Genomic DNA, 144,179 nt, shown 5'->3' on the forward strand with positions numbered 1-144,179 from the left:
AGGGGGGGCGCGAGGCTCCGTAAAGGGGGGCTCGTTTGACCTCGGCAAATACTGTCATATTGGACGCATATGACACACGCAAAGGACCCGATTGGATAGACAGTCGCGCGGGGGGGGCGCGAAATGTTTTTTTCTTCCTAGGGGGGCATGACAGAAAATAATTGAGAAGCACTGCTCTATAGGTTCCTCAATAAAGAAAACCAGGTCATCAGCAAATGCCTGTAACTTATACTCCTCTGCTTTGACCTGTACCCCTTTTATTTCGGATGTGAGGGCGATCATGCTGTGACATCTGTCACCCCATTGATCACCAGGGTTGATTCGGCTGATCTGGCTGATTAGGCGGGTGTCCCCTTCCTCCCTCACCGCTTCATGCGTGTCCCACCCGAAGCTACACGCTTGGTGGAAGAGGACGACCATCCCAGATAGAAGGAGTGTACCGATCTTTGGTTAAGGGTATACGATAGCTGCGCTCCCCTGCTAGAACCTCCAAACGAGAATAGTTAAGTTTAAATGATGCATATATTAATCAGCTGTTAGATAAAAAGGACATCATGGAGGCAGTATTCCTAAATGCACTAATATGTTTAGTAAAAGAAAAAGGAAATTGTGCTAATGGAGATTTTAAATATTTAAAAACATATCTGATGTAACACAACATAAGAGTAGGACAAGAAACAACACAATTTTAAATTCTGGGAATGTAGGTTCTGTTTGTTTTAGTGCAATATGAAAACTTTGGGTTTTAATGTCCAGTGGGTCCTTTTGTAATAGAATCTAGGCCTAATCTGTTTTTTTCTTGCTTGCTCCTCTTATTCTAGTTGTAAAAATAAATTGCCCATATACATTAGTTGGAGGATTTGTTATGTTCTTATCAAGTGGAAAAAATGATTATTCGTGCATAATTCTACATCTCAAAATAAGGTATTGAAACATCTATCACAGCTAGAAGCTGATTGGCTTAAGCAAGGATTTGTGTGATCTGTGATATTACTTGATTCCAAAGAACCAGCAATGTTTCTGGTAGATGGAACTGTGCTGGAAATCAAGCTGAGGAGAATCTGTTTAAGGTCATCAGGAAGAAGTAGCCAGGGGACTAACCAGAGACCCACTGATGATGTATATATGATATGCAAGGGCTTTTTTTGTCATAGAACACCCAGAACGGAGTTCTAGCATCTTTTTTGGATGGAACCTTGTAAGGGAGGCAAGGCAGGTTGTATGATATGTGTGAGTTCCGGCACTTTTTTTTTTTTTTTTTACAAAAAAAGCACTGTATGCAATTTACAATCCTGAGAGATGCAAAATCCTTTAATTGGTTTGCCAAATAACATAGAAGCAAGGAAAACCAACATCTTACGTAATTCAAATGATTTTTCCTCGCACTCTGACTGGACGGCTAATTTCCATAATGCGAGGAGAAGGATCGTATTTGAGAGCAGCCTTGGAAACTTTGTACGGGTCGTGCTCTTCAAAAATATAGACCCGGGGTCTGGAGAGTTCTTCTAATTTTTCTGCTGTAGGAACAGGACGACGTTTTTTATGGGGTTCTGCAAGAATAAACCCAAGCAAGTGTTAAAGCAGTGGTTCTCAACCTGTGGGTCAGGACCCCATTTGGGGTCAAACAACTATTTCACAGGGGTCGCCAAACAATGCAGTCCACCATTTTTTTCCCCTTTTCCTTGGCTGTGCTACTCCCTTTTATTCTATTGGCTTTTGAAAGCCAATAGAATAGACTCTTTTGAATAGAGTCTAAATTCTATTGGCTTTCAAAAGCCAATAGGAATTGTCCAGGCTGTCTCTGCCCTGCTGAGCCCGCCAAAAGTCCCATTCTGCAAACGGTGCTGCACCAGTTGAGTAGTCCTCGACTTACGACCGGTTGAGTAGTCCTCAACTTACAACCGGTTGGGGGTCGCGGCATTAAAAAGGTTGAGAACCACTGTGTTAAAGGCTAGACTGATCACGATCAATGTTATTAAAAAAAAAATACAAAGATAAACTAACACAATGCAAAATCCCCCAGTGGTCAAGATTTCAAATAATTCAGTGGCTTTAAGGAATTGACTTTATAAATGCAGCTTTTCTCTCATTAGGTACCTCAGATGCTAGAAAGAACCGGATCCAAGGGTTGACGTTGCTGTCCAGCAGTTTAGCAAAGAAAGGCAACTCAGCAGTTTTCGTCCACCTCATTATATAGATTGCAAGTCAAGAAGACTTTTTTTTTTTTTTGCACGTATGCTCACGTGTGAGTCAGGCACCAAAAAAAGTAAGTACGTCTTAATATTTAAAGTCCTTTTGTTAAGCAACAAGTGTTTAATATATAGGATGCTTTTTGGCTACTGGATCTCAACATTATGAGATGAATTAATAATACCAAGGTTGCAATCAAAATTTCAGAAATTGTAATACACTGAAGGGTATACATAATACCAAGGAAGCAGAATGAGAGAGCAAATTATTATAATAATTGAAAGTGAACGTAAGGAAGAATGCTGAAATGGGAGAAATTTTGGTTATTGAATCTATAATGTTTGGAAATTATAATGAAAATAAGAATATTATATTGTATTACTAATCTGTTGATATAGAAGTGAGATAGATATGTATCCAGAACACTAGATGTTGGGGGGAATTGTGACAAAGGGAATTGGGGTCATATAAAAATTTGGAAATGATAAATATTAAACGTTTACTTTAAACATCAACGCAAAATTAAAGCTGGGAAATTTCATAAGGTTATTGATGGTCCAAAAGATGGAATGTTAAAATAAATAAGACATATAAAATTATTGATAAATGTAAGAAAGCTATTAAGTAGCTGATGGATAGAATAAGAAGTATACTAATTTAAACAAGAGACAGTATGTATTACGGGAAAAAAGAGAGGAAATATTGGCTGTAATAGTTGGAGATTTGTATTAATAATACTTGATGTAATGGAATTATTGTAACTCACACACCACGTTGCTTTTCAAAGATATAATTGTAATATTGGAAAATTAATAAAAAGTTTTTTTAAAAAATACCAAGGTTGCAATCAAAATTTCAGAAATTGTAATACACTGAGGGGTATACGTGATACCAAGGAAGCAGAATGAGAAGCAAATTATTATAATAGTCTTATTGAATCTGTAGCAAATTATCCTGATACTAGTGATTTTGTTAAGGATGCAGTCAGCCATGCATCTTCCAGGATACCTTCATTCTGATCCCTGCCCCACCCCAACTGCTTGCTGCAGCACTGTTCTATGGATCTTCCCACTGCTATGTTAACATGTTCATTCATCCTTGAAATCATCAAAAAATGTACTAGTAGGAAATTTACTATCCCTAGCCAGCCTCTCTCACCTCTGTTTCGGGTCACTGCATTTACAAATGGGGAAAGTCCTTATGTCCACGGAAAGTGGACCTTTTGAGTTTAATCACTGGACCCCCTCTGGAAGACAGACTAATATTATATCAGAGCCCACAATGAGAGAATCCTCAGCTTAAAGTCATATGCTGTAGGTTGTGGATATAATGACAAGAACTGAAAATTTTCAAAACCAAGCTGGAAGTTATTCTTTACAAATTTTGCAGTGAGAATGTTAGAAGAATTATTTCTTATACTGGCATGTGTTTAACCTCATCTTGGCTTGGATCAAGCTATTTTATATCAAGTTTTTATTTATTTAGTACTTTGCAATCAATTGAATTGACAGATTGCAATGTATATGATACAATTGCAATAAAACAACGACAAAGAATACATAAATGATTATTTCAGGTAGCATTAAAAATTACAGTGAAAAAAATTACAGCTCATCTCAAGTTACCATAAGCAAGCACTCTGTGGTCAGCAGATTTCAGAATGTAAACACTATGGGACAAGTTAGGACAGGGGTTCTCAACCTTGGCAACTTTAAGACTTGTGGACTTCAATTCCCAGAATTCCTCAGCCAGCAAAGATTTGCTGGCTGAGGAATTCTGGGAATTGAAGTCCACAAGTCTTAAAGTTGCCAAGGTTGAGAACCCCTGAGTTAGGAAGACTGTTCCACAACATAATGGTGATTGCTGACAGACAAACCCTTGCAAATCTTAACCCTCCACAACAGTGGGTCTCAAGCAGTTGTTCTGACATGCATGTTTCAGATGAGTCAGTTATAACGTGAGTAGCCAAGCTATGTAGGGCTTTGTAAAGCCAAACATTTTGAATTGCACCCAGAAGGAAATAGGTTAGCTCGGGGCCTGAAGCATCAGTGCAACAAGCTTATGGCGATGAACACTGCCCCCCAAATATTCTACTGCATTCTGACATGAAATTTCTGGGTGGTTATCAAAGGCAACCCTGTATGTACAGAGTGAAGTGCAGTGGCACTTAGTGATGAAAGAATGAATCACTGTCTCCAGGGTGTCCTGTTTCAGTCCACAGCTAGTGGACCAGCTACCTGGGCAAAGGCCCTCTGCACACAGCCTCCATCTGAAGCTCTACAGCATAGCAGTAGCTTTGAGACTCAAGTTGCAATCTGTTCCTCTGGGATTGTACCATCCAGTCCATAGGCAATTCCAGAGATATCAGAGACCTTTGCTGTACAAACCAGGTCTACTTCAGTGTATTTCATCCTAACCAGACCTAGACAGCCTCTAGAACTGAATCAAGACATTGACAGCATTTCTTGCGCTATTTAGGGTTGTTGTTGTTAGTTGCAAAGTCGTGTCCGACCCATCGCGACCCCATGGACGACGTTCTTCTAGGCCTTCCTGTCTTCTACCATCTTCTGGAGTCCATTTAAGCTCACGCCTTCTGCTTCAGTGACTCCATCCAGCCACCTCGTTCTCTGTCGTTCCCTTCTTCTCTTTCCCTCAATTTTTCCCAGCATGAGGCTCTTCTCCAGTGAGTCCTTCCTTCTCATTAGGTGGCCAAAATACTTGAGTTTCAACTTCAGGATCTGGCCTTCTAAAGACCAGTCAGGGTTGATCTCCTCTAGGATTGACCGGTTTGATCGGTAGTAATGTTCAATCTATATTCTGATGACACCGTACTCTGAATCACACCCAAAGTTTGACTTTCCTCAGCAGTTTCATGTAAGGTGCCTTATTTCCATCAAGATCCTAACAAAGACTATGAACAAGAGCAATCAGTGCTGTCTCTGTCCTATACACTGGCCTACGCCTTCTGAAAAGGATGCAGATTATCTGATTTCTCTGAAGGTGCTTCTAGAAGGCAAAACCATATCCAACAAGGTTGAACGTTTGGTCCCTTACGTGTGTTGGTTTGAGATTACCTGGGCCACTTTCATGGCTACTGTGGAATCCATAAATTCCTCAGTTCTTCCTCAAGAGATTGGTGTCACCCAACAATAAAAAAAGGGCTGCAAAACCAGCTCAGAGACTAAGCTGAGCAACCCAGAAAGGGATCCTGCCAGGTACATAATAGGATGGAAGGTACGCCAAGAGGATCCCCAGATTGCCCATTGTAATATATGGGCATTTATATCTTGTTCTTTGAGGAGCAGAATCCACGATCTCAGGTGAAGTGTTTTTAAAGACCAACATCATAATTTCTCCCTGGTTTTTAGGCCTTGAAAGACTCAAAACCAAGGAGGACAGATTTCTGGAAATATATAATCTCTACTTACAGATCTGGATATCCGCCCACTGCTAAACCGTAGATGATTGAGGTTTTACTAGATATGGACTTGGTGTTCACCATTAGCATCTTAAAGTAACCCAACTGGAAATGGAGATTAACATCAGATTTTTAGTCCTTCTGTAATGGCCACAATAACCTGCAACATTCCCCTTGACCTCTGCCAACCTCCTTAATTACATGATAAGAATTTCCCAACATACTAAGCAATTTGGTGCAGCCAATTCCATTTCCCATTTCTCAGAAAGCCCTGAGATTCCCAAGTACTCATCCTAATCTCAACACCTTCAGAGGCTTAATCTTGAGCTATCCCACCTGTTCCTCAACTGGCCTGCCTTACGGTAACGGCAACTGCTATGTCCTGGCACTCTTCTGTTACTGCAACTCAGCCAGTCAGTGAAGATCTTTTGGGATCCTCTGTTGTAATTGTACCACGCAGATAGAACTAAACTGTTAAAGAAGAGGATTTGTTAGCAGTGATCCGTTCTAGTAGCCAACTACTTTCTTCCTCCTAGCTCCTTCCTTCCTCCTAGGGCAGGGGTAGGCAACTTTGGCTCTTTTATGACTCGTGGACTTCAACTCCCAGAATTCCTGAGCCAACCATGCTGAGGGAAAAGGGAGAGGTTTCCAAGCTGAGCCATGCTGGCTCAGGAATTCTGGGAGTTGAAGTCCACGAGTCATAAAAGAGCCAAGGTTGCCTACCCCTGTCCTAGGGTATGAGGTGCTGAGTAACTGGATCTGAAAATGGTTCTTTCTTGAGGGTTTTTGCCAGATATTTTGATGGAGAAGATAATGTGGCTTTTCCTGAAGAGATCTACTGGTAGCTGTGTCGGACAATGTTCCACCTTCTCCTTTTAGGGAAGGTGTTGTGTCCGGAGCCTGCAAAAGCAGGCTCGGGACATTGCAATGGTCCCGGGCTGTTGCAAGCTGCCTGGGACCAGACTGAGTGGTGCCAGCCTGCGCACATGCGCAAGGCGCGAAAGCGTGTCATTCTTTGTTACCTTTTTGCCCGGGGATTCTATTTAGAGGCAGAGAGGCCTACGAGCCTCTGAGTTGTGTCGGAGAGAGCTGAAGAGAATAAAAGCTGTTATAACCATCAGAATGTGTGCTCTTCTTTCGCCATTGACTCAAGGACTCAACAGAAGGTTATTGAGAAGTTAATGGGCTTTCAGTCAGAACTGAAAAAGCTTCTTGGGTGAGAAGCAAAAGGACTTCAAGCCAAATCCAGAAAGTCCGGTGGCCTTTTGAGAAAGCACCTTTGGAATAACCATGACCTGCACGACTGAGAACCAATGTAGACTCCTAAATTGGCGGCATTCTATATCCTCAACAATAGTGTCCTTCTAAGTGCTTCAAAATGTTAAGATCGAAAGTGCCGTTCTGCAATTATTCTACTTTTCTCTAAGTGGGTGATGCCAATCAGTTTTGGGGAAGAAGATGGATTGGCCTGATTGATATTCCCAGTGGTGGACCAAGGTCTACTTACCTCTGTTTTATAACTCAATTTAGGATACAATATCATTAGTATGCTGATAAGGACCAGATGAATATCTATAGCCTGGGTTAAGCCAAAGATGCTGTAGAATTCTTGATTCAGTGCCCAGAGGCTGTGAGGGTCTGAATAGGACAATGCAAAAACAGTCCTACCAAGACACTGTTTCTGTTTGTGCAGTAATAATTTCTTTTTAAGTTCCAGTCAGCTTTAGGGAAGAAGGATTTTGCTCTCCTTGATAGAGCAAGTTTACAACTTGGGAGTCCTGGACTCAGTTCCTGCTGGTTTCACAGGTGGAAACAGGGCATGGACAGAGGGACTTTTGCTCAAATTCAGCTAGTGTAGCAGTTCCTACTTGGAGCAAAAGGTCTTGGGACATGACTCAAAATCTTCTCACTACCGGAGTAAACGGATGCAACAGATTTGCCACCAAACTGCCTTTGAATTCTATTCAGAAATGGTGTAAAATGTAGCAAAACCAGGCCCTAGTTCAGGGGTAGGCAACCTTGGCTCCTTTATGACTCGTGGACTTCAACTCTCAGAATTCCTGAGTCAGCACCGCTGGCTCAGGAATTCTGGGAGTTGAAGTCCACGAGTCATAAAAGAGCCAAGGTTCCCTATCCCTGCCCTAGTTGGCAAGAACAAACAAATCCACTCTTTTCAAAAATTTGTTTACCTAAATAAACAATCAACCTAATTTATGTAATTTGTAATTTGCACCTTTTGTGTAACATAATGCTTTATTGTTATTTGGAGCAATTTAATTTGGATTCAATAGACATTCAGACTGAATAGATACCTTTCTCCTAAAATGGTTTACTAAATAAAGGTTTTACAGGTAGTCCTTGACTTACAACCATTGCAACAGGTGATCTACAAAGTAATGAGTGTCCCATCAACCCCCCCCACCATGATCATGTGACCACAATTTGGGTCAATGGCAACTGGCTCCCATTTATGACTTGTAGACTGTCTTGTAGTCATGTGATTGTGATTTGTGACTTTCCCATCCAGCTTCTGAGAAACAAACTCAATGGGGGAAGCCAGAGTCATTTAATGATGGCATGATTCACTTAACAACCATGTAATTTGCTAAATGACCACAGTAAAAATAATTTTAAAATTAGGCCCACTCATATGATGACTCGCTTAATAACTACATCGCTTAGCAATTTAAAGTCCAGTCCCAACTGTGGTCATAAGTCAAGGACAACCTGTACAGTATTAACTGAGAATACAGTTGAGTGTAAAACTATTTTACATGCAGTTGACACATTGTACGACTGCTTTTCTAGTCTTCTTTCCTTAATATAAAATCTAAGCACCTTATTTAGTTATTCTCTACACTATTGTAGACATGATAAAATCTCCAGCTTTTGTGTGTATGTGTGTTTGTGCATGTGAAGAGAGGGCAGAGAAAGTGGCACAGGCCTTTGTTGTTGTTAGTTGCAAAGTCGTGTCCGACCCATCGCAACCCCATAGACAACGTTCCTCCAGGCCTTCCTGTCCTCTACCATCTTCTGGAGTCCATTTAAGCTCACGCCTACTACTTCAGTGACTCCATCCAGCCACCTCCTTCTCTGTCATCCCCTTCTTCTCTTGCCCTCCATCTTTCCCAGCATGAGGCCCTTCTCCAGTGAGTCCTTCCTTCTCATTAGGTGACCAAAGTACTTGAGTTTCCACTTCAGGATCTGGCCTTCTAAAACAGTGGTTCTCAACCTGTGGGTCGGGACCCCATTTGGGGTCGAACGACCATTTCACGGGGGTCGCCAAACAATGCAGTCCGCCATTTTTTCCCCCTTTTCCTTAGCTGTGCTACTCCCTTTTATTCTATTGGCTTTTGAAAGCCAATAGAATAGACTCTCTTGAATAGAGTCTAATTCTATTGGCTTTCAAAAGCCAATAGGAATTGTCCAGGCTGTCTCTGCCCTGCTGAGCCCGCCAAAAGTCCCATTCTGCAAAAGGTGCTGCTCCAGTTGAGTAGTCCTCGACTTACGACCGGTTGGGGGTTGCGGCATTAAAAAGGTTGAGAACCACTGTTCTAAAGAGTAGTCCGGGTTGATCTTCTTTAGGACTGACCGGTTTGATCGTCTTGCAGTCCAAGGGACTCGCAGGAGTCTTCTCCAACACCAGAGTTCAAAGGCCTCCATTCTTTTGCGCTCAGCCTTTCTTATGGTCCAACTTTCACAGCCATACATTGCAACTGGGAAAACCATGGCCTTGACTATACATACTTTTGTTGGCAGGGTGATGTCTCTGCTTTTTAGTATGCTGTCTAGATTTGCCACAGCTTTCCTCCCCAGGAGCAAGCGTCTTTTAATTTCTTGGCTGCAGTCCCCATCTGTGATGATCTTTGAGCCCAGAAAAATAAAATCTGTCACTACCTCCATTTCTTCCCCATCTATTTGCCAGGCATTGAGAGGGCCGGATGCCATGATCTTGGTTTTCTTAATGTTGAGTTTCAAGCCAACTTTTGCACTCTCCTTTTTCACCCGCATCAAGAGGCTCTTTTGTTCCTCTTCACTTTCTGCCATTAGAGTGGTATCATCTGCATATCTTAGGTTGTTGATATTTCTCCCGGCAATCTTAATTCCAACTTTTGATTCATCTAGCCCTGCTTTTCTCATGATGTGCTCTACATATAAGTTAAATAGGCAGGGTGACAGAATACAGCCTTGCCGGACTCCTTTCCCAATTTTGAACCAATCAGTGGTTCCGTGTCCAGTTCCCACTGTTGCTTCTTGACCCGCATATAGGTTTCTCAAGCAACAAATACAATGGTCTGGTACTCCCATCTCTTTAAGAACTTGCCACAATTTGTTGAAGGTTTATCTGACCATTCCCAAGAGAATGTAGTCAGTCCGGCCAGATTCTTGTAAATACAACAATATTTACAGTTATTCTTTATTGTCGTTATGCCTGACAGTGTGGGGCCTGGTTCCTTGTGCCTTGACAGTAAATAAAATGTGATGCTTCTGGATTCTTGTGGAAATAGTGGTATGTTAAAGGTTTGAGGTTTGAGATGACACCTAGACTTTTTTGTTTATCTTGACAAAATTGCCTCCAGTCAGTTTTTTCTCTCTCAGTTAATTTAAATTCTAGAAAGTGGCTTGCAATTGGCACAGATTTGAGACAGTGGTTTAGAATGTCTAAGTCCTTTCAGGCAATAAATGCCCCCAAAATTGCAATCTCATAGGATTTCAGTGATCGGTTCCCCAAGATCTTACACATTCATGCTTAAAATTGCAAATGGCTTCAGTATGTTCTCAGATTGACATCCTTCTGGGATTTCAGCCCTTTTTAATAACGTTAAAAAAATTAATATAATTTTGAGGTTCCACGAGGTGTTATAAACACCCTGGTATTCATAGGAGCCACATAGCCTATCCTGCCTTAGAGTATCTGAACTGAATGTCATTAAACTTGAGTTATATAAATATAGTTCTCCCCATTTTTATTGCATCATAATACACCATTCAAAATAGTCATTGGCAAGGACATCTAAATCAGTTTTTCAATACTCAAATTCCAATTAACAGTTGGGAAATATGGGTTTAATTTTCTATGCTTTCATTGGAATATATTTGGCTTTGATAATTGGCTGGAATAAATAGTTTTAAAATTCAGTTCCTTTTTATGGCTAAATCTGTAGATAATTATCTGACTCCATTAAAGCTAAGCAGTGAGGATTTTTATTTTTGGGGAGATCTATTTCATTATAGTTGTATATTAATTATTACATTAACCTATTGAATTATAGTTAATCCTACTATAGTTGGAAAGTAGTGACTCAGCCATAGTTTTAATTCTTTTATTCTCAAGAAGCTTAATTTAAAAACAGTTTAGAAAACTTTGGGGTAGCCTTTCACATAATATTGTCACCATGATTCAATGTATCTTAACTTTTTAATACTTAGTAGCTGGGTTTAATTAACTTTCAAGTATTTTGTGAGAATACATTTATTTCAACAATAATTGCCTAAACTTTTGATCTAGATGCCAAAAGTGGTTTTACTAGTTACATTACGGTATTTTGAAAGATTGATTGAAATCTTTATCTTTTGTTTGATCTTAAAAATGAAATCGATATTAACAAAAATTTGTTTAGCATCCACAAGCAGTCCTTGACTTAACAACTGTAACAGAGTCCAGAATTATGGTTTTAAGTCAAGGCATCCATGTGACTGGAAGTAATTTTCGTTAAGCAAACCCATTCATTTGAATGGGCTTTTTTGTCAGAAATTGGCAAAAAAAAAAAAAAAAAGAGCCAGAAATTGGCAAAAAAAATCTCAAATTGCAGTCACATGATTGCAGAACGCCACAACTGTTCATAAAGCTGATCCATCTGACATGCAGTCACATGACTGGGGGGGGCTTAATGATGGTTTGAGAGGGGTTTGCAGGTTGTAAAGCATCCATTCCATTGCCATTATAATTTAGCATAGTCATAAGCGGCCATTAAGCAAGGACCACCTGTACTGGATATTTCAGAATATGTTTAATAATTCCATTGCTAAATTTGCATCTAAATGCAAAGGACTGTTAATATGACTTCATCACAATGACTGTCAATGCTGTCAAAACATCGGATGTTTTTGTATTGACAACCGATGGAAATGTAGCCATCATTTACCTTTTGCTTTTAGAGTTAGATGATGCGGGGAGGGGGGGATATGAATGAGAGTCTAGCTAGACATAACAACACTAAACATAGCGTGAGAATCAAGGTTATTGAGCCCAGAGTTGATAAAGAATTGGCGGGGTGGAGAGCTGGAGAGGAAGACTGTGCTTCAAGCTAATTGAGGAATGTGATTTATGACTATTAATTGGAGGAGGGAATTGTGCTTTGATACTATGTGCCCAAGGGAGGGGAATTCAGGTTTTGGCTTTGATTATGCAGTGCCGATATTATTCTACTCAAAAAAAGATTCTTTAAGTTAAAACAATGCCTCGAAGTTCTTTCGAAGAGTTTCATCTGTCGGAACCATGACAGACTGTTTGTCAAGGATACCTCTGTTTCCCCTAGACTTTATCCCTAGCTATATGGATTTTATTAATAAGCAAGGAAAATCTGTACGGGAGGTCCTTGGTGCTCTCTCAGCTTGGCTGTTTTCTCACAGATGTTTCATTATCCAAATTAGGTAACATCATCAGTGCATCAGAGTAATGAAACATCTGCAAGAAAACCACCAAACTTAGAAAACACCAAGAACCCCCCATTTCAACCCTGAGCTACAAATACATTTCTTTATTGGAAAATCTGTAGATTGGGCATAACTAAGAGGAATGCAGGAATCACTGCCCTTCTTAGAACAATGGATTATTATTTTCTTGATTCTTTCTGAAAGATTTTCCAGCTCTTTGGTCATATTTCTATAAGTTGCTTAGTCTCTAGTTATATATATTTTTAAGTAGTTCCTTCCTTGTGTGCTGTGTTTGTAAGAGGTATTATTTTTCAGTAACATTTGATATATGGCCAGTACTGTATGCGTTGAAATATGGATCAGAATAGACATTTCTTTGTATATATATATTTTCCTTTTCTTTTCCTTAATCAAGAAAAATGTTTATAGAGGAGAGGGAATTGATGTCTGTGATTTGATCATCTTCATCCAGCTTTTCTCCTGGGAAAATGGGGAACCATTCCTGCACAGTACAGCAGTGGAAAGGGAATCTCGGGAGCTATAGGGAGTTATTCAGCCAGTGCACAGAGGCACCTATGTTTGTACAGCTCTATTCTCCTGTTGCTAATCTTCTAAAAATTGGAAGGTGATTTATTATTTAGTAAGCAGTGTGACACAGCTCCCCCTGCTCTGTAACTAAGAGGCCCTGGAGGATCTGCAACTAAACTGGTGCAAAGAGCAAGCTTACCGTATATTCCGGCATATAAGGCGACTGGGTGTATAAGACGACCCCCAACTTTTGAGAAGATTTTCAGGGTTTAGAAAGTCATCTTATACGCCAGAAAATACAGTACAATATTGAATTTCTGTTTATAGATGAGCACAATAGGAGCTCCTTTGCTGCTAGAAAGCTTTGTCCTGTTAGTGCTTATTTCTGTAAAAAAAAATAGGGCTGGCCACTAGGGGGCAGATTGGTTTTAAATTCAGAGAACAGCTACCCGTATATTCCTGCGTATAAGACGACCCCGTATATTCCTGCGTATAAGACGACCCCTGACTTTTGAGAAGATTTTCAGGGTTTAGAAAGTCGTCTTATACACCGGAAAATATGGTACCTTGTCAGTAATAGGGAGGATAGGAGCAGATTCTTTTAAGACCACACCTGGAATATTGCATCCAGGTTTGATAACCACATTACAAAAAAGATGTGGAGACTTTGGAAAAAGTGAAGAGAAGAGTAACTAAGACGATTAAAGGCCCGGAGACAAAAACACACGAAGAACCGTTGCAGGAATTGGGTATGGCCAGTCTAGAGGAAAGGACTGGGGGTGACATGACAGCAGTCTTCCAGTTTTTGAGAGATTGCCCCAAAAAAGAGGCGGGTCAACTTATTTTCCAAAGCAGGCAAGACAAGAAACAATGGGAATTAATCAAGGAGAGAAACAACCTGGAATTAAGGAGAAACTTCCTAACGGAGAACAATTAAACCAGTGGAACAGCTTGCCTCCAGAAGTTGTAGATGCTTCATCACTGAAGAAGAGACTGGACAGTCACTTGTCTAAAATGGTATAGGGCCGTGGTGGCGAAGCTATGGCATGGGTGCCACAGGTGGCATGTAAAGCCCTCTCTGTGGGCACATGACCCGTCGCCCCAGTCCTAGGCTTTCAGCTGGGTTTTATAAAACCTTTTCACTTTAGGCCTCCGCCACTGTGTGCAAAAAAAAAAAAAAAGGTTCAATTAATCAATCAGTTTCAACTTCTCGCAGGAAAAAAAAGATTGAAATTGATTGATTGAACTTTTTAATCCCACCCAGTCTGCCGTTACCACCGCAGCCACGCCCAGCCAATGGGCCATGCCCAGCCAATGGGCCACACCCAGCCAATGGGCCACATCCAGCCAATGGGCCACACCCAGCCAATGGGCCACACCCACCTGGCACCCGACGATACATAAGTGGGTTTTGGGTTGCAGTTTGGGCACTCGGTCTCTAAAAGGTTCGCCATTACTGGTATAGGGTCTCCTGCCTGAGCAGGGGGTTGAACTAGAAGATCTCCAAGGTTCAGCTCTATTATGATTACTTACTCTCTGAAGTTGTGGGACTGCACTTTGGTTTGGCTAGAGCAATTATCCGTGGTGTGGGAACCGCAGTTAAGGCTCCTTTTCTCACCTAAAGAGAAGAAACAAAGATATCCTTTTCCAGAATGAACTTAAAAGTCCCCTTATCACCACATCCAAACTGAGAACAAATTAGCATGAAAATATAGCCAATCAAATTTCACCAGAGCGTAATCATTACTCTTCTGGATCAGATTAAAGACCTATGACGGGGTAGGCAACCTTGCCTCTTTTATGACTTGTGGACTTCAATTCCCAGAATTCCTGAGCCAGCATGGCTCAGCTTGGAAACCTCTCCCTTCCTCTCAGCATAGCTGGCTCAGGAATTCTGGGAGTTGAAGTCCACAAGTCCCATGTTTTTAAGCCATGATTGCGACTCTCCCTCTTTGCATTTTTCTGCACCCTTCCCTTTACCCTTTTGGCACTTTCTATGTCAGTGGTTCTCAACCTGTGGGTCGGGACCCCATTTGGGATCGAACGACCATTTCCTGGGGGTCGCCAAACAACGCAGTCCGCCATTTTTTCCCCCTTTTCCTTAGCCGTGCTACTCCCTTTTATTCTATTGGCTTTTGAAAGCCAATAGAATAGACTCTCTTGTCCAGGCTGTCTCTGCCCTGCTGAGCCCGCCAAAAGTCCCATTCTGCAAACGGTGCTGCACCAGTTGAGTAGTCTTTGACTTACGACCGGTTGAGTAGTCCTCGACTTTCGACCGGTTGGGGGTCGCGGCATTAAAAAGGTTGAGAACCACTGTTCTATGTCCTTTCATTTAGCCATTTTGGTTTCCTGTTTCTGAAGCATGTAAAGACATTCTCATCATTGGTTTTGATCAGTGGTGGGATTCAGCTGGTTCGTACCGGTTCGGTAGAACCGGTAGCTAATTTTTTTGTTGCCCAGGCCCAGAGTGGACTTCTGGAAGCGGCTTCCACACATAGAACCGGTTGTTCATCTTTGAATCCCATCCCTGGTTTTGATATTTTTCAGGATGTGTTCAATTTTTTTATTTTGTTGTATGCCTGAGTGAAGCTTATGTACATTTACTTATTAAATTTATATGCTGTATATTGCACTATCAAACGACTCTGGGTGGCTTATGAAGGTGTTCCTTTGTGTTCTCATTTGGACATCTTCTCTTGCAGTGCCTTAGCAAAATGGATTTTGCTCCTCCTTAGGGACTGGCTGTTCTGCTTAAGAATGTACAAGGGATTATTGCAAAACTAGTGGAAAAATAACTACAATTCAGCTTCTGTCTCGAAAGTAACTACAATTTAAGAGCTGTCTAACTCATTTTCAGGTTTGTAAATGCCGCATGGCAGATTAGTTCTATGGGGAATGTATTCTCTTAGGGTATAAGTGAGCAAGAAAGAAAAATGGAGAGAACAGAACAAAAGAGACTAGCATGCTACAAAAAACATGGAAGCGGGTATGGGGAGACAGAGGGCAAATACATAGAACTGAGTTGACTGAGGGTACTAAATTCTGGGGTTCACACAATAAAAAAGCCAACAAAGGATGGTGTGATGCATGAGCTATTTATCAGGGACATATCAAGGACCACACTCCAAAAGAATAGATATAAAAATACATTAAATTTTGTTCAAATATAGTTAGGAGCAGTGGTGGGATTCAGCCAGTTTGCACCACTTCGGCAGAACCGGTAGCTAATTTTTTGTTACTCAGGCCCAGAATGGACTTCCGGAAGCGGCATCCACGCAGAGAACCGGTTGTTGGGGTAGGCAACCTTGGCTCTTTTATGACTCGTGGACTTCAACTCCCAGAATTTCTCAGCCAGGCACGCTGAGGAAAAAGGGAGAGGTTTCCATGCTGAGCCATGCTGGCTCAGGAATTCTGGGAGTTGAAGTCCACGAGTCATAGAAGAGCCAAGGTTGCCTACCCCTGGGTTAGGAGTTTGCAGAACTGTTCAAAATCAAAGCAGTCACTTTGAATTCAAAACATATTGTTCCAGCCTTTGCTGTTTCAACTGCTACAGAAAGGTGTTAAGTTTGAAATTGGTGTTTTGTACTTGACCCAGCCCTTTTGCGCTCAGAACATTTCCACAACGGTCCAAACTGTGTCAAAATACTTCTGGTAAAGCGTCCCTAAAGCCCAGCTGTTTTCAACCTAGAATATTGAACAGGATATTATAATCTAGAAAGGAATGCCTGAGTTCAAAACATTTTGAATTCAAAAGGTTGTGCACCATTAGTTAATATGTCGCCCTTTATGGGAGCTAGATAGCTACATAAATGTGATTAATAAATAAGAAATAAAATGTAATTTATCATCTTAAAAAGTACTTGTGTGGCCTTGCTGAGTAAAGCTGCCCTGATGACAGCATTCATACAGTAAGTTAGATGAGACTAATATAGAATTAGTTCATTTGTGGTTCATTGTGTTGTGGCAAGAACTCAACTGCAAGTAGCCCTTGAATTATGACTCCAATTGAATCCAGTATTTATGTTGCTAAGCAAGACAGTTGTTAAGTGAGTTGTGCCCCATTTTATGACCTTTCTTGCCACAGCTGTTAAGTGAATCACTGCAGATGTTAAGTTAGTAACACGGTTAAGTGAATCCGGGTTCCCGATTGACTTTGCTTGTCAGAAGGTCACAAAAAGTGATCTGGATACTTGAACCATCATAAATACGATCATGGGGATGCTGCAACAGTGGTAAGTGTGAAAAACAGTCATAAGCCGCTTTTTTCAGTGCTCTTGTAACTTTGAATAGTTATTAAATGAATTGTTGTAAATCAAGGACTATCTGTATGGTCTTAGCATGTTATGTGGTCCAGGCTCTTACATTAAGTCGCAATTTATTTGTTAGGTGTAGCAGGTTCTCTGAACATGGTGATTATATTTAGGATTTAGCTTGTGTGAACCTGCTACTAAATCATACTATTGCTCCCTCTGCCTCTATGCTGGATGTACTGACCGATAGTGGACTTTCAGGTTCTGAAAAGAATTTTAAACCAGTCTCTTCTGGAGTTGCAGAGACTACACCAGAGAGAAACAAACCTCTTGAGGTGTCCTTCAGAACACATATGCACATACTGCACATCCCATGTTGTAATGTCATCATATGGACCGAATTAATTTATCCTGAAACATGATAGACTTTCAGCTAGCAGGTTGTCCAAACCTAGCTATTGCGATTGATAAACTATGACAAAAATACATTGTCAAAGTCAATTGTGGGTCAATCAAAAAGGATAATTAAACAAATGCTAGTTTAGCAAATGGTATGAATCAAATCCTGAGCACAGAGAGATCGGTCAGGAAGAAACGGGAGGAAAATAGGCAGTTAGGTGGCATCATGAGATCTTTGCTGTACCAGGAAAGATAAACCAAAGTTGCACTTGATGGCTATGCTTCATGTCTAGAAATTAACAGCGCCGTACACAAGATCAGGCTACTGTTCACCCTTCCCAGCCTAATAAATGAGGATAAACCAGCATAGCTCCCATGATCATGGCATCTTTTCATAATAATGACTTTAACATTGCAGTAATATTTCTAAAAATAGTCTTTTTGATCAATTCAAACGTGATAATGGCAGAGGAGAAGGCCCACCTGGTTTGGGATAGTGCATCCATCTTAGGCCTCCTTGATTTTTCAATGGATTTTGACACCATTGATCATGGTATTCTTCCGGATCAACTCAGGGGAGTAGCAGCGTGAGGCATGGGACTATGGAGGGTCTCCTTCCTTTGTAGCTAGTTTCAGTATTTGTTGACGGATGGAAGATTTGTTTATTGGTCCTACTTTGCAGGATGCCTCAGGGCTTCACTGTCTGTTCTTGTTCAAGAGCTACATCAGGGGTGTTCAACCTTGGGAAGTTTAAGATGTGTGAACTTCAGCTCCTAGAATTCCCCAGTCAGCATGTGCTGGAGAAATCCAAATGGATGATATCACTCAGTCTTTATGTAGATCAGGGGTGTCTACATGGCTGGCTGGGGAATTCTGGGAGTTGAAGTCCACACATCTTAAAGTTGCCAAGGTTGGACATCCCTGATCTACATAAAGCCTGAGTGATGTCTTTGGACTTCTTCAACACATTCTACATATCCTTGAGGAGTATTTGAAAGCTGCACCTGGCCAGTGGTGGGATTCAGCCAGTTCGCACCAGTTCAGGAGAACCGGTAGCTAAATGTTGAGTTTGGACAACCGGCGGAACCCACATTGCTCCTGGAAGTCCATTCTAGGCCTCCCAGGCCTAGAACAGCCCACAGGAAGTGCATGTATGTCACTTCCAGAAGTCTGTTCTAGGCCTTAGAGGCCTGGAGGAGGCCTCACAGGCCTAGAACAGCCCACAGGAAGCTCATGGATGTCACTTCCGGAAGTCCATTCTAAGCCTTGGAGACCTGGAGGAGGCCTCCCAGGCCTAGAATGGCCCACAGGAAGTGCATGGATGTCACTTCCGGAAGTCCATTCTAGGCCTCGGAGGCCCAAGCCTGCATCCACACAGAGAACTGGTTGTCCAGGTATTTGAATCCTACCACTGCATGTGGCCCAGAATTCTATGGCATGAGCAGTTTAGAGCATGTCCCAAAGCAATCATATAACACCATAGCTGCATAACTAGCACGGGCTCCCAGTGGGTTTATGAGTGTAATTCAAGGCACTGGTTGTCACCTATAAAGATGTACATGGCACAAGGCCAGATTATTTGCAGGTTCCCTTGTCTCGGATCATTTAGCTACCGGTTCTCCTGAACTGGTGTGAACTGGTTGAATCCCACCACTGGCCAGGTGTTAATGCCAGATCTAGGTCTCATTTGTGAATCACTGCCATCAAACACAACCTGGAAAATATGCTTTCTCAGTTGTGCTGCTTATCCTATGGAACAACAACATTGCCCCCCCCCCCATAAACCTGATCCCGCCCAAGCCTGTTAGCATTCCATAAGACTAAGGACCTGTTAGATTAGCATGGTTAATTTGTTGTTTATGTGCCTTTTGATTTACAGCAGGGGCCTCCAGACTTGATCTAGAACATTTAGTACAGTTCAGCATGGCTGGCTGAGGAATTCTGGAAGTCCAGAAGAAAGTTGGCAAAAGTTGTCCATACCATAAACCAGTTAAGATTATTTAACTCCGAGATATCTGTGACAGGCCGGGGCCGTGACAGGTTCTTTAATCTGGGCGATGCCACCCCGTTCAGAGCTGCGGGTGTTACTGGCGTCTCAGAAAAAAATCTAGTTTGGCATAAAAAAAGAGTAAGAAGTAGAAGAAAAAACAACAACTAAGAAGACTAAAAGGAAAACATGCAAAGTTCATTATGCCAATCCTATTCTGATCATAGCATAATTTGTTTGACTTATTCTTACTTGTTAATAGTATAACGTATTTGACTGTTAATTTACTAAATCGACTTGTGTTACGAATCCAACCATTGTCAGTTGAGATCTATTCTATTCTATTCTATTCTATTCTATTCTATTCTATTCTATTCTATTCTATTCTATTCTATTCTATTCCATTCCATTCCACTCCACTCCACTCCATTCCATTCCATTCCATTCCACTCCACTCCACCCCACCCCATTCCATTCCATTCCATTCTATATTCTATTCTGTTCTGTTCTGTTCCGTTCCATTCTATATTCCATTCTGTTCTGTTCTGTTCTGTCCATTCCATTCCACTCCACTCCATTCCACTCCACTCCACTCCACTCCACTCCATTCCATTCCATTCCATTGCCATTTATTATTATATCTTACCTCAATGCAATTTTGGCATAGTGGTGACAGAAATTGTTACTGAGTTCTAATCCTGACAGCTGGATGACTGAGCCAGTCCCTCTCTCTCAGTCCCAGGAAGAAGGCATTGACAAATCAAATCCAAAAATGTTGCCAAAAACACCACATGGACTTGTGGCAAATCACCAGGAGTAAAGAACGATTGCAAAAGTGTGTGTGTGTGTGTGTGTGTGTGTGTGCGCGCGCACACACACACACACATTTAAGCAATATAAATGGCTGCTCATCTCACAGCAGTAACTCTGGGTAGTGTATAAAGTTAAAACCAGAGACAAACACTCCAACTAATAAATGTCCTAGGACGGTCACAAAGAGCAAATTCCAACATGCTAAAAACAGCAGCTGACCAAGTTCACTTAAACTCTTAACCCAAATGCTGGGGAAAAGCCATGCCATTCATGCCCTATGAAAACAAGCAGGTCTTCACGATGTTAAAACAGCCAATTGTTATTTAATAAGAAGTCATGATGAAGCAAATCATGGTTTAGGAAGGGCAGAGTCTCACTCTCATCACCCTCAGTCTCATACGTTTCTATGCCTGATTTTTTTTTTTTTTTTTGGCCTGTCTTTATTTTTTTAATTCAACTTTATAATTTGGAGAGGCTATGAAATAAAATAGAGAGTTGTGAAGACCATGTGGCCAAGTCTGAATATCCCACTGGAAGAAAGATGGACAATCACAGGCCCCATGGGAATTTTTTTAATAACCTGTAAATCATCCAACTGATCTGCAGATCATAACAGGAAGGATACGAATACCAGAACTGGGCTGCAAATCTCTACACAGCTGCTAGATGACACAGGTTTGATGTTTGTGTAGCATTTTGCCCCCAACTTGTCACCTAGAGTTTTATAGATTGGTTATATTTTGTTTGTTTGTTTATTTATTTATATCTCGCCTTTATTATTTTTACAAATAAGGCAGCAAACACACACAATACTCCCTTCTCCTACTTTCTCCACAAAACAACTCTGTGAGGTGGGATGGGCTGAGAGCAGAGGTACTAGCCCAAAGTCATCCAGTTGGCTGTCATCCCTAAGGCGGGACTACAATTATAATAATAATAGTAGTAAAGTTGGAAGGGACCTTGGAGGTCATCTAGTCCAACCCCCTGCTCAGGCAGGAAACCCTACACCATTTCGGACAAATGGCTGTCCAGTCTCTTCTTAAAAACTTCCAGTGTTGGAGCATTTACTGCTTCTGGAGGCAGGCTGTTCCACTGATTAATTGTTCTCACTGTCAGGAAGTTTCTCCTTAGTTCTAGGTTGCTTCTCTCCTTGATTAGTTTCCATCCGTTGCTTCTTGTCCTGCCTTCAGGTGCTTTGGAAAATAGCTTGACTCCCTCTTCTTTGTGGCAGCCCCTGAGATATTGGAACACGGCTATCATGTCCCCCCTCGTCCTTCTCTTCATTAAACTAGACATACCCAATTCCAGCAACCGTTCCTTATATGTTTTAGCCTCCAGTCCCCTAATCATCTTTGTTGCTCTTCTCTGTACTCTTTCTAGAGTCTCAGCATCTTTTTTACATCGTGGTGACCAAAACTGGATGCCGTATTCCAAGTGTGGTTTACCAAGGCATTGTAAAGTGGTATTAATACTTCACGTGATCTTGATTCTATCCCTGTTAATGCAGCCTAGCACTGTGTTGACCTTTTTGGCAGCTGCAGCACACACGGCTGGCTCATATTTAGGTGATTATTCACCATCTCCTGGTGATTGGCCCCAAATCACCCAGTTAGCTTTCATGCCTAAAATGAGACTAGAACTCACCATATCCTAGTGATTGGCCCCAAAGTCATTGAGCCTGCACTTATTCGTAAGGGAGAACTAAAACTCAGCATCTCCTGGTCTGTAGTCGAGCATCTTTTTCTCTGCACCAAACTGGCTCTATGAATCCAGTCAACTCCTCTTTGTTCAGGGAGATTTGGCTAACTAAACCATGACCATTAAAAGTACTTGAATAAAATCCAGTATTAAACAGTTTCTTTTTCCCAAACTGCACATGACCAAATTAATTTTTCTCTTTTCCCACCAAGTCTATGCTTGGCAGAGCCTTCAGATTAACTCACTTTTCCCTCACCTGTTATATTCGTAGCTTGAATGGACCCTCTTGAATTCAGACAACTCTTCCTGCCTGGAAGTCATAACTGCAAAGAGAATCGAGAGGGGAAGTGAGAAAAAAAAAATGCAGGTTAGACTAGCATTCCCAGGATGTAACGTCCTTCATTTATACTCTCTGCAGTCATTCCTACTAAAGGTATTCGTGATTCAATTCATTTTTTAAAAAGAAATTCTGAACGTTTCAATGCATTTCTTTCTAGTACTTTTGACATTATTTCACGTACCCTCACTTATGATATAATGTTCCTTCTTTGTTATGGCAATTCCAGCATTTATTATTACAATATATGATTTATCATTTTGGCAGCTGGTGAAGTTATATATCATTTATATCAATTTAGCTTGGAGTAAATTTAACTGGCTTTTTCTATAACTCTTCTCATCGATCCACCATGATTACCTCTTTGAAAATTTTCTTCCCCTTTATTACATTTTTTTTTAAATTTGCCCTTTCTTTATATGTCAGTAAAGATTTTATAGATACAGCCTAATAAATGAACTTAGTTTTGCACCTTTGGCAAGAGTAGTATATAAGTTTAATAAACACATATGTATATGTATATGTATATGTATTTTTTTCAAGGTCCCTCCTTTTTTATGATCCCTTTTTATGTGTTATCATTCTTCAGCTTTCTAATTATTTGCTGATACATTAACTACGATAGATTCCTTCTTTCATGGGTTTTTGTTGTGTTGTTTATCTGTTTCCAAAAGTGTCATGTTGGCATTTGTCATTAAATCTTTTTTATAAGTTTTATTAATTTTCTGAAATTGCATTTACATATTTGAAAAACAACGTGGAGGCTGAGTTATAATAATTCAATTACATATAAGTATCATTAGTACAAATCTCATACTACTACCATAAGCATTTTCTCTCTTTTCCCCTTAATATATACTGTCCATATTTAGGTTAATATAATTCTTGTTCTATCAATCCAATAAAAAATAACTTTCTCACTTTTATCAATAATTTTTAGTTTATATATATTCTAATTGTTTTAGCATTCAATCTCTTAGACAATCAATGACCTAATAATAATAATAATAATAGTAAAGTTGGAAGGGACCTTGGAGGTCATCTAGTGAGTCCAACCCCCTGCTCAGTCAGGAAACCCTATACCATTTCAGACAAATGGCTGTCCAGTCTCTTCTTAAAAACCTCCAGTGTTGGAGCATTCACCGCTTCTGGAGGCAGGTTGTTCCACTGGTTAATTGTTCTCACTGTCAGGATGTTTCTCCGTAGTTCTAGGTTGCTTCTCTCTTTGGTTAGTTTCCATCCGTTGCTTCTTGTCCTGCCTTCAGGCACTTTGGAGAATAGCTTGACTCCCTCTTCTTTGGGGCAGCCCCTGAGATATTGGAAGACTGCTATCATGTCCCCCCTTGTCCTTCTCTTCATTAAACTAGACATACACAATTCCAGCAGCCGTTGGAAATACATTTTTCCAATTTTAATTTTCCATTAATATTTGAATTTAACATTTAATATTTATCATTCTCAAAATTTTAAATGACCCCAGTTCCTTTATCTCATTACCTCACAAAATCTGATGTTCAGAGTACAGACCTTATCTATTTAAATCCTCGTCATTTACATCAACAAAGCAATAATACAATATGATGTTCTTATTTTCTACTAATTTTCCAGTTTCTTGAATTTTGTCATTAAATCTTTCTTACTTAGAGAAAGTAAGAAAGTAGGTGTCTTTACAGGCAACTTTAAGACTTGTGGACTTCAACTCCCAGAATTCCTCAGCCAGCAAAGCTTGTGGGAGTTGAAATCCACAAGTCTTAAAGTTGCCAAGGTTGAGAACCCCTGCTTTAGAATAACAACTTTTGGCAGCTATGCTGATGGCGAAATGCTGGCTGTGGAATTCTGGGAGTTGAAGTCCTCATGCCTTAAAATTGTCAAGGTTGAGAAACATTGACCTAGTCCTAGAGAAACCTAACTGCTCAGCAGGTGTGGTGGACTTCAGTTCCCATAACTATGGGAAATTATATCCACCTAGGGTTGAGGAAAATGAGCAATATTCTTGTGGCCTCTTAAAAATAAGTGAGATCGATGGATAAATGGCCAGTGATATATTATGATGCCATGAAGTCACTAGAAAAAGCCAGGGCAAAACTTTCAGCACCGATTGTGTCCTTATCTAAAGCGATTAAAAATATTGGTCCATCTGATCCTTAGATATTTTAGGAGCTGTCAGAAGGGTACACTGGCTAATGTGCAGATCACAGTCCAGGCACCTTTGCTTTGGAACATAAATTCTGACTAACTTGCCTGGAATTGTGTATCTCGGCTGCTCTTTGGGTATTTTATCTACCCAGTATACAGAAGGTCTGCAGGGAGAAAAAAGAGAAAACAGATGAATCTAAATAATAATAATAGTAATAATAGTAGTAGTAGTAGTAGTAGTAGTAGTAGTAGTAGTAGTAATAGTAGTAATAGTAGTAGTAGTAGTAAAGTTGGAAGCGACCTTGGAGGTCATCCAGTCCAACCCCCTACTCAGGCAGGAAACCCTATACCATTTCGGACAAATGGCTGTCCAGTCTCTTCTTAAAAACTTTCAGTGTTGGAGCATTTACTACTTCTGGAGGCAGGTTGTTCCACTGGTTAATTGTTCTAACTGTCAGGAAGTTTCTCCTTAGTTCCAGATTGCTTCTCTCCTTGATTAGTTTCCACCCGTTGCTTCTTGTCCTGCCTTCAGGCGCCTTGGAAAATAGCTTGATTCCCTCTTCTTTGTGGCAGCCCCTGAGATATTGGAGCACTGCTATCATGTCCCCCCTCATCCTTCTCTATGTTAAACTAGACATACCCAATTCCAGCAACCGTTCCTTATATGTTTTAGCCTCCAGTCCCCTGATCATCTTTGTTGCTCTTCTCTGTACTCTTTCTAGAGTCTCAACATCTTTTTTGCATCGTGGTGACCAAAACTGGATGCCGTATTCCAAGGGTGGAATTTCTGCCCCCATAGCCCTTCCGACCCCTTAACACAGTGATGGCAAACCGTTTAGAGACCGAGTGCCCAAACTTCAACCCAAAACCCACTTATGTATTGCCGGGTGCTGGGTGGGTATGGCCCACTGGGTGGGCATGGCTACAGTGGTCATGGCAGATGGGTGGGCGTGGTTAGGGTGGGCATGGCTAGTCCAATGTTGCTCATGGGGGAGGGACGCCTGTGGGGGCTGGGCAGGATTGGGGGAGATCCAGGGGTCTCTGGTGGGTGGGACGGTGGGCAGGAGGCTGGTTCTGTGGGATGAGGCGAGGCAAGGCGAGGCAGGGTGGGGGTGCCATTGTCACAGGGCAAGATGAGGCAGGGGCCGGGATGGCTGCTGCCTGACACCATCGGCCCCCGCACACAAAGGCCAGCGAGCACATGGGTGCTGGGCTGGGATGCATCCGACCACGTGGGACCTCAGCGAGTTAGCGGGTGGCTGGTTGAAGAGGACACTTGCCATCTCTGGGGCATGGCGCGCGTGCCCACAGAGAGGGCTCCGAGTGCCGCCTCTGGCACGCGTGCCATAGGTTCACCACCACTGCCTTAACATATTGGCCATCCCAATTCATCTCTTTTGTCCTCATCACAGGATATCACAAGAAAAGTCAGTTATGTCTCCCTGGAAATACTAAATACTCCCTGGAAATACTAAATACTAAAAGGAGATATTTATTCTAAGATCTGTTGTCTTAAGAATTCTTGAGCTATAAATGGGACTCAATCTGTGACTTGCTACATTTCACAGCAGTATAAAGCAAACACCTTTATGGATGAGAATGAGGGGTCCTTGGAACTCTCTGAGCTTGGCTGTTTTCTTGCAGATGTTTCATTACCCAAACTAGTTTGGGTAATGAAACATCTGCAAGAAAACAGCCAAGCTCGGACAGCACCAAGCCCTCATTTCAACCCTGAACTACAAGTATTCTCTTTTATTGGTACCTTTACATATGCATGACAGAGTCAGACAAATTTCATCCTGTGAAAAGGTCAATCTTCAAAATTAAGAAAAATCCCAACCCTTCATAGCCGCCAGCTGGTGCCAGCAGAAAGCACTTTAGGAGGAAAGGAAATTTGAAAGATCTGCCCTCTGTTGCCCCTTGTGGCCTGGAGATGCCATTGCATTTGGATCTCCAACACTGGGGATTTGCTCAGACCAAGCCTGCCCACACCGCCCCCCAGAAAGCCTGAGAAAAATGCACCCAATGGGGGAATTCAGTGGGCTGGCACAGGTTGCTTCACCTCTTCCCATACTCAAGGCAAAGAAACAGTTATTTCCACTGCCTCTGCATTTCACCTGTGAATACGCTTTCAATCCCAGTGGGTTTTGAGAAAATAGGAATTCTAACCTGGAGAAGAGCACCTGGTGGTTGACTTTTGGTCGGGCAAGGATGCTGAGCCGATCCTGCTTGAGGCCCCATTCTGAAGACATCAGTTACCAGAGCAGCCAGCCCTGCAGGCTTATGGAGGAGGGGGAAATGGACGTGATGTTCCAAGCGAGCAACGGATGACCAAAACTCACTCACGCCTGGTGAACGGGGACATAGATGTCTCAGGGATGTTCTGGCAACAGGAAGGACACGTGGGGGGGTCAGGGGTGGGAAGAGAAAGGAAAATTATCCCAAATTTCAACCTGTCTTCTAGGGGCGGCGACTGTAATTCAGATTCAAATCTAAAGCCGAGATGGCGTGTTCCTATTGTATCCTACTACAGCATCCTTGACTTACGTTCACAACTGAGCCCAAAATTTCTGCTGTTAAGTCAGATACTTGTTAAGTGAGTTTTTCCCCCATTTTACAACGTTCCTGGCCACAGTTGTTAAATCAACCACTGCACTTGTTAAGTTAGTAACACGGTTGTTAAGTGAATCTGGCTTCCCCCATTGACTTGGCTGGTCAGAACGTCGCTGTCAGAATCCAATTATATTTCATCTCTAGTTATCAACTATAGAAAACCCCATTTCTGCCTTCTATGGATTCTGTCATACGATGAAGGGAAGGGGGTGAACAAAGGGGCTTTATGGCCCTCACTTCCCTCAGTACACTTCAAAGTGACTGAATGTGGATATCACCAAAAGGACTAACCATAAGAATGGGGCTATTACCTTTCATGTAGTTCTCTCTGAAGTCTCCATCCAGCCGGCAGTAAGGAAAAGGGGGAGGGAGTGTAATGCCTGAGACTGTCGCTGGAAGAAGTGGGTGATTGGGTGGGGCTACTGGGGAACCCCTTAAAACCTTGAATGGGAGAGCTTGGACCCCAAGTCCTGTCTAGAATGCCTGCAACCATTTTCTCTTAATAAAGGATGCCTGTTGGAAGAACTATTCCAAGAGTTCTGTCTTCTTAAGATGCAAAGTGGGGTGGGTCCTTACAGTTGCCAAAGAGGATCACGTGACCCCGGGATGCTGCAACCGTCATAAATACATGCCAAGCATCTGAATTTTGATCACGTGATCATGGGGATGCTGCAATGGTTGTAGGTGTGAAAAACCTTCATAAGTCACTTTTTCAGTACCATTGTAACTTCTTACTGTCACTAAATGAACCCTTGTAAGTCGAGGACTACCTGTTTAGGTAGCTCTTGACTCGCAACTATTCATTTAGTGATCAGAGTTACAATGGCGTTGAAAAAAAAGGGACAATCAGTCCTTGCACTTTCAACCATTGCAGCATCTCGACATGATCAAAATTTGGGCACTTGGTAACCAGCATTTATTTATGATGTGTAGGAAGAACCCCATAAGCCCCCCTTTAATATAAGAAAGCCCCATTTTAGCAAAAAAATCCCCCCCTCCCAGAGAAAAGTCTTCCCTAAAGTAAAGCTACTCACATCTCTTCACTGAAAGTGCTGCAAGCAAGTCTCTCCGGAGACTAAGTTTATGAATGACATACGAGGGCAATTTGGAAATAAACTTCCGTTTGGTTATCAATGACAGACACTCACAGATGGAGAACTTTTATTACACACATTAGAACAGTGGTTCTCAACCTTTTTAATGCCGTGACCCCCAACTGGTCGTAAGTCGAGGACTACTCAACTGGAGCAGCACCTTTTGCAGAATGGGACTTTTGGCGGGCTCAGCAGGGCAGAGACAGCCTGGACAATTCCTATTGGCTTTTGAAAACCAATAGAATTAGACTCTATTCAAGAGAGTCTATTCTATTGGCTTTCAAAAGCCAATAGAATAAAAGGGAGTAGCACAGCTAAGGAAAAGGGGGAGGAAAAATGGCAGACTGCATTGTTTGGCGACCCTCGTGAAATGGTCGTTCGACCCCAAATGGGGTCCTGACCCACAGGTTGAGAACCACTGCTCTAAAAAATTCGCCATCACTGGTATAGAGTCTCCTGCTTGAGCAGGGGGCTGGACTAGAAGGCCTCCAAGGTCCCTTCCAATGCTATTATTCTATTATCTTCTGCCCCAGCCTCTCAAATGCCTGCTGCTCATAGAAAATCAGGAGTTTTCCTCCCGTCTTATCTATGCATCTGCGAGTGTCTGTCATTGATAACCAAACGGAAGTTAATTTCCGAATTGCCCTCATACTATGAATCCATTCAGGAGAATGGATTCTGAGCGCTCCTGTTCAAGCAGCCAGCCCTGTGAATGGATATTTAGTTTCCATTCACCAAAGCAAACTATTCCATTTACAAACAAAATAGCCTCCACTGAAGCCTGGAACTGATCGGATTACAAGCAGAAAGACACCTAAAATCTACATTTCCCCCTAGCTCCAAGGACAGAGCATAACCTCTCAGCCACAATAACAGTCAGGCAACAACAATTAGAATATTAAAAGACACAGTGCATTGAAGATTGAAGTGCATTTTGCAACGAACCTGGACATCTAAATCACAAAGCCCCCAAATCATATAAAAACCTATCTGCTCTCCAGACCACTTTGTTAGCTGTCCCAGAACCGATTATTGTGTCACTTCGCTTTTGAACTTGAATAAAGGGTCTTCCTTTCCAGCAGCTGGCTTCATGTCTCTATTTCTCTGTGGCGGTACTCTCGTTCGTTCTCCCGGCTAGAGAAACTAGCCCAATTTCTTCTAACAAATGGTCCCAGAGTCATCCACACTTGCAACCTTCCCAGCAAGTTTTTGACAAGGAAAATCCATGGAGGAAGCCTGATTTACTTAACAACTGCACGATTCACTTAATCGCTTCAGTGATTCGCTTAACATCTGTGGCAAAAAAGGTTTTTTTACAAATTCCAATCCCAATTGCGGTTGTAAATTGAGGACTGATTGATTGCACCCAGATCCATCTCTTTCTGGGATACTGTATTCAGTTCCCAACAAAGCCCAGATTTCTGCCTAATTTGTTTGGTTCCTGACTTTCATTTAGTTTTCTCCCAACCAACCTGTTTTTGTACTTCAGAAAGGACTGTCATTCCCTTCAAGCCCAAGGAGTCAGATAATTAGTTCTGTCTGCTTTATGAAATTTATAGCTCACCATTTTCTTCAAAAAGAAATCAAGGCAGCCTGAATTCCTCTCCTTTCTCCAGATTTTACCACTACAACAGACTTGTGAGGTAGGCTGGGTTGAGGGGCAAGGACCAGGCCAAAGCTGAGCTTCTATGGTTGAGGGGGATTTCCTAATCTAGCGCTTTCAGTACTCGGCCACACTAACTTTTATTTTACTTGTATTTGTAAAGATACAAGTAAAGATATGATGTGAGATATGACGGCTAATTTAGGGAGGGAACATGCTGATAATTTAACTGCTCAGAGGAAGAGAACTTAGATCCTAGCATCCCCCCGTTGTGCCTGTGCCAACATTTTGTAACAATAAAAGACTTTTAGGAAAATAAATGTCTGGAATGTCTTTGGAATGTTTCATTAGCCGGAACCACAACAGTATTATTGTTTAAAATACATATAAGTCAAGGCCATGGTTTCCTCAGTTGCAACGTATGGCTGTGAAAGCTGGACCGTAAGAAAGGCTGAGCGCCAAAGAATGGAGGCCTTTGAACTATGGTGCTGGAGAAGACTCCTGTGAGTCCCCTGGACTGCAAGGCGATCCAACCGGTCAATCCTAGAGGAGATCAACCCTGACTGCTCCTTAGAAGGCCAGATGCTGAAGTTGAAACTCAAGTACTTTGGCCACCTAATGAGAAGGAAGGACTCACTGGAGAAGAGCCTAATGCTGGGAAAGATGGAGGGCAATAGAAGAAGGGGACGACAGAGAAGGAGGAGGCTGGATGGAGTCACTGAAGCAGAAGGCGTGAGCTTAAATGGACTCCAGAAGATGGTAGAGGACAGGAAGGCCTGGAGGAATGTTGTCCATGGGGACGCGATGGGTCAGACACGACTTCACAACTAACAACAACAACCACAAATTATTGTTTATGTCCAGAACTGGGAATAATCTAAAAGAAATCATTTGGCAGTACTCCTGTATATATTTCCAAAATTTGATTCTGCCTTACTGTATAAAATATGCTAAGCAAGCTTCCTAGTGAGTTTTTGTTTAAATTGCATTACAGCTAGCTTTCAACTTACAACCACAACTGAGCTCAAAATTTCTCTTGCTAAGTGAGACTGTTGTTAAGTTAAGCTCCTTTTAATGACTTTTCTTGACCCAATTGTTAAATGAATCTTTGCAGTTAAGTTAGTGACGTGGTTGTTAAGTGAATGTGGCTTTCCCACTGACTTCTCAAAAGTTTGCAAAAGGTGATCCTGTGACCATGGGACACTGCAACCGTCATACATATGAACCGTTTGTCAAGCAACTGAATGTAAACCACGTGACCATGGGGATGCTGCAGCAGTCATAAGTGTGAAAAAATGGGGATAAGTCACTTATTTCAGTGCCCTTGTAACTTTGAACGATCGCTAAACAAACTGTTGTCAATCGAGGATTATCTATACTCAGGGACAGCTCCAGAAATCAGATTGACATGAGTTTTGGAAAGGTAATATCAATTATCACCACTTGAGGGTAGCCTTGCCCCAGAAAATGGTGTGTGATATTTACTTAGGGGAAAGCTTGTACAGAAAGTGAAAAAAACAGACAGCTGAACAATTAGAAATGCTCCAGGAATTAGGTAGGTAGGTGGGTGAGTGTGGGGATGGGTGGATAGATAGATAGATAGATAGATAGATAGATAGATAGATAGATAGATAGATAGATGATAGATAGATACAGTGGTGGGATTCAGCCAATTCACACCAGCAGAACCGGTAACTAATATTTTGTTACCCAGGCCCAGAATGGACCTCCAGAAGTGGCATCCACACAGAGAACCGGTTATTCACATATTTGAATCCCACAACTGGATGGATAGATGGCTAGACAGATAGACAGACAGACAGACAGACAGATGAGAGAGAGTAGGTAGAGAGAGTAGTAGATGATAGACGATAGAGAAGGTAGATGATAGATAAGTTAGATAAGATAGATAGATAGATAGATAGATAGATAGATAGATAGATAGATAGATAAGGTAGATAGATAAGGTAGATAGATAAGGTAGATAGATAAGGTAGATGATAGATAGATACAGTGGTGGGATTCAGCCAATTCACACCAGCAGAACCGGTAACTAATATTTTGTTACCCAGGCCCAGAATGGACCTCCAGAAGTGGCATCCACACAGAGAACCGGTTATTCACATATTTGAATCCCACAACTGGATGGATAGACAGACAGATAGACAGACAGACAGACAGACAGATGAGAGAGAGTAGGTAGAGAGAGTAGTAGATGATAGACGATAGAGAAGGTAGATGATAAATAAGTTAGATAAGATAGATAGACAGACAGACAGACAAATAAATAATCTGATATATTAGGGGTGACATGGTGTCCCTATAAGGGGCTATTACAGAGAAGAGAGGATTGACTTATTTTCTGGGGTATCAAAGGGCAAGAAGTGACAGGTGGAAGCTTGTTAAAGAGAGATCCAACCTGGAACTAAGAAGAAATTGTCTGACAGAACAATTAATTAATGGAAAAGCTTGAATAGACTGCACAACATTTGACTGGGTAGGTCTAAGGTCTCCTGCCTTGAGCAAAAGTCCCTCCTGGCCCTGTGATTCTGTGTTCTATTTCATATCATTGTTACGATTATGTAATGATTGTTACATCAGCCTTTGCATCCCTCAACTGCTGCGAAAAAGTTCTTTTCTAAAGAAAATTCAAATACTGAACATACTTCGAGAGGTCATTTTTGCACATGTGTATGTAAAGTCTTCCATTTGTATTTCAGGACATATCCCTATATTGTATTCTGTTTTCTGCACTCTACAATGATTTATGAATTATGCACACAGAGATTTGATTTTGCGTAAAATTTCTGTGATCGTATTTGTATGCGCATTTTGAGCCAAAAAAAAAAAAAATGCATTGCGCAACTCACTGAAGTACAGAACCATGGTTTTTCAACACACATATTCCTCCAGTACAAGGGTGGGTAACTACGGTCTCTTTACATGTGGATTTCAACTCCACATGTATAGCTGGCTCAGGAATTCTGGAAGTCCACAGGTCATAAAGAGCTTATAGCAGTTGCTCACCGGTATTCCCAAAAATGAAAATTAGAGGAGTTTGCTTAAATATGTGGACCCAATATATTTAATCCCAGACCAGTTTGGGGAAAAATATTTACTAAAATGTGATTCCAATAGTGAATGGCTAGACTTCTTCGTCCTTTTCCATAGCACTTAATGGCTAATGGGTGATTTGGAATTTAGATACTTTGTGTGTGAGAAAGCTGAATAATTGCTTCAAGAACAGGGGATGTTTTCTCCAATCTTCTACCACCTTCCCAAATTTTGCAATCAACAAGTGCAAAATTGTTGCCATAGCATCCTTGCTGCTATGTGGACAAAATCCACACTTCGGAGAGTTAGTGTGTTTCTGTGCCCAGGAGCAGAAACAGAAGCAAAACACACCCATAAAAGTTGTATTCACAAAACTACTGGTAATAGATCTAGGTTAAATTGGGGCCGGGTCTTTTGTACCAAATTTTGGCAACTTAGCTGTTGGTTGAATCCCACTAAGTTTGGCAGTTGTCATGAAAGAACCTGAACAATTCTCCCCACCCCCATGAAGATTTCCTGCAAGTCCCAGGGTCCTTAGCCAACATGAGAGTTGGGCAGCACATATACATTTGATAAATTATTATTGTTCTTAAGACTCTTTTTTTTCTGCAACCCCTAGAATTCCCTTCAAACACAGCCCAGTTAGGGAGGCACAATTGCTAAGAATTATGTCAGCTTCATGTCATTTTGAGGAGGTGACCCCCTAAGATAGGCTTCATTGAATTGAAATAACCAAGACATACAGAATAACAGAATTACAGAGTTGGAAGGGACCTTGGAGGTCTTCTAGTCCAGCCCCCCCACCTAAGCAGGAGACTGAACAAATGGCTGTCCAATCTCTTCTTAAAAACCTCCGGGGATGGAGTATCCACAACCTCTGAAGGCAACTATTCCACTGGTTAATTGTTCTCCCTGTCAGGAAATTCCTCCTTAGTTCTAAGGTGAGAGCAATTAACTTCTTAAAAAGATGGGACTGGTGCTACTTTGCCCACCATTTTGTTTCATCTCCAGTCACACTACAAACTTCAGACAATCTCCTGACTTCCCAAAGCAGCTCATCCTGGTTCTATCAACAGCCAGCCTGAAGCCCTAGAACAGTGGTTCTCAACCTGTGGGTCGGGACCCCATTTGGGGTCGAATGACCATTTCACGGGGGTCGCCAAACAACACAGTCCGCCATTTTCTCCCCCTTTTCCTTAGCTGTGCTACTCCTTTTTATTCTATTGGCTTTTGAAAGCCAATAGAATAGACCCTCTTGAATAGAGTCTAATTCTATTGGCTTTCAAAAGCCAATAGGAATTGTCCAGGCTGTCTCTGCCCTGCTGAGCCCGCTAAAAGTCCCATTCTGCAAACGGTGCTGCACCAGTTGAGTAGTCCTCGACTTACGACCGGTTGGGGGTCGCGGCATTAAAAAGGTTGAGAACCACTGCCCTAGAACTTTTCTTGAGTGGATAAAAATGTAGAGACATCTTCCAGTTGAGTCATCTTGAGTGATTTCATACCCAGTTGTCTTGGCAATAGTTTGGTGAGGTTTGGTCAACAAAATCAAGATAATGTCTACAGCTAACAACCATTTGTTTAGCGATTGAAATTATATAACATCACTGAAAAACAACAACTTAGGAGCAGTTCTTGCACTTACAACCAGCACAGCATTCTCAACTTAACAACCATTTGTTTAGCGATTGAAGTTATATAACATCACTGAAAAAAACAACAACTTATGAGCACTTCTTGCACTTACAACCACCACAGCATTCAAATTTGGTCAAATTTGAGCACTTGGCAACCAGCACGCATTTATGATGGTTGCAGCAAAGGCAGGAGAAGCAGCAACGGATGGAAACTTAATCAAGGAGAGAAGCAACCTGGAACTAAGGAGAAATTTCCTGATAATAATTAATCAGTGGAACAACCTGCCTCCAGAAGTTGTAAATGCTCCAACACAGGAAGTTTTAAAGAAGAGACTGGACACTGGACAGCCATTTGTCTGGAACAGGATAGTGCAGTGATGGCGAACCTTTTAGAGACCGAGTGCCCAAACTGCAACCCAAAACCCACTTATGTATCATCAGGTGCCAGGTGGGTGTGGCCAATTGTGTGGGTGTGGCCCATTTGATGGGCGTGGCTGCGGTGGTAACGGCAGACTGGGTGGGACTAAAAAGTTCAATCAATCAATTCCAACTTTGTGAGATCTTTTTTTTTCCCTGTAAAAAGTTGAAATTGACTGATTGAACCTTTTTTTTTTTTTTTTTGCACATGGCAGCGGAGGCCTAAAGCGAAAAGGTTTTATAAAACCCAGCTGAAGGCCTAGGACTGGGGTGACAGCGCGCGTGCCCACAGAGAGGGCGCTGAGTGCTGCCTCTGGCACCCAGAGCATAGGTTCGCCACCACAGGTATAGTGTCTCCTGCTTGAGCAGGGGGTTGGACTAGAAGACCTCCTAGGTCTCTTCCAGTTTTGTTATTCTGTTATCCTAGTGCTCTTCTACCCATTGACCTTATTTGGATGTTGAGAATAAGACAAGTTTTATTACTGCTGCCCAGAAGTATGCCAGCGTGCACAGCATAGAAGAAATTATTATTTTTTTTCTTTTTAGAAATTTAAAATTTGATAAACTGAGCTGGGGGTAGTAGGTAATTGACATCTTAATTTTGTGTAGGAGAAGCTCAGTTGAGCTGTTTCTTTTGACTCTAGAGTCTTGTTGCTGTTGGTGATGAGGATTCATCCTCTACAATTGGGTGTGTTTAAACACACTTAACTCACTTCTGGAACTAATCCATTTTTCTGAGTTCACACACTGAGCCTTACATGACCCAGAGAGATTTGCAAACATGCTAAGACATACATACATATCCATTTATAACCACAGAGCCTAGCCATGATTATCCTCGTGTGTGAATCTAGTTGACCGATCGGTAAATGGTCTATTTCAGGGGTCTTCAAACTTGGCTCTTATATGACTTGTGGACTTCGACTCCCAGAATTCCTCAGCCAGCATGCCTGGCTGAGGAATTCTGGGAGTCGAAGTCCACAAGTCATAAAAGGGCCAAGTTTGAAGACCCCTGGTCTAAACTTTCTGACTTTCTAATCTATGTTTACCCATCCCAATTGTCAGTTTAGGACCAAACTTGCTGGCGGTACTGCAAAACAGCCACCGGTCAGTAGATGGCGCCCAAGAGAAGACTGAAAGTCTCCTCTGCCATCTGGTGGCAGAGCCCATTTTTGCAAATTGAGGATCATAAAAACAACAGCCACCGCTAATACACTTCGTGCCAACTTCAGCACCTTCGATTCTTTCTACAATGTACACCAAGGGTCTTCAGACTTGGCCCTTTTAGGACTTGTGGACGTTGACTCCCAGAATTCCTCAGCGTGCCTGGCTGAGGAATTCTGAGAGTCGACGTCCACAAGTCCTAAAAGGGCCAAGTTTGAAGACCCCTGGTCTAGTTGGACCTGTATGAACTCAGCTACGATATAAATTTAAAACTTTTATATTTTCTCTTCCATCGGGTCGGGTTTGCCCAACAACCAGGTTCCTGCGGGGTCTGACCAAAGACCTTTATGAGGACTAGCTGTAAGAAAAAAACCTCATTCAAAAACAACTCTGAACTCTACTTCCCGGTACTTGGACCCAGTAGGAGCAGCTTCCTAAGTTCCTGTGCCTCGCAGTAATTTCCCTTCTTGGACCTTTTCCTAATGTCACTCTACCCCTTGTGGATACCAACCTGTTTTGAGTCTCTGCATGGCTTAAGCAATCAGAGTAAGGCGAGCGATGTTGCCAGGGAGACTATGACCGCATCTTCCGTTGCCAGGGGAACCTCTCTGGACCGAACGCCTCGGATGCATTCCGAGAAAGGCCATTGGGACAGAAGAACATTCAAAGGGATCTGCTGGAGTACGATAACATCAAACTCCGGGCTTAGAAGACCCTCTCGCTCTCTTAAGAAGCAGGCCACCTTCGTCAAAATCCTTCAGCGTTTGTAAGCGATGCGAATTTTCACCTTCCGTGCACACTGTGTCCTGAACGCCTTGTTTTTGCAATTGTTGAGCCACCCCCCCACCCCTTCCCAACCTCTGACTTCAGTTATCAAAAATCAGCGGCACAGTCTCCTGGCTTTGCCAAGTGGGAACACACAAAAAGTGTTGTGTAAACCTTAAAATATAATTGAGGTGGTTATTTTTCTACATTTAGGCAAGAAAAACCAAATGTATAGGTATAGTATAGCGGATACTTGGCTCAATAGTAGCAACTGTGAGAAGGATCTCAGAGTCCTAGTGAACAATCACTTAGATATGTGAACCAGCCGTGTGCTGCAGCTGCCAAAAAGGCCAACACAGTGCTGGGCTGCATTAACAGAGGGATAGAATCAAGATCACATGAACTGTTAATACCACTTTACAATGCCTTGGTAAAGTCACACTTGGAATACGGCATCCAGTTTTGGTCACCATGATGTAAAAAAGATGTTGAGACTCTAGAAAGAGTGCAGAGAAGAGCAGCAAAGATGATTAGGGGACTGGAGGCTAAAACATGTAAGGAACAGTTGCTGGAATTGGGGATGTCTAGTTTAATGAAGAGAAGGACGAGGGGGGGACAGGATAGCAGTCTTCCAATATCTCAGGGGCTGCCACAAAGAAGAGGGAGTGAAGCTATTCTCCAAAGCGCCGGAAGGCAGGACAAGAAGCAACAGATGGAAACTAATCAAGGAGAGAAGCAACTTAGAACTAAGGAGAAACTTCCTGAAGTGAGAACAATTAACCAGTGGAACAACCTGCCTCCAGAAGCGGTGAATGCTCCAACACTGGAGGGTTTTAAGAAGAGATTGGACAATCTTGGACAAGGTCCCTTCCAGCTCTAAATCAATTCTGGGAGTTGAAGTCCACACATCTTAAAGTTGCCAAGTCTGAAAAAATATTATGTAAGATCAGTCTTTCTCAACTTTATTATTATTATCGATCATCGCACAGTCAGCCAGATGTTCAGACTGGATTTGGCATTTTGTCTACCTATCGAGTCCTTACCCAGGACCTGGGATAGGCAGATGTGGATGTTTGATGGTATTACAGATATCGTCGCAGGATGGAAGCAGTTCCTAATAAGGCCGCCTTTTGCAATTGACTAATAGCGAATTTGTCAATGCCAATGGTGTTCAAGTGGTGCTCCAGTTGTTTTGGGATTGCACCCAAGGAGCCTATGACTATTGGTACTACCCTTGCTTGCTTTTGCCACAGTCTTTCTATTTCTATTTGTAGGTCTTTGTATTTTGTTATCTTCTCCAGTTTTTCTCTTCTATTCTGCTATCTCCAGGCACTGCCACATCCACTATCCAGACTTTTTTGTCTTTCTTATCGACAATTGTTAAGTCTGGGGTGTTATGTTGCAGGTGCTTGTCTGTTTGAATTCTGAAGTCCCAGAGCAGTTTAATTTTATCATTTTCTATGACTTTCTCTATTTTATGATCCCACCAGTTTTTGCTTACAGGCAAATGATATTTTTTGCAGATCTTCCAATGCACCATTGTTGCTACTTTGTCATGCCGCTGCTTGTAATCAGTTTGTGCAATCTTCTTGCAACAGCTTACCAAGTGGTCCACTGTTTCTTCAGCTTCTTTGCATAGGCGGCACTTACTGTCTGTTGCTGTCTTCTCAATTTTGACTTTGTATGCATTTGTCCTTAAGGCTTGGTCTTGTGCAGCCAGAATTAGTCCCTCGGTCTCTTTCTTCAATTTTCCTGCTCTTAGCCATTGCCAGGTTTTATTATTATCTGCTTTCCCAGCTATTTTTTTCATGTATTGGCCATGTAGTGCTTTGTCTTCCCATGCCTCTATTCTGTTCTTCATTTGGTCTTTCTTGTAGGCCAGTTTGGTCTCTCCAGTAGTTAGTAAGCCTTCCTGATATACTAATTTCAGTGCATCTTCATCATTGTTCTTCAGATATTCTTCCAAAGCCATTTTTTCTTCTTCAACCATCTGATGTATATTATTATTATTATTATCAATCATCGCACAGTCAGCCAGATGTTCAGACTGGATTTGGCATTTTGTCTACCTATCGAGTCCTTACCCAGGACCTGGGATAGGCAGATGTGGATGTTTGATGGTATTACAGGTATCGTCGCAGGATGGAAGCAGTTCCTAGTAAGGCCGCCTTTTGCAATTGACTAATAGCGAATTTGTCAATGCCAATGGTGTTCAAGTGGTGCTCCAGTTGTTTTGGGATTGCACCCAAGGAGCCTATGACTATTGGTACTACCCTTGCTTGCTTTTGCCACAGTCTTTCTATTTCTATTTGTAGGTCTTTGTATTTTGTTATCTTCTCCAGTTCTTTCTCTTCTATTCTGCTATCTCCAGGCACTGCCACGTCCACTATCCAGACTTTTTTGTCTTTCTTATCGACAATTGTTAAGTCTGGGGTGTTATGTTGCAGGTGCTTGTCTCATTATTATTATTATTATTATTATTATTATTATTATTATTATTATTATTATTATTATTATTATTATTATTACGGATCATCGCACAGTCAGCCAGATGTTCAGACTGGATTTGGCATTTTATCTACCTATCGAGTTCTTACCCAGGACCTGGGACAGGCAGATGTGGATGTTTGATGGTATTACAGATATCGTCGCAGGATGGAAGCAGTTCCTAGTAAGGCCGCCTTTTGCAATTGACTAATGGCGAATTTGTCAGTGTCAATGGTGTTCAAGTGGTGCTCCAGTTGTTTTGGGATTGCACCCAAGGAGCCTATCACTATTGGTACTACCCTTGCTTGCTTTTGCTACAGTCTTTCTATTTCTATTTGTAGGTCTTTGTATTTTGTTATCTTCTCCAGTTCTTTCTCATCTATTCTGCTATCTCCAGGCACTGCCACTTCCACTATCCAGACTTTTTTGTCTTTCTTATTGACAATTGTTAAGTCTGGGGTGTTATGCTGCAGGATTATTATTATTATTATTATTGAAAAGCCAACAAAAACTCAAAAAAACCCACCCTCTTATAAATTCAGCGGGGGAAAACAAAATATCTGGACTGCAGCCATGTGCACGACAAGGTCTCTCCCCCACCACTCCTCTGTATTTTTATAACAGCCCCTGAATGTCCTGCTTTCACATAAGAGGGAAGTGTTGAGTGTGGTCTTCAGGCACCCTCAAAGCCCTGCCTGGCCTCAGCTTGTACAAGAGTACAGGTAGTCCTTGACTTATGGCCACAATGAGGATCAGAATATCTGTTGCTAAGCAAGGCAGTGGTTAAGTGAGTTGCGTTTGATTGTACGACTTTTTTTTTTTTTTTTGGGCCAGGGTTCTTGAGCGAATCCTTGCAGCTGTGTCAAAGTGGAGTGTCAGGAGTGTCAAAGTGCTGGCCTGCTTTTCTGCCTCTTCAAGATCCTTTGAGGAAATATATTTTTTTGCCCTTTGAATATTTCCTTCTCTGGGGGGCTGACTTCTCACACAGCTTTTATGGTTAAGGCAGGACTATCACTCACATCTCCTGCTGATTGGCTCATAATAATAATAATAGTAGTAATAATAGTAGTAGTAGTAGTAGTAGTAGTAGTAGTAGTAGTAGTAGTAAAGTTGGAAGGGACCTTGGAGGTCATCTAGTCCAACCCCCTGCTCAGGCAGGAAACCCTACACCATTTCAGACAAATGGCTGTCCAGTCTCTTCTTAAAAACTTCCAGTGTTGGAGCATTTACTGCTTCTGGAGGCAGGCTGTTCCACTGATTAATTGTTCTCACTGTCAGGAAGTTTCTCCTTAGTTCTAGGTTGCTTCTCTCCTTGATTAGTTTCCACCCGTTGCTTCTTGTCCTGCCTTCAGGTGCTTTGGAGAATAGCTTGACTCCCTCTTCTTTGGGGCAGCCCTTGAGATATTGGAAAACTGCTATCATGTCCCCCCTTGTCCTTCTCTTCGTTAAACTAGACATACCCAATTCGAGCAACCGTTCCTTATATGTTTTAGCCTCCAGTCCCCTAATCATCTTTGTTGCTCTTCTCTGTACTCTTTCCCAATAGGCTTCTGTGCCTAAAATTGAACTAGAACTCACCCTCTCCTGCTGATTGGCTCAAAGTCATCCAGCCAGCTTTTATGGTTAAGGCAGGACTAGAACTCACATCTCCTGCTGATTGGCTCATAATCACCCAATAGGCTTCTGTGCCTAAAGTTGAACTAGAACTCACCCTCTCCTGCTGATTGGCTCAAAGTCATCCAGCCAGCTTTTATGGTTAAGGCAGGACTAGAACTCACATCTCCTGCTGATTGGCTCAAAGTCACCCAACGGGCTTTCGTGCCTAAGACGAACTTAGAAGTCACAGTCTCCAGCAACTTAACTGCTACACCAAACTGGTTTTAAAAGTAATAGATACTACATTTTATGTGGTAATGAGCCGAGGTGGCGCAGCAGTTAGAGTGCAATACTGCAGGCCACTTTAGCTGACTGTGTTCAGCAGGTCAGCAGTTCAAATCTCACCGGCTCAAGGTTGACTCAGCCTTCCATTCTTCCGGGGTAGGTAAAATGAGGACCCAGATTGTTGGGGGCAATGTAAATATATATATATATACATTGCTTATTGGTGTACACCGCTTAGAGAGTGCTTGCACTTAAAGCGGTATATAAGTCTCATAAATAAATAAACCCATGATTGCTTTAAATGAGATATTCCTTCTTGGTTTTGTAACAGCACTGGGACGGGAGGGGGGGGGAGCAAGAGGGGCCAGATATTTAAAGCAGTGTTGCTGTATCTCAGGGCAAACCTGAACCCTTTCCTATAGGCCCACCCAAAAGGAAGAACACGTCCAAATGCAAAACGTGCAGATTGCACGGTGGCTTTATCATCAACGGGAATCATATCTGAAGAAGCCTTGGTGTAGCCCCATGCAATTTATTGCATTGCCTTAGAAAACACAGCAATGAGATGAAACATTCTGTGCTGTGAGGAGGGAAGTGCTGAAGGAAAAGTCTTCATCACGGTTCAGCCCAAGGCGGGAATAAACAACATGGCGACTGCTTTAGAAAGAAGGTTGCAGTTTATTGAAGAGGAGAGCCAGACAGAAAGATGGCTCTGGAAGAAAAGAGAGTGTGCATATGTAGGGAAAGGGTTTTTATACCCTCTGGAGCCTTTTGTTTGGAGTTGTTCCTGTGGCATGAACTTTGACCTGAGTCTGAGGGTGCCTTTCTGGTATTCTGATGGTGGTGGGTTAATCCTATTATGTCCCAAGGCTCATATCCTGCTTCCCTGGGGCTGTGGCTGATGACTCTTAGATTTTTGGTGTTGATTCTAGGGATCTTTCTTCCTAATCCCAGTTTCCTGACTCCAGTCTTTCTGACAAGATTATCACATCTGCATTTATGCAGACTTGGTTTCTGTTTGGGACAGAGATACTTGGGGGGGGGGGTTGGTTTCTGCTTTTAAAATCCTTTAGGGAAATATATTCTGCCTTTTAAATATTTCCAAAAATAGTTCTTTCTCTGTGGGGGCAGCTGATTTCTCACAGAAGGGAACGTGAGGAGCACTGACTGAAATTTATGCAGTTCTAAAACATAGTGTTGCCATTTTGGAAGAGGCATTCTCTCCTTTCCCAAAGCAAAAAGTTGGGAATGCTTTTTCTAATCAAGATGATAGAATATAGAACAGAATATAGACTAAAAGAGTTGGACCTCAGAGGTCATCTAGTCCAACCTCCCTGCTCAAGCAGGAGACCCTATACCATTTCAGACAGATGGTTGTCCAATCTCTTCTTAAAAACCTCCAGTGTTGGAGCATTCACAGCTTCTGGAGACAAGTTGTTCCACTGGTTAATAATAATAATAATAATAAAGTTGGAAGGGACCTTGGAGGTCATCTAATCCAACTCCCTGCGAAGAGAAGAAAGGGAGAAAGAAGGTAGAGAAAAAGGAGTGTGGATACGGTGAAAGGGGAAATGGGCAAGCAACACCAAAAATCATGTGTATGTATTTATTTCATTTTATTAAAAGTATCTTATATATGAATGTAAAAAGAATGTATGTTAACATCTGATAAATATTACGGTATATGTATGGGGGAGAGTTTGGAAAAATAAAAAATTATTAAAAATAATAATAATAATCCAACTCCCTGCTTAGGCAGGAAACCCTATTGTCAACACTGCTAATATTGAATATTCTTGCTTTGACAAAATATGCAGAACTGTCTGGTATTTTTAGAGTTAATTCAGATGACAGAGAAAAGGGAGGGAAAATAACAGAAGCCCGGGAAAAGGAATGGAAGTGAATCTCTGCCCTCTGGGCTAATTGGAAGATGTGACTCGTGACTGCAAGATAAGGGAGGGGTTTAGCAAGAAAAATTAGATTCCAGCAAGAGGAATTCAGATTCTGGCATAAACCTCCATGATGTGCCATCAATTTGTAACACTGGTAATAAAGGCTTTAGGATAAACATGCCCGGAAGTTCTTTGAAGTGTTTCATTAATCGGAACCATGACACCTACACCATTTCAGACAAATGGCTGTCCAGTCTCTTCTTAAAAACGTCCAGTGTGGGAGCATTCACCGCTCCTGGAGGCAGGTTGTTCCACTGGTTAATTGTTCTCACTGTCAGGAAATTTCTTCTTAGTTCCAGGTTGCTTCTCTCCTTGATTAGTTTCCATCCGTTGTTTGGCATGATCTTCTCATGCAAATCTCTGAGAGAGAGGAGGCATCTGAGAAGAAGCTCCATGAAAAAGAAGAGAAAAGCCTCTTCTAAAATGATGTAGCAAATGGACATACACGACAAAGCTTTCATACTATTAGAAAATCAGAAATGGAGGGGACCTTGGAGGCCTTCCAAAGCCCTGCTCAGGCAGGAAACCCTACACCATTTCAGACAAATGGCTGTCCAGTCTCTTCTTAAAAACCTCCCGTGATGGAGCCCCCACAACTTCTGGAGGGCAAGCCGTTCCACTGGTTAATTGTTCTCACTGTCAAGAAAGAGGCATTCCCTCCCCTCTTAATAAGAGTAAAAAGAATGTGTATTAGGCACAATCTTAGACAAAGATGTTTCTATTCTTCCTCTCTCCCGTATCTACTACAAAAATACACCCAGAATTCATTGATTATTTGAATAAACCTAACACAATTAATTGCCTACGCTTTTTTGGCAAAAAATAATAATAAAAATCTGTTAAACGGAGTATATGTAACTTGTTTTTAAAATAGATCTGTAAATCATCGCAGCCAGGGACTTGCAGATGACAAAGGGGCCAAGAAGAGATTGGAAGAGGTGAAGAAACTACCCTTCAAATCGTAGAATCACAGGGTTGGAAAGGGTCTGGAAGGTCTTCTAGTCCACCCCCTCTCCGAGGCAGGAATCCTTATAGCATCCTGGACAAGCGGTTGTCCAGTCTATTTTTAAAAACCTCCAGCGATGGAGCACCCACAATTCCAGGAAGCAAAATCCCATTGATTAATCCTTCCTATTTAACGTTCTCTTGCAGGGGGAAAGTGTCTCCAGCTGGATTAGAACAGTGATGAATATGTAAATATAACTGGTGTTAAAAGAAAAAGCAGGTCCAGTTCCAAGCCGGGAATAAAATGGAGGCTGCTTTTGAAAGAAGGTCTGTTTATTGATGAGCGGAACCAGCAACAGCATGCAGTTCTGGGACAGCTGGCCAAATGTTGAGAGTTGAGAATGGGTGGGTTTTTATATCTTCTTTGGGCTTTCTTTTTGAGATGCCTGCTCCTAAGAAATGTACTTTGACCTGTGCTTGAGTGTGCCCTTTTGTTATTCTAATTATTGTCATCTGACTTCCCATTGTGGCTGGGAGGTCCTGTCCTGTCCTTGGAGCTGGGTGGGGGAATGTAAATTCTTAATCCCATCAGTTGTGGGGGCTGAAGGCGTCTTGCTTATGAATCGTGTGTGGCCCTGGTCTTTCTGAAAGGATTACCAAATCTGCATTTCTAAAGATTAGCTTCTGCTTGAGGCAGGAAGACTGGGGGTTGTTTCCTGTCTTTGTTAAGATATTTCTCCATTTCTCCTTTAGGGGAAATATTCAATCCTGCCTTTTTAAAAAATATTCCTCAAAATATTTCATTCTTTGGGGTGGGGGTGCTGACACCCTACACTGGTGAGTCGACAGCCCTTTTCCACCAGGTTCTCCTCCTTCCCTTTCCTCCAGATTAGTGAAATTGAGATAGCCCCACTCTCTGGGGTCCAGTTAACATGCAGCCCTCTTGAGCTGAAACAAAGTTCTAACTCACCAAGCATCCGAACAGTTTGTTGAAAGAAAAGTCTTCATCCAAGCTGGGGATAAACAACATGGCGACTGCTTTAGAAAGAAGATTGCAGTTTATTAAAGAGCCAGACAGATAGATGGCAGGAAAGAAGAGAGAAAAAAAGGGCTGAGCACATGTGGGAAGTGGGTTTTTATACCCTCTGAAGCCATTTGTTTGGAGTAGTTTCCTGTTCCTGTTTTAGGCTTTGTATTTCCTGTGTCACGTATTCTGACCTGAGTCTGGGTGTGCCTTTCTGGTATTCTTGATGGTGGTGGGTTAATCCTATTATGTCCCAAGGGTTATATCCTGCTTCCCTGGTGCTGGGGCTAATGACTCTTAGAGTTTGGGTGGGGTATGCAGATTTTAGGTGTCTTTGTCTTCCTAAGCTTCTAGCTCCAACTTTCCTGATGGTTTACATCTGCATTTGTACAGAGCTGGCTTCTGCTTGGGGGAGGCTATTAAGAAAAACTGGGCATGCTTTTCTGTCTCTTTAATATCTTTTCAGGAAATATATCTTTCTGCCCTTTTAATATTTCCTTCTCTGGGGGGCTGACTTCCCACAAGTTCATTCTCCTCTTATCCTTAATTCTCCTTGCAGGCCATCCCAGATAAGCCACAGATAACCCTCCTCAAAATTGCTTTCCACTTGTGGCTGGCTAAAAAAAAAAACAATAGGCAGACTCATGTCCTGTGAGTCTTTTCTCAGGAGCAAAGTCACCAGCTGAGTACGACTCCTTTAACTGTATCTGGCTCCAAATGAAGTTGCTCTATCCAAAGACTTCCATCAACGGTCTTCAGAGAAGAGAGGAGAAATGTTGTTTTAGCTCCTGCCCACTAGATGTTGCTGGGCTCAGAGATGATACGCCCCACGGTGGATTGGAAAAAGGGAGATGCGCAAAGAAGAACGTCTGTTTTCTGCGAGGGAAAAGATGTGGTGGGATTTAGACCTGCCTGAAATCTCCGAGATTTCACACTTTCTGCAAATCTGAGTAGAAAGACGGTGGGAAGTCTGAAAAACAACCTTGCCTTTATCTCCCTCTGTTCTCTTTGACAAACAAGGAAAAAAAATTGGGGGGAAATTTTGGAGTGGAACGCTGTTTTTACACCGGATATTGCAGTGTTTTTTTCAATCTTGGCAACTCTAGGATAGGTGGACTTCAATTCCCAGAATTCCTTGGTTGGGGAATTCTGGGAGTTGAAGTCCACACATCTTAGAGTTGCCAAGCTATAACAAAAAGCTCAAAGACCACAACACTTCCCCATCAGCAATCAACACCCAGATAAGCAGAGATTAACACCAAGATTAATACTAGACCAAATCAAATATTACAGAAATAATACCCCAGTCAAGGAACGACTAACTCAGACAACCAATCCAACAGTGGACAATTAATGAGTGGAACAAGTTGCCTCCTGGAATTTTGAATACTCCAACACTGGAAGTCTATGGGGATAGTCCGTCATCCTGGTCATGGTTGTCGCAAAGGTGCTTTTTCAAGAGGCAGCTGGACTTTCTTGTTTTTCTTTGAAGACGTTTCGCTTCTCATCCAAGAAGCTTCTTCAGCTCTGACTGGATGGTGGGCAAGGGAAGGATTTATACTGCTTGCAGACAGCTGGTCATTTGCATTCTTTTAGAGCAGTGGTTCTCAACCTTTTTAATGCCGCGACCCCCAACCGGTCGTAAATCGACTACTCAACTGGTCGTAAGTCAAGGCCTAAACCAGTTGTAAGTTGAGGACTACCCAACCGGTCGTAGGTCGAAGACTTTCCCTGCCTGGGAGCACCACGCATTCGTGGTGCCGCCCCCCTGCGCCGGCTGAGGCGTAGCTGGCAAGCGGCAGAGACGGAGCAGGCCAACCACCAGTTGGGCCACCAGCTGGCCCAGCCCAAGGGAGGTAAGGCACCCGCCGGGCCCCACGCGTGCCAGCAACCCTCCCTGCGCCCGCCAGCCTCCCACCTCCCACCCCTGGCCCTCTTTTACTTACATTTTTAGTAGTTGCTCAGCAGGGAGGGGTGGAAGCTTCCAGACAGCTCACCTTCGCTGCAGACAACTTGCAGCACAGTTTGCAGAATGGGACTTTTGGCGGGCTCAGCAGGGCAGAGACAGCCTGGACAATTCCTATTGGCTTTTGAAAGCCAATAGAATTAGACTCTATTCAAGAGAGTCTATTCTATTGGCTTTCAAAAGCCAATAGAATAAAAGGGAGTAGCACAGCTAAGGAAAAGGGGGGGGGGAAATGGCGGACTGCGTTGTTTGGCGGCCCCCGTGAAATGGTCGTTCGACCCCAAATGGGGTCGCGACCCACAGGTTGAGAACCACTGTTTTAGAGAGTCGTTGAGGCCACTTGGAGGTTTATCTGGGTCCTCAGGGTCACCTGAGTGGGGCAAATGTGTGTGGAGCCTTCTTGGCTGCAGAATGTTTTTTTTAATCTCTCTCCTGTGTCCCTCAGGACAGGGTAGAACTGCTTCTTGGATGAGAAGCAAAACATCTTCAAAGAAAAACAAGAAAGTCCAGCTGCCTCCTGAAAAAGCACCTTTGGTCCAACACTGAAGGGATTGGATAACCATTTGTCTGAAATGGTATAGGGTTTCCTGCCTGAGCAGGGGGTTGGACTAGAAGACCTCCAATGTCTCTTCCAACTCTTGTCTTTCTAGTCTAGTCTAGTCTAGTCTAATCTAGTCTAATCAACAGCCGAATTAAGGAATCACCAAGAACTCTCCCTCCAATGCTGTCAGGGCCAGGCACTAATATATAAACAGAGCAAACTCACTCCCTTCTAGCACTGATGATGTTACCTAGTTGGATAATGAAAGGTCTGCAAGGAAACTGTTATGTTTGGTGCTCAGTGAGGCATCGACGAGGCAGCAGGTAAACTAACAACTCTTTATTTAAGGTTTAAACAAAAGCCTGGATAACTGCTGCTCCACCCCTATTTATACACTCAGCAACTAGGCGGCAGCCAATAGGATTCAAGTATTCGTTCCCGCTTTTAACACAATAATTAGCATGTAGACAGAAAGTCTGGCTCTTAACTGACAGAGTCTTATGATTGTTTTTTCAACATTACCAAGTAATTCACCTCAATACATTACAGAAACAACCAAGCTCAGCGAACACCAAGAACCCCACAGTTGTCCTTCTCCTCCACTCCACAAAACTTGTTATGTCCCGAGCCTTTGCAAACGGCTCGGGCGTTTGCAGGCAGTCCCGGGCAGGTGCAAAGCTGCCCGGGACCAGACAGGCTGTCGCCAGCGCCGTGCGCATGCGCGGGTGCTGGAGCGGGAAAAGTAACCCATTTACCCGGGAGTTGCCTATATAAGAGGCTGCGAGGCGTTTGGGCGAGGCTGAAGCCATCTTCCTGTAAGCTGAACGCTGAATAAAAGAAACTGAGAACTCCAGCTGCTTCTCGTGTCTGTTTTCCCGCCAAGGACGCAACAAAACTCACTCCCTTCTAGCACTGATGATGTTACCTAGTTGGGTAACGAAATGTCTGAAAGAAAACAAGCTCAGACAGCACTAAGGACCCTGCAATTCAACCCTGAGCTACAAATAGTCTCTTCTACTGGTATTGCTGTAGAATTAAACAGAGTGTTGATCTATCTTTTACACTACAGTATTATCATCCCACCCAGTCACCCCTAAGGGATAGACTAACCTCAAAACAGCAAAATCAACAAAGAGAAATGGCAACTTCTTTCAAATGAATTTGGAAAACAGGAGTCTCTTTTGTAAAGAAAAAGGAAAAAAATCCAACAATACTGGATATGCTATCAAATGAGTTTTGGGAACAGTATCAATCCATACTGTAATTCAGTCAGATTGAAACAATCCTCAAATCGGCACTCAGTGAAGCCGTTTTGATCTCAAAATGATAAGCAGGGTCAGGTCAGGTCAGGTTATGTGTTGGACAGATGAGGACTAGCAAATCCCAGGGCTGCTTGGAAGAAGATGTATGTCTAGTTTAATGAAGGACTAGGGATGACATGATAGCAGTCTTCCAGTATCTCAGGGGCTGTCACAAAGAAGAGAGAGTCAAGCTATTCTCCAAAGTGTCTGAAGGCAGGACAAGAAGCAATGGATGGAAACTAATCAAGGAGAAAAGCAACCTAGAACTAGGGAGAATCATCCTGACAGTGAGAACAATTAATCAGTGGAACAACCTGCCTCCAGAAGCGGTGAATGCTCCAACACTGGAGGTTTTTAAGAAGAGACTGGACAGCCATTTATCTGAAATGGTATAGGTTCTCTTCCTTGAGCAGAGGGCTGGACTAGAAGACCTCCAAGGTCCCTTCCAGCTCTATTCTATTCTAAGATCTTGAAGAAGGCAATATTTTTTAATTCATTTATTAGTCACCCAACTCCTACTGGACTCTAAAAGCTGCAACTACTCCCTCTGATAAGGAACGGGGTTCTCTTGTAGAGAGCCGTTGATTGTGGGTTATGCCTGCATTGTTTTTTTTTTTTACAATTTTCTTTTCTTTTTTCCCTGTGGATTTGCCGGGTTGTTACTGATGACATTGTTGCGTTGACTGTTTTTTTAATTTTTCGTTTGAATCACGGCAGTGGAAATTGTACCTATACTGCTCAGTTTTAACCGAGCAGACATGGCAAGAACAACAAGCAGAAGGAAGGCATAATCCAAAAATAACATGTTGGGCGATTTAAAAGATTGTTTTCCAAACCAGCGGCTTATTGAAGCAAGGGCCCCCTGCTGCCTGCTGAATATATTCTTCGCTCTTTTCTTGCAAATTTTGCAGCACCATTTGCGCTTGGATTCAGATCACCATTTTGGTTCAACCTCTCCTGGATCCCATTTCTGTTTATTTATTTATTTTATTATTTTTTTAACCTCTCAATTACTTTCCACGGCCCAGCTTGGATTTTAAGTTGAAAAACAGGGAGAGAAAACATCACCGGGTCTTCCATTCCTTTTCTGTGCCTTTGGGAAAAAAACAAAACAAAACAAAAAAACCAACCCTGAAGGGCGTGTTCCTCTTCGAGTCTATTCTGAATATTCATTTGGCCACAATGAATATTCAGCTAATGAATTTGTCAGTGCGAAGACTTTCAGCGGGGAATTCATTATGGACCAAGGGAGCCCCGCGCTGCAGCTAATTATAACCTGTGTGGAGGCAAGGTTTTGTCACTAGCTTCTGCAGATGCATAGATAAGACGGGAGGAAAACTCCTGATTTTCTATGAGCAGCAGGCATTTGAGAGGCTGGGGCAGAAGATAATAGAATAATAGCATTGGAAGGGACCTTGGAGGCCTTCTAGTCCAGCCCCCTGCTCAAGCAGGAGACTCTATACCAGTGATGGCGAATTTTTTAGAGCAGTGGTTCTCAACCTGTGGGTCAGGACCCCATTTGGGGTCGAACGACCATTTCACGAGGGTCGCCAAACAACGCAGTCTGCCATTTTTCCTCCCCCTTTTCCTTAGCTGTGCTACTCCCTTTTATTCTATTGGCTTTTGAAAGCCAATAGAATAGACTCTCTTGAATAGAGTCTAATTCTATTGGTTTTCAAAAGCCAATAGGAATTCTCCAGGCTGTCTCTGCCCTGCTGAGCCCGCCAAAAGTCCCATTCTGCAAACAGTGCTGCACCAGTTGAGTAATCCTCGACTTACAACCGGTTGAGTAGTCCTCGACTTACGACCGGTTGGGGGTCGCAGCATTAAAAAGGTTGAGAACCACTGTTTTAGAGACTGAGCGCCCCAAAACTGCCCTGCCCCCGCCTCTGCCCCACCCCGCCCCAGCCACTCACTGCCTCCATGGCTGACCGCAGATCGTCCAGGCAGCCCAGCAGAACCATGGTGGCCATATCCTCTGCCCACGGCCCGCAGTATCAACTAGGTGCGATGGGGCGTGAGAGCGGAGTCTTATCTCCACTGCCTGGCTGCCATGTCCTTGGCTGCGCGGCTCCGTGCGGGCCGTGCCCTGGGGTGACTCTTCTCCGGGGAGGCAGCTGGTGAGGAGGGGCCGTTGAGGGAGGTGGGGCTGGGGTGACGGCACGTGTGCCCACAGAGAGCGCTCTGAGTGCCACCTCTGGCCTGCATGCCATAGGTTCGCCACCACTACCCTATACCCATTTCAGACAAGTGACTCTCCAATCTCTTCTTAAAAGGACGAGAAAGAATGGGTGGAAATTGATCAAAGAGAGAAGCAACCTGGAATTAAGGAGAAATCTCCTGACAGTGAGGAGGATAATAATAATAATAATAATGATGATGATGATGATGATGATGATGATAATGATGAGGATGAGGATGAGGATGATGATGATATTGTAAGGGACTTTGGAGGTCATCTAGTCCAACCCCCTGCTTAGGCAGGAAACCTTACACCATTTCAGACAAATGGCCATCCAGTCTCTTCTTAAAAACTTCCAGTGTTGGAGCATTCACCGCTTCTGGAGGCAGGTAGTTCCACTGGTTAATTGTTCTCATTGTCAGGAAATTTCTCCTTAGTTCTAGGTTGCTTCTCTCCTTGATTTGTTTCCATCCGTTCCAATCAACCAGTGGTTCCAATCAATCAGTGGAACAGCTTACCCCCAAAAATCGTGAGCGCTCCATCACTGGAGATTTTAAAGAAGAGACTAGACATTCAGCTGTCTGAGATGGTGTAGGGTCCCTTCCAACTCTATTCTATTCTATTCTATTCTATTCTATTCTATTCTATTCTATTCTATTCTATTCTATTCTATTCTATTCTATTCTATTGTCAGAATCCAATTATACTTCATCCCCAGTTATCAATTATAGAAAACCCCATTTCTGCCCTCTCTGGATTCTGTCATAAAGAAAGAGAAGGGGGTGAACAAAGGGGCTTTATGGCCCTCACTTCCTTCTGTACAACTTCAAAGGGTTTGAATGTGGATAGCACCAAAAGGCCTTATCATAACAAAGGAGGCTATTTACCTTTCATGTAGTTTTCTCTGAAGTCTCCATCCAGCCGGCAGAAAGGAAAAAAGGGGTGGGATTGTGATGCCTGAAACTGTCACTGGAAGACGGGGGTGATTGGGTGGAACTACTGGGGAATCCCTTAAAACCTCGAATGGGAGAGCTTGGACCCCAAGTCCTGTCTAGAACGCCTGCAACCATTTTCTCTTAAGAAAGGATTCCTGTTGGAAGAATTATTCCAAGAGTTCTGTCTTCTTAAGATGCAAAGTGGAGTGGGTCCTTACATCTATTCTATTCTATTCTATTCTATTCTATTCTATTCTATTCTATTCTATTCTATTCTATTCTACTCTACTCTACTCTACTCTACTCTATTCCACTGGTCTATTGTTCTCACCGTCTCTATTCTATTCCACTGGTCTATTGTTCTCACAGTCAGGAAATTCCTCTTTAGTTTTAGGTTCCTTCTCTCCTTGATTAGTTCCATCCATTGCTTCTCTTCCTGTCTTCTGGTGCTTTGATAAATAGGTTGACCCCCTCTTCTTTGTGGAAGCCCCTCAAATATTGGAACACTGCTATCATGTCACCCCCAGAGGGCATTGAAATGTGGCAATCTAAGCTCCTTAAATCAAAAACAACATTTCCTCTGTTTATTTTCAGTGCAGCTTGCTTCCAAGTCAGTGAGCATATAGGATTAATTGGTTGATCAAGTTTTTCAAGTTTTGACAGATTAAAATAAAGTGGGTTTGGCTTTATTAGACTCCACAAAATGTAGTAAAAACGATCGATCGATAGATGGATGGATGGATGGATGGATGGCAGGCAGGTGGCAGGCAGGCAGGCAGGCAGGCAGGCAGGCAGGCAGGCAGACAGCTAGCTACTAGCTAGCTAGATGGAGGTGGGAGAGAGAGAGAGAGTCTTACAATTTCAGCAATTTTAAATCATCGGAGACTAAATTCCCACACTAGATTCAGTCTGATCAGGAAAAAGACACATCTTAAACTTGGTTGGTGTTAACCTGGATTACGCTTCATAGCTGAGCATGTTGGGCAAGCCTAGAGGGTCTGATGAGTTTGCCATTCGAAGGGCTGCAGTGATCCATGAAACGAGTGAAAGAAGTTAACGAGATCAGGGGTGTCCACGGGGTGTGGTGAAAAATGTCCAAACGGCAGCCGTGACAATGCGATTGAAGCTTTGCCTGTTTTTGTTTTCTGTTTAACACACAATGCATAAGTCACACCAGACTGTCACAGCCACCCTCTTATTTATTTATTTATGAGACTTATATACTGCTTTAAGTGCAAGCACTCTCTAAGCGGTGTACACCAGTAAGCAATGTATATATATATATATATATTTACATTGCCCCCAACAATCTGGGTCCTCATTTTACCTACCTCGGAAGGATGGAAGGCTGAGTCAACCTTGAGCCGGTGAGATTTGAACCGCTGACCTGCTGAACACAGTCAGCTAAAGTGGCCTGCAGTACTCCACTCTAACTGCTGCGCCACCTCGGCTCTTCTTGATGTTTTTTTAACCACAACTTGTGGATGCCCTGGAACAGATTAAAATGAGTTTTCTGAACATAGTCAATAGCGTTAAGAGTCCCAGCATAGCTCAGCTGCCTCAGGCTAAGGACTGTTTTGTTCAGCGTTTTGTTTTCCACAGGGGCCTGATCAGATACAGGTTTTCCTTGACTCACAACGACAACTAAGCCCAACATTTCTGTTTCTGAGCGAGACAGATGTTAAGTGAGTTTTGCTCCCCTTTTACAACCTTATTTGCCACAGTCATTAAGTGAATCACTGTAACTGTTAAGCTAGTAGTGTGGCTGTAAAGTGAATTCCCCACTGATTTTGCTTGCCAGAAGGTCGCAAAACAGGATCACGTGACCCTGGGACACGGCAACCGTCGTAAGTATGAGTCAGCTGCTGAGCGTATTTTGATCTGAAACTCCAATTAAAGAGTAAAGTCACCAAGTACGAAACAAAACCCCCAGCTCCAAGTGTGTATTCTTGAAGGCATGCCTCCTAGAGCTGTGCTTGGGAAATTAAAAAAAATAAAAATAAAGATGCAAAGGTCTTTTTTGGAAGGAGGCCCACCTGCCAGCCCACAGAAAAAGACAGGAATAAGCTGGGTGATAAAAGAGCACGTTGTGAAGCTGGAACAGGTGGTGAGAAGCAACTTTCCCGGTTTACCTCCTTGGAAATTGGCATTTAACCAGCTGGCTGGCAGTTCCTGGCTCATCTTGGAAAACTCAAGAGGATTCAGCTTGGTTAATCTCTCCAGCGTAGACCAGCATAAGTTCTTGGAGAGGAGTCCACCCCTCACCCTGGATTGGACTGAATTCATCGACTCCTAACGACTACATAGACCAGTGTTTCTCAACCTTGACAATTTTAAGGCATGTGGACTTCAACTCCCAGAATTCCACAGCCAGCAATGCTGGCTGTGGAATTCTGGGAGTTGAAGTCCACATGCCTTAAAATTGTCAAGGTTGAGAAACACTGACATAGACAATCTCCCACCTGGCTTTTCAGGTGTCTTAGCGATTTACCAATTAGTGCTGGACTCAAATCAATCCACCTTGCTAAGGGTGCTCCTCTGTTCTTCCACCTTTCTCATTTGTTAAGTGTTATAAGGCCTGGAGACTAACAGCTGCAGGACTGGGGTTTGGCCAGTTTAAAGAAAAGAAGAAATAGGGGTGACGTGATAGCAGTGTTCCAGTATCTGAGGGGCTGCCACAAAAGAGGAGGGGGTCAAATGATTCTCCAAAGCACCCGAGGGCAGGACGAGAAACAACGGTTGGAAACTGATCAAGGAGAGAAGCAACCTGGAATTAAGGAGAAACTTCCTAACAGTGAGGACAATCAACCAGTGGAACAGCTGGCCTCCAGAAATCATGGGCTCCCCATCACTGGAGATTTTTAAGAGGAGACTGGACATTCACCTGTCTTAGATGGTATAGGTTGAGCAGGGGGCTGGACTAGAAGACCTCCATGGTCCCTTCCAGATTCTATTCTATTCTATTCTATTCTATTCTATTCTATTCTATTCTATTCTATTCTATTCTATTCTATTCTGTTCTGTTCTGTTCTGTTCTGTTCTATTCTATTCCATTCCACTCCACTCCACTCCTATTCTATTCTATTCTATTCTATTCTATTCTATTCTATTCTATTCTATTCTATTCTATTCCTATTCCACTCCACTCCTATTCTATTCTATTCTATTCTATTCTATTCTATTGTATTCTATTCTATTCTATTCCACTCCACTCCACTCCACTCCACTCCACTCCACTCCACTCCATTCTATTCTATTCCATTCCATTCCATTCCATTCCACTCCATTCCATTCCTATTCTATTCTATTCTATTCCATTCCACTCCACTTCTATTCTATTCTATTCTATTCTATTCTATTCTATTCTATTCTATTCTATTCTATTCTATTCTATTCTATTCTATTCCATTCCACTCCACTCCACTCCATTCCTATTCTATTCTATTCTATTCTATTCTATTCTATTCTATTCTATTCTATTCTATTCTATTCCACTCCACTCCACTCCTATTCTATTCTATTCTATTCTATTCTATTCTATTCTATTCTATTCTATTCTATTCTATTCTATTCTATTCTATTCTATTCCACTCCATTCCTATTCTATTCTATTCCATTCCACTCCACTCCACTCCACTCCTATTCTATTCTATTCTATTCTATTCCACTCCACTCCACTCCACTCCACTCCACTCCACTCCATTCCATTCCATTCTATTCTATTCTATTCCATTCCATTCCATTCCATTCCATTCCACTCCATTCCTATTCTATTCTATTCTATTCTATTCTATTCTATTCTATTCCATTCCATTCCATTCCATTCCATTCCATTCCACTCCACTCCACTCCTATTCTATTCTATTCTATTCTATTTTATTCCACTCCACTCCACTCCACTCCACTCCACTCCACTCCATTCTATTCTATTCTATTCTATTCTATTCTATTCTATTCTATTCTATTCTATTCTATTCCATTCCATTCCACTCCATTCCTATTCTATTCTATTCTATTCTATTCTATTCTATTCTATTCTATTCCATTCCATTCCATTCCATTCCACTCCACTTCTATTCTATTCTATTCTATTCTATTCTATTCTATTCTATTCTATTCTATTCTATTCTATTCTATTCCACTCCACTCCACTCCACTCCACTCCATTCCTATTCTATTCTATTCTATTCTATTCTATTCTATTCTATTCTATTCTATTCCATTCCATTCCACTCCACTCCACTCCACTCCACTCCACTCCACTCCACTCTATTCTATTCTATTCTATTCTATTCTATTCTATTCTATTCTATTCTATTCTATTCTAAATGGAATCATGGTGGGCTCTTTCTTTCTACGGTGCAGTTAAATAGGTTATTATCTATTCCAAGCTGGTGGGCTGTAGCTTTTGTGTTCCTGGGTGGAAATTAATTCAGCCCAGGGCTGAATCCTGGGTTTCACTCAAAGCCACTTCCTGTATTAGAGTTTGATGGTTAGGCGAGCAGAAATAGTGAAACGAAATAAAATTCCTTCTATTGGAAATTTCTTCGATTGGAAAGAAAAGAGCCTCTTACTTCTCCTCTGTTAATTCTGCCGACATAAATCTTCATTCATTAAAGGAAATTGTCTTTCCCCCCCCCTCCTCTCTAACCACCCCCCTTCAAACAATATACAAGCGAGCCCAATTTTGATACTTCTTCACCCCAATTCATCATTGCCCAGAGGTTCTTTAATATAAACCGTGGTGAAAAACAGCTGGTAGCAATCTTAATGGATTTTCTGTGATCATCTCTGCTGAAAAGCCGGTTAATTTCCATCAAGCTTTTACGGCAGACTTGGGGAAAAGGTTTTGAAGTCTATTTTGCGTTGTCTCAAAAGATGCAGACAGGTTCAAGGTTCGAAAGGATTTGGACTGAGTTGGTTGTTGGGGCCTCACCCTTGACTATGCAGTTCACTGGTGAGAGTGTAAACTTTTGCACTTAAGTAAGGAAAAGAAAAACAGATGCACAGATACGTGGTAGTGTGGGAAATCAGTCCCCCACAGAAGGAAATATTAAAAGGACAGGAAAATATATTTCCTCAAAGGATCTTAAAGAGGCAGAAAAGCAGGCCCAGTTTTTCTTAATAGCCTCAAGTCTCCCTTCCCCCAAGCAGAAACCAGCTCTGTAGAAATGCAGATGTAATAATCCTTTCAGGAAAGTTGGAGACCTCCAGCTAGAAGCTTAGGAAGACAAAGACACCTAAAATCTACATACCCCACCCAAACTCTAAGACAGGACATAATAGGATCAACCCACAGTTGCCAAAGGGCACACCCAGACTCAGGTCAGAATACATGATACAGGAAATAGCCTCAAACAGGAACAGGAAACAATTCTAAACAAAAGGCTCCAGACGGTATAAAAACCCACTCCCTACATGTGCTCTATTTCTCTCTTTTCTGCCAGAGCCATCTTTCTGTCTGGCTCTCCTCTTCAATAAACTGCAACCTTCTTTCTAAAGCAGCATCCATGTTTGTTCCCAGCTCAGACTGAACCACGATGAAGACTTTTCTTTCAACAGTTGCAAGCTCGGGAGAAGGACTTGAGAGAAAGGGTTTGGGTGTCCTGGTAGGCCACAGATAAGGCATGAGCCAGCCACGTGCTTTTTCAAAAGGCAACTGGACTTCCTTTGTTTTTCCTTGAAAACGTTTCACTTCTCATCCAAGAAGCTTCATTCAGTTCTGCCTGAATGGTGGAGAATGGAAGGATTGTATTTCTTTGCAGTCATCTGGTCATTAGCATTCTCTCTGAGAGACGTTGAGGCCACTTGGACCCCACGTGAAGAGGGTTGCCTGAATACTGTAAATGGGTGTGAAACCTTCTTGGAATGGGGGTGGGGTGGGTAGGGGGGACTTCAACTCCCAGAATAGAATAGAATAAGAATAAAAAAACAGAACAGAATAGAAATAGAATGGAATGGAATGGAATGGAATAGAATAGAATAGAATAGAATAGAATAGAATAGAATAGAATAGAATAGAATAGAATAGAATAGAATAGAAATAGAGCCGAGGTGGCGCAGCACTTAGAGTGCAGTACTGCAGGCCACTTTAGCTGACTGTATTCAGCAGGTCAGCGGTTCAAATCTCACTGGCTCAAGGTTGACTCAGCCTTCCATCCTTCTGGGGTAGGTAAAATGAGGACCCAGAGTGTTGGGGGCAATGTAAATATATATATACATTGCTTGCTGGTGTACACTGCTTAGAGAGTGCTTGCACTTAAAGCGGTATATAAGTCTCATAAATAAATAAATAGAATAGAATAGAATAGAATAGAATAGAATAGAATAGAATAGAATAGAAGGGTTAGTTAGAATGGACTTTAGAGGTCTTCTAGTCCAACCCCCTGCTCAGGCAGGAAATGCTATACCATTTCAGACAAACCTGGAGGCAGGTTGTTCCACTGATTAATTGTTCTAACTGTCAGGAAATTTCTTCTTAGTTTTTAGGTGGGAGAAGGCCAGGTGCATAAGCAGTTGGCCATTTCATCTGTGCTGAAAAGCTGGTTAATTTCCATCAAACAGCAGCTTACCAGTCCAATTAATTTTTTACACTTACTTGACTGAAATGTCAGATATGCTATCTTGCAAGCGGGCAATGAGACAAGAAGAGATAAGTGCAACAAAAGCACATGGAGGAATTCTAGAGCAGGGCTTTTCAACCTTTTCACCCATTGTACCACTTTTAGGATATGGCAACATCCGAGTACCACCAGTCGCCTAGCAAGGGGTCAAAAACTTGATGACTAAAAAAAAAAAAAAGGAAAAAAGTGATAAAGTACAGGTAGTCCTCGACTTACAACAGTTCGCTTAGTGAATGTTCGAAGTTACAATGGCACTGAAAAAAGTGCCCCCCAAGCCACAACCGAGAAAGACACCTGCCTGCCCACCCGGTGGCACTCTTCCTCCTGTCCGAGGTTTTCATTGTTAGCATTTCTGTTGAGGATTGGTAGTGGGAGTGGGGTGGGGGGGTGTTTGGTTTTTATTCCCCCCCATTTGCTGGGTAGTTGCAGCAGGTTTTGGTCACTTCACATGATCCTGGGACACTGTGACCGTCATAAATATGAATCAGTTGCCAAGCATCTGAATGTAAATCACAAGACCCTGGAGAGGCTGCAACATTCCAGCTGATCGGCGCTTCTTCTGGGCTCAGCAGAAGCACCAGGATCAGTGCTGCTTTCCAGCTGATCAGCGCTTCTTCTGGGCTCAGCGGAAGTGCCAGGATAAGCGCCGAGCTCCAGCTGGAGCCTGGCGCTGATCCTGGTGCTTCCACTGAGCCCTGACAGCCCCGAAGGAAAGCGGCACTGATCCTGGTGCTTCCGCTGAGCCCTGACAGCCTTGCAGCTCCAGCCGTCTCTCGCTTAGGCTTGTGCGGTGCTGCCACCGTTTCAGCTCATTCCCCTCCCCCACTACCACTTTTCTAGGATGGTCGTGTACCACCTGCCAGGAGCCAATGTACCACAGGTGGTACCCGTACCACTGCTTGAAAAGCCCTGGACTAGATGAGACCAAAATGGGACTTTCAGAAGGACAAATTAAGCCTGTGTCTGATCACGACCCTCAATTTACAATGATTTTTTTTTTTCACAGAGAAGAATGGGGGAACTATAAGCGTTGGAGCAGTGGTTCTCAACCTGTGGGTCGGGACCCCATTTGGGGTCGAACGACCATTTCACGGGGGTCGCCAAACAACGCAGTCCGCCATTTTTTTCCCCTTTTCCTTAGCTGTGCTACTCCCTTTTATTCTATTGGCTTTTGAAAGCCAATAGAATAGACTCTCTTGAATAGAGTCTAATTCTATTGGCTTTCAAAAGCCAATAGGAATTGTCCAGGCTGTCTCTGCCCTGCTGAGCCCGCCAAAAGTCCCATTCTGCAAACGGTGCTGCACCAGTTGAGTAGTCCTCGACTTACGACCAGTTGGGTGTCGTGGCATTAAAAAGGTTGAGAACCACTGCATTGGAGGGACTGTCAAAGATTGTCTAATCCTGTTTTGGTCATGTGTTGGGGCCACAGTTTTCAGAATTTCCAGTCTGCACAGCTTGTAGGGTAGTATTTCTCAACCTTGACAAGGTTTAACAAGGGTGGACTTCAGTTCCAATTCCTTCCTCAGCCAGCAAGGCGGCTGTTAAGCAAGTCATGCCAATTTTCTGATTTCCCCCCCACAGTTGTTAAGTGAATCACTGGGGTCGTTAAGTGAATCATATGGTGGTTAAGCAAATAGCACGGTTGTTATGCAAAGCCCCTAAAAACCTGGCTATGTTCCCAAACTTGGGATGCTGAATCTTTTCATGGGACCCATTCGCTAGCTTTACTGCTAAGCGGCTAAGTATCTTGGCTGCTATCTAGGCTTAGTAAGGATGTTTTTTCTTATTTTAAAATAGTGTTTTAGTGTTTCAGTTGTAACATGTCTTTCAACTGCTAAGCCGCTGTAGAAATTGAATCAATCAATCAATAAAATCCAACTTCTCCCATTGACTTTGCTTGTCAGAAGCCAGCTGGAAAAGTCATAAAGGGCAATCACTTGATCCCAGGATCCTGCAACTATCATAAATTTGTGCCCGTTGCCTAAGTGCCTGAATTTTGATCATCATCATCATTGAGTTGCAGGGGACCTTGGAGGTCTTCTAGTCCAACCCCCTGCTCAAGCAGGAGAGCCTATACCAGGGGTGGGCAACTTTGGCTCTTTTATGACTCGTGGACTTCCAACTCCCAGAATTCCTGAGTCAACATGGCTCCCTTTCCCCTCAACATGGCTAGCTCAGGAATTCTGGGAGTTGAAAGTCCACGAGTCGTAAAAGAGCCAAGGTTGTCTACCCCTGTCCTATACCATTTCAGACAAACAGTTGTCCAGTCTCTTATTAAAAACCTGAAGGCAGCACAAGTGACAGAGCACCCACAACTTCGGGAGGCAAACTGTTGCATTGATTAATTGTTCTCACTGTCAAGAAATTTCTCCTTAATTCTCAGTTGCTTCTCTCCTTGTTTAATTTCCATCCGTTGCTTCTTGTCCTGCCCTCAAGTGCTATGGAGAATAACTTGACTCCCTCTTCTTTGTAGCAGCCCCTCAAATATTGGAACACAGCTATCATGTCGCCCCTCGTCCTTCTCTTCATTAAACTGGACATACCCTATTCCAGCAACCGTTCTTTATATGTTTTAGCCTCCAGTCCTCTGATCATCTTTGTTGCTCTTCTCTGCCCTCTTTCTAGAGTCTCAACATCTTTTTTACATCATGGCGACCAAAACTGGCACTGCAACTGTGGGGATGCTTCATATGGCGGAGGGGCACGCTGCAATGGTCATAAGCGCGAGGACCCGTTCATAAGTTACTTTCTTTGATGCCATCACTAAATGAATGGTGGTAAGTAGAGGACTACCTGTGTTGGAGAAATCTTGAGCCATGGGGGGGGGGTGCAGTGGGATGTGTAGGATAGCAACTTCACTCACCTGTATCCCCTGCTCAGGTAAACAGACTAAGCCATGGAGATTACCTGTCCCTTTTTAACCTTTGTCTACCTCCCTCAGGCCATGTTGGATGCTTGAATCAAAACACCCAGGCTCCCTCTGTGCCGGTTCTGAAGAACGATGAGAAAAAAGTTTCTGACAGCTTCTTGTTCCCATGGAAACAGATAATTTACTTTCTTTGAAGTTCAACCCAATGTCTCGGGCAGGGGTCATCTCGGGCTGGCATCAAAGGCCTCGCGCTAGGAAATCCCTGTTTGATAGGAAGAACAATGCTAAATCTCAGCTCAGGCTAACATGCTCTCTCCTCTCTTTCTCCACCGATGTGCAACGGCCTTGCAACCCGCCGTTAAAAAACGACAACAAAATGCAGAAATCAAGCAGGCCACAAAGAATTTAAATTCTAGACTCGTGAAAATGAAGGACTATGGAGACAGTGCAAATGGAGCAGTCTGCAAAAGTGTTTGTGTTTGCCTGTCTGTCTGTCTGAATATTTTTGTTTGTAGAAAGATGGAAATATAGCTATAATTTCAACAAAAAATGTAATCTGCGTACTCTCCAAGCCCGAGTTTCTTAACCTTGGCATCCTTATGATGTGTGGACTTCAACTCCCGGAATTCCTCAACCAGCCATGCTGGCTGGGATTCTGGAAGCCACGTCTTAAAGTTGTCATGGTTGAGAGATACTGCTCTAGACCCAGGGGTCTCCCAAACTTGGCAACTTTAAGACTTGTGGACTTCAACTCCCAGAGTTCCTTAGCCAGCCAGTCCACAAGTTGCCAAGTTCCTCTAGACAAAGGAATATGGAGGTATGCTTGAAGAAGGAAGAAGGAAAGCATTAAAGGAGATTTAAGAGTAAATCAGTCCTGGGAATTTGGAAAAAAAAATATGTCTGTACCTGGGAGGAGATGATTGTCCTTTCAATTATGTAATGCTTGGACAAGGCCATTTCCTACCAGTGGACTGAGATAAAAGCTTAGTGTGGTTTCCTGATGCAAGGAGTTCCACATGCCTTCAGTTTGGGAAGTCAGGATTAAAAGGGGAATCTATAGGGAGATCAAAAAAAAATCAAGATGGTGGCAGTGACTGTGGAGTTAAAGGTCTATTCTATTCTATTCTATTCTATTCTATTCTATTCTATTCTATTCTATTCTATTCTATTCTATTCTATTCTATCCTGTAATTCTATTCTATTCTATTCTATTCTACTCTATCCTGTAATTCTATTCTATTCTATTCTATTCTATTCTATTCTATTCTACTCTATCCTGTAATTCTATTCTATTCTACTCTACTCTATCCTGTAATTCTATTCTATTCTATTCTATTCTACTCTATCCTGTAATTCTATTCTATTCTACTCTACTCTATCCTGTAATTCTATTCTATTCTATTCTATTCTATTCTATTCTATTCTATTCTATTCTATTCTATTCTATTCTATCCTGTAATTCTATTCTATTCTATTCTACTCTACTCTATCCTGTAATTCTATTCTATTCTATTCTATTCTATTCTATTCTATTCTATTCTATTCTATTCTATTCTATTCTATTCTACTCTATTCTACTCTATCCTGTAATTCTATTCTATTCTACTCTATCCTGTAATTCTATTCTATTCTATTCTATTCTATTCTATTCTATTCTATTCTATTCTATTCTATTCTATTCCATTCCATTCCATTCCATTCCATTCCATTCCACTCCACTCCACTCCACTCCACTCCACTCCACTCCACTCCATTCTACTCTACTCTAAACTTTAAAATAACGAACTAGCTGCCAATCTAAATACCTTCTGTAAGCAGTCTAAAAACTAGCCCTAAAAAAAAAAAAGTCCACTTGGCCAGTTGCTTCAAAGGCCTTGTGGGCGCCATCATTGCCTACGTTTAAGTGACAATAGAATAAAAATGGCTACTTGCTGACTAATATAAAGGAAAGCTTCTGCCAAAAGAAGCTTTGCACCTTCGGCTCTAGAATGCACAAATTTAAATTGATCAATAGCCGAGCTTGACATTTTATTCCTATTGCCTCATTAAAAAAAAGGCAGAATAGGACTTAATGTTTAATATCTTCTATTTATCCCTGACCGTGGGCACAAAGCCATTGTTCCGTGAGTTATTTACAGGCTGCAAAAATGGATCGCTTTTCTCTGCTTGCAGGCAGGTGTGTCGAAATTTGCCATCTTCTTCTTATATTTCATGGCGATAGTAAATTGTCTGTTTAGTTACTAAGATGGAATTTTCCACTCACCGCATCTTTCCTTCTTTTTTCTTGTATGTATAAATACATAAAATCAGAATAGACTGGAAGGGACATTGGAGGTCTTCTAGTCCAACCCCCTGCTCAAGCGGGAGGCCCTATACCATTTCAGACAAATGGCTATCCAATCTCTTCTTAAAAATCTCCACAACTGGAGCACTCACAACTTCTGGAGGCAGGTAGTTTCACTGATTGATTTAAGAAGTTTAGTTTTAGGTTGCTTCTCTCCTTGATTAGTTTCCATCGTTGCTTCTTGTCCTGCCCTCAGGCGCTTTGGAGAATAGCTTGACTCCCTCTCCTTTGGGGCAGCCCCTGAGATATCAGAAGATTTCTAATATTGCTAATATACAGATAGTCCTCGGCTTATGACCACCGTTTGGGCCAGGATGACAGCAAGACAATTGGGACTAAGAAAGGCAATTGTTAAGTGGGTTGTCCCTGGTTTTATCACCATTTTTGCTCCATTTGTTAAGTGAATTAGTGCAGTTGTTATAAGGTGTTCATCATGGTTCAGTTCAAGCTGGGAATAAACAACATGGCGACTATTTTAGAAAGAAGGTTGCAGTTTATTGAAGAGGAGAGCCAGACAGGAAGATGGCTCTGGAAGAAAAGAGAGTGAGCACATGTAGAGAGTGAGTTTTTATACCTTCTGGAGCCTTTTGTTTGGAGTTGTTCCTGTGGCATGAACTTTGACCTGAATCTGAGTGTGCCTTTCTGGTATTCTGATGGTGATGGGTTAACCCTATTATGTCCCAAAGGTCAATCCTGCTTCCCTGGTGCTGTGGCTGATGACTCTTAGATTTTTGGTGTGAGGGATTGTTGATTCTAGGGATCTTTCCTCCTTATCCCAGTTTCCTGACTCCAGTCTTTCTGACAAGATTATCACATCTGCGTTTCTGCAGACTTGGTTTCTTTTTGGGGCAGAGAGACTTGGGGGCAGGGTTGGTTTCTGCTTTTAAAATCCTTTCGGGAAATATATTCTGCCTTTTAAATATTTCCAAAAATATTTCTTTCTCGGGGGGGGGGGGGCTGACTTCCCACAAAGGGAATCAGGTTCTCGTTAAGTGAATCCAGCTTCTCCCCTTGACTTTGCTTGTGGGAAGTCAGTTGGGAAGGTTGCAGAGGGTGATCACATGACCTTGGGATGGTGCAAAAATCATAAATATATGCCCGGTGCTAAGTACGAAGAATTTTGATCATGCGACCATGGGATAGTCGTAAGCACAAGGACTAGTCATAAGTCATATTTTTCAGTGCCACTGTTACTTTGAACAGTCGCTATATGAAGGGTGCTAACTTGAGGACTAACAGAACAGGTAGCCCTCAACTTACAACAGTTCGTTTAAGCACAGGGGTCTTCAAACTTGGTCACTTTAAGACGTGTGGACTTCAACTCCCAGGGCTGGCTGAGGAATTCTGGGAGTTGAGGTCCACACATCTTAAAATGGCCAAGTTTGAAGAACCCTGGTTTAGTCACTGTTCGACGTTACAATGACATTGAAAAAAGTGACCTATGACCGTTTTTCACGCTTACGACGGTTGCAGCCTCCCCATGGTCATGCGATCAAAATTTGGATGCTTGGCCACTGAGTCATATTTACGACGGCTGCAGTGCCCCAGGTGATCCCCTTTTGTGACCTTCCAAAGTCAATGGGGAACCGTGTTATTAACCTGACAATGACAGTGTTGGGTGATTTTGGGCGACCTTTGGGCTGCTATATTTCCCAGATGTAAATCTGCAAACTGGCTTGGTGTTAAGGCGGATGAAGACTCTTGGCTAATATTTTGTTGGTTCTGGGTATGTGTGGTTGCTGGCCTCTTCCAGGGATGTGTCTTTTTAATTGCTTGTATTGTAAGGAGCCAAAGTCTCGTGGGAATCAGATGGATCCTAAATCTAATAAAGGAAGGAACAATCTGCTCACAAGAGTCCAGCCAAATAGCTTAATTGGCTGTTTCCAAAATGACCCCAAATTCCTTTCTAACGTGTGTGTGTGTGTGTGTGTGTGTGTGTGTGTGTGTGTGTGTGAGAGAGAGAGAGAGAGAGAGAGAGAGAAAGAGACAGAGAGAGAGAGAGGAAGGGAGGGAGGGAGGGAGACAAAGAGAGACAGAGAGAGAAAGGGAGAGAGAGAGGGAGAGAAAGACAGAGAAGGAGAGAAAGAGAAAGTGAGAAAGAGAGGGGGAGAGAGATAAAGAGCGAGGGAGAGAAAGATAGAGAGGGAGGGAGAGAGAAAGAGGGAGAGAGAGAGAGAGAGAGAGAGAAAGAGGGAGGGAGGGAGACAAAGAGAGACAGAGAGAAAGAGAAAAAGAAAGAAAGAGAAAGAGAAAGAGGGAGAAAGAGGGAGAGAGAGAAAGAGGGAGAGAGAGAAAGAGAGAGAGGGAGAGAAAGACAGACAAAGAAGGAGAGAAAGAGAAAGAGAAAGGGAGAGAGAGGGAGAGAAAGACAGAGACAAAGAAGGAGAGAAAGAGAAAGAGAGAAAGGGGGGAGAGAGAAAGAGCGAGGGAGAGAAAGGCAGAAAGGGAGGAAGAGAGAGAGAGAGAGAGAAAGAGACAGACAAAGAGAGGGAGAGAAAAACAGAGACAGAGAGAAAGAGAAAGAAAGAGAGAGGAGGAGAGAGAGAAAGAGAGCGAGGGAGAGAAAGAGAGAGTGAGAGCGGAAAGTGCTTCTGACTATGAGGCAGTGTTGATTCTAACTTGCTCTCCCAGGCATAGATTGTGGCTTTGAGGGTAAAAACAATACATGGCAAAGAACATGTGTGAATGAACGCATGAATGAACGCATGAACGCATGAATGAATGAATGAATGAAAAGAGAGAGATGTTGGGTGAATCCATGAAGCAAAGAGAAAGGAGATATAACAGATCTGCAAAAGGTAGCTTGACTTTGTGGAGTGGAGGAATGCCTGCAAGGAAAGAACAGTTGTGGGTAATCCTCAATGTACGACTATGACTGTTCATTTAACAACCATTTGAAGTAATAACAGGGTTGAAAAAAGTGACTTAGATTTTAAGGTTCTTCACTTGAATATCTTCACCCTTAAGACTGTTGCAGCTTCCTGGGGGTCAAAATTGAGGTGCTTAGCAACTGACCCATATTTATGACATTTGCAGCATCCTGGGGTCACAAGGTTTGCGGCCTTCCCAGCGGGCTTCTGACAAGCACAGTCAAAGGAGAAGCTGGATTTGCTTAAGGACCGTTGCAAAACAGATTGTAAAATCAGGTGCAACTCACTGCACTGCTTAGAGATCAAACTTCTGCTCCCCATTGTGGTCATAAATTGAGGACTACCTGTATAGGTTGAATTAGGAATAAAAAGCATGAATTGATGTGATCTAGATGGTTATGGGTGAGTATCGGTTAGGTAATAATAATGATGATGATGATGATGATGATGATGGAAGGGATCTTGGAGGTCATCTAATCCAACCCCGTGCTCAGGCTGGAAACCCTATAGTATACCATTTCAGACAACACTTCCAGTGTTGGATCATTGCTGAGAGTTTCATGATACATTCCAAGGATTAGTGACAAATACAAGTAGTCCTCGATTTACAACCATAATTGAGCCCCAAATTTCTGTTGCTAAGTGAGACATTTGTTAAGTGAGTTTTGCCTCATGTAACGACCTGTCTTACCACAACTGAATCACTGCATAATCTGGCTTCCCCCATTGAACTTGCTTATCAGAAGGTCACAAAAGGGGATCACATGACACCTCCCCGGGACACTGCAACCATCATAAATATGAGTCAATTGCCAAGCATCCGAATTTTGACCACATGACCATGGGGATGCTGCAACGGTCATTAAGTGTGAAAAATGGCCATAAGTCACTTTTTTTAGTGCGGTTGTAACTTTGAACGGTCACTAAGTGAACTGCTGTATATCAAGGACTACCTATAGAAGAAGCAGGGATGCATTGGGAAAAATTGGGCAACCTGCTTCCTGAATGTCATCCAGAATAAAAAGTATTAGGTTAGATCAGAGGTAGGCAACCTTGGCTCTTTTATGACTCATGGACTTCAACTCCCAGAATTCCTGAGCCAGCCATGCTCAGGGGAAAGGGAGAGGTTTCCAAGCTGAGCCATGCCAGCTCAGGAATTCTGGGAGTTGAAGTCCACGAGTCATAAAAGAGCCAAGGTTGCCTACCCCTGCTGTAGACCAACTCTACATCTGGTGGAACTACTGGTTTGTACCTTTAGAGCAGGAGTCTTCAAACTTGGCCCTTTTATGACTCTTGGACTTCAACTCCCAGAATTCCTGAGCCAGCCATGCTGAGGGGACAGGGAGAGGTTTCCAAGCTGAGCCATGCTGGCTCAGGAATTCTGGGAGTTGAAGTCCACGAGTCCTAAAAGAGCCAAGGTTGCCTACCCTTGTCCTAGGACGAAGATTAAGAGCAGGGGTCTTCAAACTTGGCCCTTTTATGACTCATGGACTTCAACTCCCAGAATTCCTGAGCCAACCATTCTGAAGGGAAAACGAGAAGTTTCCAAGCTGAGCCATGCTGGCTCAGGAATTCTTGGAGTGGAAGTCCATGAGTCATAAAAGAGCCAAGGTTGCCTACCCCTGCACTAGATGATATGAATGAATGAATGAATGAATGAATGAATGAATGAATGAATGAACAGAAAGATAAATAGGAATGTTGTTGTTCCTGTGAAATTAAGAGAAAGGGGAAAGATGCAAGATACCTGACCTTGGGAACAGAGTTGCTAAATATATCCAGGGAAATGAAGCTGAGGTTTAATTAAAAACAAATTGTCTAAATGGATAAAATGTATGCCAGAAAGTAATTGGTGTCATCCTAGTAGTTGTAAGCCAGGTGCATATGAAATTAGATATCTGTAGGTTGGTGATAATTTCATGCTACTCTCCAGTGAATGGTGATAATTGAAAAACAATAGGAGTTTGGGGGGGAAATGGTGAGAATTTGGACACACACACACAAAAAAAAAACCCTGAAAAGGCCATTTGGGGATGCCAAAATGAATGAGAACAGTGGCTGTGCATCTTAGCGGAAGACCGAACATAATTTAAGCAAAAATCTATTTATGTGTTTTCATGGGAGGGGGGGGGGGGAGAGTGTTCTCCAGCTCAAAGATAAAAAGTTTCAATGTAGTGCTTATTCTTGAGCCGAGGTGGCGCAGCAGTTAGAGTGCAGTACTGCAGGCCACTTTAGCTGACTGTGTTCAGCAGGTCAGCGGTTCAAATCTCACCGGCTCAAGGTTGACTCAGCCTTCCATCCTTCCGGGGTAGGTAAAATGAGGACCCAGATTGTTGGGGGCAATGTAAATATATATATATATATAATTGCTTACTGGTGTACACCGCTTAGAGAGTGCTTGCACTTAAAGCGGTATATAAGTCTCATAAATAAAATAAAATAAATAAATAAATAAATACATTCTTCAAAACCCAAGTTGATTTGAACCAGTTTTGTTTGGTCTAGTACAGGGGTGTCAAACTGCCGGCCCGCGGGCCGGTTTTATCATATCGGAGCTGCGGCCACTCCATAGCCGTCAATGGCGAAAAAGCTCTGATATGTTGTGCGACGTCACGTGACGTCGCGAGTTTGACATGCGTGGTCTAGTAGAAAGAAGGACATGATAGCAGTGTTCCAGTATCTGAGGGGGTGCCACAAAGAGGAGGGGGTCAACCTATTCTCCAAAGCACCAGAAGGCAAGGATGGAAACTAATCCAGGAGAGAAGCAACCTAGAATTAAGGAGAAACCTCCTAAGAGTGAGGACAATTAACCAGTGGAACAGCTGGCCACCAGAGGTTGTGGGTGTTCCCATCACTGGAGACTCTTAAGAAGAGACTGAACAGCCACTTGTCTGAAATGATACAGGGTCTCCTGCGTGAGCAGGGGGCTGGACTAGAAGACCTCCAAGGTCTATTCTGATTCTGATTCTGAACCTTCTTCACAGGGGTAAGCAGGACTGATTGATTCAGTATTCTGGTATTTGAGGGGCTGCCATAAAGAGGAGGAAGTCAACTTATTTTCCAAAGCATCAGAAGGCAACACAAGAAACAAAGGATGGAAATTAATCAAGGAGAGAAGCAACCTGGAATTAAGGAGAAACTTTCTAACAATTAACCAGTGGAACAACATGAGAATAGAATAGAATAGAATAGAATAGAATAGAATAGAATAGAATAGAATAGAATAGAATAGAATAGAATTTTTATTGAGATTAGATTAGAATTTTTATTGAGAATAGAATAGAATAGAATCTTTATATAGAATAGAATATTTATTGAGAATAGAATAGAATCTTTATATAGAATAGAATATTTATTGAGAATAGAATGGAATGGAATGGGGACAATTAACTACTGGAACAACATGAGAATAGAATAGAATAGAATAGAATAGAATAGAATAGAATAGAATTTTTATTGAGAATAGAATAGAATCTTGATATAGAATGAAATATTTATTGAGAATAGAATGGAATGGAATGGAACGAAACAGAACAGAACAGAACAGAAGTTGGAAGGGACCTTAAAGGTCTTCTAGTCCAGCCTCCTGCTCAAGTAGGAAGAACCTAAACCATTTCAGACAAGTGACTGTCTAGTAGTCTCTTCTTAAAAACCTCCAGTGAAGGAGTGCCCACGATTTCTGGAGGCAAGCTGTTCCACTGGTTATTCCACCAGAAGCTGTAGATGCTCCATCACTGGAGGTTTTTAAGAAAAGACTGGACAGCCATGTGTCTGGAATGGTATAGGGTCCCTGCTTGAGAAGAGGGCTGGATTAGAAGACCTCCCAAGGCCCCTTCCAGCTCTGTTATTCTGAATTTTGAATTCAGTAGTTAAAGACAATTTCACCACCACCCCTCTTTCTCTTTCCCCTGTTTTCCTGGGCCCAGTTTCAGTCACCTTCCACCTTTAACAAGGTGACAACGCACGGTGTCATGTTAAAGTAAGGTTGACAGGCTCCAGGTAAAGTGGAGAGAGAGGAAAAAAAGTCACTGGAATTCAGAACCGATAGACACAGGTGGCTAGGCAGCCTTAGCAGGTGATCTTCTGTTTCCCATTGAAATCCCCATGTCCCTCTGAATTGCCTTAGTAGTCACACACACGTCCACAGTGATTCATTCGCTCAACCGTTCCAAAAATATTGTCGATGATGTGTTTCATCCCTAAAAAGTTACGATTATTATTACAATGAGGTCATCCCAACCCTTCTGAGACACCACAGGGAGGGAGGAAAATGGGGGCAGACAAAAGACAAGGAAAGGTCAGTCTGGACATAATCACAACCTGGTCTGGAGGCGAAGGTGTGGGCTTTTGTGCGTATGTGTGTCGATACGCATTTTCACAGCGGGCTCCGAGTGTCTCCTGGCCAAGGAAATCACTGCCATTGAAAGAGTCATCACGCTGCCTCTTTGGCAGAAGAAAAAGTTAATCAGTCTCTGCTTTTTAAAATTCTGGGCTCCTGAGAACTTCAGGTATCTAAAAGGGAGCCAAAGGCACAAATTCCCACCATATTAATACCACTTTATAAGGCCTTGGTAAGGCCATACTTGGCCTTACCAAGTTTTGGTCACCACGATGTAAAAAAGAGGTCAAGACTCTAGAAAGAGTGCAGAGAAGAGCAAAAAAGATGATCAGGGGACTGCAGGCTAAAACATACAAAGAACGGTTGCTGGAATTGGGTATGTCTAGTTTAGTGAAGAGAAGGACAAGGGGGATAGCGGTGTTCTCAGGGGCTGCCCCAAAGAAGAGGCAGTCAACCTATTCTCCAAAGCGCCTGAAGGCAGGACAAGAAGCAACGGATGGAAACTAAAATCAAGGAGAGAAGCAACCTGGAACTAAGGAGAAATTTCCTGATAGTGAGAACAATTAACCAGTGGAACAACCTGCCTCCAGAAGCGGTGAATGCTCCAACACTGGAAGTTTTTAAGAAGAGACTGGGCAGCCATTTGTCCGAAATGGTATAGAGTTTCCTACCTGAGCAGGGGGTTTGACTAGATGATCTCCAAGGTCCCTTCCAACTTATTACTATTACTATTACTACTAGTATTATTATTATTATTATTATGGATCATCACACAGTCAGTCAGATGTTCAGACTGGATTTGGCATTTTGTCGACCTATCGAGTCCTTACCCTGGTTGCTCAGCCAACAGTCCTGAGTCCTGTAACCCATTTTTCACCAGATATCCAGGAACTCCAATATCTAGCGCGGACCTTGTTAACCCAGGTGACATCCAAGCCAGTATGGCATTCTGAAATTTATGTCTCACCATATTTTTTATGGGAGAGACACTCTTTGTCTGACTCCTCTGATGAGACCTGCCCAGTATGGTTGAACCTCTGGCATAGCTCTCATCTTCCTCAGAGTACACAAGCCCCACAACCACGTCAAGGTAGTGCCTCACTGGGGGTTATTATTATTATTATTATTATCGATCATCGCACAGTCAGCCAGATGTTCAGACTGGATTTGGCATTTTGTCTACCTATCTAGTCCTTACCCAGGACCTGGGATAGGCAGATGTGGATGTTTGATGGTATTACAGATATCGTCGCAGGATGGAAGCAGTTTCTAGTAAGGGCGCCTTTTGCAATTGACTAATGGCAAATTTGTCAATGCCAATGGGGTTCAAGTGGTGCTCCAGTTGTTTTGGGATTGCACCCAAGGAGCCTATGACTATTGGTACTACCCTTGCTTGCTTTTGCCACAGTCTTTCTATTTCTATTTGTAGGTCTTTGTATTTGTTATCTTCTCCAGTTCTTTCTCGTCTATTCTGCTGTCTCCAGGCACTGCCACATCCACTATCCAGACTTTTTTGTCTTTCTTATCGACAATTGTTAAGTCTGGGGTGTTATGTTGCAGTGCTTGTCTGTTTGAATTCTGAAGTCCCAGAGCAGTTTAATTTTATCATTTTCTATGACTTTCTCTATTTTATGATCCCACCAGTTTTTGCTTACAGGCAAACGATATTTTTTGCAGATCTTCCAATGCACCATTGTTGCTACTTTGTCATGCCGCTGCTTGTAATCAGTTTGTGCAATCTTCTTTCAACAGCTTACCAAGTGGTCCACTGTTTCTTCAGCTTCTTTGCATAGGCGGCACTTACTGTCTGTTGCTGTCTTCTCAATTTTGACTTTGTATGCATTTGTCCTTAAGGCTTGGTCTTGTGCAGCCAGAATTAGTCCCTCGGTCTCTTTCTTCAATTTTCCTGCTCTTAGCCATTGCCAGGTTTTATTATTATCTGCTTTCCCATCTATTTTTTTCATGTATTGGCCATGTAGTGCTTTGTCTTCCCATGCCTCTATTCTGTTCTTCATTTGGTCTTTCTTGTAGGCCCGTTTGGTCTCTCCAGTAGTCAGTAAGCCTTCCTGATATACTAATTTCAGTGCATCTTCATCATTGTTCTTCAGATATTCTTCCAAAGCCATTTTTTCTTCTTCAACCATCTGATGTACTTGTAGCATTTCACACCCACCTATTTGCCTTGGTAGATAAAGTCTGTCAATGTCACTGCGTGGATTAAGGGCATGATTCATTGTCATTATTTTTCTGGTCTTCCTATCCATTGCTTTTAGTTCTGCTTGAGTCCAGTCCACTATTCCAGCTGTGTATCTAATGACTGGAATTGCTCAGGTGTTGATTGCCTTTATGGTGTTTCCTCCATTGAGTTTGGACTTTAAGATCATCTTCACTCTCTTGATGTATTCACCTCTAATCTTTTTCTTGACTTCAGTGTGCTTGATGTTGTCAGCTTGAAGGATATTATGGATCATCGCACAGTCAGCCAGATGTTCAGACTGGGTTTGGCATTTTGTCTACCTATCGAGTCCTTACCCAGGACCCGGGATAGGCAGATGTGGATGTTTGATGGTATTACAGATATCGTTGCAGGATGGAAGCAGTTCCTGGTAAGGGCGCCTTTTGCAATTGACTAATAGCGAATTTGTCAATGCCAATGGTGTTCAAGTGGTGCTCCAGTTGTTTTGGGATTGCGCCCAAGGCGCCTATGACTATTGGTACTACCCTTGCTTGCTTTTGCCACAGTCTTTCTATTTCTATTTGTAGGTCTTTGTATTTTGTTATCTTCTCCAGTTCTTTCTCTTCTGTTCTGCTGTCTCCAGGCACTGCCACGTCCACTATCCAGACTTTTTTTGTCTTTTTTATCGACAATTGTTAAGTCTGGGGTGTTATGTTGCAGGTGCTTGTCTGTTTGAATTCTGAAGTCCCAGAGCAGTTTTTTCTTCTTCTTCTTCTCCTTCTCCTTCTCCTTCTCCTTCTCCTTCTCCTCCTTCTCCTTCTCCTTCTCCTTCTCCTTCCCCTTCCCCTTCCCCTTCCCCTTCTCCTTCTCCTTCTCCTTCTCCTTCTCCTTCTCCTTCTCCTTCTCCTTCTCCTTCTCCTTCTTCTTCTTCTTCTTCTTCTTCTTCTTCTTCTTCTTCTTCACAGGAAGTGAGGTTGCCGTTCAGTTTTGCCCAGGCAGCAGGTGGAATGATACAAGAAGGTAGAGCTGGACATTTTTCTTGTAAGCAGACTCTTCTAACTTTATGAATCCTTCTTCCCTAAAGCATATCTAGTCTGAAAATCCTGCAAGTGCAATTATGGAAATAATTACCTGGAAGCAAACATGGGTTCTAAGTGTAGGCAGCCCGTATGTTTATTTTTTTTTTTTTCAAATGGTGGGATAAGAACACAGTAGTAGGGCAGTGAGGCCGAGGTAGTCCTCGGCTTACAACCACATTGAACCAGAATCTCTTCAGTGAGTTGGGCTAATTTTTTTGCCATAGTTGTTAAATGAATCACTGGGGTTGTTAAGCGAATCATGCGGTTGTTAAGCAAACCCAGCTTCCCCCCCCCCATTAACGTTGCTTGTCAGAAGCCGGCTGGGCAGCTACATACATGCTGATTGCCAAGCACACAAGTTTTGATCACATGACCTTTGGGGATGCTGCGATGGTCATAAGTGCAAGGACCAGCTGTGAGTCACTTCTTTCAGTGAGGTTGTAGCTTTGAACAATCACTAAACAAATGGTTGTAAGACGGGGACTACCTCCCTCCTCGTTAATCCTTCACTGTAGCATTCATTAGTTATGAATCCTAATAGAATTTCAGCAAAACATACAATATCTGGTAAGGATCGTGGCTGGGTGATGTGAACAGCACATCAGTGCTTTGATAAACTTATTGATTAACCAAACAAATAACCTCCCATTATTAATAGCATTCACTGCATTTACTTGGGGGGTAACATCCCTACGATTTCACTTTTTTGTGCGTTCTGAAATTCTTTCAGTCTTTTTAAGAGGTTTTTAGACTCTGGAAAGAGTGCAGAGAAGAGCAACAATGGTGAACAGGGGACAGGAGGCTGAAACATATAAAGAACGGTTGCTGGAATTGGGGATATCTAGTTTAATGAAGAGAAGGGTGAGGGGGGACATGATAGCAGCATTCCACTATCTCAGGGGCTGCCCCAAAGAGGGAGTCAAGCTATTCTGCAAAGTGCCTGAAGGCAGGACAAGAAGCAACGGATGGAAACTAAATCAAGGAGAGAAGCAACCTGGAACTAAGGAGAATCTTCCTGACAGTGAGAACAATTAACCAGTGGAACAACCTGCCTCCAGAAGCGGTGAATGCTCCAACACTGGAGGTTTTTAAGAAGAGACTGGACAGCCATTTGTTTGAAACAATGTAGGGTTTCCTGCCTGAGCAGGGGGTTGGACTAGATGACCTCCGAGGTCTCTTCCAACTTATTACTATTATTATTATTATTATCATCATCATCATCATTATATTATCATTATTAACCTGATCCCCAAAACCCATGAAGGCAGGACAAGAAGCAACAGATGGAAACTAATCAAGGAGAGAAGCAACCTGGAATTAAGGAGAAATATCCTGACAGTGAGGACAATTAATCAGTGGAACGACTTACCTCCAGAAGTTGTGGGTGCTCCATCGCTGGAAGTTTTTAAGAAGAGATTGGAGAACCATTTGTTTGAAACAATATAGGGTTTCCTGCGTGAGCAGGGGGTTGGACTAGAAGACCTCCAAGGTCCCTTCCAACTTTGTTATTCTATTATAGTTTGGGAAAATTAAACTGTTTAATACTGGATTTTATTCTAGCCCTTTTAATGGCCATGGTTTAGTTAGCCAGATCTCCTTGAACAAAGTGGAATTGACTGGATTTGAATAGAATAGAGCTGGAAGGGACCTTGGAGGTTTTCTAGTCCAGCCCCCTGCTCAAATAGGAGAACCTATACTGTCTCGGACAGGTGAATGTCTAAACCAAGGCTAGGCAACCTTGGCTCTTTTATGACTCGTGGACTTCAACTCCCAGAATTCCTGAGCCAGCATGGCTCAGCTTGGAAACCTCTCCCTTTCCCCTCAGCTTGGCTGGCTCAGGAATTCTGGGAGTTGAAGTCCACGAGTCACAAAAGAGCCAAGGTTCCCCACCCCTGCTATAGACCAACTCTACATCCGGTGGAACTACTGGTTTGTACCTTTAGAGCAAGGGTCTTCAAACTAGGCCCTTTTATGACTGGTGGACTTCAACTCCCAGAATTCCTGAGCCAGCCATGCTGAGGGGACAGGGAGAGGTTTCCAAGCTGAGCCATGCTGGCTCAGGAATTCTGGGAGTTGAAGTCCACGAGTCATAAAAGAGCCAAGGTTGCCTATCCCTATCCTAGGACGAAGATTAAGAGCAGGGGTCTTCAAACTAGGACCTTTTATGACTCGTGGACTTCAATTCCCAGAATTCCTGAGCCAGCATGGTTCAGCTTGGAAACCTCTCCCTTTCCCCTCAGCGTGGCTGGCTCAGGAATTCTGGGAGCTGAAGTCCACGAGTCATAAAAGAGCCAAGGTTGCCTACCCCTGGTCTAAACTCATAGAGTCAGTTTGATGCAGTGATAAAGATGCTGGACTAGAAACCAAGGAGATGGTAAAACACACCCTCTCCAGTCCGTGGAAAAATCCTTCTCCACAGAACCGGTCCCCGGTGCCCAAAAGGTTGGGGAGGGGTCTTTGGTATAGGGTCTCCTGCTTAGCTGGCTGGGAAATTCTGGAAGTTGAAGTCCACAAGTCTTAAAGTTGTCAAGGTTGGATACCCCTTTTCTAGATTCTCGTATGACACAAAATTGAAGATATTTAGTAATACCTGCAGTATATATCTCATGCAAATAGAAGCCCCTAAACTGGGCCTTTATGTCCCAAGACCAGGGAGAAAGTATGGGAAAATTCCTTCCGTGGACAGTTTTCCCCCCTTTGTTGAGATGGTGGACGACTCGAAACATTCAATCCATTCTTCTCAATGGTTTATTTGTGCTGTAGAAATATTTGCAGCATACTTAGCTCCCGTTTTCTCTCAAAGTTAGCAGGCTGTACAGATCAATATTACGTCCGTCTATCGCTACTGGATAACAGCTTGTTTACAACTCATAATATAGTCAGGTTCTGTGTAGCCGAAAGCTAAAATCTGGCAGATCTGACAGTTAAGGCTCCACTGTGCCAGAAACACTTCACATCTGTGGTTTGATCTTAGCTGTTCATCATTAAGATGCATAACTTTTTAAAATCAGTTTTAGAGTTCTGTTGAGGTAATGAAAATCATGCCCAGTAATCTGTAACTACCTTTATTTTCTAATTAGAAGGTACTTTAGTTCTACTCAGTTCTATAGAGCCACCTTGGTGTAGTGGTTAGAGCAGTGTTTCTCAACCTTGACGATTTTAAGGCATGTGGACTTCAACTCCCAGAATTCCACAGCCAGCATTGCTGGCTGTGGAATTCTGGGAGTTGAAGTCCACATGCCTTAAAATCGTCAAGGTTGAAAAACACTGGGTTAGAGAGTCAAGCTAGAAAACCAGGAGACTGTGAATTCCAATCTTGCCTCTGGCAAGAAAGCTGATTGGGTGACTTTGGACCAATCACCAGGACACTGAAAGCTGTAGTCCTGCCTTAGGCATAAAAGCTAGCTGGGTGATTTGGGGCCAATCACCAGTCAGCTCTGAGTTCTAGTCCCTCCTTAGGCATGAAGGGCAGGGAGGTAACCAATGGTGGGATTCAAATACCTGAACAACTGGTTCTCTTATTAGATGCAGGCCTGGGCCTCCAAGGTCTAGAACAGACTTCTGGAAGTGGCATCCATGCACTTCTGGTGGGCTGTTCTAGGCCTGGGACACCTCCTCCCGGCTTCCGAGACCTAGAACGGACTTCCGGAAGTGGCATCCATGCACTTCTGGTGGGCTTTTCTAGGCCTGGGAGGCCTCCTCCTGGCTTCTGAGGCCTAGAACGGACTTCTGGAAGTAGCATCCATGCACTTCTGGAGGGCCATTCTAGGCCTGGGAGGCCTCCTTCAGGCCTCCGAGGTCTAGATTGGACTTCGGGAAGCAGTGTGCATTCAGCCGGTTTTTCGAACTCAGCAAAATTTAGCTACCGGTTCTGCTGAACTGGTGCGAACTGGCTGAATCCCACCACTGGAGATAACCATAGGCCAGCCACTTTTTTTCAGCCTCAAGAAGGAAGCAAATGGCGGACCACGTCTGAAAAGCCTTGCCAAGAAAACTCCTTTTGGGGATGAGTTTTATTGGGAACTGCAGGAATTGGGTATGTCTAGTCTAATGAAGAGAAGGACTTGGGGTGACATGATAGCAGTCTTCCAATACTTGAGGGTCCACCACACAGAAGAGGGGTGTGTGTGAACCTATTCTCTGAGGGGCAGGACAAGAAGCGACTGATGGAAACTTACCAAGGAGAGAGTCAACTTAGAACTAAGGAGAAATTTCTTGAGAACAGTGAGAAGAATTAACTCCATCACTGGAGTTTTTTAATTAAAAGTTTATAAATTTATTACAATATAAACCCCTCCCCCCACCCCTTCTCCCCCTCTCCCCTCTCCCCCCACTTCCCAGAGCTGATTACAGGGTAAAACAAAAGAATAAACAAATATAATCCAACTAACATAAACCAACTATACTATCAATCAAAACCATAAGACACTTTAACTCCTTATCAATACAAATATTAACAAATTAAGTCAAAAATAATAATATAATTAAAGCTATTAATAATTATCTAAAATCTACTCAAAAGCAAGATAATACTTTTCAACTTCATATTTCTTCTGAATATAATCAATCCATCTTCTCCAAACCATAATATATCTTTCTTGTGAATGGTCCTTCAAATAGGCGGAGATCTTCGCCATATCTGCTAAATTAGACACTTTAAGTATCCATTCTTCCAAAGTAGGTAACAAATTTTTCTTCCAATATTGCCCCACCAATAATCTTGCAGCTGTTATAAGGTTCAACATCAAATTAGTTTCTTTAACATCAAACATCACTGGAGCTTTTAAGAAGAGATTGGACAACCATTTGTCTGGAATGGTATAGGGCAGGGGTAGGCAACCCAAAACACTTAAAGAGCCACTTGGACCCATTTCCCACCAAAAACAAAACACTGGGAGCCGCAAAACCCTTTTGATATCTAAAATGAAGATAACTGCATATATCCTTTTTTACTTGTATTATACGTGTGTGTGTGTGTTTGTGTGTGTGTTTGTGTGTGTGTGTATATACATACACATACATATACACACACAGGTAAAAAAAGGAAATATGCAGTGTGCCTATGCATATATGTATATACACACACATATATATATTGTGTGTGTATGTGTGTATATACATATATGTATGTATATACACACATACACATACACATACACACACAGGTAAAAAAAGGATATATGCAGTGTTATCTTCATTTTAGATGTCAAAAGTGTCTCTCTCTCTCTGTCTCTCTCTCTCCCTCCCTCCCTCCCTCCCTCTCTCTCTTTCTCTCTCTCTCCCCCCCTCCTATCTGCTGCTCACCTGGCAAGCTTCAAGCTGTTGTCCAACAAGCTCAGGGGTAGGCAACCTCGTCTCTTTTATGACTCATGGACTTCAACTCCCAGAATTCCTGAGTCAGCCTAGCTGGGTTAGCTAGCTCTCTCCTGCCCTTCCTGCTTCCTGCTTCCTGCAGAGACGCAGCAAAGGGAGGAGCTCCGCCCAGTAAGCTTTTTCCTCTGAGAACACTGTGAGTGCACTCTCTTTTAGAGAGAGAGAGAGAGAGAGACAGAGAGAGAGAGAGAGAGAGGTAGGGAAGCGCAATTGCATCTCTCTGTCTCTGTCTCTCTCTGCAAAGGCAGAGGAGGCTGGGAGCCACAGGGGAAGGCTCAAAGAGCCGCATGCGGCTCCAAAGCCACAGGTTGCCGACCGTGGTATAGGGCAAGCTCTCCTGCTTGAGCAGGGGGTTGGACTAGAAGACCTCCAAAATCCCTTCAATCTCTGTTATTCTGTAATTCCGTTCTGCAAGACATCTTCCCTCGAGTCTTGGGAATAGATGCTTCTTATAAAGGACACCCTCAGCTGTCCCTGAAAATATCAGACACTTTCCTACCTCCCAAAATGAGAGAGGAAGAGAGAAGAAATTTGGATTCTACTGTACATCTTGAGGTTCACTTGTTACTAAGAACAAACCTGCCAGATTCTGGCTATTGGCCAAGAATAATAATAATAAAAAAGGGGGACCAGGCTGAGCTCAACTCACCCTTCTGAAGGATGGGTGCCTTCCAGTTGCCCTTACGTACCCAGCGAAGGATCTGTCATTGGAATTCTTGCTGAGTTTGAATCTCTACCAAGTGGCCTCTTCCCAGATCCTATGTCTGGGACAAGTGTGTGTGTGTGTGTGTGTGTGTGTGTGTGTGTGTGTGCCCTGTGCTTTTATTTCCATTAATCACGTACTTTGTACCGTGCACTAGCTTGCCAAAGGAGAGGAGACATGAAGTCTACAGAAACAGCTTGGAAGAAAACCAAATATTTCCTCTGATCTCATCCAGCAGACGTTCATTGGCTTGCAATGGGTCTTCAGCTGAGAAGACTTTTTTTTAATCACCTGCCTCTTTTGGTCTTTTTTTTTTTTTTAATGGGTGGCCCACCACTATCTCACCTGTTCCTCTTGGGAGTCAGCAATTCATCTTGGTCCTACTACTTGTTGGAGGTGGTTTGACCCACAAACTAAGAGGCTAAGCAGCACCTGGGCAACTACAAAGCTTGAATAATTGCTTTCCTGGTCTTTCCGGGTGCCAGCTCTATTGCCCAGTCAAGCCCTTTGCCCATCAGACTTCCTACTTTGACCAGGAGCAGAGATCAGACTCTTCTGTTCCTCCATATGAAATTGGAATGGAATGGAATGGAATGGAATGGAATGGAAGAGTTGGAAAGGACCTTGGAGGTCATCTAGTCCAACCCTCTGCTCAGGCAGGAAACCTTATACCATTTCAGACAAATGGTTGTCCAATCTTTTCTTAAAAACCACCAGTGTTGGAGCACCCACAATTCTGGAGGCAGGTTGTTCCACTGGTTAATTGTTCTTACTGCCAGGAAGTTTCTCCTTAGTTCTACGTTGCTTCTCTCCTGGGTTAGTTTCCATCCGTTGCTTCTTGTCCTGCCTTCAGGCGCTTTGGAGAATAGCTTGACTCCCTCTTCTTTGTGGCAGCCCCTGAGATATTGGAACACTGCTATCATGTCACTCCTTGTCCTTCTCTTCGTTAAACGTCTTCTTCTTGTGCCATATCCGTTATCGGATGTTGGCGATCCTGTTTTTATCAGCAGCCACACAAAAAAAAGTGCTGCTGAGTTTTGTCCAAACCAGTCCCTTAGATTTTGAAGCCATGATGTTTTTCTTCTGCCTGGACCTCGTTTGCCTTCAATCTTTTCCTGGAGGATTAAATGGAGTATCCCGTATTTTTCCTGGTGTCGCATCACTTGTCCGAAATATTCTAACTTTCGTTTTTTAATTGTTTTGATGATTTCCCTTGGCTTTCCCAAGCAGCTTATCCCCTCCTCATTTCTGATCTTGTCAACCCAGCTTATACATAACAGCCGCCTGTAAATCCACATTTCAAATGCTTCTAGTCTCTTCAGGTGGCCTTCTGTCAGAGACCGACTCTCTACTCCATAGAGCAGGATAAAAAAAATATAGCATCTGACAAGCCTGATTTTCAGTCTTAGGCTTATGTCGTGACTGCAGAAGACCTTTTTCGTTTTGAAGAATGCTGTTCAAGCTTTCTCTATCCTAGCCTTTACTTCAGTGGCCATGTCCCAGCTTTCATTAAATTAGACATACCCAATTCCAGCAACTGTTCTTTATATGTTTTAGCCTCCAGATGACGGGACTTCTAAATCATCTTAGGGTCTGTTTCCTGGCTCTTGTCGTCCCTCACCCGGTGCCAATGGAAAGAGGACACAATCAACGACAGAACCAACCCTCAACTAAGTCTGGGGACTCTTCAGATCAGGTATGGTCCTACTATAAGTCTCAACTTATAGATCCTCAACATAGTACCAATTGTTTCTCTTGGAGAATATCCCATCTAGTCTAATGCTGGGCTGGCTTTGTTTCCTGCATCTGGGAGGATCTTGACTCCCTGTGAACAAAGTAGGACATCGCTCAATTTTTTAGCTTGTTTGGAAAAAAAAGAGCACCTCACTGTGAAATTCAACACAATCACCTGAGCTTTGCAAGGTCAGCTGACTAGCACCCAAGTTGGAATAATTAGAATTAGAATTAGGGCTGGCTGAGGAATTCTGGGAGTTGAAGTCCACAAGTCTTAAAGTTGCCAAGTTTGAAGACCCCTGCTATAGGTTTTGGATGCAAACACTCCCCTTTAGACAGTACGGCAAAAGTTGTGGCTGATAGGGATTGTAGTTCAGCCCACTTGGGAAGAAAGAGGCTGAGGATTCCTTTCCCTTTTCTGGATGTAGCTCCATTTCCCTATCTTTAATCTACCAAGATTGAGGCTTGTGGAATTATTCCTAAGAGAAGCAGAAAAGGATTAGCGTCTCCACTCATAATTTAATGAACCTGTGCTCAGGTTTCTCCATCGTTTAAGCCATGATACATAGAGCTATTTGATGAACATGGAAAAGCATGCAGAACATAGACGCTGCTATTCCTATTCCTATTCCATTCTATTCTATAAATTTTACTCCTTTTACTTCGCATTACGGAACCTCACAGTAGTATAAGAGCTTTTAATATTCTCAGGATTCCATTTTATCTGTTAATCAGATCCTTTCTCAGATACTCAACATTTGAACTGTAACAGAGACAAATATTTCAGAGGCATGTGTTCATTAAACTATCTTCCCGCAACTAAACCAGAGGGCCATGAGTTGGGGCTGAGCTGCCTTCTTTCCATACAGCCAGTGCTTTTTTGTAAAAAAAAAAAAAAGGTGCCGGAACTCACACATGTCATACAATCCGCCTTGCCTACCCTACAAGGTTCCATCCAAAAAAGGTGCTGGAACTCCGTTCTGGGCGTTCTATGACAAAAAAAAAAAGCCCTGCATACAGCTGTGGCTGCAGTACAGCAAAGGGCTGCCTCCCCTTTGCAAAACAGCTCGAACAACGTTTTGTCCGCGGCAGCATCAAAATTAAGCACTTCACATCCCGGATACCCCCGTAAGCTTCTCAACTCCCTGGCCCCGTAGCCTCTTCTGAATTGGAAGCAGGTTGGCTGAAAAAGCTCAGCCCTTTCAGCTGAAGTGCCAGCCACACAAAACGGGCAGCGGAAAAAAGAAAAGGACTGAGAGATGAGCAGCGGCGGGTTAGAAAGAGCAACACGGGCAGCACTTAGCCAAGCTGCGAGAAAACATGCCTTTGTCGGAGCCGCAATCTATTTTAAGACACGGAGCCATGTCGTGTGGCCTGGGGGGAACCCAGAGCAGCGGAGGAGCGCAGGGACAGAGGTCGGCTTAGGGAAGCGCATGAAAATTAAAAAGGGCCCCTGGTGCAATTCTGGAATCGGCTTGGAGTTTGTCCCCGCCCCGAACGACCAAGGATCAGGCAATCAGGAGTTGATCTGCAGTCACTAATAGTGGGGAAAGTGGGATGGCTCAGAGTCAAAAGGCAGGAGAACAAGTCCTAGTAGAAATTGGGGAGATGTTCAGGAGAGATCTCAAAAGTGTTTTTTCAAAAGGCAACTGGACTTGGTTCTGTTGAAGGAAAAGTCTTCTTCATGGTTCAATCCAAGCCGGGGATAAACAACATGGCAGCTGCTTTAGAAAGAAGGTTGCAGTATATTGACAAGGAGAGCCAGACAGAAAGATGGTTCTGGCAGAAAAAGGAGAGAAAAAGGGACTTAGCACATGTAGGGAGTGGGTTTTTATACTCTCTGGAGCCTTTTGTTTGGAGGTTATTTCCTGTTCCTGTTTGAGGCTTTGTATTTCCTGTGTCATGTATTTTGACCTGTGTCCCTTTGGCAGCTGTGAGTTAATCCTATTATGTCCCAAAGGTCATATCCTGCTTCCCTGGTGCTGGGGCTAATGACTCTTAGATTTTGGGTGGGGTATGCAGATATTAGGTTTCTTTCTCTTCCTAAGCTTCTAGCGCCAACTTTCCTGATGGTTTACATCTGCATCTGCATCTGCTGGCTTCTGCTTGGGGGAGGGAGACCTGGGGCTATCAAGGAAAACTGGGCATACTTTCCTGCTTCTTTAAGATCCTGGGAGAAAATATATTTTTCTGCCCTTTTAATATTTCCTCCTCTGGGGGGCTGACTTCCCACAGTTTGTTTCTTTTTTTCCTTGAAAACATTTTGCTTCTCATCCAAGAAGCTTCATCAGATGTGACTGGAGGGTAGGGAGATATTATAACCCAGGTAGTCAAGGCAAGGCAAGCCTCTAAAGCAGAGGTCTCCAACCTGTGGACTGCAGCCTGTTGGCCAGCAGGCTGCAGGAATGGCTGTATGCACCCCCTATCATGCTAGCAGCCCTATTTGCACATGCGTGGGAGTGCTACCGCCACCACCACCATCACGCAGTCGCTAGCGGCCCGTTTGTACATACGTGGGAGTGCTACCGCCACCACCACCATCACGCAGTCGCTAGCGGCCCGTTTGTACATATGTGGGAGTGCTACCGCCACCACCACCATCACGCAGTCGCTAGCGGCCCGTTTGTACATGCGTGAGAGTGCTACTGCCACCATCACCATCACGCAGTCGCTAGCAGCCCTGTTTGCACATGCATGGGAGTGCTACTGCCACCACCACCATCACACAGTCGCTAGCGGCCCTGTTTGCACATGCGTGGGAGTGCTACCGCCACCACCACCATCACGCAGTCGCTAACAGCTCTGTTTGCACATGCATGGGAGTGCTACCGCCACCACCACCATCACGCAGTTGCTAGCGGCCTGTTTGCACATGCGTGGGAGTGCTACCGCAACCACCACCATCACGCAGTCGCTAGCGGCCTGTTTGCACATGCGTGGGAGTGCTACTGCCACCATCACCATCACGCAGTCGCTAGCGGCCTGTTTGTACATGCGTGGGAGTGCTACCGCCACTATCACACAGTCACTAGCGGCCCTGTTTGCACATGTGTGGGAGTGCTACCACCACCACTACCATCACACAGTCACTAGTGGCCCGTTTGCACATGCGTGGGAGTGCTACCGCCACCACCACTATCACACAGTTGCTAGCAGCCCTGTTTGCACATGTGTGGGAGTGCTACCGCCACCATCACGCAGTCGCTAGTGGCCCGTTTGCACATGTGCGCAGTGGCTAGTGGTCTGTTTGTGGGTGCTAGCGGCTTACTTGTATGGGCGCTCAGGCACCAGTCTGCTTGCGTATGTGCGCGGATGCTGCCATGTGTGTGCCCGTTTGCAAGTGTGCACGCACACACACATTTTCAAGCATGGCTCAGCTTGGAAACCTCTCCCTTTCCCCTCAGCACGGCTGGCTCAGGAATTCTGGGAGTTGAAGTCCACCAGGCATAAAAGAGCCAAGGTTGCCTACCCTGGCCTAGGCAAATTGCTCCTGGCAAAGACTAACTCCCCAGGGCTTCTCCTTAAGTTACTCCCCTCCAGGGGTTCCTTGTGAGAAGGGGAGGGCAACCTCTTCCCAAGCAGCCTTACAGCCCTTCTCTAAGCTTGCCTAAGCTCTGCTCTCCATGCCCTTGGATCAAGTGGGGGAGGCAGCTGTTCCTCCTCAGAGGGGATCAGTTGCCTATCAGCACTGCTACCTGTTAGCAGCTGATCCTCCCCATGTCTGTGCAGGCAGGCAGTTCTCCGTCAGGTTGACCACCTCCGCCAATGCCTGAGGGGCCCGGGGCAGCATCATCCTCAGCCCCTGGCATGCTTTCCATTTGGATGGTATACCAGCCCCCCCCTCTTCCTCTTCTTCCTCCTCTGAACTGGCCTCTGAGGGGGCCATGACAGGAGGATGGAAGGACTGTATTTCTTTGTAGTTATAATGAAGCTTCTTGGAGGAGAAGCGAAATACCTTCTTTCTCAAGGGAAAAACAGTACAGTTGCTTTTTGAAAAAGCACCTTTGAGACAACTATGACCTGGATGACTGAGAATCTCCATAGACCAGGCAACCTTGGCTCTTTTATGACTCGTGGACTTCAACTCCCAGAATTCCTGAGCCAGCATGGCTCAGCTTGGAAACCTCTCCCTTTCCCCTCAGCATGGCTGGCTCAGGAATTCTGGGAGTTGAAGTCCATGGGTCATAAAAGAGCCAAGGTTGCCTACCCCTGTCATAGACGTTCAGGAGAGATGTTGCACCAACCATGATTGTAGGCATCTGGAGTATCCCTTCTGCCTTGTAGTTTTCCTCCTCTGGAGTCTTGGCGTCTCTGGATTTCTCCTCCTCAATAAGTCCCAAGGTGGAAAGTTTCATGCCACTAGATCTCATTTTCATCCTCAGGGGACTGTACCAATGTGGAGAATGGGATGATCCAGCAAGACATGTAGATATTTGGTGAACATGCAATCAAGTAGGTGCCTTTAAGAGGTGCTCCAAACTAGGGGTCCCCAACCCTCGGTCCGTGGACCAGTACCGGTCCGTGACATGCCAGCAACTGGTCCGCACAGACAAGTAAAGCCCCATTCTGCAGGATGCAGGCAGCACACAAAAGCACACATTCTCCAGTCTGTTGAAAGCCCTCTCTCCACGGAACCGGTCCCTGGTGCCCAAAAGGTTGGGGACCTCTGCTCCAAACCAATCTTGGTATCCTAAAGATGCCTCTTCTGAGCTGAACTCATGGCCCTCCAGGGGGTTTTGTTGGCAGCAATACAGACTAGAGATGGTCTTGCTCTTTTTCTGGGATATTTCATGTGGCCTCCCATCCAATTAGATGACTTCTTCTTCTTCTTCTTCTTCTTCTTCTTCTTCTTCTTCTTCTTCTTCTTCTTCTTCTTCTTCTTCTTCTTCTTCTTCTTCTTCTTCTTCTTCTTCTTCTTCTTCTTCTTCTTCCTCCTCCTCCTCCTCCTCCTCTTCTTCTTCCTCCTCCTCCTCCTCTTCTTCTTCCTCCTCCTCCTCTTCTTCTTCTTCCTCATCCTCCTCCTCCACTTCTTCTTCTTCTTCTTCTTCTTCTTCTTCTTCTTCTTCTTCTTCTTCTTCTTCTTCTTCTTCTTCTTCTTCTTCTTCTTCTTCTTCTTCTTCTTCTTCTTCTTCTTCTTCTTCTTCTTCTTCTTCTCCTCCTCCTCCTCTCCTCCTCCTCCTCCTCCTTCTTCCTCCTCCTTCTCCTCCTCCTCTTCTTCTTCCTCCTCCTCCTCCACTTCTTCTCCTCCTCATCCTCCTCCTCCTCCTTCTTTCTCCTTATTTCCTCTTTCCTTTCTCTTCCTCCTCCTCCTCCACTTTCTCTTTCTCATCTTTCTCCTCTTCTTCTTCTTCCTCCTCCTCTGACATAAGGTTGTTCCCTGGACTATAAAACTAAACACTAAAATACCCATCAATAGAGGCCTCCACGAGGGCCAACCTGGGTGGATGGGGCACAATCCGAGGATGTTTGGCCTGCTGCAAGGGCCCTCTGTGGATTCAGTTCACTCGGAATCCTGGAGCTGAGGTTCAACCACATCCGGCAGGCATCCAATTGGGGGGGGGGGGAAAAACCCCTCTCCATTTTGTTCCTGTTCTTTTCTTTCTCTCTCCCCCTCCACTCAAAAATACTAGTCCGTGGCATTGGACAGGTCCTTTTCTCTGTGCAAAAGAGGGCAAAGCATTCACTGGGGGGGGGGGCGAGGGTAGGGAGGGAAAAGCCACTTTGCTCTTGGGTGAAGGAAGATTGCCACATCTTCAAGAACAAACCCAGGGATGCATATCAAAGAGCCCCCGGCTGGGAGGGAGAACTGCCTGCAGCTGGTTCCTCCAGGGAAGCCCACCTACACATCATGTCAGGATGCAGAGAGAGAGAAAAATAAAAGACCTTTTTCTCACTAGCTGCGCTAAAAGAAGGCTCCTGGGGTGTGCGTCCCCGTGCGTGTAAGCAATGTGCAGGGAGACAGGCAGTTATCACCTGCCTGCTAAAAGTGGTGGCCGAGGTGGTTTCTTTGTTGTTGTTTGTTGTTTTTGTGGTTGAGGTTGTTTCGCTTTGAACGTAAGTGCCTTTTAGCCACTGTATGTCTGCCTTTTTCATGGAGGACCAGCCAAACAGGGTGTGAAAACAGCCGGGAAATGACTGAGCTTCAGTATTTGTTTGGTATATAACATATAAGGAACGGTTGCTAGAATTGGGTATGTCTAGTTTAACAAAGAGAAGGACAAGGGGGGACAGGATAGCAGTGTTCCAATATCTCAGGGGCTGCCACAAAGAAGAGGGAATCAAGCTATTTTCCAAAGCACCTGGAGGCAGGACAAGAAGCAACAGGTGGAAACTAATCAAGGAGAGAAGCAACCTAGAACTAAGGAGAAACTTCCTGACAGTGAGAACAATTAATCAGTGGAACTACCTGCCTCCAGAAGCAGTGAATGCTCCAACACTGGAAGTTTTTAAGAAGAGACTGGACAGCCATTTGTCCGAAATGGTGTAGGGTTTCCTGCCTGAGTAGGGGGTTGGACTAGATGACCTCCAAGGTCCCTTCCAACTTTACTACTATTACTATTACTATCCTGGATTGGTTTGTTTACCCCGAAAACAAAACCCAACATTGGTTTGGACTCAAATTCTCCTATTCCTCACCAGAGTTTAGAGGTCCCCGTTTTAATTTTCTGTCTTTCTTTCCAGGTGAAATGTTAATATACTGTATATTGCTAGTCCATGCGTGATATGCCATATGCTAAATAAAATAAGGAGCATTTTTTTAAAACCATTTCCTTGAATTTGCAAGCAACGCTGCTGGGCTAAAAAAAAACAATGCTTGTATTTGCTAAGGTTGGTGATATAGAAGGAAATATTATCATGGTTAATTATTCGAGGGATTAATTTAAATTGTCTCCAGTGGACTCTGGGCTACGTACAAAACTAGAGAAAAACATTGAAAGCTGCAACATTAAATTATTTCATTCAAATGGACCCCAGTGAAAGTCATACAAACCTAGAAAAACCATAAAAAGAGCTAAAAACATTAAATCAGACAGACAACCCAGACTAAAATGATTTAATAAGCCATGAAGTAAGTCAGTAAGGCACTTGGATAAGACTGGAGACTAAAATGTGTTTGGAAAAGTTACAGGTTATTCCTAGAGACCGATCAATGTTTGTTCTTGCAGTTACCAGGATTCAGACCCTTTCTAACTTTGTGGGTGAAGTTCAATCTTGCCCCCACTCCATATTTCTGCCAAATCACATTTTTTTTAAGCACCGAGACTGCCATTGTAACTCCTGCTGGCATTTCCACTAGGAGATTAGTTTGCAGTATAAGTCTGCTGAAGGAAAAGTCTTCATCATGGTTCAGTCCAAGCTGGAAATAAACAACATGGCGACTGCTTTAGAAAAAAGGTTGCAGTTTATTGGAGAGGAGAGCCAGACAGAAAGATGGCTCTGGAAGAAAAGAGAGCAAGCACATGTAGGGAGTGGGTTTTTAAACCCTCTGGAGCCTTTTGTTTGGAGTTGTTCCTGTGGCATGAACTTTGACTTGAGTCTGAGTGTGTCCTTTGGTATCTGTGGGTTAATTCTATTATGTCCTGTCTTAGAGTTTGGGTGGGGTCTGTAGATTTTAGGTGTCTTTGTCTTCTAGCTGGGGGCCTCCAACCTTCCTGGATTATTTACATCTGCATTTCTACAGAGCTGGTTTCTGCTTGGGGGAGGGAGACTTGGGGCTATTAAGAAAACTGGGCATGCTTTTCTGCCTCTTTAAAATCCTTTGAGGAGATATATTTTTCTGCCCTTTTAATATTTCCTTCTCGGGGGGGGGCGCTGTGGATCAAACTTGCTGCATTTCCTGCAGAATCCTGCATCAGGATCAAGGTGTACCATCTGTTTAATGCAGTGTTTCTCTCCTGTGGCACCCTGAAGATGGGTGGACTTCAACTCCCAGAATACCCTAGCCACCTATGCTGGCTGGGGAATTCTGGGAGTTGAAGTCCACCCATCTTCCAGCTGCCAAGGTTGAGAAACACCGATTGAATGAAATGAAAGACAGGAGCTGAAAGACCAAATGAGTCAGGGAAAGCTTTAATGGATCAAGCGAGGCAGCCTCCGCAAGGAAGATTTATTTTTAAATCCCTACAATGTAAATTCCAGATTTCCATGACGCCTGTTCTTGACTTTGATTTGGCAATAGGGCAGTCCCTAGGCTGATAGGCACGTATTTTTTCCCCCCTACGCAGTAAAAAAAACAACAAAAAACCACACACACACACACACACACACACACACACAGAGAGAGAGAGAGAGAGACCCGTTTGCCTCACTTTCAAAATATGCAAAGTTGCTTTGCACTGAGTTTGCACACTTTGATGGTTTGTGGGAGGCACTGTGAATGAAATTGTCACTTTCCTAAATGCTTCAAGTGATGGATTTACAGTTACCCCGAAAGAGTTAAGGAACACAATTGCACGAATGCTGTATCAAATCCTGAGAAATGGAGCATTCTGAGCAAAAGGTGACTGTTCTTCTGGATCAAAACAGCCACACAGCTGTCACTTAACAGAATAATAGAGATGGAAGGTACCTTGGAGGTCATCTAGTCCAGTGGTTCTTAACCTTTTTGAACGAATCGCCCCCTTGAGCCAATGAGGAAGTTGTCATCGCCCCCCTCCCCCAACATAACCTCTCAATCACAACATGGGAAATAATTCTTCAATTTATGCAAACCCTTTTTTTGTTTTCTTTAAAATTATCATCAGGACATATGATGCAAATAATTTATTTCCAGTCTTTTCCCCATATCTCAACTGTGTGAAAAATTTTGGTGCCACCCGTCACTTTATTCCCAAACTTTGTGATACATGTATTTCATTATTATCTTATTTATTCAAGACACTTAAATGTAATGACCATTGAAAACAAAATTCAATTGCAAGAAAGTGAAATGCCTGAAAAGAAAAACAGTAACATTTAATGATTGAATTACAAGTGAAACTTAAGATGCAAAAAGAAATATAAAAAGGGCATAAGAACAAACTGCAGTGCAGGATCTAAGAATTTCAAGACGAAAACTCTGAAACTAAAATAAGATTTGAGGAAAGTATATATAGTCACGCACACTGTAAAAAGGATTAAAAAGTCACAAAGAAAATATAATATCGAACTGGAGTGCATGCTAAAAAAGTACAGTACAAAGAGACACACAAAACAGCAGGCGATGTTTCGAAAGAAGCGCCCCCCCTCCATCACTGCCCATTCTGGCCAATGGTAAGCCACTGTATGGGTAGAGCAGGGGTAAGCAACCCAAAACACTCAAAGAGCCACTTGGACCCGTTTCCCACCAAAAACAAAACACCGGGAGCTGCAAAACCCTTTTGACATCTAAAATGAAGATAACACTGCATATATAGATGAGCCGAGGTGGTGCAGCAGTTAGAGTGCAGTACTGCAGGCCACTTTAGCTGACTGTGTTCAGCAGGTCAGCGGTTCAAATCTCACCGGCTCAAGGTTGACTCAGCCTTCCATCCTTCCGGGGTAGGTAAAATGAGGACCCAGATTGTTGGGGGCAATGTAAATATATATATATATACATTGCTTACTGGTGTACACCGCTTAGAGAGTGCTTGCACTTAAAGCGGTATATAAGTCTCATAAGTAAATAAATAAATAAATAAATATCCTTTTTTTACCTTTATTATATATAAATCTTCAGTGTTATCTTCATTTTAGAAGTCAAAAGGGTCTCTCTCTCTCTCTCTCTCTCTCCCTCCCTCCCTCCCTCCCTCCCTCCCTCTTTCTGCCTTTGGTCTGCCAGTCCTCTACCCCCACTCAGTGTGTGTGTGTGTGTGTGTGTGTGTGTGTGTGTGTGAGAGAGAGAGAGAGAGAGAGAGAGAGAGAGAGAGAGAGGCACTTGCGCTTCCTCTCTCTCTCTTCTCTCTCTCTTTTTCTCTTCTCCCTCTCTCCCTCTCTCTTTCTCTCTTTTCTCTCCCTCCCTCCCCCCTTCTTTCTCCAGGTGAGGAGTGAGGGGGGGGGAGAGAGAGGCACTTGCTCTTCCTCTCTTTCTCTCTCTTTTTCTCTTTCCCCTCTCCCTCTCTCTTTCTCTCTTTCCTCTCCCTCCCTCCCCCTTCTTTCTCCAGGTGAGGAGAAAGAGAGAGAGAGATAGAAAGAGAGAGAGAGAAATGAAAAGCAGAGGGCACCGAAGGGGTGGGGAGGGAGGTCAGGAGGCAGCAGAAGACCCCGTTGCCGCTGGAGGCACCCAGCTCCACTGCCCGCCGGGCCTGCAGGTACGCCCCAGCTCACAGTCACGTTGGCAGGCCACCCCACGTGCCACTGGCGTCCCTGAGCTCGGGGCCACGAGGCATCTGCGGAATGCCCTGCCTGTCGGCTGCATCGCCAAGCCTCCCCTCGCACCGCCAGCGTCCCCAGGCTTAACTCGCAGGGCATCTGCAGAACACCCCCATCAGCTGCTGGAGGAGCTGGGGCCGCTCCGCAACGCATGACACTCCCGGCCATCCGTGACCCACCAGCGTCACCCAGGGAGCATGCCCCTGCCGGCCACCACCCCAGCCAGGACTGCCACCCAGGGGGCAACAGGAGGAAGAAGGGGAGGAGGAGGAGGGCAAGGAAGCCGGCGCCGGACCCAGGAGGAGGTGCTCCCACGGGTCTGGTTGGAAAATGCCTCCCCCTCCCTTTCTCTCCCCCCCCCAATCTTCTACTCACCTCTCAAAGCAGCCAGGACTCCGGCACGCCTTCCCAGCCAGCTGGGCCAACAGTCCCACGGCTGGGGATCGCAGGGGCAGCTCTCCCTCAGGGCCGCGGCTTGCAGGAAGGCTGGCCCGCTAGGCTGAGGCTCTGGTGGGCTGCTCCCAGCGGGGATCCCAGGGCTCTCCTGCGCGGTTCCCCGGCCACGTGAACCTGGGACGGGGCCAGCCAGGGAAATGGACTTCCTGTCTGCGCTTGGCCCAGGAGGCGGGGCACCCGGGCGCAGGGCCAACCAGGAGCCCTGTGAGGGGGCAAATCCGCATGAGAGAGAGAGAGAGAGAGAGAAGCACAAGTCTCTCTCTCTCTCTCTCTCTCTCTCTCTCCAAATGGCGGAGGAGGCTCGGAGCGGCAGGGGCAGGCTCAAAAATGTCCCCAAAATTTCTTGCTCCATTGCCCCCATATCGCCCCCTTTTCATTCCATCGCCCCCCCTGAAAAATGAAATCGCCCCCTGGGGGGTGATATCGCCCAGGTTAAGAACCACTGATCTAGTCCAACCCCCTGCTCAGGCAGGAAACCCTATACCATTTCAGACAAATGGCTGTCCAGTCTCTTCTTAAAAACCTCCAGTGTTGGAGCATTCACCGCTTCTGGAGGCAGGTTGTTCCACTGGTTAATTGTTCTCACTGTCAGGAAGTTTCTCCTTAGTTCTAGGTTGCTTCTCTCCTGGATTAGTTTCCCTCCATGCCTTCTTCTCCTGCCTTCGGGTGTTTTGGAGAATAGGTTGACCTCATCTTCATTGTGGTAGCCCAGTAAAGCGGCCAATTTCTTGGAGGGAACTTGTCCAAGAAAACATATATAGAACATAGAATCATACGATTGGAAGGGACCTTGGAGGTCTTTTAGCTCAACCCTCTGATCAAGCAGGAGACCCTATCCCATTTCAGACAATTTGTTCTCCATCTCTTAAAAACGTCCAGTGTTGGAGCACCCACAACTTCTGGAGGCAAGTCATTCCACTAGACCAGGGGTAGGCAATCTTGGTTCTTTTATGACTCGTGGACTTCAACTCCCAGAATTTCTGAGCCAGCCATGCTGAGGGGAAAGGAAGAGGTTTCCAAGCTGAGCCATGCTGGCTCAGGAATTCTGGGAGTTGAAGTCCACAAGTCATAAAAGAGCCAAGGTTGCCTACCCTTGACCTAGATTATTGTTCTGTCAGGAAATTAGTTCCAGGTTGCTTCTCTCCTTGATTAGTTTTCACCCTTTGCTTCTGCTCCTGCCTTCAGGTGGCTCAGCCCCATGTCACATGCTGATATTTATCTCCTTCACATTTTATTTATTTACTTTCCAATATTGATGATTGTGGCCCATCAAGTCAGTTATGGCTCTTATAGACCAACCACCAAGATCAGAGCTCTTCAAACTTGGCCCTTTCATGACTTGTGGACTTCAACTCCCAGAATTCCTCAGTCAGACACTGCTGGCTGAGGAATGCTGGGCGTTAAAGTCCACAAGTCATGAAGGGGCCATAGTTCCCCCATGCTGGCTGAGGAATTCTGGGAGTTGAAGTCCACATGTCATGAAGGGGCCAAGTTTGAAGACCCCTGCCCTAGATAGACCTTCTTCTGCTTTTCCTACGGTCCACACAAAGTAATTGTTAAATGAGTCACATCCAATTTTATGGCCATTTTTTGTCGCGGTTGTTAAGTGAATTACTGCTACTGTTTAATACAGGCAGTTCTCGACTTACAACAGTTCGTTTAGTGACTGTTCAAAGTTACAAAGGCACTGAAAATAGTTACTTACGACTGTTTTTCACACTTATAACCGTATCCCTGTCATCACCTGATCCAAATTCAGACGCTTGGCACCTGACTCATATTTAATGACGGTTGCAGTGTCCCAGGATCATGTGATCCCTTTTTGCAACCTTTTAACAAGCAAGGTCAATGGAGGAAGCCAGATTCACTTAACAGCTGGGTCAAGAAAGGTCATAACATGGGACAAAATTCACTTAAGCAATGTTTTGGGCTCAGTTGTGGTCGTAAAACGAGGACTACCTATACATCAGGCAGATGTTAAGTGAATTTGCCTTCTCCCATTGCCTTTGCTTGCTGGAAGCTGGCTGGGAAAGTTACAAATGGTGATCACATGATTCCGGGACAGTGCAACCATTGGAAATATACGCCAGTTGGCAAATGCCCAAAATTTGATCACGTGAATATGGGGATGTGGCTATGGTTGTAAAATGCAAGGATTGGTCATAAGTCACTTTTTCCAGTGCTGTTGTAACTTTGAACAGTCGCTAAAGAAATGGTCACAAATCCAGGACTGCCTGTATTAAGAACACTTAAGAGCTAAAAGGACAAGATAGTTTTAAAATAAGCAAGGTTGGGTCTATGATTTTGCAAAAAGTGAATATTGGTGTAAGGGTTAAAGGCGCCCAGCTAGAAACAAGAGATACAGAGTCCTGCCTTAGGAATGTACATAAATATCATTGGAGGTTTTCAAGAAGAAAAGCCAACACAGTGCTAGGCTGCATGAGTAGAAGGATAGAATCAAGATCACGTGAAATGTTAATACCACCTTACAATGCCTTGGTGAGACCACACTTTTGGTCCAGTTTTGGTCACCATGGTGTAAAAAAGATGTTGAGACTCTAGAAAGAGGGCAGAGAAGAGCAACAAAGATGATCAGGGGACTGGAGTCTAAAACATATAAGGAACGCTTGCTGGAATTGGGTATGTCTACTCTGGTTTAATGAAGAGAAGGACGAGGGGGGGGGGACATGATAGCAGTGTTCCAATATTTGAAGGCAGTGGTGGGATTCAAATATGTGAACAACCGGTTCTCTGTGTGGATGCCGTTTCCAGAAGTCCATTCTGGGCCTGGGCAACAAAATATTACCTACTGGTTCTGCCGAACTGGTGCAAACTGGCTGAATCCCACCAACTGTTTGAGGGGCTACCACAAAGAAGAGGGAGGGGTCAACCTATCCTCCAAAGCACCTAGAGGCAGGACAAGAAGCAACGAATGGAAACTAATCAAGGAGAGAAGCAACCTGGAACTAAGGAGAAATTTCCTGACAGTTACAACAGTTAACCAGTGGAACAACCTGCCTCCAGAAGCGGTGAATGCTCCAACATGGAAGTTTTTAAGAAGAGACTGGACAGCCATCTGTCTGAAATAGTATAGGGTTTTCTGCTTGAGCAGGGGTTGGACTAGAAGACCTCCAAGGTCCCTCCCAACTCTTGGGCTGTGGCCCATTCCTGGGCCGTGGCCTATTCAAAATTGGGCATGCATGTGGCTGATCAAAGCGCGCATGAAGCTCAACTTGCGTCAGTGCCAAGTCCACGGGCACTCCCGCGCCTGCGTTCTAGCCTGCCACTCACACAAGCCGAACTGTGCATGCACACACTCAACGGCCTGCCACTCACGTGGCCCAGTTCCCCTCTCCCTCCCCAGCCAAGCCATCAAGCCACAAAAGTTGGGGACCGCTGGTATAGGGTCTCCTGCTTGAGCAGGGGGTTGGACTAGATGACCTCCAAGATCCCTTCCAACAGTGTTATTATATGTTCTCAGTTTTATAACTGTAATTAGCAGTGGACTGTAACACGGAACTCTGTGTGTGTGTGTGTGTGTGTGTGTGTGTGTGTGCGCGCGCGCGCGCGTGTGTGTGGAAGGTCAAGGGAAGCTTGGAGAATGAGATCAGAAATAAATGAATTGCATTAACCTTAACCTAACCACGTTGTTCTAAATTTGCCTGACCCTTGATCCTAAAAGCACTCACTCAAATGTTAACAGCCACATATTTTTTTATCAGCCTTCATTATCACAACCTGTAGGTCACGCTTTCCACACTGGGGCCGAGTGCTGGGGATCTTAGGTGGATGACACGGGAGCAATCGTCTTTTCATTTCCGCCCTGTCCGCCTCCTTCTCATGTTCCTTGACTTTCTTCCCCAATCCACCGTCGGATCCCACCTCATCACTTTGGCTGTTTAAATTGGACGGTTGCTGCTACTCAGACCAGGCCTATCTCTGCCTGCCCTGTGTTGTTTCTGACTTTTCTGTATGACTCTAAGGCAGTGATGGCGAACCTTTTAGAGACCGAGTGCCCAAACTGCAACCCAAAACCCACTTATGCATTGTCGGGTGCCGGGTGGGTGTGGCCCATTGGGTGGGCATGGCCCATTGGGTGGGCATGGCCCATTGGCTGGGCGTAGTTGCGGTGGTAACGGCAGACTGGGTGGGATTAAAAAGTTCAATCAATCAATTCCAACTTTGCCAAATCTTTTTCTTTCCCACGAGAAGTTGAAATTGACTGATTGATTGAAACTTTTTTTTTTTTTTGCACACGGCAGCGGAAGCCTAAAGCGAAAAGGTTTTATAAAACCCAGCTGAAGGCCTAGGACTGGGGTGACGGTGCGCGTGCCCACAGAGAGGGCTCTGAGTGCCGCCTCTGGCACCCGTGCCATAGGGTCGCCACCACTGCTCTAAGGTCACCATGTGATTTTCATTAGCCAATTATAGGCAACATTTTTTTAAAAAATTTCTACAGCATCTTTTATGAAGTTAAGTCTTATAAGTAATGAGAGGACAGTGGCACTAAAATACATCACGGGGGGGGGGCTAACTATACAATTGAATAACCCAGAATTCTCCATCCATTCTGGCTGTTACGGAGGATTCTGGGAATTGAAGCCACCTAATTTGAGGGAGCTGGCAATTCTCTCGCATTTAGTTGGCTGCTCACAATTTTGTACAATGATGGAGGAAGCATCAAAGCAGCTTCTTGAGTTGGGAGACCCCATTGGATTGACCAACATGCCAATTGCGGGTCAAAGAAGAAACCATCTTTTTTTCCCCCTAACATTTCACAGAACTAAACATCAGGAAGTTCAGACAGAAATGAAAATAATACCGATTTTCTACAGAGGAGTGAGTAAGTGTCTTCTGGCAGTTCCACAAGTCCACCTTACACATTTATTTATTTAATTTTTATACACGACTCAAAGCAGCAACATATATCATGCTTCTTTGTGCTCCTATTTTTCCCCACAACAACAATCTTGTGACAAGTTAGGCTGAAAGAGAGAGAGAGAATGGCTCAAAGCTACCCAGCTGGCTTTCATGTGTAAGGCAGGACTAGAACTCACCGTCTCCTGGTGATTGGCCCAAAGTCACCCAGCCGGATTTCATGCCTAAGGCAGGACTAGAACTCACCATCTCCTGGTGATTGGCCCAAAGTCACCCAGACAGCTTTCAGGCCTAAAGCAGGACTAGATCTCACCATCTCCTGGTGATTGGCCTAAATTCACCCGGACGGCTTTCATATTAAATGATGGTCTAGAACTCGCTGTCTCCTGATTTCTAGGGTTTCCTGCACCTTAATAAATACACCAAATTGGCTCTCAAAGTGTTCTACCGGTGCACAACTACAAGGCCTGCTCCCGTCTCTACCAGCCACTGAATTCTCCACAATGCAGCACAGCCCAACATAATTTGACTGCAACAGTCCACTTTTATAAGTTAGGATGTTGATGGGCATCCCTCGGTAAAGTTGATCTTCAAGGGAGGATGGAAAGCAGAGTGGTAGAAGCTCTGGTCCTGGAGGACTAGAACCTTGGCAATAGTTATGGAAAAGACTCGGGGACATGCAGAGAGCGTTGATTGTATCCGAAGGATTGCAAGAGGGAGGGAGGCTGCTGTTGTGGGAATACTATCTTGAGCACTTAGAAGAGAGGCAGGACGCAGATAGTCCTCGACTAACGATCACAATTGGGACCAGAATTTCTTTCGTTAAGGGAGGCGGTTATTGAGTCATGCCCAATTTTAGGATCTCTTTTATTGTGGTTGTTAAGCAAATCACTGCAGTTATGAAATGAAGAGCTCCAAGGTCCTGGACGAGAAGATCTCCACGGTCCCTTCCAGCCCTACTCTATCCTAGAATCAAGTGGTCGTTAAGTGGATCCAATTCTCCCATTGACTTTGCTTGTTGGAAGCTGGCTGGGAAGGTCACAAATGGGGATCACATGACCCTGGGATGCTGCAACCGTCATAAAGACATGCCGGTTGCCAAGTGCCTGGATGTTGATCACATGACCACGAGGACGCTGCAATGGCCCTAAGTGCAAGGGCTGGTTGCGAGTTGCTTTTTGCAGTGCTGCTGTAACAGTCGCTAAACAAATGATTGTATGTCAAGGATCTCTGTCACTAGAATAGAATACAGTAGAATAGAATATAGAATATAGAATATAGAATAGAGTAAAGTAGAGAGGAATAGAATAGAATAGAATAGAATAGAATAGAATAGAATAGAATAGAATATAGAATAGAATAGAATAGAATAGAATAGAATAGAATAGAATAGAATAGAATAGAATAGAATAAGGAATGGAAGAATAGAATAGAATAGAATAGAATAGAATAGAATAGAATAGAATAGAATAGAATAGAATAGAATAAGAAATGAATAGAATAGAATAGAATAGAATAGAATAGAATAGAGCTGGAAGGGACCTTAGAGGTCGTCTAGTCCAGCCCCCTGCTCAAGCAGGAAACCCTATACCAGTGGTTCTTAACCTGGGTGATATTGCCCTCCAGGGGGCGATTTCAGTTTTCAGGGGGGCGATGGAATGAAAAGGGGCGTCGGGGGCGAAGGAACGAAAGAGGGGCGATATGGGGGTGATGGAGCGAGATGTTTTGGGGACACTTTTGAGACTTTTTTGTACAGTGAATCGCTGTATATCTGTCGTACAAAAACATCAGATCGCTCGCTATTAGTGGATTGAATTGTGTTTTCAAATGTTCTTCCAGCTAGCTTCAGTACAGAACACTGTACATATGTGAATACACATCGCTTATCTTCATGTGCGTTGCGCAGCAGCCTCTACCCATACAGTGACACTCCATTGGCCAGAATATGGGAGATACGGGAAAAAGACTGGAAATAAATTATTTGCATCGATATGTCCTGATGACAATTTTAAAGAAAACAAAAAAAGTGTTTGCATAAATTGGAGAATTATTTCCTATGATTGAGAGGTTATGTTGGGGGAGGGGGGCGATGACAACTTCCTCATTGGCTCAAGGGGGCGATTCGTTCAAAAGGGTTAAGAACCAATGCCCTCTACCATCTCAGACAAGTGACTCTAGCCTCTTTTTAAAAACCTCCAGTGATGGAGCAACCACAATTTCTGGTGGCAAGCCGTTCCACTGGTTGATTGTCCTCACTGTCAGGAAGTTTCTCCTTAATTCCAGGTTGCTTCTCTCTTTGGTCAGTTTCCAACCGTTGTTTCCTGTCTTGCCTTCAGGTGCTTTGGAGAATAATGTGACCCCCCCTCTTTCTTGTGGCAGCCCCTCAAATACTGGGATACTGCTATCACGTCAGCTCTATTTCTTCTTTTCTTTAGACTAGCCAAACCCAAATCCTGCAGCCGTTCCCTCGTACGTTTTAGTCTCCAGACCTTTGATCGTCTTAGTTGCTCTTCTCTGAATTTTTTTTTCCAAACGCTCAACATCTTTTTTGTAGTATGGTGACCAAAATTGGTTGCAGTATTCCAGGTGTGACCTTACTCGGGTTTTATAAAGTGGGACTAATACCTTACGTGATCTTGATTCTGTGCTTCTGTTTATATAACCCAGGAGTGTATTCGCTTTTTGGGCTGCTGCTGCACACGGCTAATAAAAATCAAACTTCTTGGATTAATTTTCTCCCCGGGGGAGGGGGGGGGAAGCAGAATGTCGCCCTCTAGAGGTGGAGACAGGAAAGGCGCAGAGACCCCTGGAAACCATTCTTGCTCTTTCCCCATTTTCGTTAAGACGCATCAAATTGTTTCCCAAATCCCACTTTGGGAGAGGGAGGGGCCCAAGGAAAGAGAGAGAGAGAGAGAGAGAGAGAGAGAGAGAGAGAGAGAGAGAGCAATTGAGGCAGCCCTGTTCCCAGTCTCTTCAGTTCCTCTTTCGACTCTTGCCTTTCATTTATTTTACTTTTTTTTTAATCTCTCCCTCTCCCAGTGATAATTTTTGAAGCGGCTGTAATAAAATTATGATAACACCAAGCCGGCAGCCTTCCCCCCCCCACCCCCTCCATGCGGGAGTCATGGAAACCAGATCAAGGGGACACCTGCTCCTCATTGCAAGCCATCGCTCATTTGTTAGGTTTCCAGAGCAGCCGTAATTAAATAAACAGGCTGGGGAAGGGGGTTGAATGACAGGCCAGGATGCGGGAATCTTTAAAAGTAAACGTAGTCAACCGTCTCCTGAATCTTTGGGGGAAGTGGAGGGTGCTCTTTTCATCTTCCTGGAAAGGCAGAGGAGATGCGTGTGCACGCACACACAGACATGCACACACAGACACACACACACAGAGCCCCCTGGGTTCCTTGCACACCGACTCACAAAAGTCCCAAAGGTGCTTTTTCAAAAGGCAACTAGACTGTCTTGGGATTCCCCCCCCCCGAAGACATTTCGCTTCTCATCCAAGAAGCTTCTTCAGTTCTGACTGAATGATGGGAGCATGGAAGGGTCTATATTCCTTGCAGTCATCTGGTTGTTAGCGCTCTTTCCGAGGGTCGTTGAGGCCACTTGGAGGTTTGTTCTATTCAGGTGACCCTTTGGGAAGATGGAAACAGGGAGATCGTGAGTTCTAATCCCAGCTTAGTTATAAGAGCTAGCTGGGGCCAATCACCAGGAGACAATGAGCCTTAGGCATGAAAAACAGTTGGGTGACTTTGGGCCAATCACCAGGAGACGGTGAGTTCTAGTCCTGCCTTAGGCATGGAAGCTGGCTAAGTGACTTTGGGCCAGTCCCTTTCTCTCAGCCCAACCCACCTCACAAGGTTGTTGTTTGTCAAGTTAACGATTTAACAGCTAAACAACGTCTGTAATGATATAAGAAGATGTAATGATGTAATGTAATATAAGGTAGATGATGCAATGATAGGAATGACTCAGCAGGGTCTGTATCCCTTTAAGAGCCTGAGTATAAAAGGGATTAACTTAAGAACTGTGGCAAGAAAGGTCATAAAATGGGGCCAAATTTACTTAACTACTGTCTTGCTTAGCAACCATATTTGTGGGCTCAACAGTGGTCATATGTTGAGAACTATCTGTATACAGTTACCCACGGATAGACTTTTAGCCCTATTTGGTGTTATCCATCTGCCCTTGGGTAAATATCTGTACCAAAGATGCTTTTTCGGGAGGCAACTGGACTTTCTTGGTGTTTTTTCTTTGAAGACATTTCACTTCTCATCCCAGAAGCTTCTTCAGCTCTGACTGGATGGTGAGGAATGGAAGGATTTATACTCCTTGCAAACAGGGGTGTCAAACTCTCCATGTCACGTGACATATCACGATGTATCGCGATTTTTTCCCCATTGCCAGTCCTGGGGCGGGCATGGTTTCGGTATGATGCATCCGGTCATTGGGCCAGCAGTTTGACACCCCTGTTTTAGAGGGTCCTTGAGGCCACCTGGAGGTTTGCCTGTGTCTTCAGGGTCACCTGAGTGGGGCAAATGGGTGTGGAGCCTTCTTGGAGCTGCTGAAAGGACCGTGTTATAGACTGGAGATGGATGATGTCGTATCCCTCCCCCTCTGTTGAGAGAGGGCTGTTCAATTTTGACACAGATGGTCTCTTTGGCCCCTCTTTCAAACCAGCGGTGCTCTCTCTCCAAAATGTGGACTTTGCTGTCTTCGAAAGAGGGGCCTTAGTCTTTCAAATGCAGAATGGACTGATGGGTTTGTTCCCCTAGGTTGTGCTATGGGTTTATGAAGGGGTTGTTTTGTTTCTCCAATGTACAAATCTGCATAGGGCTCACTGCATTGTATTGCATATACCACGCTGCTCACTTTTGTCTAGGTGTTTTATCCTTGGAGTGGACGAGCTTCTGCCTTAGTGTATTCTTGGGTTTGAAGTATGCACGTACGTTGTGTTGGCTGCCTGAGGAACTCCACAGACCTAACTATCTGCAGTTTTCTCATTTGGTTGATTTCCGAAGCTGGAGTTGAAGCTGCTTTATGGCAAGTCAAGCGGAGACGTTCCCACTGTCTCAAAGGCAGGCGTCTTGCGTTGATAAGACCCCCTTATGTCACTCTAGGGCAGTGGTTCTCAACCTTTTTAATGCCGCGACCCCCAACCGGTCGTAAGTCGAGGACTACTCAACCGGTCGTAAGTTGAGGACTACTCAACTGGTGCAGCATCGTTTGCAGAATGGGACTTTTGGCGGGCTCAGCAGGGCAGAGACAGCCTGGACAATTCCTATTGCTTTTGAAAGCCAATAGAATTAGACTCTATTCAAGAGAGTCTATTCTATTGGCTTTCAAAAGCCAATAGAATAAAAGGGAGTAGCACAGCTAAGGAAGAAGGGGAAAAAATGGCGGACTGCGTTGTTTGGCGACCCCCGTGAAATGGTCGTTCGACCCCAAATGGGGTCCCGACCCACAGGTTGAGAACCACTGACCTAGGGGTAGTCCTCGAATTAGAAGCATTCATTTAGTAATCATTCAAAGTCACCTCTCGGCAAGATGAACAGCATAACAAGTGGAAGGAAGGAAGGAAGGAAGGAAGGAAGGAAGGAAGGAAGGAAGGAAGGAAGGAAGGAAGGAAGGAAGAAAGAAAGAAAGAAAGAAAGAAAGAAAGAAAGAAAGAAAGAAAGAAAGAAAGAAAGAAAGAAAGAAAGAAAGAAAGAAATGCAGTCCTAGGCTGCGTTAACAGAGGGATAGAATCAAGATCACGTAAAGTGTTAATACCACTTTACAATGCCTTGGTAAGGCCACACTTGGAATCCTGCATCCAGTTTTGGTCACCGCAATGTAAAAAAGATGTTGAGACTCTAGAAAGAGTACAGAGAAGAGCAACAAAGATGATCAGGGGACTGGAGGCTAAAACATATAAGGAACGGTTGCTGGAATTGGGTATGTGACTCTAGTTTAATGAAGAGAAGGACTCCCAGTGACATGATAGCAGTATTCCAATATCTCAGGGGCTGCCCCAAAGAAGAGGCAGTCAACCTATTCTCCAAAGCACCAGAAGGCAGGACAAGAAGCAACGGATGGAAATTAACCAAAGAGAGAAGCAACCTAGAACTAAGGAGAAATTTCCTGACAGTGAGAACAATTAACCAGTGGAACAACCTGCCTCCAGAAGCGGTGAATGCTCCAACACTGGAAGTTTTTAAGAAGAGACTGGATGCCATTTGTCTGAAATGGTATAGGGTTTCCTGCCTGATCAGAGGGTTGGATTGGATGACCTCCAATGTCCCTTCCAACTGGTGACCAGGACTCAAGGGACAGTATCAATATACAGATGGCCCCTCTGGTCTCTGGTCACTTGAGGGCCTATGAATGAAGGGTCATGAAAGGACAGCAAAGAAACACGCAATGTTCTAAACCCACCCAAGAACATCTGGCATCTTGGGACAACACCTACCACACCCAAGACTGAACATATGGTCTTGGGGAAACTCCTTTGAGAGAACATACTAGCTACTTCTGCTTTTCTTATGTATAATGTGCCAGCCTTAAAAGGCGAAGTCTTAATCTTATGTGTGCCAGCCTAGCTGGGTGAATTGCTTATGTAACCAAAGTGACTATAAAAATAAGCTTTCTTTGCTATTTGGGTCTTTGGGGTCTTTTATACAGAAGCCCGTCTCTATTCAGCTGAATAAACACGTAAACTTGAAGGCAACTTCTAGTCTCCTGTATTTCTTTAACCAGCAAAACCTCAGAACCTGCATATCACAACTTTATTATTATTATTACTATTATTATTATTGTTGTTGTTGTTGTTATTGTTGTTATATGGTACAATGACACTGAAAAAAAATGACCAATGACCTGTCCTCACACTTACGACCGTCACCACATCTCAGTGCACCTGTCATCAACTTTACTATGGTTGCAACATCCCAGGATCACGTGATCTCCCCTTTGCAACCTTCCCAGCTGGCTTCCCTCAAGCAAATCCATCAACGGGGGAAGCCGGATTCGCTTAATGATGGCATGATTTACTGAACTGCGGCGATTCGCTTTAACAACGGTGGCAGAAAAGGTCATAAAATTGGGAGCAACTCACTTAGCAATTGCTTTCCCGGACCCAACTGCGGTGGTCATTTGAGGACTACCTATGGGTCAGATGCATTGTGGGTAAAGATGAGCTTGTCAGGGCAAAGAGGAAAAATGCATTTGGCTCTTCTATTATCAAGAGGGTGTTTTGAACATAATATCTGTGTATATTTGCTCTGTCTCCTCACAAACAGGCCTTTTCTATGCAATGGCTCCCATTGACGTCAATTACTACGTTAACGACCAGTTATATTTTTAATGCAAATTACCAGGCATTCATTCTGTGACACATATATTTTTTCCACTTCGAGCTTCTTTAATGTAAATTACTACACCACAAGCTTTTTTTTCTTTTAAAATGTAATGACTGCTGTTTATATGCAACTTTTTAAAAAAAATTTAATTGGGGGAGAGGGGAAAAAAAAGACACGAGCGGCTGGTTTCATTTGATGCCTGTGTCCAGGCCGCTTCACTGTGGGAAACGAAAGAGCCAAACCTGTGGCCAAACGCTTCCAGGATTAAAAAAATAATAATAAAAAATGGGGAAGGTCCAAATGACAATCCACATGACCCCAGGATGCTGCAATGATCAAAAATACATGCTAGTTGCCACACAACCCAATTTTGATCACGTGATCATAGAGTGATGGTTAAAAGTGCAAAGAGTGGTCATAAGTCACTTTTTTCAGCACCCTTGTAAGTATAACCATCACTAAATAGATCATCCTGTTGAAGACTTGTAGGTAGGTAGGTAGATAGATAGATAGGTAGGTAGGTAGGTAGGTAGGTAGGTAGACAGACAGACAGACAGATATAGTCAAATGTAGATAGATGATGATAGATAGATAGTTAGAAATGAAAGGCATAGAGACAGATAAATAGAGATAGATGGTAGATAGATAGATAGATAGATAGATAGATAGATAGATAGATAGATATGAAAGGCAGACAGACAGACAAATAGAAACAGATGATAGATAGATAGATAGATAGATAGATAGATAGATAGATAGATAGATAGATATGAAAGGCAGACAGACAGACAAATAGAAACATGATAGATAGATAGATAGATAGATAGATAGATAGATAGATAGATAGATAGATAGATATGAAAGGCAGACAGACAGACAAATAGAAACAGATGATAGATAGATAGATAGATAGATAGATAGATAGATAGATAGATAGATAGATAGATAGATAGATAGATTAGATAGATACAGTATTTTCCGGCGTATAAGACGACTTTCTAAACCCTGAAAATCTTCTCAAAAGTTGGGGGTCATCTTATATGCCCAGTCGTCTTATATGCCGGAATATACGGTAGGTAGATAGATAGATAGATAGATAGATAGATAGATAGATAGATAGATAGATAGATAGATAGATATAGTCAAATGATAGATGATAGATGATAGATAAATGATAGATAGGTAATTGAGATAGATGATAGATAGATAGATAGATAGATAGACAGACAGACAGACAGACAGACAGTCAAATGATTGATAGATGATAGATAAATGATAGATAGGTAAATGAGACAGATAGATAGACAGACAGACAGACAGTGCCACCCAACTCCCAACTAATTTTGCCTTTGTATGAGGAGGTGTAGAAATCCAGCCACTGCAGAATTTTTATGGCAAGGGGTTTGATTCCAAATGGCTCTTACTCCAAACATTTTTTCCTTGAGCCTAATCAATTTGTTTATTTTATTTATTATTTATCTATTACATGTATTTGCCATCCATCTCACCATAGGTGACCCAAGACAGCTAACAACCTTAAAAGCAATAATAAAGGGGCTGCCATAAAGAAGAGGGAGTCAAGCTATTCTCCAAAGCGCCCGAAGGCAGGACAAGAAGCAACGGATGGAAACTAATCAAGGAGAGAAGCAACCTAGAACTAAGGAGAAACTTCCTGACAATGAGAACAATTAATCAGTGGAACAGCCTGCCTCCAGACGCAGTAAATGCTCCAACACTGGAAGTTTTTAAGAAGAGACTGGACAGCCATTTGTCCGAAATGGTGTAGGGTTTCCTGCCTGAGCAGGGGGTTGGACTAGATGACCTCCAAGGTCCCTTCCAACTTTACTACTATTACTAAAACCATAAAAAATAGATCTTTCTAACATCATAAAGCAGAAGTCCCGTGATCCTTATTTTGCTCCTTTGTGAGCCCCATCTTCTGTCTGCCCTCTGTAAAACACGAGGAAGCACAAAAAAGGACCTGAAAAGCACAATCCCAAGGCAAGGTTGTGTGGGAAGAATCCAGAGAAAGAAATATTTTGGGAAATGTTAAAAAAGGCAGAATATTATATTTCCCCAAAGGATCTTAAAGGCAGAACCCCCCCCCCCAACCGAAGTCTCTCTGCTCCAAACAGAAACCAGGTCTGCAGAAATGCAGAGGTGATGATCTTGTCAGAAAGATTGGAGATAGGAAGCTGGGATTAGAAAGATAAAGATCTCTAGAATCAACAATCCCTCACACCAAAAAAATCCAACACTCATCAGCCCTCAGCCACAGGGAAGCAGGATATGATCTTTGGGACATAATAGGATTAACCCACCACCATCAGAATACCAGAAAGGCACACTCAGACTCAGGTCAAAGTTCATGCCACAGGAACAACTCCAAACAAAAGGCTCCAGAGGGTATAAAAACCCTTTCCCTACTTATGCTCACTTTTCTTTTCTTCCAGAGCCATCTTTCTGTCTGGCTCTCCTCTTCAATAAACTACAACCTTCTTTCTAAAGCAGTCTCCATTTTGATTATTCCCAGCTTGGACTGGACCCTGATGAAGGTTTTTCTTTCCACAGTTGATTTACCACATCAATCCTCCAGGTGCAAAATACCCTCAAGTCAGCCGGCCGGTCTGCCTTGCCGGCAGCAAAAATAAAGGTAGGCAAGAATAAACCAGGATCAAATCTTTTCCATATCATCCAGCCATCATCGCTGCATGGTTCCCTGCTTGCAGCCTGAAAATTGCTGTTTGGAGTGAAGAAATTACCTTCGGGCGAATGAAACCCTCTCGGTGCTCAGAGGTAAATTGTTTTATAAAGCCATTAACAGCTTCTCGGAGTCCAGCTGGATCCTTCGATAGCCCAAACAGACATCCGTAAAGACCAGCAACCAGAAAAATAGAAGAAATTGCTGGCAACCTAGCACAGGATAGCTGATGGTAGACTCTGCACTGCAGAACTCGGCCAATCACAGCTGATTTCAAGAAGATAAGTGATGCGGATGGTAGCTAGGCCTCGGGATGGGAGACCACCTAGAGATATCCAGAGTGTAGGCCAGACTGCAAAGATAAAAGAAGGTCCTGGACAAAAGTTAAGGGAAGCTGCTTTTATTATGTGGCCAGGAATATGACAGAACAATTAACCAGTGGAACTACCTGCCTCCAGAAGCAGTGAATGCTCCAACACTGGAAGTTTTTAAGAAGAGACTGGACTGCCATTTGTCCGAAATGGTATAGGGTTTCCTGCCTGAGGAGGAGGTTGGACTAGATGACCTCCAAGGTCCCTTCCAACTTTATTATTAATTATTAATTATTATTGATCATTGCACAGTCAGCCAGATGTTCAGACTGGATTTGGCATTTTTGTCTACCTATCGAGTCCTTCTCAAGGACCTGGGATAGGCAGATGTGGATGTTTGATGGTATTACAGATATCGTCGCAGGATGGAAGCGGTTCCTAGTAAGGCCGCCTTTTGCAATTGATGATGATGATGATGATGATTATCAAAATATCTCCATGGTCAGCCAAAGCTCCTTAAAAGAGAGTTCCTCTGACTTGAGGCATATAAAAATTATAAAAGCAAGATTTAAAAAAAAATCTAAAATAAAATAAAAAATAATATAGAATTGACAGAACTCCTTGCGTAGAAATGGCAGTGACTTAATTTTTTTTTTTTAATTATCATGTTTAAGCGATGCCTTTATAATGCCACCATATGCATGTCGAGTTGGGAATAACTTAACTTCTATCAATGAGGTGGATTTTTTAAAATAAAAATAATAAAGACAGGCTAGAGATAATAAGCGAATGAATAAATAAAATGACTATTTCATCCATTCTGACATGTGGCTGTGTGTTCAGGGGATGATTTAATTTGAGCAATGGTTTGTTCAGTTCAGTGCTTTTATTATTTTATTTTAAAAGAAGATTTTATAAATCATTTTCAAGGCCATTTTCTTTGTTTGTTTTTTTACCTGAAGAAATTATTTTTAGAAATATAATCAACTGTTTTCCTCTCATGCACAGAAACACACTGTAAGCCAGGTTAATACGGGAGAAATAAACCTAGTTCTCAGCCAGTCTTCTTCATATATTGCCTTAAAGCAGACATGTCAAACACAAGGCCCGGGGGCCGGATGCGGCCCGCGAAGTGGTTTCATGTGGCCCGCGAAGCCATCCTGGAAACAGTGAGGGAACGGCCCCCTCTGCCTTGGCCCTGGCCCAGGCCGGCCGGGACCCAATGTACAATTTTGTGGTGGCCATCTATGCTGAAACGCATTCAGTCTTAGCGCCACAACGCTGTCTGGAAACAGCGAGGAACCAGCCCCTACTGTGTCGGCCCCGCCCCCTGAGTGCATGCTGGGGAGGTGTCACCCTTTGTGAGGAATGAAGAAATGGACCATGCCTTGGTGCTTGCCCCGGTCCCCCCCCCTTCGGCCAGAGACCCTCAGATCTGTCCCACTCCTGCCCAGGCCCCCACAGGCACCCTTGACACGAACGATGTAGAGCTGGCCACGCCCACCCAATAGGCCATGCCCACTCCATCCACACCCACCCAGTAGGCCGCACCTACCTTGGCCATGCCCCCTGCCCCCCCTGAGGGCAACCGCAATGATAGGCAGATGATACAGGGATTGGGGGGAGACAGAGGCCTTTTACATCAGAAATGATGGGAATTTCTTTTTTTAAATTCAATTTAGGTGCCACCAAACCTTGAGCCAGTCAGGATTAAACTGGTGGCAGTGGGCAGAGTTAGCTTGCACTACTACATTCTAATACAGGGCTTTTCAACCAGTGGTACGGGTACCCCCTGTGGTACATTGGCACCTGGCAGGTGGTACACAACCATAATAGAAAAGTAGTGGGGGAGGGGAATGAGCTGAACCGGTGGCAGCACCAGACAAACCTGAGTGAGAGATGGCTGGAGCTGCAAGGCTGTCAGGGCTCATCGGAAGCGCCAGGATCAATGCAGCTTTCCAACTGATCGGCGCTTCTTCGGACCTGTCAGGGCTCAGTGGAAGCGCCAGGATCAGCACCAGGCTCCAGCTGGAGCTCAGCGCTGATCTTGGTGCTTCTGCTGAGCCCTGAAGAAGCACCAATCAGCTGGAAAGCAGCACTGATCCTGGTGCTTCCGCTGAGCCCAGAAGAAGCACCGATCAGCAGGAATGTTGCAGCATCTCCAGGGTCTTGTGATTTATATTCAGATACTTGGTAATTGATTCATATTTATGACGGTCACAGTGTCCCAGGGTCATGTGAAGTTACCAAAACCTGCTGCAACCACCCAGCAGACGGGGGGAATAAAAACCAAACACCCACCCCATCCCCGCTGCCAATCCTCAACAGAAATGCTCACAACAATGAAAACCTCGGACAGGAGGAAGAGCGCCACTGGGTGGGCAGGCAGGTGTCTTGCTCGGCTGTGGCTTGGGGGGCACTTTTTTCAGTGCCATTGTAACTTCAAACAGTCACTAAGCGAAATGTTGTAAGTTGAGGACTACCTGTACTTTATCACTTTTTTCCTTTTTTTTTTTTTGGTCATTTAAGTTTTTGACCCCTTGCTAGGCGACTGGTGGTACTGGGATATTGCCATATCCTAAAAGTGGTACAATGGGTGAAAAGGTTGAAAAGCCCTGTTCTAATAGATAGATTGGAATAGATTAGATAGATGGGTAGATGGATGGATGGATAGATAGATAGATAGATAGATAGATAGATAGATAGATAGATAGATAGATAGACAGATAGATAGGAATAGCACTGAGACTTATGTACCACTTCACAGTGTTTTAGAGCAGGGGTCCCCAATCCCCGGTCCGTGGACCAGTACCCAGCCACGGCATGCCAGCAACCAGTCTGCACAAACAAGCAAAGCCCCATCCGTGAGATGCAGGCCTCCAAGGCCTAGAACGGACTTCCTGAAGTGGCATCCACGCACTTCCGGTAGGCCATTCTAGGCCTCCCAGGCCTCCGAGGCTTAAACTGGACTTCTGGAAGCCAGCCAGTTCTTTGAATGCAGCAAAATTTATCTACCAGTTCTGCAGAACCGGTGTGAACCGGCTGAATCCGACCACTGATCCTGGTCTGCAGCAGGGTTTCTTGGCTTTTTCCAAAAGGAGAATAATAATAATAAAAACTTTGCGGATTGGGAATGCAGAGGAAACTTTATTTTTCTTGATTCGTCTGCTCACTTTCATCCCGAAAGGTCCCACCCAGCTGGGCCAAGGTTGTCATCTTGTTTTGTCTTCACATCCTTCCCCTGATGGTGCTGCTTACAGGAACAAGACCACAGTGACAGCTCTTGCCATGTTGCGAACATGCTGAGAGCCTTGACAAGACGAGTCACCCAAATAACGCAATGTTCTTTTTTTCTGCAAATTCCCTCCGGGATCCACTTCACATCCGGCTCTGCTTCAGTGGCGGTTTTCTCCCCTTCCCACTGAGCGCCACAAACACAGACCGGAGTTTATTTTCCAACTCCAAGATTTGAGGAGAAGTTATCTTCAGCTGCTTTTAATCCTTCGATCCCTCTATAGGAGACGCCTGGCTCATGGGTGGTGCAAAACAGAATACAGTACCAGAGTTGGAAGGGACCTTGGAGATCATCTAGTCCAGGGCTTTTCAACCTTTTCACCCATTGTACCACTTTTAGGATACGGCAACATCTGAATACCACCAGTCGCCTGGGGGTTAAAAATGTGATGACCCCCCCCCCCAAAAGGAAAAAAGTGATAAAGTACAGGTAGTCCTCGACTTACAACAGTTCGCTTAGTGACTGTTTGAAGTTACAATGGCACTGAAAAAAGTGCCCCCCAAGCCACAGCTGAGCAAGACACCTGCCTGACTGCCCGACGGCGCTCTTCCTCCTGTCCGAGGTTTTCATTGTTGTGAGCATTTCTGTTGAGGACTGGCAGTGGGGATGGGGTGGGGGTGTTTGGTTTTTATTCCCCCCCCCGTCTGCTGGGTGGTTGCAGCAGGTTTTGGTCACTTCACATGACCCTGGGACACTGTGACCATCATAAATATGAATCAGTTACCAAGCATCTGAATGTAAATCACGAGACCCTGGAGATGCTGCAACATTCCAGCTGATCGGTGCTTCTTCTAGGTTCAGCAGAAGTGCCAGGATCAGTGCTGCTTTCCAGCTGATTAGTGCTTCTTCAGGGCTCAGCAGAAGCACCAAGATCAGCGCAGAGCTCCATTTGGAGCCTGGCGCTGATCCTGGCGCTTCCACTGAGCCCTGACAGCCCCGAAGAAGCGCCGATCAGCTGGAAAGCGGCACTGATTCTGGTGCTTCCGCTGAGTCCTGACAGTCCTGCAGCTCCAGCTGTCTCTCGCTCAGGTTTGTCTGGTGCTGCCACCGGTTCAGCTCATTCCCCTCCCCCGCTACCACTTTTCTAGGATGGTCACGTATCACCTGCCAGGTGCCAATGTACCACAGGTGGTACCCGTACCACTGGTTGAAAAGCCCTGTTCTAGTCCAACCCCCTGCTCAAGCAGGAAACCTTATACAGCTAATTCTCGACTTACAGCAGTTCGCTTAGTGACGGTTTGAAGTTAACGGCACTGAGAAAAGTGACATGACCGTTTTCCATATTTATGACCGTTGCAGCATCCCCGTGGTCACGTGATTTACATTCGGATGCTTGACAACTGACTCACATTTATGATGGTTGCAGTGTCCCGGGGTCACATGATCACCTTTTGCGACCTCCTCCCAAGCAATGGGGAAGCCAGGTTCACTTAATCACCGTGTTACTAACTGCACAGCTGCAGTGATTGACTTAACAACTATGGCAAGAAAGGTCATAAAATGGAGCAAAACTCACTCAACAAATGTCTCAACAACATACATTTTGGGCTCAATTATGGTCATAAGTTGAGGCCCACCCGTACCCCTTCTGACAAAGGACTCTCCAATCCAATCTGTTTTTGGAAGCCTCCAGTGATGGAGCCTCTTGTCCTGCCTTCAGGGGCTTTGGAGACTAAATCGACTGCCCCCTCCCTCCGCCCCCGTTCTCTCTGACAGCCCCTCAAATGTTGGAAGATTGCTATCATGTCCTTGTCACCTTCTGGGAGGAGGGGCCTTCGTAGTATCTAAAGCATATATATATATGTATGTATGTACAGTACATATGTATGCATATAGTATGTGCATATGTGTGTTATGTATGTGTATGGATAGATATATACTTTCTTTTGAGAGCAGGCAACAGAATTTCATTTGTAATGTATGCCAGTGTGCTTACAGTAAAAAAATGACAATAAAGGCTATCTTATCTTACCATCTCACCTCACCTCACCCTACCCTATCTTACCTCACCCTACCCTACCTTACCTTACCCTACCCTACCCCAATTCACTTCACCTCACCCTACCTTACCCTACCTTACCTTACCCTACCCTACCCTACCTTACCTTACCCCAACTCACCTCACCTCACCCTACCCTACCCTATCTTACCTTACCCTATTCTACCTTACTTTACTTTACCTTACCTTACCCCACCCTACCCTACCTTACCCTACTCTACTCTACCTTACCCTACCCTACTCTACCTTATCCTACCTTACCCTACCCTATCCCAACTCACCTCACCTCACCCTCCCCTCCCCTACCTTACCCTACTCTACCCTATCTTACCCTCCCCTCCCCTACCTTACCCTACTCTACCCTATCTTACCCTACCCTATCCTACCTTACCTTACCCTACCTTATCCTACCCTACCCCAACTCACCTCACCCTACCCTACCCTACCTTACCCTACCCTACCTTACCCTACCCTACCCTACCTTACCTTACCTTATCTTATCTTATCCATCCCATCCCATCTCATCTTATCATCTTCTAATCCAACCCCCTGCTCAAGCAGGAAACCCTATACCATTTCAGACAAATGGTTGTCCAGTCTCTTCTTAAAAACTTCCAGTGTTGCAGCACCCACAACTTCTGGAGTCAAGCTGTTCCACTGATTTATTGTTCTAACTGTCAGGAAATTTTTCCTTAGTTCTAGGATGCTTCTCTCCTTGACTAGTTTCCATCTTTTGCTTCTTGTCCTGCCTTCAGGCGCTCTGGAGAATAGCTTGACTCCCTCTTCTTTGTGGCCACCCATCAGATATTGGAAGACTGCTATCATGTCACCCCCAGTCCTTGATCACCTTCCTTGGATGGGTGGGGTAAAGCAGGGGTCCCCAACCCCTGGTCCATTGACCGGTACCGGTCCACGGCATTCCAGCAACTGGTCCGCACAAACAAGCAAAGCCCCATCTGTGAGATGCGGGCAGCACACAAAACCAGTCCATGGAAAAATCTCTCTCCATGGAACCGGTCCCTGTTGCCCAAAAGTTTGGGGACTTCTGGGATAAAGGACCTGCCATCAGACCTTGTATTATACACAAGTAGACCACTCACTCTAGAATGGTCCAGGCCTGTTGCTATAGCGACCAGAAGCCATGCTCGCTGGGGCTCTAGACCATCCAGGGATGCTGGTTGGCATAGTAACCGTGTTCCAGGACCAAGCTTCGGCCGAGAAGTCTCATCCTGTCCTGAAGACTGGACTAAATTAAACCATCCCCTGGTTATCTCTGTTTCCTCATTCCAGCAAGCAACGCAAACAAAATGTTGAAGAACTAAGACTAGATTAGGAAGTAAAATGTCACTTTTCTTTTTTCCTTTGCTAACACCTTCAGAAAAATATGCGCTTTTGAAGATATGGGCAAGCGATTAAAAGTCCTTTTAAGGCAGAAAAGTCATCCATCTGGTATTTGAATGAAGAGCATGGTTACAAAACCGAACGCGTGCAAGGGAAGGCTGCATTAACCTCCAGGAAAACTTGCATTCCTCAATTCTACAGATTCCCCCGTTCTCTTTAATACCCCTTTTTTCAGAATCCAGGCAAAAATGAAAAACTTGGCTCAAAGAAGGGCCAGCAAGGACAATTGGGAATGTGTGGGCATGAGGGTGTATAAATTATGATTTAGGGTTTGTGATGGCTGATCCAAGAAACTAGGGTTAAGCAACGTCTTAGCTGCCCAGAGCTCAGGCATTGTAAAAATGAATTTATTTTAATTTAATTTTAACATTTAAATCCAATTAGAATTTAAATGTATTCTAGAATTTAAATTTACATTTATTTTAGAATTTAAATTTACATTTATTCTGTGTTCCAACTGCTAGAGAACTATGCACCCCATTGTAAACCAGAGGTGTGTGTTCACGTACCCGCATTATAAATATTTGTTTGCTTGTTTAGTCAAGATAAACCCTCAGCTAAATATAGCTGTTGTCCCTCTTGTACAAGATCGAATAATCCAGAGGTTAATTTAGTAACTCGGTCAAGAATCCCAGAAGTTAAAAATTCCCTTGAGGTCATCTAGTCCAACCCACTGCTTGGTGCAGAGATTCAAATTAAGGGGTTTCGGCAGATGGTTGGAACATCTTTAGCAAAAGGGAAGAGCAGAAGAATAGTTTCTGTGGATTTAGAACAGGGCTCTTCAAACTCCTGTTATGACTTGTGGAGTTCAACTCCCAGAATTCCTCAGCCACCGTGCCTGGTTGAGGAATTCTGGGAGTTGAAGTCCACAAGTCATAAAAGGACCAAGTTTGAAGAGCCCTGATTTAGAAGAATAGTGGGTTTCCCAATTTTGGGCACTTTAGGATGTGTGGACTTCAACTCCCAGAATTCCCCAGCCTTAAAGGAATTGGGAAAACTCTGCTGCAAAGGATTATGGTCTGTATCTGATCAGTCATTCCTCTCATTGAGCCAAGAGCAGCTTCAATTTTTCAGCAACACTTTGGGGAAAAAAGAAAAAAAAAACTCAAAAGGGAGGAAAATGGATGTGAAGGGAATGAAATATCAAATTCAAATGAATATGCAAATATTGCTTCTGGGAGGGGAAGCAGCAGGTGGTCTGGAGGAGGGAGGAGGAGGAGGAGAAACACAGAAGCTGTTTGGGGAAAAAAAGACACATGGGTGTTGGATTTGATTTGAATCTCACTGTTGTTCAGCTCAAAATGGCAAATACAGCATTGTTTTTACTCATTTGTTTTCTTACAACAGTCCTGTGAGGTAGACTGTTTCTGACTCTATGGTAACACCCTTGTCATGGGCTGACAAGGAAGAACTTGCCCAAACTCAGCCAATGAGCTTTTGTGCCTTGAGGGGGAATTAGACTCCGGTCTCCCAACTCCTAGTCCAATCCCTTCCCCACTGCACCTGATTGGCTCTTAGGCTGAGTGGGAGGGACTGGCCCAAATTCAGCCAATAAGCTTACATGCCTTGAGGGGGAATTAGACCCTGGTCTCCCAACTCCTAGTCCAGTCCCTTCCCCACTGCACCTGATTGGCTCTTGGGCTGAAAGGGAGGGACTGGCCCAAATTCAGCCAATGAGCTTTCGTGCCTTGAGGGGGAATTAGAACCGGGTCTCCCAACTCCTAATCCAGTCCCTTCCCCAATGCACCTGATTGGCTCTTGGGCTGAGAGGGAGGAACTGGCCCAAATTCAACCAATGAGCTTTCATGCCTTGAGGGGGAATTAGACCCCGATCTCCCAACTCCTAGTCCAATCCCTTCCCCACTGCGCCTGACTGGCTCTTGGGCTGAAAGGGAGGGACTGGCCCAAATTCAGCCAATGAGCATCCCAGAGTCATCACCTGATTGGCATTTGAGACCGTCTCAGCCAGCTTCTGACGAGGGGAATCGGATTCACTTAACAATCTCATGATTCCCTCAATGGCTGCAATGACTTGCTTAAACACCACGGCGAAAAAGGGTTGTGAAATCATGTGTGACTCACTTAACAACCATCTTGCTTAGCAGTGGAAATTCTGGTCCCAATTGCGGCCGTAAGTCGAGGACTACCAATCAGCTGCCACCTTATGCTTGCTTGTGCTTCGCTGCTAGGCGGTGACAGATTGCTATGAACTGTGGGCAGGGGGGGATGAAGAGAGGAAGGCTTGTGGGAAAACGAAAGTAAGTACTCTATCTCCTCCAGATGCTGCCTCAAGGTCACCCAGCTGGAATAAGAAGGGAGCTCCATACCAACCTGTTCTTTGAGGGGCTGCCACAAGGCAGAGGGGGCCAGGTTGTTCACCAGAGCACCAGAGGGAAGGACGAGAAACAATGGTTGGAAGCTGATCAAGGAGAGAAGCAATCTGGAACTAAGGAGAAACTTCCTAACAATGAGGACAATCAACCAGTGGAACAGCTTGCCACCAGAAATCGTGGGCGCTCCATCACTGAAGGTTTTTCAGAAGAGACTGGACAATCACTTGTCTTGGATAGTATAGGTTCTCCTGCTTGAGCAGGGGGTGGACTAGAAGACCTCCAAAGTCCCTTCTCTTCTCTTCTACTCTACTCTACTCTACTCTACTCTACTCTACTTTACTTACTCTATTCTATTCTATTCTTTCATTCCAATTTCTATTCTATTCTATTCTATTTTCTATATTCTATATTCTATATTCTATATTCTATATTCTATATTCTATATTCTATATTCTATATTCTGTTCTATTCTATATTCTATATTCTATATCCTATATTCTGTTCTATTCTATATTCTATATTCTATATTCTATATTCTATATCCTATATTCTGTTCTATTCTATATTCTATATTCTCTATTCTGTATTCTATATTCTATATTCTATTGCCTGAACCTGATTGGTTATGTTGGGATGGACAATGAGAGAGAGTTAAGGGAGGGAAAAGTGGAACCTAGGGGCACAATTCTCGGTTCTGGCTTTGCAATACTGCAAGACACTTGATCTCTCATAAACTACACCTTTCTCAATATATGGAACCAAGGATTGTTTCTATTTAGGGCAACGTTCCTGAACCTTTTGGGGTTGGTGGCCCAGAGTGGTGTGTGTGTGTGTGTGTGTGTGTGTGTGTGTGTAAAGAAGGGACGGTTTTGTGGGAGGGGTAAATGCATGCCTGCCCATGTGCACGCATGAACAATCTTTGCTTGCATGAGTAGGGCCGGAAGCCCCAATGCTTGCGGTGACGTGAGCACACTTGCACGCGGGGTTGCGAGTGCTCATGCCTGGGGCCATCAGCATCCATGGTGATGCTCACGCGAGTGGAGCCACAAACACCCACGGCACTCGCAGCAACCCTCATGCAAGTGGGGCAGTGCGCACGTGTGCACATGCGCGCACCAGCCAGCCACTCACATGGCCCGGTGGCCAATAGGCCACGGCCCACAGGTTGGGGACCTCTGATTTAGAGGTTTAAGTTGTAGCAGGTCTGGCCTTACCTGTATACCAAATATGAGTTTTCTATTCAGAATCCAAAGCAGATGGTTTTCCAACCTGGCCTTTCTCAATCTGCCTGCATATAAAGAAGGAGACACGGGTTTTGGAGTCTAAGGACTAAATTTCCATTCTGTGGAAGAGACTAGATTTTCTTGGGAGACCTTTGAGATTCCTGGTTTGGTCCTTGTGTAAATGGGACAAACTCATTTGAACAGGTAGTCCTCAACTTACAACCATTCATTTAGTGACTGTTTGAAGTTACAAAGGTACTGAGAAAAGTGACTTGTGAGAGAGAGAGAAGGGGAGAAGGAAAGAAACACAGAGAGAGAGAGAATGAGAGAGGTAAAGAAAAAGAGAGAAAATAAGAGAGGGAAAGAAGGAGAGAGAGAGAGAAGGAGAAAGGGAAGAAACAAAGAGAGAGAGAAAGAAGGAGAGAGGGAAAGAAATAAAGAGAAAGAGGGAAAGAAAAAGAGAGAATGAGAGAGGAAAAGAAAGAGGGAGAGAGAATGAGAGGGAAAGAAACAAAGAGAATGAGAGAGAAAGAGAAGAGAAAGAGAGAGGGAAAGAAAGAGAGAAAGAAGGAGAGAGGGAAAGAAAGAGAATGAGGGAGAGAAAGAAAAAGAAAATGAGAGGGAAAGAAAGAGAGAGAATGAGAGAGGGAAAGAAACAAAGCGAGAGAGGGGGAGAGAATGAGAGAGGGAAAGAAAGAATGAGAGGGAAAGAAACAAAGAGAATGAGAGAGGGAAAGAAAAAGAGAGAAAATAAGAGAGGGAAAGAAGGAGAGAGAGAGAGAAGGAGAAAGGGAAAGAAACAAAGAGAGAGAGAAAGAAGGAGAGAGGGAAAGAAATAAAGAGAAAGAGAGGGAAAGAAAAAGAAAATGAGAGAGGGAAAGAAGGAGAGAGAGAGAGAATGAAGGAAAGAAATAATGAGAGGGAAAGAAACAAAGAGAATGAGAGAGAAAGAGAAGAGAAAGAGAGAGGGAAAGAAAGAGAAAGAAGGAGAGAGGGAAAGAAACAAAGAGAATGAGGGAGAGAAAGAAAAAGAAAATGAGAGGGAAAGAAAGAGAGAGAATGAGAGAGGGAAAGAAACAAAGCGAGAGAGGGGGAGAGAATGAGAGAGGGAAAGAAAGAATGAGAGGGAAAGAAACAAAGAGAAAGAGAGGGAAAGAAAAAGAGAGAAAATGGGAGGGAAAGAAAGAGAGAGAATGAGAGAGGGAAAGAAACAAAGAGAGAGAGAGGGAGAGAATGAGAGAGGGAAAGAAAGAATGAGAGGGAAAGAAACGAGAGAGAATGAGAGAGAAAGAAAAAGAGAAAATGAGAGGGAAAGAAAGAGAGAGGGGGGGAAGAAAAAGAGAGAGAATGAGAGAGGGAAAGAAACAGAGAGAGAGAGAACGAGAGAGAGAAAGAGCGGGAAAGAAAGAGAGAAAGGGAGAGGGGAAGAAACAAAGAGAGAGGGGGGGATGGGAAGAGGAATCCTTTTTGTACAATGTGAGTCCTCCACAGCGGGTGCAAGGAATCCAGCTGATGGCTCCCTTTTTATTTCCCCTTGTTTTGACAGCTCAAGAGGCAAACGGCTCCTCTTAGAGGCGACACGCCAGACCCAGCCGCTCTTGGCTTGCTCTGATCACCAGACGCTGTTTTGGTTTAATCACTGTTTTTGCCGAGCGCTTTCTTTTTCTCCCGGCTGCTTAATTTGCCTTCAAGCAACGTTAATATAGATAAATAATGCCGCGGCGCTAGAAACTGCGGCTTTGAAGAGCTGGTTTTAGTCTGGCTCGGCTGCCAGCTCACTTTCTTTCTGTAATATTAGCCCCCTTGCGAAGAGCCGCCGCTTCCTTCAGCTGTTGGCCCTGGCTTGCCAATCGCAGTTCCATCTCAGCGTCCTGCGTTGGAATAACATGTTCACAGAGCTTCCTTTGTGTGTGTGTGTGTGTGTGTGTGTGCCTAACCTCACTGTCTGTTTTGCACGAGGGGAAAACTCTTCCCGCCAGGATTTGGGGTGAGTTTTATAAGAGATTTGCTGCAAGAGGAAGGGAGAGAGAGTAAATCTTTCCTCCCAGGATGTCATTTGCAAGAGGTGAACTGTGTCACAGCGGTGCTGGGCAGCCTTCATGTTTAATAATGAATAAACACAATAAGAATAAATAAAAATGAGTAATTGGAGAAATGTGGAGGAGGAGGAGGAGAAGGAGAAAGAAAGAGAAGGAGAAGAAGGAGAAGAGGGAAAGGAGAAGGATGGGAGGGAAAGGAGGAGGAGAAGGATGGGAGGGAAAGGAGGAGGAGGAAGATGGGAGAGAAAGGAGAAGAGGAAGATGGGAGGGAAAGGAGAAGGAGGAGGAGGAGGAAGATGGGAGGGAAAGGAGAAGGAGGAAGATGGGAGGGAAAGGAGAAGAAGAGGAAGAAGGGAGGGAAAGGAGAAGGAGGAAAAGGAGGAAGATGGGAGGGAAAGGAGATGGGAGGGAAAGGAGAAGGAGGAGAAGGAGGAGGATGGGAGGGAAAGGAGAAGGAGGAGGAGGAGGAGAAGGGTGGGAGGGAAAGGAGAAGGAGGAAAAGGATGGGAGGAAAAGGAGAAGGATGGGAGGGTTTCAAGAAGAGATTGGACAGCCATTTGTCTGAAATGGTATAGATCAGGGGTAGGCAACCTCGGCTCTTTTATGACTCCTGGACTTCAACTCCCAGAATTCCTGAGCCACCATGGCTCAGCTTGGAAACCTCTCCCTTTACCCTCAGCGTGGCTGGCTCAGGAATTCTGGGAGTTGAAATCCACGAAACATAAAAGAGCCAAGGTTGCCTACCCCTGCGCGGCTAACCACTAAACTACACTGCTCTTGCCGATCTCAATATGATCCCTATTATTGACTGATGGATTGGTGGATGCATGTAAATAAGAGGTGGGACTATGATCATATGGTGGCAGCCCTCACCTACACTGTTTGGAGCCCCCTCCTTGCCAACACCCCTTCTTCTTGCAAACTTTAGGGAAAAATAGTCGATGTATCGCAAGCTCTTTTTTGCTTCTCTCATTTCTCACCAAATCAGCAGGAGCCTGGGAGTGCCTTTTCCAATGAACGGATGCATCTGACATTGAGCTGCAGCTCGTGAAACTTCTGCCTTTTAATTAAACTGATTACAGACAGCCCTCAAATCACTATCACAATTGGGTCCAGTATTTGAAGTGTTAGTACCACTTTATAATGTCTTGGTACAACCACGCTTGGAATCCTGGATCCAGTTTTGGTCACCACAATACAAAAAAAGATGTCGAGACTCTGGAAAGAAAGAGCAACAAAGATGATCAGGGGACTGGAGGCTGAAACATATGAAGAACGGCTGCAGGAATTGGGTGTGTCTAATTTAATGAAGAGAAGGACGAGGGGGGACATGATAGCAGTGTTCCAGTATCTCAGGGGCTGCCACAAAGAAGAGGGAGTCCAGCTATTCTCCAAAGCACCTAAAGGCAGGACAAGAAGCAACGGATGGAAACTAACCAAGGAAAGAAGCAACCTAGAACTAAGGAAAAATTTCCTGACAATTAGAATAATTAATCAATGTGTTGAAGGAAAAGTCTTCATCATGGTTCAGTCCAAGCCGGGAATAAACAACATGGTGACTGCTTTAGAATGAAGGTTGCAGTTTATTGAAGAGGAGAGCCAGACAGGAAGATGGCTCTGGAAGAAAAGAGAGAGAGAGAGAGAGAGAGCACATGTAGAGAGTGAGTTTTTATACCCTCTGGAGCCTTTTGTTTGGAATTGTTTCCTGTTCCTGTTTGAGGCTATTTCCTGTGTCATGCATTCTGACCTGAGTCTGGGTGTGCCCTTTGCAATCTGTGAGTTAATCCTATTATGTCCTGTCTTAGAGTTTGGGTGGGGTATGTAGATTTTAGGTTTCTTTAGGTTTCTTCTTCCTAAGCTTCTAGCTGGGGGCCTCCAACCTTCCTGGATTATTTACATCTGCATTTCTACAGAGCTGGTTTCTGCTTGGGGGAAGGGAGACTTGGGGCTATTAACAAAACTGGGCATGCTCGTGGCATATCTCCATGTTGGTTCTCACATGGAAAACTAATAAAAATTGTTATTAAAAAAAGAAACAAAACTGTGCATGCTTTTCTGCCTTTTAAAGATCCTTTAAGGAAATATAATATTTTGTCCTTTTAATATTTCCTTCTCGGGGGGGGGGGCCTGACTTCCCACTAATGGAACAACCTGCCTCCAGAAGTGGTGAATGCTCCAACACTGGAAGTTTTTAAGAAGAGACTGGACAGCCACTTGTCCGAAATGGTATAGGGTTTCCTGCCTGAGCAGGGGATTGGAACTAGATGACCTCCAAGGCCCCTTCCGTTATTCTGCTATTTCAGCCACAATGCAATGCAAATTATTATGTCACCGGGCACAATTTTGCAACCCTTTTTACCACGGTCGTTAAGCAAATCACGGTAAAAATGGCCACTGAGCAAATCTGATTGTTCCAGTTGGCTTTCTCAGAGGCCAGCTGGGAAAGCCACAGAGTGCAAGATGCTGCAGCCATCCATTGAGTTGGTTGCCAAGTGTCCAAATTGCGATCACATGACTGCAGGGATGGGACGACGATCATAACTTTGAGAATGGGCCATAAGTCAATTTTGTTTTAGAGGCCATCATATCTTTGACCCATGGTTAAACGGTCATAAATCAAGGATTACCTGATAGTCAGAAAAGGTGCTGGCTTATTCATTCTGAGGTTTGCCAGCATAAATTCACCCCACTTTCCACCTTTAATTGCTTCCCCCACCCCCATTCTCTGGAGGCAGGAGAGATTTTGCCACCATGTCTGCGATTTTCTCTCTTGCAGATTTCTGCCGTCCTTTCCAGGGGCCGCATTAAGATTAGAGAGCCACCAAAACCGGGCTGCGTTAAGAAGCAGCGGGAATAGAAACTGAAAATGAGATGCAAATAAAATTGGATTATATACTTTGCCACCAAGGGGAGGAAAAAAATGGAATTTGGGGAGGGAAAGGAAGCAGGCAGGCTAGAGGTATTCTAATGAGGAGGATGCCAGAAAAAGAGAGAGAGAGAGAGAGAGAGAGAGAGAGAGAGAGAGAGAGAGAGAGAGAGAGAGAGAGAATAACAGAGGGAAAGAAACAGAGAGAGAAAAAATGAGAAAGGGAAAGAGAGAGAAAATGAGAGAGGGAAAGAAAGGGAGAAAGAATGAGAGAAGGAAAGAAAGAGAGAATAAGAGAGGGAGAGAAACAGAGAGAGAGAATGAGAGGGAAAGAAAGAGAGAAAAAGAGAGGGAAAAAGAGAGAATGAGAGGGAAAGAAAGAGGGAGAGAGAATGAGGGAAAGAGAGAGAGAATAAGAGGGAAAGAGAGAGAGAGAAGGAGAGAGGGAAAGAGAGAGAGACAGAGAGAGGGAAAGAGAGTGAGAGAGGGGAAGATAGAGGGAGAAAGAGAATGAGAGTGGGAAAGAGAAAATAAGAGAGGGAAAGAAAGAGGGAGAGAGAATGAGGGAAAGAGAGAGAGAGAGAATAAGAGGGAAAGAGAGAGAGAGGAGAGATGGAAAGAGAGAGAGAGACAGAGAGAGGGAAAGAGAGTGAGAGAGGGGAAGATAGAGGGAGAAAGAGAATGAGAGAGGGAAAGAGAGAGAATAAGAGAGGGAAAGAGAGAAGGAGAGGGAAAGAAAGAGTGAAAATGAGAGAGTGAAAGAGGGGAAGAGAGGGAGAGAGAATGAGAGAGGGAAAGAGAGAGAGAAGGAGAGAGGGAAAGAAGGAGAATAAGAGAGGGAAAGAGAGAGAAGGAGAGGGAGGGAGGAAGAGAGAGAGAGAGAGAGACATCTGACAGGCTTGATTTGATTTGTAAATAAATAATAATTGTGTTAAGCTTGAATCGGACCGACAAGAACACAAACATCTTTAAAAAGGCAAGCCGGGTCAACTCAAAGCCGTTTTGCATCCAGGGTTTGTTCCGAAGGATGGCTATTAGCAGATGAGAGACCTGTCCCCAATTCCCCCTTCATGTCCATCCATATTAGTGTCTTATCATTTTCCAAAGCAGCTGAAAGCAGAACAAGAAGCCACGGATGGAAACTAGTCAGGGAGAGAAGCAACCTGGAACTAAGGAGAAATTTATCCATAGTTAGAACAATTAATCAGGGGAACAGCTTTGCCTTCCGAAGTTGTGGGTGCTTCATCACTGGAGGCTTTTTAACAAGAGACTGGACAACCGTTTGTCCAAAATTGTGTACTGTAGGCGGGTCTCCTGCCTGAGCAGGGGGCTGAACTAGAAGCCCCCCAAGGTCCCTCCTGCTCTATTCTGATCGATTGATTGACTACATCCAGTGGCAATGCATTCCACAGGTCATCTAAGTGCCGAGTGAAAAGCTGCTTTTCAGGTAGTCCTCGACTTACCACAGTTTGTTTAGTGACAGTTCAAAGTTACCAAGGCACTGAAAAAAGTGACTTACAGCCATTCTTCATGCTTACAACCAGTGCAGCATTCCGATAGTCATGTAATCAAAATTTGGAGGCTTGGCAACTGGCATGTATTTATGATGGTTGCAGTGTTCTGGGGTCATGTGATCCCCTTTTGAGACTGTGGGAAGTCAGCGCTCCCCCCCCCCGGGAAAGAAATATTTTTGGAAATATTTAAAAGGCAGAATATATTTCCTTAAAGGATTTTAAAAGCAGAAACCAAACCTCCCCCCCCCCAAGTCTCTCTATCCCAAACAGAAACCAAGTCTGCAGAAATGCAGATGTGATTGTCAGAAAGACTGGAGTCAGGAAACTGGGATTAGGAAGAAAGATCCCTAGAATCAACAATCCCTCACACCAGAAATCTAAGAGTCTTCAGCTATACCCCCAGGGAAGCAGGATATGACTTTTGGGACATAATAGGATTAACCCACCGCCATCAGAATACCAGAAAGGCACATTCAGACTCAAGTCAAAGTTCATGCTACAGGAACAACTCCAAACAAAAGGCTCCAGAGGATATAAAAACCCATTCCCTACATGTGCTCACTCTCTTTTCTTCCAGAGCCATCTTTCTGTCTGGCTCTCCTCTTCAATAAACTGCAACCTTCCTTCTAAAGCAGTCGCCATGTTGTTTATTCCCAGCTTGGACTGAACCATGATGAAGACTTTTCCTTCAACAAGACCTTCTGACAAGCAAAACTAATGGAGAAGCCACTCACCTAACAACCATGTTATTAATTAAACAACTGCAGTGATTCACTGAACAACTACAGCACCACAGTCTTTTTACTCTTCCTCTTCCTCCTCCTCATGATGTGTCTGCAGTTTAAGATTTGAGTGACATGGGTCACAACCTTTTTCTCGAATAGCAGGCCTCTCTTGATTTCACGCCTTACACCTTTAAAAACCCCATTATTACTTCAACAACTTCTCTGTTCTTTGTTCTGGATTTGCAACGCTTGTTGACATCCTCTCCCTGTCTTTAACACAGAGGAGCAGAGTGGCCGTTTGCACTCTCTTCCTTTATCTTCGCCGAGAGATCCCGGAGACGTTCTCCTTTCCAGCATCAAAGGGGCGTCGTCAGCATATCTGAGAATGGCTGATATTTCTTCCAGCAATTTAATCCCAGTTTCGCTTTCTTCAGTTCCAGCGTTTCTCGCCATCTTAAGTAACGCAACAAAAAAGGGAGAGAGAGCGTTAAACATGCCGTTACATCCTTGGCTCTTTTTTGTTTTGTTTTGTTTTTGCAGATGTAGTCAATTGCAAAGCACAGGTAGGGGAAACAAGAATCACAAACCTGAGTACAGGCAATCCTCGACATATAACCAGAATAGAGGCTACCCATTAGGGTCATACGTCGTGACAGTGATAAATTGGATTGGTGGTGTTATGTACTCCTGGCTACTTTCCTTCATGAGCAGAGGCAAGCTCGCCTGGCCAATAACCAGCCAAGACACAGTGAAGGCCTTTTGTTTCATTTATTGCAATAAGCGGGGAGAGAAGCTATCAAAGCTTGGTTCTCTCCAAAGTTCCAACCCAAAATATTCCTTTCTTTATACAGCCCTGTCCTGGCTGCCACATCCGTTCTCTTTCCCCATTGGCTAAGGTACTATGAGGTTACACTCTTTCCGTCCGCTTCTTACACATTTCCTGCTAATATATTAAATCATATTCATGTATACAATAATAATAAGAAAAATTAGACATTTAAATAATTATTTTGAGCTTTGCCAATATTTATGTCCCCCTTTGAGAACAATAGGTTCTTTCCTGTTTTTCAATTCAGTATGCCTTTCCTCTTATCTTTATTCAACTTGTTTTCCTGTTTTCAGTTCAGTTTAGTTAAGTTTTCCTGGCTAGCCATTTCCTCTTGCAGATGTTTTTATAGCTTGTCTTCTTCCTTTCCCACTCTAAGACCCAGCTAATTTTTGCCTACGTATTTATCTTACATCCTGCCTTTATGCTATCCTTTCCTGTTTCCCAGCCATTATAGTCGCTTCCCCACTCACTAAATTTCCACTGCAGAAAATTCAATTTTAAATTTCTCTTTCAATATTAAATTTTTGAAGACCTTTCCGTTACTTTTATCAGTGGCATGACCGACCTGATTTTAAGACCTTTCTTGCAGTGGCTGTTAAACAAATTTTCAGGTTTTGGCAAAACTATCATAAAATGCAGTCATGTGACTGTAGGGAGGGCCCTGACCATCAGTACGTCAGAACTGGTCACCAAACAAACAATTGTAAGTCGAGGATTACTCAGTGGTGGGATTCAGCCAGTTGGCACCGGTTCGGCAGTACCAGTAGCTAAATTTTGCTGAGTTTGGAGAACTGGCTGAATGCACACTGCTTCCAGAAGTCCAGTCTAGGCCTCAGAGGCTGGGAGGAGGCCTCCCAGGCCTAGAACGGCCCACACGGAAGTGCGTGGATGCCACTTCCGGAAGTCCTTTCTAGGCCTCCGAGGCCCAGGCCTGCATATAATAAGGGAACCGGTTGTTCAGGTATTTGAATCCCACCACTGGGATTACTGATATTAGACATTTATTATATTCCTCCAATTGAGAACAATTCTTCAGCAAAAGGATTGACACAATGCAGATGTAGAAGTGCCACACTAGAAAAACACACACAGAAGCGCCAACATTTAGAACACAATTGTTTATTGGCCAAGTATGATTGGACACACAAGGAATTTGTCTTCGGTGCATAAGCTCTCAGTGTACATACAAGCAACAAGCGATAAATCATGATCATAATCATAAAATACAATCATCATAAATCGTAAGGCACAGCACTCAGTGACAGTCATAAGATACTAAATAAAAGCAATCAATGTAAGTCATAAGATACAAACAACCTAGAAGAATAGAATAGAATAGAATAGAATAGAATTTATTTGTTTATTTATTTATTTATGAGACTTATATACCGCTTTAAGTGCAAGCACTCTCTAAGCGGTGTACACCAGTAAGCAATGTATATATATATTTACATTGCCCCCAACAATCTGGGTCCTCATTTTACCTACCCCGGAAGGATGGAAGGCTGAGTCAACCTTGAGCCGGTGAGATTTGAACCGCTGACCTGTTGAACACAGTCAGCTAAAGTGGCCTGCAGTACTGCACTCTAACTGCTGCGCCACCTCGGCTAGAATAATAATTTTATTGTCCCTTTGAATGTAACTAATTGGCATACATTAAAATGAAATTTCATTGCATACAGCTCTTAAAGGGTCACCACCTCCAATATACACTATATAAATATGATAAAAGCAAGCAAGCAAACAAACAAACAAACAAATACAGGATTATGCACATACTCACATATATTACATGATACAGAGAAACAACACAGTGTAGTTTGGATTATGTACACATGTGCACGGCAAGAAAAACGAATCTTGCAAGATTACCAGACGGATGGTATAGGAAACAAAGCTGTTAGAGAATCTGGTAGTTCTGCTATGAATACTTCGAAACCTCCTCCCAGAGGGGAACAAACAGAAACAGACCGTAAAGTGGGTATGTGGGATCTCTAATAATGCTTTGAGTTCTAAGCACCTAGCGCTCATAAGCAGCATCCTGAATCACAGGAGGCGAGCTTCCTATGATCTTCTCAGCTGTCCTCACCACTCTCTGTATGGACTTTCTATCTGAGGCACTGCTGCCACCAAACCAGATAGCGATGCAGTTTGTTAAGACGCTCTTAATCCTGCCTCTGTGAAAAGTGGCGAGAAAACAAAACAAAGAAGAAAGAGGTGCTCTCCTCATCCGACGCAGGAAATGCAGAGATTGGTTTGAACGCTTCACTAGGGATGACGTGTGATAGTCATAAGATAGTAAAGGAATAGGTAACAGGAAAGATGAGACAGATAATAGTAATTCAGCCCTACTACATGGTTTGATATCTTAGGGCAGGGGTCCCCAACCCCCGGCCCATGGACCAGTACCGGGCTGCGGCATGCCAGCAATCGGTCTGCACAAACAAGCAAAGCCCCATCCGTGGGATGCAGGCGGCACACAAAACCACGCACCCTCCAGTCCACGGAAAAAACTCTCTCCACGTAATTGGTCCCTGGTGCCCAAAAGGTTGGGGACCTCCGTTCTAGGGCATAAGACGGTATTTTGTGAATTATTTTGGCAGAGTGATAGCACGGTGGGGGGGGCAACTATCTTTGTGCCTAGTTGTTTTGGCGTGCAATGCCTTATAACGTGGTCTTGAGGGAAGAAATTGAGACAATTTATGTCCAGGATGTGAGGGGGTCTGTAGATATTTACAGAGCCCTCCTGGCTTGTGCTTTAGCCCCAAACATGAACCTCAAGTTCACATGTGGGACCTTCCATCTCCAGGACATTGAGAAAGGAGCAGTTGGATTGATACCGAGTTTCTGTACATATCTAATCAGAATTATGTTTGGGTGGAACGAACATTCAACGCAAAGATTGAATGTTCGATTTGTGAGGGGGAGGCACAGGGTTCCTGCCAAAATCAACCATCCCCTGAAATACAGATGGTACAAAATAGCAGAACACTTGAACGATATGTTCTTCTCACCTGTTAATCAACATAGAATAGATTATATATCCCTGGAGGCTTTTGTGATGGGGTATCTGTTGGCTAATGTTGAGCTTTGAGGTTTAGTGACTATTGAAAGATAGGAAGTTATAGAGCTAGTCCAGGGGTAGGCAACCTTGGCCCCTTCATGACTCGTGGACTTCAACTCCCAGAATTCCTGAGCCAGCCACGCTGAGGGGAAAGGGAGAGGTTTCCAAGCTGAGCCATGCTGGCTCAGGAATTCTGGGAATTGAAGTCCAAGCGTCATAAAAGAGCCAAGGTCGCCTACCCCTGAGGTAGTCCTTGACTTACAACTATAGGTGGTCCTTGACCACAATTGAGCCCAAAACATCTGTTGCTAATGACCGTTCTTGCTACGGTTGTTAAGTGAATCACTGCAGTGGTTAGTAACACGGTTGTTAAGTGAATCTGACTTCCCCATTGACTTTGCTTGCCAGAAGGTTGCAAAAGGGGATCACATGATCCCAGGGCACTGCAATGGTCATAACTATGAGGCAGTTGCCAAATTTTGATCATGTGACCATGGGGATGCTGCAAAGGTTGCAAAGGTGAAAAATGGTCCTAAGTCACTTTTTTCAGTGACATCGTAAGCTGAGGACTACCTGTATTCGCTTAGCGACCATTCAGAGTTACATGGCATTGAAGAAAATGACTTATAAACAATCTGCACACTTACGACCACAGCAACATGCCTACTGTCACATGGTCAGAATTCAGATGCTCGGCAAACAATGGCATGTATTTATGATGGTTGCATGTAATAATAACAACAACAACAACAACAACAAAGTTGGAAGGGATCTTGGAGGTCATCTAGTCTAACCCTCTGCTCAGGCAGGAAACCCTATACCATTTCAGACAAACGGCTGTCCAGTCTCTTCTTAAAAACTTTCAGTGTTGGAGCATTCACAGCTTCTGGAGGCAGGTTGTTCCACTGGTTAATTGTTCTCACTGCCAGGAAGTTTCTCCTTAGTTCTAGGTTGCTTCTCTCCTTAATTAGACTGTACGCTTTAGGGACGGCACAGATTTTATGTGCCTTGCGCTGGAAAAGGTCGATCCATCCTGTCTTTGGAAAAGAAGCTCATTAAATTGTGGGAGTGCCTCGCTAGGTCTAGAATAACTAAGAAGTAAATGGGGTGCAGAATTTAACTTCAGTGGAAGCCTTTGTGGGACTATGTGGAATTGTGCTACACTTCAAAACTGATGGGTTACAGAGCTGATATTTTATCTTGTAATATAATTTACAGCGCTGATAGGATTGCATCAGTTACCAGCTACCTACTTTACTTTTAATGATTTGATCAAGGGCTTGTTGAAAGAAAAGTCTTCATCCTGGTTCATCCAAGCTGGGAATAAATAAACAACATGATGACTGCTTTAGAAAGAAGTTTGCAGTTTATTGAAGAGGCAGAAATATGATTCTTGCAGGCAAGACCAGAGAAAAGACCATGAGCCAGCCATGCTGAGGAGACAGGGAGAGGTTTCCCAGCTGAGCCATGCTGGCTCAGGAATTCTGGGAGTTGAAGTCCACGAGTCATAAAAGAGCCAAGGTTGCCTACCCCTAGTTTAGGGAAAGACGTGTCTTTGAAACAATGCCCCATGGGTCACAATACTGTAAGCTGATGAGTTAACTTAATACAATATATATTGTTTTCAAAAGTGTTGTCCATCCATCTGTATTTCAGTATCTGTAGCTAATGTTCTTACTTGTGCTACTACTTCCTTATATTTTTTTTCCCAAAAGGTACAATAAAGAAATGAAGGTAATAAGATCATGCAGGAATGCTCAGTCAGTCAGTGACACAATACTGCAATGCAGCTCCTTCATGTACGAATCGATGCTCTGCCTAATCATTGCACAATCATCCCTCCAACCCTTAAACCTAAGAGAGCTTTGGGGACAAACTCTTCATAGAGCACTTTTCCAGAAAGGAGATGCAACAGGAGGGTTCACAGGGATGGGAAACCACGGAGTAGAAAACTCAGCACAGAGGTTGATTCAAAAGTTCTTAAGCACCACGCAAATAAGGCAAAAAAAAAAAAAAACACCCCACAGAAGCCTCTTTTGTGGGTGTGGGAAGTCAACCCTCCAGAGAAGGAAATATTAAAAGGGCAGAAAAACATATTTCCTCAAAGGATTTTAAAGAGGCAGAAAAGCATGCCCAGTTTTCTTAATACCCCAAGTCTCCCTCCCCCAAGCAGAAACCAGCTCTGTAGAAATGCAGATGTAAATAATTCAGGAAGGTTGGAGGAATTTACATTGTGGGGATTTAAAAATAAATCTTCCTTGCGGAGGGTGCCTCGCTTCATCCATTAAAGTTTTCCCTGACTCATTTGGTCTTTCAACTCCTTTCTTTCATTTCACTCAACCTTGGCAGCTGGAAGATGGGTGGACTTCAACTCCCAGAATTCCCCAGCCAGCACAGGTGGCTAGGGTATTCTGGGAGTTGAAGTCCACCCATCTTCAGGCTGCCACAGTAGAGAAACACTGCATTAAACAGATGGTACACCTTGATCTTGATGCAGGATTCTGCAGGAAATGCAGCAAGTTTGATCCACAGCCCCCCCCCCAAGAGAAGGAAACATTAAAAGGGCAGAAAAATATATCTCCTCAAAGGATTTTAAAGAGGCAGAAAAGCATGCCCAGTTTTCTTAATAGCCCCAAGTCTCCCTCCCCCAAGCAGAAACCAGCTCTGTAGAAATGCAGATGTAAAGCATCCAGGAAGACTGGAAGCCCCCAGCTAGAAGCTTAGGAAGACAAAGACTCCTAAAATCTACATACCCCACCCAAACTCTAAGACAGGACATAATAGGATTAACACAGAGATACCAAAGGGCACACTCAGACTCAGATCAAAGTTCATGCCACAGGAACAAACAAAAGGCTCCAGAGGGTATAAAAACCCACTCCCTACATGTGCCTGCTCTCTCTTTTCTTCCAGAGCCATCTTTCTGTCTGGCTCTCCTCTTCAATAAACTGCAACCTTCTTTCTAAAGCAGTCGCCATGTTGTTTATTCCCGGCTTGGACTGAACCGTGATGAAGACTTTTCCTTCAACATGGGAAACGAAAGATTTGAGAAAGCGCAAGACAATTTTCTTTTTATATATTAGATTTATATCCCGGCTCTTCGGCTGAGTCAGAAGGATTAGCTCAGAGTTCCTGAAGGAGCTTCCATGACTGTGGGAAGTTCTGCAGTTCAAGTCCTTCAAGAGTCTCCATGGCTGGTGCGGGGGGGGGGGGGAAGGACTAGAATCTGGATCTCCCCACTTCCTAGTCTAGCATCGTCACTGCTATACCACAATTTATTTAAAACAATACTTTAAATGATGGAAATTTACGCACACACCCCATTTTCATTTTTTTGCTGCGTGTTTTGGTGGGAAAAAGCAGGGGCCACTCCATTGATCCAGTAGAAAAATCAGCTTCATTGAATTTCTGCTCTTCAACTCCTTGAAATGTTTGCACTCTAGCATCATAAGTATAAAAACTGACTACTAGCCTTGCTTTTTCCCCCCTCTGCCTGCCCACCTCGTTTCCTTTTATGTTGTGACTTTGAAACATCCAGGGACCATATTCACCCAAGTAAGCATTCCTAGCTAAAGCACAGAACAAACATCCTCTGCATAAATTTGAATCTTTCCTCCCAGAATTCCCCAGCCAGCATTTGAGCACTTCAATTCCTGGAATATCCTAGTCAGCCACGCTAGCTGGGGAATTCTGGGAGTTGAAGTCTACATATAACTTAAAGTCGCTGTGGTTTAGACATTTCATTAAAACAATATCATTTATTTCAAAGAAATGTAAACAGGCCTTGTTTATTTTAGCTTTCCCCATTCTGACATCCACTGGATAAATAGGATTTCAACAGCCATGATCTCCCACAAAACACTTCCGCTGTTGTTAAAACGATATCGGAGACTGCCAGCCGTAAATTGTCAGCCTCTTTGAGCGTTTTAAGGGTCAAAAGAAGAAACGCCATTGAATCGAAATGGAAAATGAGGAGAATTGTACAAAAATTGGCATTTTGCAGCCGAATGTTAGCCAACTAATTTGGGCCTGCTTTGATGGGATTATAGAAATGGTCTTCTTTCAAGGTTGCAGGCTGGCCCTGGACTGTCAACTTCTAATTTGATTTATTCCATTATTCTGGAGACAGAATTTCTTGCTGCATTCGAGCCTTCCCCTCGTATAACTTGGCTTCTCAGCCGCTCTTTAGACAAAGCCGAAAATCGTTTAAAATCCTCCCCGGTAGCTGCCATGCCATTTACTTAAGGGTGCTTGAAGTAGACAAGGAAGGCAGCCAAACTCAACTTTTGCTGGCAATTTCAGGAAAAAAAGGCTGCTGCTCAAGTGAGTCAAGTCCTCAGCTTGTAAAATAAAAACAGGCTCCCAAGAGCCACCGCCTCGCAGGAAACTTGGTACCTAAGACTTAACAATCTCCGGGATTGTCGCGTCTCACATCCCCGCATGCCAAGCTCCTGAAGACCCACACCATGCAGCTTCTATAGGCTAGATGGGGAGTGAAACTGCCTGGCCAATAGGGTAAAAGAACACTTTCACATGATCGCATAATCCCGGAACACGGCAATCATCCTAAATACATTTGCCAAGTGTCCAAGTGTCCAAATTCTGATCATGTGGCCACGGGGATGCTGCAGCAGTCATATGTATGAAAGAAATGGTCCTAAGTCACATTTTTCAGTGCCAGTGTAACTCCAGACACTGAATGAATGGTTGTAAGTCGAGAACTACCTATACAATTACCGCAGGCAGCAGTTGAAGTCTATGCATCTTCAAGTCAACAAGGTTGACTTGAAACCGTGGTGGTGCAGTGGTTAGAATGCAGTATTGCAGGCTAACTCTGCTGACTGATAGCAGTTCGATCCTAACTGGCTCAAGGTTGAGTCTTGACAAGCCTTCCATCCTTCTCAGGTCGGTAAAATGAGGACCCAGATTAACCTTATAACAGCTGCAAGATTATTGGTGGGGCAATATTGGAAGAAAAATGTGTTGCCTACTTTGGAAGAATGGATACTTAAAGTGTCTAATTTAGCAGATATGGCGAAGATCTCCGCCTATTTGAAGGACCATTCACAAGAAAGATATATTATGGTTTGGAGAAGATGGATTGATTATATTCAGAAGAAATATGAAGTTGAAAAGCATTATCTTGCTTTTGAGTAGATTTTAGATAATTATTAATAGTTTTAATTATATTATTATTTTTGACTTAATTTGTTAATATTTTTATTGAGAAGGAGTTAAAGTGTCTTATGGTTTTGATTGATAGTATAGTTGGTTTATGTTAGTTGGATTATATTTGTTTATTCTTTTGTTTTACCCTGTAATCAGCTCTGGGAAATGGGGGAGGGGGGGAAGGGGTGTGTGTGGGGGGGTTATATTGTAATAAATTTATAAAACTTTTAATAATCAATAAATAAATAAAAATGTGGACCCAGATTGTTGGGGAAGGGGGCAAGATGCTGGCTCTGTAGGTCACTTAGAAAGGCCGGCAGAGCACTCTGGGGCGGTATATAAATTTAAGTACTATTACTATTGCTATTGCTATTGCTATTGCAAAAACTGCTCCAGAGGGAGGGTTGTTGAAATGTTGGCTGAGCTTTTGGGTCTAGTCCAGCCATGGGACTCAAGGATGGTCAGGAGACTGGAGGCTAAAACATACAAATGCTGGCAGAAATTGGATACATCTAGTCCAGGGCTTTTCAACCTTTTCACCCATTGTACCACTTTTAGGATATGGCAACATCCCAGTACCACCAATCGCCTAGCAAGGGGTCAAAAACTTAATGACCCCCCCCCCAAAAAAGGAAAAAAGTGATAAAGTACAGGTAGTCCTCAACTTACAACATTTCGCTTAGTGACTGTTTGAAGTTCCAATGGCACTGAAAAAAGTGCCCCCCCAAGCCAAAGCCGAGCAAGACACCTGCCTGCCCACCTGGTGGCGCTCTTCCTCCTGTCCGAGGTTTTCATTGTTGTGAGCATTTCTGTTGAGGATTGGCAGCGGGGATGGGGTGGGGGGTGTTTGGTTTTTATTCCCCCCGTCTGCTGGGTGGTTGCAGCAGGTTTTGGTCACTTCACATGACCCTGGGACACTGTGACCATCATAAATATGAATCAATTGACAAGTATCTGAATATAAATCACAAGACCCTGGAGATGCTGCAACATTCCTGCTGATCGGTGCTTCTTCTGGGCTCAGCAGAAGTGCCAGGATCAGTGCTGCTTTCCAGCTGATTGGTGCTTCTTCAAGGCTCAGCAGAAGCACCAGGATCAGCGCCGAGCTCCAGCTGGAGCCTGGTGCTGATCCTGGCGCTTCCACTGAGCCCTGACAGCCCTGCAGCTCCAGCCATCTCTCGCTCAGGCTTGTGCGGGGCTGCCATTGGTTCAGCTCATTCCCCTCCCCCTCTACCACTTTTCTAAGACGGTCGCGTACCACCTGCCAGGTGCCAATGTACCACAGGTGGTACCCGTACGACTGGTTGAAAAGCCCTGGTCTAGTCCAGGGGTAGGCAACCTTGGCTCTTTGATGACTCGTGGACTTCAACTCCCAGAATTCCTGAGCCAGCCAAGCTGAGGGGAAAGGGAGAGGTTTCCAAGCTGAGCCAAGCTGGCTCAGGAATTCTGGGAGTTGAAGTCCACAAGTCATAAAAGAGCCAAGGTTGCCTACCTCTGGTCTAGTCTAATGAGAAAAAGGACTAGGGGGGACATGAGAGCAGTATTCCAGTATTTGACAGGCTGCCACGAAGAAGAGGGGGTCAGCCTATTCTCCAAAGCACCTGAAGGCAGGACAAGAAGCAACGGATGGAAATTAATCAAGGAGAGAAGCAACCTAGAACTAAGGCACAGGTCGGCAACCTGCGGCTCCGGAGCCGCATGCGGCTCTTTGAACCTTCCCCTGTGGCTCCCAGCCTCCTCTGCCTTTGCAGAGAGAGAAAGAGACAGAGAGAGGCAATTGCGCTTCCCTGCCTCCCTCTCTCTCTCTGTGTCTGTGTGTGTTTTTTGTGTGTGTGTGTATGTGTAAAAGAGAGTGCACTCACAGTGTTGTCCGAGGAGCCGAAAAGCTTACTGGGCGGAGCTCCTCCCTTTGCTGCGTCTCTGCAGGAAGCAGGAAGGGCAGGAGAGAGCTAGCTAGCCCAGCTAGGCTGACTCAGGAATTCTGGGAGTTGAAATCCATGAGTCATAAAAGAGACGAGGTTGCCTACCCCTGAGCTTGTTGGACAACAGTTTGAAGCTTGCCAGGTGAGCAGCAGATAGGAGGGGGGGGAGAAAGAGAGAGAGAAAGAGAGAGAGAGAGAGAGAGAGAGAGAGAGAGAGAGAGAGAGAGAGGAAAGAGAGAGAGAAAGAAAGAGTGGGGAAGAGGAGTGGCAGACCAAGGGCAAATAGAGAGGGAGGGAGGGAGAGAGAGAGAGAGAGAGACCCTTTTGACATCTAAAATGAAGATAACACTGCATATATCCTTTTTTTTACCTTTGTGTGTATGTAATTTTATTCTCTTAAAGCATTCTCTTGGTGATCATTGTTTTAATAGTATGGATATTCCCAAGAGTCATATTTTTACTTTTATTTTTAACGTGTACATATACACACACACACACACACACACACACACACACACACACACACACACACACACACCTATAATAAAGGTAAAAAAGGATATATGCAGTGTTATCTTCATTTTAGATATCAAAACGGTTTTGCGGCTCCTGGTGTTTTGTTTTTGGTGGGAAACCGGTCCAAGTGGCTCTTTGAGTGTTTTGGGTTGCCTACCCCTGAACTAAGGAGAAATTTCCTGACATTGAGAACAATTAATCAGTGGAACAACCTGTCTCCAGAAATTGTGAATGCTCCAACACTGTAGGTTTTAAAGAAGAGATTGGACAGGGAATTGGACTATGATAGAAGACTCCAAGATCCCTTCCAGCTCTGTTATTTTTTTTTATTATTCTGTTATATCTATCTCACCTCTTTATTATTTACCTCCAGGTTGAGTAGACCCAGTTCTTCTCACCTCTATGCACAGAGCCTCATCTTGTCCACCCATTCTTAGAAGCACATTCTAGCCAGCAATTAAAATGTTGTTTTTTTTTTAATTTTCTGATACATTTATGGGGCAAAGAAGCTTTCAGCTGGAGGCACCTCGTCTCAGCACCATCCTACGGTTTGGTAGAAACCATAGGGTTTTTTTCTCTCTCCAAGCTTCGGAGTTTCGTGAGAAATTGGAGGCTTCAATTAACTCATATTTTCTGCTGTGACACAGTGGGAATCTTTTGTCAGTTCCCTGAGAACAGATGCTCAGCTGGGAGACAAGAAAAGAGAGCAAGGGTGATTTAAAAGTCAGAGAGAGAGAGACAAAAAATGAAAAGGTAAAAAGCAGCTATTGTGTAATTCGGACACAAGAAACAAGGGATATAAGCCAGTTTCTTTCTTTTAATTTTAAATTTGCAAAATTTAAAATTTCAGCTCTCACTTTGCTGTATTACAGGAAAGCTGAAAAATCCGGAGGCCTGTAATTCGAAGAAAATTGCCATTTATATGGTTTTTTTAATTGACAGATTATGACTGTGAAAAAAACCCCATACTCATAATGGAACAAATGCACCAAAATAAGTTACACCTGCTTAGCTTTTGGTCTCCGCCGATGCCTGGTGCAATTATATGCGTGCCTACTCAGAAGTAACACCCACTGGATTTCGCCTTTCTGTGCACTGATTATTGTCTGTAATGCTTCTTCTGCTGTGTTTTAAGATCAAATGCTTAGCAATCTGAGATGGTTGTTTAATTTAATAAATAAAAAAAAATTGGCGAAGACAAAGTGCTTATCTTTTTAGGGGGGGGGGAGGTTAGGGTTAGGAATCACTCCATGCAGCTTTTGTCATTTGAAAAATGAACAAGAGAGGATTTTAGCAGCAACAACTGCACCATCCTTAAATCTAACACATCCATCATGAAAACCCAACCCGAGCAATTTTTAAATTAAAAAAAAAATCTATCTAAAACCTGCTTGTCAGGCAACAAAGAAACAAGCAACTACTAAATCAACCTTGATAATTTTCAGATGCATGGACTTCAAGTCCCAGAATTACCCAGCTAGATGCTTTAAGATGTGTGGGACCAACTCTCAGAATTCCCCAGCCAGATTCTTGTGGAATAACACAAGGACTCTTACGAATTCCAGAGGGTTTAGCAGAGAGATTTATTGCGCAGGTTCAGAAGCAGTAGCAACAAGCAATTCTGAACCCCAAGGGTGGGTTCAGACTTCAGTTTTATACTTTCTCTTTCTCAGGAACAAAGGACTACACATTCTAACACACATTGTGATACATTAGGTCCGTTTCTCACGGGTATACAATGGAGAGTTTGCTACATACATTGTATCCAAGTGCAATGCACATTAAGTTAGTCACATAGGACATGATAGCAGTATTCCAATATCTCAGGGGCTGCCATAAAGAAGAGGGAATCAAGCTATTTTCCAAAGCACCTGAAGGCAGGACAAGAAGCAACGGCTGGAAACTAATCAAGGAGAGAAGCAACCTAGAACTAAGGAGAAACTTCCTGACAGTGAGAACAATTAATCAGTGGAACAGCCTGCCTCCAGAAGCAGTAAATGCCCCAACACTGGAAGTTTTTAAGAAGAGACTGGACAGCCATTTGTCCGAAATGGTGTAGGGTTTCCTGCCTGAGCAGGGGGTTGGACTAGATGACCTCCAAGGTCCCTTTCAACTTTACTACTATTACTTATATTGCTAACACAGCATTATTCCAGTAATTATGCAGACACATCATTATTTTGGTGATTTTTTTCATGATTCCACATTAAGATGCTTTAAGATGTGGGACTTCAGTTCCCAGAATTCTCCAGCCAGTATGTTTTAAGATGGGTGGACTTCAACTTCCAGAGTTCCGTAGCCAGTAGCCTTTAAGATATACGATTTCAACTCCCAGAATTCCTCAGCCAGCATTGCTGTGGAAGAGAATTTCACCTGTCCAGTGTAGTCAGAGATATTTTTAAATCTTTCTTTGCAGGTGGCTTTCAGTGTTTCTCAACCTTGACAATTTTAAGGCATGTGGACTTCAACTCCCAGAATTCCACAGCCAGCATTGCTGGCTGTGGAATTCTGGGAGTTGAAGTCCACATGCCTTAAAATTGTCAAGGTTGAGAAACACTGCCTGGTATGCAACTCTGATTATTTCTGATGGGAGTTATTTCTTTTTCTCTCACTGTTTGCCTTTTGTTTTTCCAGCTTGGGCTTTGAAAATAACAGCTGCATGGACTGTTTGACTCCAATATATCTTTTGCCTGGAGGACTTCCCACCGTATTTAATGGCCTCCATATGGCATTGGACAGCCCCTATGCTGAGAGGTTGATAGAAGGATGAACCGCTTCAGTCACAAACAGCGAGGCAGAGAGACGGCGGTAGAAAATAGCAGAGCTGCTCCATTTGTAGAGAAACTAAAATTTTATTGGGCCTTATCTTCAACAGTTCTGCTTAAGTTGATAGGATTAGTGTGTATTCTTGTTAATTTCAGAGTAAGAGATTAATATATTTGTAACTGTATGGAAGAAAAGGGGTAGCTATTCTTTTTCTATTCCTCCCTCCTTTCTTCCTCTCTTCCTCCCTTCCTTTCTTCCTTCCTCCCTCCTTCCTCCATTTCTTTTCTTCCTTCCTCTCACCTCCTCCTCAGCCGTTGACAACTACAAGATGTGTGGACTTCAACTCCCAGAATTCCCCAGCCAGCATTTGTGGACTTCAACTCCCAGAATTCCCCAGCCAGCATTTGTGGACTTCAACTCTAGATATCCTCAGCCAGCATTTGTGGACTTCAACTCCCAGAAATCCCCAGCCAGCATTTATGGACTTCAACTCCCAGAATTCCCCAGCCAGCATTTGTGGACTTCAACTCCCAGAATTCCCCAGCCAGCATTTGTGGACTTCAACTCCTAGATATCCTCAGCCAGCATTTGTGAACTTCACTCCCAGAATTCCCCAATCAAATGCATAGACTTCAACTCCCAGAATTCCCCAGCCAGCATGCCAGCTGAGGAATTCTGGAAGTTGAAGTCTGATTGCATGCTTGTTCTCACCATCTTGACTTCTTGACATCTGCCTGCAGATTTGATTATCTCAAATCCTGACCTTGCCCGGATGCTCCATTAAGCCCTTTTCCCATCATCCATCCTCAACGATAATAGAATTTTAAACCTTTATGCAATTTCTATTGATCTGTCCAGTAATCCAGGATTTATCCAGCTCTATTTGACTGCAACATCTTAGATCCCATTTAAATATATTGGAAAAACCCATGCCCTGGTGGAATAGTCTCCATGTGGGGGATTATAGCTCTCCATCTCTGGAAATTTTTAAGAAGAAACTGGATAGTCATTCTCAAGATGGTAGAATTGGTTTTCCTGCAGAGGGGTGGACTAGATGATCCTTGAGGGTGGTACCTTCCAGCTGTACGGTTTGGATTCTGAATAAACCTAAACAGTTTCATTCTGAAATATCCATGCTATATTCCCCCCAGGGGTATGGGGATGTGTGCACAAACATCCCTGTGTGCTAAGCTCAGCTTTGCGGTGTTTTTTAGTGGTTCCCCCCCCCCATTCTCTCCAGAGCCACAGGCACAAAAGTGTTCATTTTCTATTTTCCCTTTCCTAAATTGATTGGTATCACTTTTCAGTAGCAAAACTGTGCTTGAATCTTCTTAGGAGAACAGCAACACACACACACACACAAACATAAACATACACTTACAAAGTAAACAAACTATAATAATGTTAGCACAAAAAAAGGAATACATCACATTCAGAAAGGAGTTTTTTCTTCTTCTTAATTGAACCAAAAAAGCATCAGGTGATGCTAAAACATGCAGGGAAGTAAAACAAGAACATCAACAAAGAGCAAACACACAAACACACACATATGTGCATCCAAGAAAATGAAATTTAGTGTAGAGAAAAGTAAAGTTTTACACTTAGGCAAGAAAACCCAAATTTAGAAGTATAGAGTAGCTGGTACCTTGCTCAATAGTAGTAACCGTGAGAGGGATCTTGGAGTCCTAGTGGATAATCACTTAAATAGGAGCCAGCAGTGTGCTGCAGCTGCTAAAAAAGCCAACACAGTGCTAGGCTGCATTAACAGAGGGATAGAATCAAGATCACGTGAAGTGTTAATACCACTTTACAAGGCCTTGGTAAGGCCACACTTGGAATACTGCATCCAGTTTTGGTCACCACGATGTAAAAAAGATGTTGAGACTCTAGAACAGCGGTTCTCAATCTGTGGGTCGGGACCCCATTTGGGGTCGAACGACCATTTCACGGGGGTCGCCAAACAATGCAGTCCACCATTTTTTCCCCCTTTTCCTTAGCTGTGCTACTCCCTTTTATTCTATTGACTTTTGAAAGCCAATAGAATAGACTCTCTTGAATAGAGTCTAATTCTATTGGCTTTCAAAAGCCAATAGGAATTGTCCAGGCTGTCTCTGCCCTGCTGAGCCCGCCAAAAGTCCCATTCTGCAAACGGTGCTGCACCAGTTGAGTAGTCCTCGACTTACAACCCATTGAGCAGTCCTTCACTTACGACCGGTTGGGGGTCGTGGCATTAAAAAGGTTGAGAACCACTGCTCTAGAAAGAGTACAGAGAAGAGCAACAAAGATGATTAGGGGACTGGAGGCTAAAACATACAAGGAATGATTCCTGGAATTGGGTATGTCTAGTTTAATGAAAAGAAGGATTAGGGTGACATGATAGCAGTCTTCCAATATCTCAGGGGCTGCCCCAAAGAAGAAGGAGTCAAGCTATTCTCCAAAGCGCCTGAAGGCAGGACAAGAAGCAACTGGTGGAAACTCATCAAGGAGAGAAGCAACCTGGAACTAAGGAGAAACTTCCTGACAGAACAATTAATCAGTGGAACACTTTGCCTCCAGAAGTTGTGAGTGCTCTAGCACTGGAAGTTTTTAATAAGAGACTGGACAATCATTTGTCTGAAATGTTATAGTATTTTCTGCCTGAGTAGTAGGTTGGGCTAGAAGACCTCCAAGTCCCTTCCAATTCTGTTATTCTGCTGTTCTGCACACAGATACGTTCATACACACTTAAGTTAAGGAGAAATACAAGCATTTCCATTCTCCAAATGTCAATATTTTGACCCAGAACAGCATTTGTACAAATAAAAACAGAGTATTGGAGAAAATGGCCCTAAGGCAGTTAAGAGGTGGTGTTAGATAAGAATACAGGTTATAAGATCTGTAAGATTTTTCAAAGCTTTTTGCAGCCAATTCCAAGAAAACCAAAGAAAAGCTTTTAAACTTTGTAGCATTTTTCAATAATAAAGTTAGCTGCTATTAGCAATCAATGCCCTCTCTCGTATGCCTGAGGACAGTTTTTTTTCTCTACCCACGCCGACACCAAACAACACAGGTTTGATCAGAGCAACACTAAAATCATTGGCCAGGCTTCCACCCGCCACGCTCGTGAGATCATCAAAGCCTGGCACTCACAAGCAATTCCATCCACAGACACATCGACCTGCAAACAGCCTATGAACCCCTCAGGATCCAAATCAACCACACAGCCAACCAGAGGCAGCACCGATCCTCCACCATCCCGTGCAAGCTCCCCTTCCACCATCACTTCACCACCCAATGACTCTCACCCAGTGGGGGTATTCAAATACCTGAACATCCGGTTCTCTGTGTGGATGCAGCACTGGGTCTCCGAGGCCTAGAATAGACTTCCAGAACTGACATCCATGCACTTCCAGTTGACCGTTCCAGGCCTGAGAGGCCTCCACCAGGCCTAGAATGGACTTCCGGAAGTGACATCCACGCACTTCTGGTGGGCCGTTCTAGGCCTGGGAAACCTCCTCCAGGCCTCTGAGGCCTAGAACGGACTTCCAGAAGCAGCATGGGTTCAGCCGGTTCTCCAAACTCAACAAAATTTAGCTACCGGTTCTACCGAACCGGTGTGAACCGGCTGAATCCCACCACTGCCCTCACCTGATGTAACCTCCCCATCACACAACCCATCACAAGGCTCTCACTGATGATTCACACCTGACCCATCCCAAGACCTTGATTTGACACACACAAACACCTGAAACCCTTATCAACAGAAAAACACTGACATTCACATCCCCGCTGAAGATGTTATCTAGCCTGGTAATGAAATGTTCAGAAATCAACCCACAAGCTTGGAGAATGAACCGACCCCTGAGCTACAGATATTCATCACTATTGCAAATAGTGTTTTTCAATCTTGGCCGTTTGAAGATGGGTGGACTTCAATTCCCCAGCCAGCATGAGAGTGACTGGCCCACAATCATCTAGCCTGGCGGAACTAGAATTCAGTCTCCTGGTGATTGTCTTAAAGCAGGGCTCTTCAAACTTGGCCCTTTTATGACTTGTGGACTTCAACTCCCAGAATTCCTCAGCCAGGCATGCCTGGCTGAGGAATTCTGGGAGTTGAAGTCCACAAGTCATAAAAGGGCCAAGTTTGAAGAGCCCTGTCTTAAAGTCATCCAGCTACCTTTCATGTCTAAGGCAGGACTCGAATTCCCAACCTCCTTGTGATTGGCCCAAAGTCACCCAGTTGGCTTTCTTGCCTAAGGCAGAACTTCCGTAGAATTCACCTTCTCCCACTTTCCAGCCTTTCACCTTAACCATTGGACCGAACTATCCTGCTTTTAGGATAGCTCCATTTGTTTCTCGGCATCCTTTCTCTTATTCCCCAAAACCCCATTGCATCCCTTTCCCCCCTCCTTACAAATGGAAGCACAGAAGACCCCCCCA

General features: G+C 43.8%; 1 protein-coding gene and 1 long non-coding RNA gene across 3 annotated transcripts; one reads left to right on the plus strand and one right to left on the minus strand.

Annotated features, from left to right (window-relative positions):
• Positions 1 to 1,097: 1,097 nt before the first annotated feature.
• LOC120297087 (testicular haploid expressed gene protein-like) lies at positions 1,098 to 36,576 on the minus strand. Its single transcript, XM_039319330.1, has 7 exons — positions 36,504 to 36,576; positions 26,583 to 26,796; positions 24,519 to 24,577; positions 22,197 to 22,263; positions 19,423 to 19,549; positions 14,327 to 14,411; positions 1,098 to 1,550 (listed from the first exon to the last, which is right to left on the minus strand). Exons 2-7 carry the CDS (start codon positions 26,663 to 26,665, stop codon positions 1,366 to 1,368), a joined length of 606 nt encoding a protein of 201 aa, XP_039175264.1. The 5' UTR covers positions 26,666 to 26,796; positions 36,504 to 36,576; the 3' UTR covers positions 1,098 to 1,365.
• Positions 2,094 to 106,732, plus strand: LOC120297088. Of its 2 annotated transcripts, none has more exons than XR_005553681.1 (4): positions 2,094 to 2,266; positions 61,220 to 61,371; positions 81,905 to 82,043; positions 106,601 to 106,732. It is a non-coding gene; the product is annotated as an uncharacterized LOC120297088 (long non-coding RNA). The 2 variants fall into 2 exon arrangements; XR_005553682.1 differs by lacking the exon at positions 2,094 to 2,266 and adding an exon at positions 36,597 to 36,758.
• Positions 106,733 to 144,179: the final 37,447 nt, after the last annotated feature.

Source organism: Crotalus tigris, unplaced genomic scaffold (assembly GCF_016545835.1).
Source record: "Crotalus tigris isolate CLP2741 ecotype Arizona unplaced genomic scaffold, ASM1654583v1 scf7180000022970.308977840:1548163, whole genome shotgun sequence".
NCBI lineage: Eukaryota > Metazoa > Chordata > Lepidosauria > Squamata > Viperidae > Crotalus > Crotalus tigris.

Coding starts and splice junctions, on each gene's coding strand:
- LOC120297087 (XM_039319330.1), bottom strand. CDS start 26,665: ATGTCTTCAGAATGGGGCCTCAAGCAGGATCGGCTCAGCATCCTTGCC. Junction 24,578..26,582: donor CACCAGGTGCTCTTCTCCAG/GTTAGAATTCCT, acceptor TTCTCCCTGCAG/ACCTTCTGTATACTGGGTAG. Junction 14,412..19,422: donor ATAATCTTAACTGGTTTATG/GTATGGACAACT, acceptor TCTTCTCTTTAG/GTGAGAAAAGGAGCCTTAAC.